Below are 144179 nucleotides of genomic sequence, written 5' to 3' on the forward strand. Positions count from 1 at the left end.
TAAAGGATATTTCTATGGCTTATTTTAAATAATTCTCATTTATTGTTTTGAAATTCATCTTTGAAAATTTTCATTTTTGACCTAATTTTGACCTTATTTTTAATGATATTTTAAACTCTGGAAGTTTTTATTATTTTATAATTTGGGGGTAAAGGGGTCTTTATACCTAGTTGCAGTTTTTTTTCCTTATCTGAAAGTTTTGTAACACATTTTTTAGTATCATAATTAAACATCTGTTGTGTTGGGGTTTCTTTGGATAGATTATCCCCTTTTATCTTATTTTTTAAAAAATTTTCTGTGAAGTTTTTCTTATATTGAAGTCTGTTATTTTCCCTCTAGTTTTTTTGTCTGGTTTGCTGTCACTCTTTTCCTGGTTTGGGGAAATTTTTGACTTATTTCTGATGAAGGGGTCTTGATTTAGATATGACCTCTCATTGAGACATCTTGCCAGAAACTCCTCATGTATGAAATAGCAATAAGTAAATAAATGCTAAATAAATTGTGTGGTATGTATTATAATTGCTGTTTAAGAATTCACAACAGTAAAAGTAAATCCTAGTAATAGTCTGAATTTCCTTATCTGTAAAAATAAAGGATTTAGTCAATGTGATGTTTCTGATAGTTCATAAAGTTTCTCGGATTTTCTTGGCCTAGTCTTTCATTTATCTCTGCTAGTCACATTCCTCCCTTTATCCACTTAGAAAACATTTTCTTTTGTCTTCTCTTTAACTAGAATCTTTCACAGTAGAAATTTACTCCATTCTTATTAATTATGCCAGAACCTTTTCCTTCTTATAAAACTCCTGGCTTTTTACCACTTTCCTGAGGGGCCCTAGTATATAGAAGAATGTGAGTTCCAAGTGACTCACTGACCAAACCCAAGAAGATTATACAGAAAAGATAGAATATTAACAATTTATTAGCATAGTCAGAATTATAACCCATCTTGATGAAATATGTCTGTAATATGGGCAAAACCAATGGGAAAGGGACTTCAGTCCAATTTAGCCAAACAAACCTTAACCAAACAGAAAAAAGAGAATAAATTCTCAAGAAAATGAGGAGAAAATCAAGCATGACTGAAGTGAAGGGTACATATTGCAGTAGAAATAGATTATGGAGGTTCTTAAAAGTCAAGTAGAGATGCTTAGACTTAAATCAATAGGAAATTGGGAGTCTTTAAAGGATTTTTTTAGCAAAGTAAGTGCCTTACATCTACATATATAATGTTTTACAGTTTTCAAAGCCTTTCCATATAACCTAACAAAACACCTTTAATTTTTAACATCAGCTACTATTTCTAACAACTGATATTAGCTATTGTAATGGGGGGATGGTGAATGAAAAGAGACTGATTGTATTCTACATAAGAACCAATTAATTGGGGTCATGATGATTGACATAGAACAAACTCTTGGGGGACCTCTAATCACAGTTTCAAAGGAAAAACTGAGTAAGTTCTTGCAGATTTCCACCCCCCATTCCTACGTCAGTATATCTCAAATGTACAAATGCTTTTACCTATGCTGACTATATATTTGGATATTTCTGAGAAAATTTGATGGGGGTAGAGATATTTATGGTTGTTTTCATTATTATATAGTTATATAACATAAATTATATATAATTTTTTATTTGTTATTTTGTTTTATTTTGCTTGTTATTATTGTTATATATAACACATGTAAAATATACATAAAATCATTGTTTAAAATGGCTTTTAGAAGGTTTGGGGCTTTTAGAAGGCCTTACAAGGTTTTGGCAGTGTAGAGTTTGAGTGTGGTAGGGAAAAATTTGGAAGAATTTGAGAAAAAAAAACTGAAGAACATCTCAAGCTGAAGGAAAAGAAAAGACTTCAGCCTGAAGGATTCAATCTGAAATCAAGTCATATGAAGGAGGAAAAAAGACTGTGGAGAAGGACCTGGGTAAGGACAAAAGGAAAGTGGCTGGTAAGGAACATTAAGAAAAAAAGTAAGACGTTTGGGTAAGACATGTAAGAGGTTAATAAGAGAAAGCAAAGGAAAAAGAAAAGAAAGCAAAGGTGTGGCCATCAAGTTGTTCAATAGACATTAATGAGGTGATTCTCCTTGTATCAGGATCTCTAGTTTATTAGACTTCTTCTTTATACATTTAGATAGATATTTAAAGTGAGAGGGATAAAGTCTGAAATTTCTTCAGTAGAATATTATAGATTAGAACTGTGTCTCTTCTGCCCCTCTTCCCCTGACAAACAACTTCTAGAATACTGGTGAAGAGTCATCCAACCCCACTTTATCTGTTGAAGGGTGTCCATTCAATTCCTGGGGCTGAAGGAATATTCTGGTTTCAGTTTGTATTATATGCTATTTTCCTTAGTGTCTAGACTATGAAGACTACATTCCTCATTAATGCAGGGAGGGGGGATCTTGTTAGGATAAATGTGATTCCTGGGTCTTTTGCTTTTGCCTCAATCTCTTTGATTGGGGTCTGTTCCTTGAGAAACGAATGAAATTTTCTCTTCATACCTTGAGAGATCTCCAAAATTTATTTAAGTGGCATTTGTCCCACACAAAAGTCATATATCTTTTGATAAGAGAATGAATAAAATTGCCTATATTCAGCAAGTTATATGTCATGGAACGTCATTACAAAGTGAGAAAAAGAGTGACAAAAATTCATAGGACATAAAAGCCAAAAATAGATGATGGTATCAAAAACCATGATTTCAAATATATATATATATACATATATATATATATAATATATATATGTATGTATATATATACATGCATGTATATATATATATATAAAAGGAAGAAGTCAAATAAAATAAAGATCCTAATACAAGCGGATGAATTTAATTCACAGCTATCACTGAAATTTGGTGGACTAGAATCTATGACTACACCATGGCTCTAGATAAGTATGGTTTATTGCAAAGAAATAAGTTAGATTAAAAGAGAGTAGGGTAACATTACCCAAATGAAGAAATCTCAGAACTAGAGCAAGGAAAACATGGTAGAGTATATTTGGGTAAAGATTTATGAGGTAAAAGACCCATGAGATTCTGTCAAAATATACCTCAAACACTCAAGACAGAAAGAGGACACAGATGAGTGGGAATTAGATCACAAACTTATTCCAAAGTGGTAGGAGACAAGAATCATTCAGCTGTCTGCTAGGGTTCTCTCTCTCTCTACCCAAAACAAAGCAATTAAAAATGCCTTGACTTATCTTAATAGTAACAGCATCCTTCAAAATTTGAAGGAAATATTAGAAATTCTATTCTGGAAATGATTCTTATTATTAGGAATTATTAGGTAGGGTAGAAATAAGGGGAACTTTGAAAACAAGAGATTGTACCTCTTGACTTTGTGATAGAGGAGAGAAATCTGTACATAGACATATGGCCTGGTTTGGGGATAGCATATTTCCAATGTTTTAGAAGTTCCTAAGAACTAAAATTGTATAGAATACAGCCCAAGGTGTGGTGTGGATGGGGATGGGGAGACAATCAGATTAAAAGAATGAAATTTTGAAGATAGAACAGTTTTGATGAGGAAGAAAAATAGGATTCATCTAAAAAAAACTAAACAAGAACAAAGGACGCATCTACTAAGATTTCTTAAAAATTAAGTTCAAAAGTTGAAAACAAGGACAAGGAATGGAAGATAAATACAAAATTTTTATGGTGCAATTCTCTAAAGGGTGGTGTCAGGAGTTCTAAAGCTTAGAATGACAAAGTTGATGAGGAAAGTTAAGAACAACAAAAACGACTTTTATAAAGCTATATTGAGGAAAGATTGAAGGAGGTCTCCAACTGCTGCTGGGGCGTGAGTGGGAAGATAACTGATGACAGGGAGAAGGCAGAGCTGCTTAATTTTTGTTTTGATTCTATTGTCTATGACAAGAAGAATGGGATCTTGGACTATCTTAAGACATAGTTTCCAAAAACAAAAAGTTTGAGATAACATAAACAATATACAGGATTTGGTACCAAAAAAAAGTGAGTTCAAAAACGAGTTCTGCCATTTCCTACCTTTGTGAATTTGGATAAGTCACCCTAGACCTCAGTATTTTCATTTGTAAAATGAGGCCCCTGGACTAGATCTCCTCTAAAGTTCCTCCCAACTCTAAATCTATAGACCTTTCATTTAGAATAGTCCTATTCTACTTAGCCCTGGTCAGAGCATATGTAGAGTGTGGTCCTCAGTTTTGAATGCCACAATTTAGACCAAACAGGTATAAGTTGGATAGTATCCAGAGAATGGCAACCAGAATTGGGAAGGACCACAAGCCCTAGAAGAATAAGATAAAAGAAGTGGGTGTGTTTAACCTGTAGAAGAGAAAAAGGGGGAAAGGGTGATAGCAGCTTTTTGAAAGTGGGTTAAAGGGGGTGGCTAGGTGGCGCAATGGATAGAGCACCGGCCCTGGAGTCAAGAGTACCTGGGTTCAAATCCAACCTCAGACACTTAATAATTACCTAGCTGTGTGGCCTTGGGAAAGCCACTTAACCCCATTTGCCTTGCAAAAACCTAAAAAAAGTACATTAAAGGCAATGATAGGGAGGAAATTGATTCTATTTTGCCCCAGAGGGCAGAATCAGGAATAATGGGGAGAAATTAGGCATTTATAGTTTTCTTTTATAAAACTAATCTGTATGTAAATTAAAGTTAATGAGGAGAACATGCAAGTCGTTGAAGATAATATTTACCAGTAGTCCATAATCTTTAAAGTCACACAAATTGACTGAAAGGTACCAGTGAATAGATCACTTCATGCATATTTATTTTGTTTGTTTAACGTGTTCTTCCAGTATTGCTATTGGCTACAAAATATGGAACACTATAATCTCTGATTAATCAAAATTTCATGGCATCCGAAAAGCAATAGAAAACAATTTTATAGAAATAATGGTTTACAGGAGTGGTATCAAACTCAAATACAAATAAGGGCCACTGAACTGTAAACAAGAGGACTTGTGAAGAAGGAATAGATCAACACATATCATTCAGTAGAAAATGATCAAAAAGGAAGTGGGTCAGTCATGCAACTGCAACAAAAAAATAACAAAGGGGCAATTTCTATGCTGCTTAGGTGCCTGGTCTCCAAAACTTGGGGGAAGTAGTGTCTAGGACATAATTAGTATAAATAACAAATCTGGTGATCACATTATTTGAATCTGCATATTTCTTTGGGCTAAAATCAATTATCATATTTTAATATAACTATAACTTTGAATAGTGAGAATTTAAATACATTTCACCACTTCAGAGGATTTATTATTCAGACCATGAGAATTTTATGGAATAACATGGCCCAATGTCTCACAGGATGATTAGCTATGAATGGGCTGTAACTTCAATCTTAAACTTGGTCAGTCGACAAACATATCAGTTGACTATATCTGATACTGTGCTAAGTGCTGGAAATATTTTTTTAAAAAGACTCAAAAAAGTTCCTGTTTTCAAGGAGCCCACAGTCTAATGGAGAAACAACATAAAAATAACTATGTACAAGATGTGTGCAGAATAAATTAGGGATAATAAACCAAAGAGATATAGGCTGGGTCAGAAAAGGATTCCTCTGGAAAGCAAAATTTTAGTTGCAATCTCAAGGAAGCCAAGGAGACCAGAAGATAAGAGATGAGGAAGGAAAAAAATTCTAGGCCTGGGGAACAGGAGAGAAGTGTTCAGTCAGGAGATGGAGCATCTTGTTTAGAGAACAGCAAAGAGGCCAAGTCTGCAAGGAGATGCTGTGCCCACAATGATGAGATTATAGAATCTTTGTAGTATTGAAGAATATAATTCTAATATCTTAACCTCCTTATCATTATGCTTGAAGCACTTGCAGCCTGGTCACAGATACATTTTTTGTTGGCTATCTTCTCTTGCTAAAGACTATTTAATCAAAATGTTTATAACAGGAGATAAGCCTCAATTAGACATGTATAGCATAATTGGCAATTTAGCTAGAAGACCATTGGAAGTCAAAGCTTCCAAAATAAACGATGTGATGTACTGCAATCTAAAAGTGATTTTGATCATTTAAAAACATTGTAGGAATGTAGCAATCATTTTTGGCAAGAAAATTAAATGAATGTATTTAAGAATCATTTTATTGTATTTTTCTAGTATTCATTGATTGAAAAATTAATTGAAAAATTTGTATCTTTCTGGGGAGACAACATGTATAAATTTTTCAATTTCTTTCCCTTTTCCCTCCAATGCCTTTTGTACAGTATCTGATACAATGTAGATGCTTCATAAAAGACATATATGTAGTCCTTTAAGGTTTGAAATGAAATATATATGTGTATGCATATCGGATCTTCTAAATATTTTTAACTTTTAAAGGGAACACATTACACTTGGAGGTGGAAACAGAGAGAAGATAATAAGACTATTAGATGCTATTCAATATCTGAAATTTGCAGATGGAAACACTGAGAATCAGAGAGCAGTGACTTAGCCAGAATCACAAAACTAGAGAGTACCTCAAGTGGGAATCAATCTCGTCCTCCTGATTTCACATGACATTACTTAACAGTCATCAGTTACTGTACTTGGACCCTGATTTTCCCTTCCAGTCACACAAAACAGCAACAGATCCTTGGAGAACTTATTTGTACTCTGCCTTTGCTTGACATAACATTATTACCCCTCTTCCACTAAGAAATACTTTTTATACTTGAGACTCTGCTCATCTTCCTCACTCTCGTCTTCTATACTCATTATCACTTCTCTGCACATTTCTCCTCCATCTCCTCCTTTTCAAGCACATTCTTCTTCCTTGTCCCCACCTTTTAGCCCTCACTTTTACAAATTATTCTCCCTCATTTTTTATGTTTCCCTCTCATTTCTTCTTTCTCATTTACTTCTTCCTTCTTCTCCCTCCCCCACCTCCAATCCCTTGATTTAGTAAAAAAGTGAACTTGAAGTCAGAGACTTTGTGATTTTCATAGAATGAGAGCTGAGATAAAAAGAACATTTAGAACAACCTCCTCATTATGTAAGTGAGAAAGCTGTAATAGTGATTTACCCAACAAGGCTACACAGACCCCGAATTCAAGCTTAGGTCTCAGCCTAGAGATCCAACATCCTTTGCACCGTCAGATTGGCTACCTCATTGCCTTAGGACTAGACCCCATCTCTCTTGGCCCCTGGGTTTTTCCTTCATTTGAATTTTGGGGGACAAAGGGAAGATGTACTAGAAAGTCTCTAGGGTTCCATCCAGTTTTAAGTCATATTATCTTCCCTCCCTTTGCATCTCCAAGGGTAGAGGAGAGTGTTCCTTTTACAAGACAGACCCCCTCCCCACTGAAGCTGCATCCACTCCCCCAGGGAAAGGAGTTTTCTTTACTTCTGTTTTCTGAAGAATCAGTCATGAGTTCTGAAAAGACTGTCGGTGAGTCCATCACCTATATAATCAACCTGCTCCCAAATCATCAAGACTGATCCTATGCTAGGTGTTGCTGATGTGATGCCAGAGATGGACCTTTCTCTCTCCATCAACAGCATCAGTTAGATATTTGCCGGGCCCCCTTTCCTGGGCAGCCACAGGGACTAAAAAGGCTATCGTCTGCCCAGAGAAAAATAGAGGATCTACAGGAGAGACAAGGCAGAACTGCCCTGAGCTTCCAAGCTGTAGCCAAATGAGCAGCTGCTGAAGCCCCTAGCCCCTCCTAGAGCCCCTGACCTCTCCAGCAGCTGCAGCTGCAGCCGCCCGGCCTCTCTGCTGGCAGCTGCCTCCCATCGCAAAGCTCTGGAACAAGAGGCGCCCACACCTTTCTTACCCTGGGCGGACGCTAGACCATTTTATGGATGAGCCGTTAGAATAACATGCATCGAAAATAAACTGAGGGTTTGGGTTTTTTGGTTGTTGCTTGGATTTTTTTTTAAATTCATGCAAAATTCCTGGTCTGTTGTGTTTTTTTTTTTTGTTTTGCATGAATTGCCTGCACTGATATCCAAGAAATGTGAAAAGATTTCTAGGAAGATAGTTGGCTCTAAGGATTGTGGATTTTTTTTTTGTATGGGGGGATTGTACCATTCTGGGAGGGATGTGGCCACACACCCACATCAGTCAGATCAGAGATGCAATTAAACACTGAAGGATGATCATAAGAGTATGATTTGTGCGATGATTCGATTCAGTGCAAGAAATGGAAACAAATAGAACAAAGGTCAGAGATGGAAAGCTCAATTCCACTTCACTAATTGTGTGATTCCAAGGAAAGCATTACACTTCTTCACGTTTCAGTAGGTTATGATGGCTTCTAAGTGATTTCTAGGTCTAAGTTTAAATACATTTATTAAGCATTCATTAAACTTCAAAGGTATGGAAGGAACTGTGCCTGGGTGCTGGGAAAACATACCTGATAGATTTGCAGTTTCATATACTTTTTATTATAATATTTATGGAAACATTTGTTTTATCCCATAAATCAAAAATAAAATAAAATTTAAAGTATAAAAGTATTTATGAGTTTTGTCATCCGGATGGGTGGGGCTAGGAAGGGAGGGTGAGTGCATGTTTCCAACTCTAAATTTAGCCAATGTGTGTGACTGCAGAAGTCAGTTTATATCTTCTTTAAAGTACAGCAAAATTGAGCTCAGCGATGACTATGTAGTCTATATACCAAATTGCATGCTGCTTTTAATCTGCTGCACATGAAATGAAACAATCCTAATCACTTCACAATGTGAAAAGTCACAATGGCTTTTGCAGGAACATTCCTGAAATGCCTTCATGCTTCTATCTGGAGATCTTAAACACAAAAGGGAAAGAGGCAATAAAATTATAAAGATAGAAAAATAGGGTTCTAGTAAAATGGCAGCTGAGTTCATATAATTTGATTGCCCCCAAGATTCAAGAAAGACTTCATTTCTAGCTGAGTAATACAGACAACTAGAAAAATCACTTCTTCTTACCAATAATGGCATAATAAGTATATCTAAACAGATTCATATCTCATTCATTAAAAAGTCAGCACTTCCCCTTTCCTCTAACACACTCAGTTATCATGCAACCTGAGAAGTTTCTTAGGGTCCTTAAGCCCTCTCCATTATTCTTCATGTTTCTCACAATGTCTATGTTTTTGTCCTTTACCCCTCAAGCTCATGAATCACATATTTTACTTTATATTTCCCTTTGTACAACCCCATGCAGATGAGCTTTTGTGCCATGCCTTTATGCTATCTTCTCTCTACTCTGAATTTCTTGTGTATATTTTGATCTATATACATTTTCTCCATTAGAATGAAAGATCCTTAGAGGCAGTTACTATTTTTGCCTTTTCTTTGGATGTTGATTGCATATAGTAATATGTGAGGATCAATTGATTGATTGATGGATTGGCTGAGATTGACTTGATCCTGTTTACATAGAGGAAAAAGGTCTCCAGCATCATTTATCCGCAATAAATATGATCAGCCTTGATGATTTGGGAGTTTAAGTGATTGAGCTCATGGACAGTCTTTTCATAACTCATGACTAGTTCTTTAGACAAATAAACCTTGGTGCTTACTTAAGACACTTAAACGAGATCTAATAATAGTTGGCTATCTTGGAAGAAACTGGTGGTGGTCAGTTAGTCTAAAAGTGATACAACCCACTGATCTGGGGAGATGGTTGATCTTCAGGTAGATGCTCTACTGAATTCAAGTACTAAAGATTATTATTATTATTATTATTATTATTATATTATTATTATTATATGGACATTTGAAGAAAGATGTTATCTGCATCCAGAGAAGAAACTGATTGATATATATATATATATACATATATATATATATGGATAGATAGATGTTCAGAATAATTTTGTGTTTATATACATATATAGAGACTTATAATGGCAGCCGGTTCTAAAGGGAAAGAGAAAAGGAAAAAGAAGAAATTTACATGATAACTATAGTAGATACTTAAAAGGAATAGTAAGTTATACAGAATTGATTTGCAACTTCTTGCAACTATCTTTTTTTATTATACTATGTTATGAAAATACTTGTTTTATTCCATAAGTTAAGAATAAAATAAAATTAATTATTTTTCAAAATAATAATTATTATACTATTTCTAGTACTTGATGTTAGAATGAATGTTAACAAACTTGAATGTTAAGATGATGTTGGAAGAAATTAGTAACATTTTTAAACCTATTCGCCTTCTTAGAAAGATTGCCTAGAAAGTTTCATTAAAAAATGAATGCAGGGGCAGCTAGGTGGCGTAGTGGATAGAGCACCAGCCCTGGAGTCAGGAGTACCTGAGTTCAAATCTGATCTCAGACACTTAATAATTACCTAGCTGTGTGGCCTTGGGTGAGCCACTTAACCCCACTGCCTTGCAAAAACTAAAAAAATAAAAAATGAATGCAGGCTATGAAGTTAGCAACTGTGTTTCAAAGAAAGGATCACAAAAAAAGTCATATTTCTTCTGCTTATGAAAGAAATATCCCAAAATTTGGCTGCCCTTGTAATGCAATACGCAATAAAAGCAGGGATTTGGTCCATCAGTTACCTTCATCTCTACAGACAGAAATTTGTAACTCAGGAGAGGCAGATTATAGTATCTCTAATTGTGAGGCAAATCACAGCAGTCACACTGATCAAGAAAAAGGTCACTCAGAACAAATGGGAGAATTTCATAACAATACCTCACACTCAAAATAACAATTATCCTTAAGATATATAAAGAAGCTGTAGAGAGGCAGCTAGTTGGCATAGTGGAAAGAGCACCAGCCTAGAGTCAGGAGGACCTGAGTTCAAATCCAGACTCAGTCACTTAATTACTTAGCTGTCTGACTTTGGCCAAATCACATGACTCCATTGCCTTAAAAAACAAACAAAAAAAGTAGTAGTAGTAGTAATAGCAACAGTCATAGTAGCAGTAATAGTAGCACTAGTAATAGCAGCAGCAGTAGTAGAGGGAGGAAGGAAGGAAGGAAGGAAGGAAGGAAGGAAGGAAGGGAAGGAAGGAAGGAAGGAAGGAAGGAAGGAAGGAAGGAAGGAAGGAAGGAAGGAAGGAAGGATGTCACTCAATGCCACATGAATATTGGAACCTAAACATAGCATATTGAAAAGAGTACTGAATCAGAGGACCTGGGTTTACATCCCAACTCTATCACTATCTTTGTGACCTTGGGTAAGTCACTTAACCTATATGGACATTAGTTTATCTATTAATGAACACAGTAGGGTAAGAGATGACCTCAAGAGTCTCTTTCATTTCTTATTCTAAAATGGTAATAACTGTACATATTGTAAGGATGTTACTTTGTCTAAGGGCTGCTAGGAGTCAAGAAGACCTGAATTCAAATGTGGCCTTATATATACTTACTAGCTGTATGACTTTGGGCAAATCACTTAATCATGTTTTCCTAAATTATAAAATGAACTGAAGAAGGAAATGGTGAATCACTCCAGTATCATGCCAAGAAAGCCCCAAATGAGGTCATGAAGAGTTAGACATGGCTGAACAATAATAAATGAGTAGGAGAAGAAATTGGCAAACTAAACCCCAAGTGTGGTCATGAAGCATCAGGCAGAACAAAAAAAACCCAAAAACCAAACAAAAAAACACACCCTTGTCTACTTTTGTTGGGTTACTATTTGCATCTAACAGTGACATCATCTTTTAGTTCTCACACCCTTACAGTTGCCTTGGAAAAGGAACACCAACTATCCAGTGATCTACAGATCATTATCTTCTTTGACTAGGTGGCACTTTGCATGTACATGGTAATAGAAAAGTCAATAAAGTAGATTATAATGTAAATTATAATGCTAAAGTCTTAACTATGGTGACTAAACCTACCATATCAGGGCTAAAAACTCTTATAGGACAAGAGGTACAATTTAATCCAGTAAACAGAGCAGAACCACCTGGAAACCAGTCCTGTGTTTTACTCCCATTTTGCCATTAGATTTGTCACTCCACTGTCTTTTAGCAATAATTCACTTACTCTACATAGAGAAGGCAAAATTAAAGTGTGCCAAAGTCTCTAGAACAGGGATTCTTAACCTGAAGTCCATGAACTTGTCTTTTAAAAAAATTATAACTATTTCAATAACTATTTTATTTTATGATTGTAGACATCATTGTGAGGAATTTATAAACCTCAAACAACTGCCTAAGAAGTATGTGTGTGTGTTTATGTATATACACACATATTTAAAAATTAAGAACTCTTGACATAGAGATATTTAAGGGAACTTGGAGATTAGTCCAAATCTCTAATTTTACTGTAATAAGTGACTTGCACAAGATCACATAAAAGGAAATTAAATATCTGAGGTGGGATCTGATACCACTTAACTGGCTCTATGAGGAAACTGAAAAAAAGTTTTGTTTTTTATTTTTTTCCCAAGTATTATTAGAGGAGTCAGAGTCAGGTTTTTGGATGTAGGTCTTCTGCCACCAAATTTAGGCCTCTTTCCTCAATATCACTACTTTACAGGATCAATAAGAGTAGGTTGTTTACATTTTAGAAATATGGTCACTCTTTAGGGATATCTAAAATAGCCATTTTTCTTTACCTTTCATTTAGTTCTTATCTCTTATCATTCAATTCAAATGAATAAACATTATTAAGTGCCTATATTGTGGTAACCAATGTGCACTAAGTGCTGAAGATACAAAGAAAGGCAAGATATAACCTCCTTTCAAGAAGTCTAATAAAGGAGACAACATTAAACAGCTAACACTAAGTAGAATAGGATCAAATTTAAAATATAAAGGGAAGCAGGCATATCTGTAAAAAAAAAAATGTGTGGTCAAATGGTACCCCATAACTCATGCACCTGTTAATTCTTTTCTCCCTTCATGAAGTCCCAATTAAAAGATTTCCCATCATTACAAAATATAAGCACTGAGTCATTATGACTGAAACTGGTTAATAAAGTTGCACTTTTTATACAGATAGCAGATAGCATGCTTCAAACACTGGGCTCTCATTGGCCAGTATTCCCAATATGTAAGATACACCAACTGATGATTCTTCATGAAAAAATACAGGTCTGTAAATAAAGAAAAATATAGATTCTTGAACAAAAAATTTTTCAAAGTACTAATTTTGTTAGAATACATTTCCTGCTGCAACTGGAGGGAGGCGGAGCCAAGATGGCAACAAGACCGGATACTCTCTTAGGCGCTCTCTCATTAAACTCATAACCTAAGGACTCTAACTAAACTTTTGAGAGACAGAACCCATAGAGGGACCCAGGGAGGCAGTTCTCCTACTCAAGGTAACCAACTTGGAAAAGAGCAGAAAGGCTCTGCTCCCCAGGGTCGGAGGGGCAGCCCTCCAGAGGGATGGACCACCAGAGCCAAAGAACTTCAGCCTCCCGGAGGCAGTCCCAGGGCTCTGGGGGGCTCACAGCAGTGAGGGAGTTCCCTACAACTTGAGGGAAGGGGGGGGACCTCTGCCAGAGAGAGCACATGAAGCCCAGCCCTCAGGGCACACAGCGAGCAGCGTGGCCAAGGAAGTCCAGATCTAGGAAACAGAAGCAGGCAGAGCCGGTAAGCAGAAGCCCCCAGGGCATAAGCCCATTGAACTGAGGGAGGGGAGTGAAGAGAGAGACTGCCCAGCCCTGCCCCTGGAACAGGACTCTGGGGCTCTGACCACATTCAGATCCTGATCACAGTCTAGGCCCCCCCCCCACCTCAGCCCCATAGCAGAGGGGGGCGCATATGGTCATTCACAGAGCAGGAGGGAGGACAGAGACTCACACACTGAGACCCTTGTGGGAGTGTCCCAAAAGCTAAGGAAGTACCCCAAAATCAGGCTTAGGCTCGGAAAATGAGCAAGCAGAAAAACAAGTGAAACACCATTGAAAAATATTTTGCAAATGAGCCCAAGAAGGATCAAAATACTCAGTCTGAAGATGAGGAAGCACAAGCTCCTGCATCTAAAGACTCCAAGAAAAACAGAAATTGGGCTCAGGCTATGACAGAGCTCAAAAAAGACTTTGAAAATCAAATGAGGGAGTTGGAAGAAAAACTGGGAAAAGAAATGAGAGAGATGCAGGAAAAAACATGAAAATGAAGTCAGCAGCCTAGTCAAGGAAATCCAAAAAAATGCTGAAGAAAATAGCATGCTAAAAACCAGCTTAGGTCAAATGGATAAAACAGGTCAAAAAGTTAGTGAGGAGAAGAATGCTTTAAAAAGCAAAATTGGCCAGATGGAAAAAGAGATAAGAAAACTCTGAGGAGAACGAATCCTTCGGACAAAGAATAGAACTCAGGGAGATTGATGAATTTATGAGAAATCAGGACTCATTACTTCAAAAGCAAAAAAATGAAAAATTAGAAGAAAATGTGAAACATCTCATTGAAAAAACAACTGATATGGAAAACAGACTTAGGAAAGATAATTTAAAAATTATTGGAATACCTGAAAGTCATGATCAGGAAAAGAGCCTTGACATCATGTTCAAAGAATTACTACAGAAAAATTGCCTTGATATTCTAGAAGCAGAGGGCAAAATAGAAATGGAGAGAATCCACCAATCCCCCCCAAGAAAGAGATCCCAAAAAACCAACCCCTAGGAATATTATAGCCAAGTTCCATAACTCCAAAGTCAAAGAGAAAAGCATCCAGAAGGACACAGTTCAAATATTGTGGAGCTGCAGTCAGGATCACACAGGACTTAGCAGCAACTACATTGGAAGCTCATAGGGCTTGGAATATAATATACTGGAAGGCAAAAGAGCTTAGAATGCAACCAAGAATCAACTACCCAGCAAGGCTGAATGTCCTCTTCCAGGTAAAAAGATGGACTTTCAATGAACCAGGGGAATTTCAAATGTTCCTGTTGGAATGACCAGAGCTGAACAGAAGGTTTGATCTTCAGATACAGGACTCAGGTGAAGCATGAAGATTGGAGGAGAAGGGGAAAATATGAGGGACTTGATGATGATGAACTGAATATATTCTTGCATAGAAAAATGACACTGATAATACTCATATGAACCTTCTCAGTTAATAGAGCAGGTTGAGGGAGCTTTTATAGTTGAAGCACAGGAGAAAGTGTAAAAATGGAGTCAATAGAAAAAAAGGGAAATGTAATGGGAGAAAGAAAAAGGAGAGGGGGAATAGGCCAAGATATTTCATATAAGATGTTTCTTTTATTACAATGAGCTATTGCAATGATATGGAAGGGGAAAGCAAGGGGGAATGAGGGAATCTTTGCTCTCATCAGAGGTGGCTAGGAGAGGAAACAGCATATATACTCAGTGGGGTATAGGCATCTGGAGTGGGGAGAGATAGAGGGAAGGGGGGATGTGAGTGATGGAGGAGAGGATGGACCATGGGTGGAGAGTGGTCAAATATAACACATTTTCTTTTTTACTTCTTGCAAGGGGCTGGGACTGGAAGGCCTGTCCAGGACCATAGGGCCAGGTGGATGCTGGGCCTAAGGGGTAGTATGGGGGCTCAGGGCCTCTTGGCCCCAGAGTCAGGGATCTGTCTGCTGTGCCACTCAGTGACCCTACATCAGAGTCAGAGTGAAAGGAGAGAGAAAATATAGTACATGGTACTGGAGAAATACGAAAGGAGGGAGTTGCATTCAGCAATGGCAACAGTGGAAAAATATGGAAGTAACTTTTGTGATGGACTTATCACAAAGAATGTGATCCACCTACAACAAAGTTGTTGGTGTTGGAACAAAGACTCAAGCACATTTTTTATTATTATTTTGGGGAGGGGGTGCAGGGCAAATGGGGCTGGGTGGCCTGCCTAGGGCCGCATAGCAGGGTGATCGTTGGATGTCTGAGGCCAGATTTGGACCCAGGTGCTCCTGGCTCAAGGGACAATGCTCTGTCTGCCACCCAGCCACCCCTACTATTATTACTATTTTATTTTATTTTGGGTCTTTTTTTTTTTTTTTTTTGTTTTTGCAGGCAGTGGCGTTGAGGTGTCTTGCCTGTCACACAGCTGGATGATTGTTGGGTGTACGGGGTCAGAAGTGGGCTCAGGTGCTCATGGCTCCAAGGTTGGTGCTCCATCCATTGCACCACCTGGCCATACCTACAATTATTACTATTATTTTTTTAATTTTAATTTTTTTTCTCTCCCCTTTACTTTATCGCTCAAGCGAGTCTATATTTATGGGGGGAGGGGGTATTTTGTTTACTCTTAAACAAGAATATTTTATTAATGTATAAAAAAACATTATTTGTACAAAATGAGAATAAATATTAAAGAAAAAAGGAAAAAGAATACATTTGCTGCGTTAATTAAGAAATAATAAATGAACAAAATAATGAATACATATTTAATGGAGACCTCATCAAAAGGAATATAAGTAAAATCAGGACATTTTTAGAAATAAATTTCCATCTCAACAATAAAAACTGTGTATATATGTACATATGTAAATACAAGAAAAATTGGATAAAAAGGAAAGTCAAGATCAGAAAAGACTTTTTGTAGAAGGAGAGAGTTTAATTGGTGCTTAAAGGAAGCCAGGGAGGCCAGGACTTAGAGATGATGAAGGAGAGAGATTCCTGTACAGGAATGCAAAAATGCATGGAATTGGGAGATATAATATTTTGTTTAAAGACAAGAAAGGCGGTGAGTGTCACTGAATCATAGAATATATTGAGGGGAAGAGGGGCAAAATGTAAAAAACACTAGAAAAGCAGTGAGGGAATAGGTTGTAAAGGATTTTGAATGTCAGATGATTTTATATTTGATTCTGGATAGTACTGCCAGTGCAGGAGTGTTGGCCCAGGGAAGAATACTGTGAGATAATGGTGAGGAAAACCCCAACAAAACAGTGTTTGAGGTTATAATCTAGTGGGAGAAGTGAAATGACAATAGATAATGATCAGTTAGGGGAATATCAGAGTTAATGAACATAAGAACAGTAATTTGTGGATGATGGCAAGACCAAAAGCAGAACATCTGTAAAATCATGTAAAATGAGTAAACTGAGGACATGGAAGGTTATGGTGTTTCAGGAATTAGAGAGAAAAGAGACTGTGAACCACACACTACACTCATGGTGGGGGGGAGTTCATTAATAACTACCAGAATTTAATTAATTATGTCAAAATTTGGTTGCCTGGAGAAGTTGATCAGTATTGTATATAAATTTCATGCCCGGACAGTAGACAATGCTCTCGAGAATCCCCAGTCACCAATGGAGTAAAACAGGGATGTGTCCTTGCTCCCATACTTTTAGTATGATGTTTTCAGCCATATTATGAAATGCCTTCACTGAGGATGAACACAGCTTCAAGGTCAGCTACTGCATTGATGGTAAATTCTTCAACTTGTAAAGACTCCAAGCCAAGACCAAAGTATAGGGAGTGTTGATGCATGATCTCTTTGCAGATGATTGTGCCTCAATGCAGCCTCAGAAGCTGAGATCCAACAAAGTAGGGAATCGATTCTCTACTGCTTGTGCTCATTTTGGTCTATCAATTAACACCAAGAAAACACAGCTGCTCCATCAGCCAGCACCACACCATACATGTGGCACCATCAGTTACAGCAAATGGAGAAGTTTTGAATACTGTGGACAAGTTCATTTACCTTGGCAGTGTCCTCTCCAGGGAGGTCTATTGACCACACTCACATTCCCAGGGCTAGCTCAGTATTTGGGAGGCTTTGAAAGAAAGTGGGGGACAGAAGAGGTATTAGACTGACTATCATACTGAAGGTCTACAGAGCTATTGTGTTGACCTCATTGCTATGTGCCTGGGAAACCTGGATAGTCAACAGTGCCATGTCAGGAAACTGAATCACTTCCATTTAAATTGCCTTAGGAAAATTCTGAGATCACCTGGCAGGAGAAGATGCCAGATACTGAGTTCCTTCCTCAAACTAAACTATCTAATATTCCAACATTACTACAGAGAGTGTAACTACAATGGACTAGACACATTGTTAGAATGCCAGACATATTTTTGCCACAAAAACTATTTTATAGTGAACTCACACAGGGCAGGTGCTCACAAATGGGTCAGAAGAAATGACACTGGGACAACCTGAAGGTCTCATTGAATAACTTTAGAATTGATTATTCAGCATGGCAAAAGACCAGCCAGCATGACATGCCCTCATCAGTGAGGGAGCTGTGCTCTATAAGGAAGATAGAACTGAAGTAACTCAAAGGAAAAATGACATCCATAAGTTTAGAGTATCCACCCAGATGCTCACATGGACTATTTGTGCCCTTACCTGTGGTAGAGCTTTCCAAGCTTGTATTGTTCTGATCAATCACAGTCAGTCACACTGTAATTTGTCTCAAACATAGTGATGTAATTTTGGTTTTCTCTAACAAGGAAGGACAAAAACCAACCAGAATTTTGAGTGGGTGGTAGAAATGGACTGAATGAACCCCAAAGGGGGAGAGGTTACTGAATAATGGTGATAGAGAGGAAAGTGGGATGACAATAGAAAGCAAGGAATGTTCTAACTTCCCACTTTGACCAGTGAGGTGGGGAGAATGAGTGAAAGTACAACCAGTACTGGAAAAAGTACACAGGGAGATTGTGCCATCAAGGAGCTAGCCAAAGGATGAAAGGAGTAGTAAAGAAAAAAAAAGGTGAAAGTAAGTCTATAATCTATGGAACAAGCATTCCAGAGGACACAGTGGTAGGAGTGGGTAGAGAGGTGAAGAGAATGGCATTGAATTAATGGGCAGTGAAGAAGAGAAACTGGTGACAGCAGAGTTCAGGATCATTGAAATAGAAAAGGTATGACCTAGTGAGAGTTTGTTAAACATAAAGGAATGAATTCAGGTAAATTATCAATGCTCCTAGGGGTTTGGCCTAGGGATGGACTCTCAGAACCTTAAACAGTTCAAATGAATGGACTAGTGACCTGATGGAATGACATTTCTCCTCCAAAAACAGAAGACCTGGAGCAATGGATTTATGTTTCTTATTTTGCCCAGAAGAAAGCAAGAGACCTGGACTGATAGTTCCTTATCTTCCCCAGAAGGCAGAAGACTATCATGCAATGGATTTTCCCCAAAGGCAGGAAACTTGGCACAATGGAATGGAGCTTCTTCTCCTTATTTCAAAGATAGAATGTGTGCACAATGAAATGGAGTTTCCCCCTCTTCCTCTGAAAGGCAAAAGGCCTGGTAGAAGACCTTCACACTTATTCACCTGCTACAGCACGGTAAGTGTCTCATCTCTTCAACTAGACTATAAAAATCATTGTGGTCATATCCAGGGGCAGCAACAAATCTTAGCCTAGTTGCCTTACATATAGCAAGTAATTGATACTTGTCAATTCTCACCTTTCTCTTCAAATTCTTTCACTACAGTAATAATTGAAACAAATAAAAATACAAAATAATCCAAGGGTTCATGTAGAAACCTTGCAGTTCTACTTTAATGGTGGTGAAGTATCAGAAAAGGGAAAGTCTGTGCAAAGGTTGGCACAATTTTCAGATCATTTATGAAGGTTGATGTATTGCTGTTACTCAATATGTGAAATTCTTGTCCAGTGATCAACACATGAACATAGCGTTTCAGTGCCTGGATTATATCAGCCTTGGCAATCTTGCTATATAAATCAAGTCAGTTGAAAAAGTGAGGATGTATTGTAAAAACTTGTAGACTACACAGAAGTCTCATACCTCTATATTATTGGGCTCATTTGAGAAAAGAATGAGAATGGATGACTGCCTGAATTGGGTAGCAGGCCACTCAGAGGCTCACACATACCTACTCCAGCAAAACCCTAAAAGTTTACACCAGACCCAAGAATGGTCAAGAAACCCAATGATAAATTATATTAAGGGACTTCTACCCCATTAACTAGAGATGATCTAGAAGCCCAAAGCAAAAGGAAAAGGAACCATCAGTACAGGGTAGCTTCATAGATTAATCAGAAACATGCTATAGCCTTGTGTTGTCTTGTAGTATACATGGGTTCAGGTCCCTTCTAAAAGAAATGTAAAATATATTATTTATCTTTTTAAAAATATCTAAAGAAGCACTCATCACAAAATGGACACTCGTGGTTTCTTAAGAATCCACTTTTTGTGTTCTGTTGTATATTCAGAAATGTTCGTTTCTTGTGGTTAAATTCAGAATTTTTAAAATAGGTCATAGAAAAGAAAACAATGAACATGATAGACACTATTTGCTGACAGTGATTATATTTAACAGAAAGGAAGTGATTCATTACTAATATGGGAGTCATTCCTGAATCAAATATCTGTACAGTTAGTCTATCGTTGTTGTTTAGTAGTTTTTCTGTTATGTCCAAAAGATTTTCTTGATAAAAATATTAGAGTGATTTTCCATTTTCAGTCCCAGTTCATTTTATAGTGGAGGAACTGAAGTCAACAGTAAGTGATTTGTCTGGGATCCCACAGCTAGTAAGTGTCTGAAGACAGATTTGAACTCATGAAGATGTCTTCCTGACTCCAGGCCTGGCACCCTATCCACTAGCCATTTTATTAGAGAGGAGATTAAAATGGATTCAAAGCTAGAAGAAAGGAGGAAAAAATACAATACGCAGTTTGAAATAACTCAGCTATTAAATCTGAGCTATTAAAAAAGATACTATAATAAAAAGTGAGTTATGGGTAGAAAAAAAGCATATCAACAGTGATTATAATCATAGAGAAGTTTAACCAATGCAAATGAGGTGACTGTTGTGTCTTAAAAAAAGCATTTGAGTCAGTAAACCCTTAACTTACTGGGAAATTAATTCATCAATAAGTATTTTGTTAAGTTTGCTTGAGTCTTCAGTTATAAACTAGGAGAGCACTATACTGTATCCAAGCCTCATGAGGTTTAATCAAATTGCCACAACCATTTGGAACAGACTAGTCATTGCACCAAGTTAAAATGTCTTTGATTGATTCAGGATGCCAGGTCTTATTCACAAGTTGTTTGAATGATTGATTGAATCAGCACAAAAGTATTCTCACTGAACAATAAGTAATTATTTTAAGTGGGATTCAGTTATCAGTAAGATATACCCAAAACACAATCAGAATTGATAAAAGGTACACTTGTTAGAGAAGATGATGCTAATATCTGAGGGACGAACCCTTTAGTAAGTGGCATTTGAGCTAAGTTTTAAAGGGGATCAAAGATTCCAAGAGGGAGAGCTAAGAATCAAGGTCATTTCAAGTAGAAGCAACAACTGGTGTGAAGGCATAGAAGGAAACAATGGAGTACTGTGTGAGGAGCAGCAAAAAAAAAAATCAGGGAGAGGCATAATGTTCAAATCTGGAAAGGTAGGACAGAGCTAGCTTATGAAGAACTTTAAATGCTAAACCAAAGTTTTTATTTGATGCCTGTGATAGGAAGTCATTGTACAGTTTATTGGAAAAGGGAGTAACATGGCCAAACACAATAAATATCCAATGAATTGAAAATGAATTATCACATAGCGAATAACATATGTGAGTTATCTATAATATATAACTAGGTAGATAGCACAATGAATAAGGTGTTAGACTTGGAATAAGGAAAACTCAACTTTATGACTTCAAATTTAGCCTTACCACCTGTGTTAACACTGTTTGCCTTAGCTTCTTCATCTATAAAATGAGCTGGAGAAAGAAATGACAAATTTCTCCATTATCTTTGCCAAGAAATTCCCAACTGGGGCCAAGAAGAGTCAGAGGTGACCAAAAAAACTGAACAAAACCAACAAAACAAATTTCCAGAATAAAAATAAAAGTTGTCATCAGGGAAATGTATGATAAGAAATAAAGAAATAAATATAAAGGAAATGGCCAACTCACATGGTCTGAGCTCTCCAGTCAAATTTTATTATGTTAGGAAAAAGCAAGGAAGACCTTCAGAATGTTGGGTAGATCTTCTATGCCAAGCTTGGACAAGTGTTACAAAGGCAGGCATAGATGGGTCCCCATATGTATCATCAGAGAGAACATTTAAATAGTTGATATCACAAACTCCTTTGAGCATTTACTAGGAACAATAAAAACTGAGTTGACTTCATATCTTAAATGGAGGGAACAAGGAAAAAGGAAATCATTAATTAAGTCTTTCCAATTTTTTTAAAAGAAGTATTTGAATTATATCTAATCCACAATATCTCATCTTTGGAATTAAATGTGAATTTAAATTTGAACATCATTAAACATCAATTTTCAGGTTTAATTTGACATGTCATCCCAAGCATGAAATAATTCAGATTAGATATCATTTCATTACTCACTTGAAAAAGTTAAAAGATAAAAAGGAAAAGTTATCCATAATTATGCTACAGTAAATTAATCATTAATATAGATATGAAGTCCTTTCCTATTTTCATATATTTTCATTTTAAAATTTGTTTTTGGGGCAGCTTAGGTGGCATAGTGGATAAAGCACTGACCCTGGAGTCAGGAGTACCTGGGTTCAAATCTGGCTAGACACTTAACAATTACCTAGCTATGTGGCCTTGGGCAAGCCAATTAACCCCATTTGCCTTGTAAAAAAAAAAAAAACCTAAAAAAAAATTTTGTTTTCCAAACCTCTAACAAAACTTTGGGAGCCATTTTATTTTGTATTTGTATTAGATATTATTTAATAATAATAAATTATTCCTTCACAGACTTTGTCCAGACATAAAAACATTTAAGACAACAAAATTCCCTAAATGACCAAAATATTGACTTTGAAACCAAACTGCAAAGAAAATAGGTTTTTAAATGAAGTCAGAGAGATATTGTTGCATATATTTGAGGAATGCCATCTGTGATTTCTTTATTATACTTGCAGTTTTCCTGTAAGGGTTTTTTTTTGGTGATGAGTTAAAATGAGAAAATACATTCTACACCCTGCTTCAGGTTGATTTTTTTCTAGTCAATTTATTAATTTAAGATACCAAGGAGAAAAAAGGTAGATTCTGGGAATCATTTTTTATGTTATGTGTAAAGCAACTGACCAAAATATTCTTCTTTTGATTTTATTATATTTCATGGACAAACTGCATGATTCTCTATCCATATAAGGTTAAGGCAACCTACTTTTAGGCAAGTGAAGAAATTCTTGAAGCTTTCACAGTTAGTGGAAAGGATAAAAAAAGGAAACTATGACTAGGCACGACAGTTAATTTGATAGGTTTTGTGGGTTCCAAGGCAATTGTGAGTCAACAATGTGTTTTAACAGTCAAAAACTAAAACCCAATGCTCTCTTATTAAAAGAGGTAGTTGCTGTTCAGTGATTTCAGACATGTCTTACCCTTTGTAATTCCATTTAGGATTTTCTTGAAAATTGAAAATTTCCTTCTCCAGCTCATTTTACAGATAAAGAAACTGAGGCAAACAATTAAGTGGCTTGCCCATGATCACACAGTTGTTTAAGGCCAGATGTGAACTCAGGAATATGAATCTTCCTGACTCTAGGTTAAGCATTCTACCCAATGTGTTAAGATTTAAGAAGATGATAATCCTGTTCTACTCTGAGCTGGTAAAACACATCTAGAGCATTGTATTTATTACATTTTGTTTTGTTTTTGTATTTATTGCATTTTAGGAATGTATTTATTACATTTAGTGTGCAGAGTAGGGTAAAAAAAGTAATGAAGAGTCTCATGTCACACTGGAATTAGTTGAAAGAACTGAGTAGGATATCCTAAGAAAGAAAGGGGGAAATCGAAGAAGGAACAGGAGAGTCATCTTCAAGTATAGGTCCGTAATATAGACAGAGATCATACATGTAATGAATGCAAATAGCAAAGGCATTGATTTAGGTTTTTTTTGTTTTGTTTTTGTTTTTGTTTTCTTTTTTAGTTTTTTGCAAGGCAAACGGGGTTAAGTGGCTTGCCCAAGGCCACACAGCTAGGTAATTATTAAGTGTGTGAACCCAGGTACTCCTGACTTCAAGGCCAGTGCTTTATCCACTGCACCACCTAGCTGCCCCCATTGATTTAGTTTTAATCTTAAAGAAAGATTTTTAAAACAATTCTCAAGACGTTTCACAAGATACAAGTAAGAAGGGAATAGGTTTCAGGGAATAGTGAAATGTTGCCAAACTAAAAATCATCTCTAGCTAGAGGATTCCATCATTTTTTAGAAAATTGAAGGGGGAAGGAAATAATTTACCCGTAATCTCACAGAAAATAGATGGCAGAGTTAGGAACTGTCAGTTGGAAATATGAGAGAAAGATCTGCCTGCCTCCAAGACTTCCCAAAGGCTTCCTGTTGCAACAATCTAAACCTAAACTATTGGATATCCATTCCTCTAGGCTAATTTAGGCCTAGAGGGAGGAGAGAATCTCAAATCCCTTTGAATATTTGTCCTTTTTCCTAATCCTGACCTTCTATTCACTGAGGAAAACTAACCCCATCTCACTCCTAGAGGTGATTTAGCATGCTGAATGAATGAAAAAAAGCCTCTCTGACCTTGGACATTCCTTCCTGCTCCTTAGGAAAGTAAAGAAAATCTTAAGTGCTCCATTGGTCCTCATTACATGCAGACCTCACTCTTTGCTCTCCAAATAATCATCCACTACTGGTCATGGGCCAAATGAACAAAGACTCATTTGTGACATCAGTTTGGATTATGGATATCTATTTAAATACTGAGTTCTTTTATACTATTGGCAAGTGTGTTTTTTCTAAATAGAAAACAAATAAATGTTTCACAAATGTGAAATAGGAAGCTTCAAAGCAACAAACTGAGCCATTGAGTTTTATATATTAATTTCTCTTAGATTTTAAAATTATCCAGAGAATAATTTAGTAGCAAAGTAAGAGAATGGAAAATGAGTCTGACATTTGAAAATCATATAGTTAAAGGGGAAAAAAAATCCGATGGATATGGAGACACATGGCCTTGTTTAAATCTGTGCATGAGCAAGCAATTTAACCTTTCACTTCTCAGTTTTCTTATATAGAAAATGAAGAGATTGGTCAAGATCAGATGTGTCAAACACAAGCCAATCTGACACTCATCCCACAACACTCATGAGTGTGAGTAATTTGAAGGAGACTAAAATACAATTGGGAAATATTTAACAAAACAAATAAGATACAATTAAACACCAATTGTTGTTATTGTTCAGTTTTGTTCAATTCTTCATGACCCCATTTGGGGTTTTCTTGGCAGATGAGGAAACTGAAGCAAACAGGTTAAGTGATTTATCCAGAGTCACATATCTAAAAAGAGTCTGAGGATGAATTTGAATTCATGAAAACCAATCCTCATTCCAGGCACCACCTAACTAATGTTTTTATTTATTAATTTTTATAAAAGTACCAAAACAGGTCAAACTGGTCTCAGGGTTTTTTCATTCTTTTGGACAAAAAAACAGTGGCCATTCATATCTGATAATAGGAAACAGAAAAGCTCAAAGGGCATACCTTCTCATAGGGTATATGGAAGGCAATAGCTAAGGAGCAAATGGAGAATCAAAGAATGTACACCCTGCCTATATTCCAAGGGTAGAAGACCATGAGAGAGTAGAATACTTTCCTTTTCATTCTATACAGCCAACTGAGCAAAGTAGTACAAAGATTACTTACAGAAAACAATTTTCAAACTTCAAGATGTTTTATAAAATCAATGTCCATTATCATGATCATTATTGTTGTCATTATTACAGTGGGATTAGATTGTGGGACTTTAACCTTAGGCACTTTAATGTGAAAAACATTAAAAATATTCAAATAATGGATGAATAAATATGTTCAATTTTTCTGAGGTAGAATCTACTTCCACATACTCCAGGACACAGGCAAGATTTTCTTATTTCTTGGTACAGTTCTACCCTCCAAAAAACTGCACTCCATAGAGATTTGGCAGTAACATGTAGTACTTTTACGTCAGTTGAAAAGACTCCTATTGAGAGTAGAGCACAAAACAAGCCAGACTTAACAGTCATTGTTTAGGTGCTTAAGAGAATTGGAAGGTTGATGGATGACTAGTCAGAGTTACCAATCACTTGGAAATTTGTTTTAAATATTGGATTGCTTCACAGTAAAAAATACTGAGAAAATAGAGAATTTAATAACGTTTTTAATTCAATAAGAGGCACTTCAGTAATGTCTATTTCCTAACTGAAAACCAATCAATAAACATTTATTAATACTGACAAAATATAATAAACATAATAATGTTTTAACTCAATGAGAGACACTTCAGCAAGTGTCTGGAAAGCAATCAGCAAATATTTATTAAGTCCCTTTCATGTCAGTGTCTGTGGTTGGATTTGAATTCAGGTCCTTCTGACACCAGACCCAACATTCTATCCTCTGTACCATTAATAAGTAATGAAAATCTTGAAAATTAACATTTGGCATAATGGACAAATCCACATGGAAGACAGAATGATAATCCTTAAATTTTACAAACACTTTCCTTATAACACTATTAAGTGGAAGATATAAACAAGCTTAGCCCTATTTTATAGATAAAGAAACTGAGGCTTGGGGGTGGTTAGGTGGTGTAGTGGATAAAGCACCAGCCCTGGAGTCAGGAGTACCTGGGTTCAAATCTGCTCTCAGACACTTAATAATTACCTAGCCGTGTGGCCTTGGGCAAGCCACTTAACCCCGTTTGCCTTGCAAAAACCTAAAAAAAAAAAAGAAAAGAAACTGAGGCTCAAAGAGGCTCATGGTCATATGGCTAGCAGATGTCAGAACTGGGAACCAAACCTATGCCTCACAATTCTAATTTTAATATTTTTTCCACTGTATCTGATTAATCTAATTATGATAGGCATCTCAAGACAATAGAAAGCAGTCTGGATCTAGTATAGGTTGAAATCTTGCTTAAGGCATTTTCTAGTTTTATTATTCTGGGCAAGTCATTTGTCAACCTCAGTTTCCTTACCTGTGAAAGGGGAATAATAAAAGCATCACCTTTATAGAGTTGTTGAGAGGATCAAATGATAACATTTATGTAAAGCACTTGAAAAACCTTAGAGACATAAAATTAGTTAATTATCCCTAATAAATAATAATTACAGTCAATAATTACCCTCAAATTAAGTTCTAACAGTGGAGAGATTCATTTTACCCAATACTTTTATATGTTTATTGCTCTCAAAGTTAAAATGTAATGGGCAATAACTTAGGTTTTTTTTTTCTTTAAGGATTTGAGATGTTATTTCAACAGAGGCAGTGTAATTAGAAAGAATGCTGAATACTTATATTCACAAGGGTAGGGTTCAAATGTCTCTGTGTTACTATGTTATTCTGTTACTTTCAAAGATTACTTGCCCACTTTAAGTCCATGATCTTCACTTCCACAATATGAATAGTGATACTTTTATTAGGCATAACAGTGTGGAAAACATTTTATAATCCTACTGCTACTAACAGTAACTTTTACTAGATACATTCATAGTCTCTTATCTGACACAGACTAAAACTCCATTCACATTTTGATAGTCTTAATAAGAACCTGTGTTATGGCCAAGAAAAATTCTGACAGCAAATGAATCGAAATTTAGTCAGATGGCCTTCCCAAGGACATGAAGTCTTTTGTTAGGACTATCATAGAGCTTTTCCAGCTTTGTAAGTCCTACTAGAGTTTGTGGAAGGAAATAATTCTTGAAATTATGGTTAGGGAGAGATTAATCTAGCAAGATATAGCAGTGATCATAAAAGTTAAAATAGACAATTTCAATTACATAAATTAAAAGGCTTTTACTCAAAAGCAAGGTCAAATAAAAAGACAAGTTATCTTTTTTCCTTATTAAAGATTTTATTTATTTTGAGTTCTACAATTTTTCCCCTAATCTACTTCCCTCCCCCCCACCCCCACAGAAAGCAATTTGTCAGTCTTTACTTTGTTTCCAGGTTGTACATTGATCCAAATTGAGTGTGATGAGAGAGAAATCATATCCTTAAGGAAGAAACAAAAAGTATAAGAGATAGCAGGATCAGACAATAAGATATCTGGTTTGTTTTTCTAAATTAAAAGGAATAGTCCTTGAACTTTGTTCAAACTCCACAGTTCTTTCTCTGGATACAGATGGTATTGTCCATTGCAGACAGCCTCAAATTGTCCCTGATTGTTGCACTGATGGAATGAGTGAGTCCATCAAGATTGATCATCACCCCCATGTTGCTGTTAGGGTGTACAGTGTTTTTCTGGTTCTGCTCATCTCACTCAGCATCAGTTCATGCAAATCCCTCCAGGCTTCCCTGAAATCCCATCCATCATGGTTTCTAATAGAACAATAGTGTTCCATGACATACATATACCACAGTTTGCTAAGCCATTCCCCAATTGAAGGACATTTACTTGATTTCCAATTCTTTGCCACCACAAACAGGGCTGCTATGAATATTTTTGTACAGGTGATATTTTTAACCCTTTTTCATCATCTCTTCAGAATATAGACCCAGTAGTGGTATTGCTGGATCAAAAGGTATGCACATTTTTTTTTGCCTTTTGAGCGTAGTTCCAAATTTCTCTCCAGAAAAATTGGATGAGTTCACAGCTCCACCAACAGTGTAATAGTGTCCCAGATTTCCCACAACCCTTCCAACAATGATCATTATCTTTTCTGGTCATATTGGCCAGTCTGAGAGGTAGGAGGTGGTACCTCAGAGAAGCTTTAATTTTCATTTCTCTAATAATGATTTAGAGCAATTTTTCATATGACTATGGATTGCTTTGATCTCCTCATCTGTACATTGCCTTTGCATATCCTTTGACCATTTGTCAACTGGGGAATGGCTTTTTTTTAAAAAAATATGACTCAGTTCTCTGTATATTTTAGAAATGAGTCCTTTGTCAGAATCATTAGTTGTAAAGATTGTTTCCCAGTTTACTACATTTCTTTTTTTATCTTGGTTACAGTGGTTTTATCTGTGCAAAAGATTTTTAACTTAATGTAATCGAAATCATCTAGTTGGTTTTTGGTGATGTTCTCCATCTCTTCCTTAATCATAAACTGCTCCCCTTATCACAGATCTGACAGGTAAACTAGTCCTTGATCTTCTAATTTGCTTATAGTATTGTTTTTTATGTCTAAATCTTGTATCCATTTGGATCTTATCTTGATAAAGTGTATAAGGTATTGATCTAATCTAAGTTTCTTCCATACTAACTTCCAATTTTACCAGCAGTTTTTATCAAAGAGAGAGTTTTTATCCCAATAGCTGGACTCTTTGGGTTTATCAAACAGCAGATTACTATAATCGTTTCCTGTTATTGCACCCAGTCTATTCCACTGGTCCACCACTCTGTTTCTTAGCCAATACCAAACAATTTTGATGACTGATGCCTTATAATATAATTTTAGATCAGGTAGGGCTAAGCCCCCTTCTTTTGAACTTTTTTCATTAAATCCCTGGAAATTTTTATTTCTCCATATGAATTTACTTACAACTTTTTTCTAACTCATTAAAGTAATGTTTTGGAATTTTGATTGGTAGGGCACAAAACACGTAGTTTAGTTTTGGTAGAATTATCATTTTTATTATATTGGCTCTACCTATCCATGAGCTGTTGATGTTTGCCCAGTTATTTAAATCTGATTTAATTTGTGTGAGAAGTATTTTATAATTGTTTTCAAAAAGTTTCTGAATCTGCCTTGGCAAATAGACTCCCAGGTATTTTATATTGTCTGAGGTTACTCTGAATGGGATTTCTCTTTCTAGCTCTTCCTGCTGTATCTTGCTAGACATATATAGAAAAGTTGAGGGTTTATGAAGGTTTATTTTATATCCTGCAACTTTGCTAAAAATTGCTAATTGTTTCCAGTAGCTTTTTGGATGATTTCTTGGGATTCTCTAGGTAGACCATCATGTCATCTGCAAAGAGTGAGGGTTTAAAAGACAAGTTATCTTTGGGGGGAAATAGTTGCATCAAATATATCTGCTAAAAGTCTGATATCTAACTTTTATAGAGAATTAATATAAACATAAGATCAAAGATCATTCTCCAGTATATAAGTGATCAGAAGATGACAATAGTTTTCAAAAGAATTCCAACTATCAACAACTGTGTGAAAAAAATTGCAAATGAGTAAAAGAGAGAAATAATCAATGTTGGAGGGGCTATGGGAAGACAGACATTCTAACACACTATTGATGAAATGATTTATCTGTACATCTGTTCTGGAAAAAAATAGAATTGTGCAAGAAAAGTCACTAAATGGTTCATGTCCTTTTATCTAGAAATTTCATTGCTGGGCACAAATCCCAAAGATTTGATTCTCTATGTCAAAGCACTGTCTGAGTTAGCAAAAGAATCTCAAAGCAAAGTAGGTACTGTTACATTATGAGATGGCTGAACAGATTATGGTATGTTAAAGTAATGTAATATTATGCCACTCTAAGAAATAAGGAGAGGCATCTTAATAGTGAATTGATATCCAGCCTTGGAGTCAGGAAGACCTGGGCTCAAGTCCTACTTCTGACACATGAGGTATTCAAAGATACATGAGAAAACTTGTATGAACTGATGCAAATTTTAAAAAAGCAGATCAGGTAAACAGTGGTCACAGTGAATAAAACAAAGTACATAAAATGTATACAACGCACATAAATATCAGGTGAATTCAGATTAATTTGATTGACCAGTCTTTGTCCCAAAGAACACGTATCTCTTTTTTTCTGTGAAGTAGAAGATAAGTGCAAAATGTTGCATATACTTTCAAATACCAATGCTTGGTTTAGTGTAACTGTTTTTTAATTAAATAAGGAAGGTTTGATTAGGGAAGGGGGTATGCTATATTGGGAAATGGTAAGATATAAAAAAAAAAGGAGTCAACAAAACATTTTTCATGGCATGTAAGAAGTGATGTATTTGAAATACAAATTCCATTCTTCTGATGTCCAAGTCCAGAAGTCTTTCCACTACAATACACTAATTATTCTTCAATTTATCCTTTACTTTTACTTACCATATTCTTCTTCTTTTCCAATTCCCAGAAAAGTATGGAATCAGATTTTAATTGTTTCATTTTAACAGATAGATGAATAAATGAAATCAGTAATGGAACTCATCCTCTCTTGCAAGTGCTTAAAGTTTAAGCTCTCTTTCTATGTATAATAATTGCAAATGAATCAAGTCACAGAAAAGTGATTGTTTCTGAACTCTTTAATTCTATTGTTCAGCTCTTCACCATAATGTTCTCAGTGTTCCCATTCATCTGACTGGGTCATGTGATTAGAAACCTCATCTGTTATTTTATGGGATGGTAAAGGAAAGCACCCATTTATAGTTATCAGCAGGATGCATAAGATCATAAGATCAGAGATTTAGAGCCAAAGTACATTTAGTCCACCCCATCCATGCTATCTTGGCTTCTTGCTATAGAAGTATAAATGAGAGAGACTATAGAGATCCTCTTGTCGAACCACTTCATTTTACAGATTCCCCGAAAGGGAACCTATTCTATCAAAGGCCATAAAGGTCTCCTTTAATGATTTATTATGCTCTTCCTGAATCCTTCAGAAGGGTGTCCCCCCTCTACTTTCTTTCTGTATTCTTCCTTAATATCATTCATTCTCATGATATCAGTAACTTTCTCAATACAGACTACTTATAGATCTAGTTGACATCTCTTCTGGGTTCTGTATTCATAGTTTCAATTGCCACTAGGACCATGTTCTTCTGTATACTTAGATGTCACCTTGAAATCTAAGACTAAGTTCATCATCTTCTATTTTATCATATCTTTCTGTGTCACCAGCTTTGCCCATTCATTTTTTTTAGGTTTTTTTTTTTTTTTGCAAGGCAAACGGGGTTAAAGTGGCTTGCCCAAGGCCACACAGCTAGGTAATTATTAAGTGTCTGAGACCGGATTTGAACCCAGGTATTCCTGACTCCAAGGCCAGTGCTTTATCCACTAGGCCACCTAGCTGCCCCTATTTTTAAAAGTTTGATGCTATTATTATTGATTCTTTCCTCTCCATCCCCTTTCATATCTAAGTGATTACCATTTTTGCTCCTACTTTAATAAAATATCTTGCTGCTACACCTAAATACAAATAATTGCTAATTACTAACAGTCTGAAATATTTCAATAATAATAATTATTATATTAGCTAGCATTTATAGAGTGCCAACTATATGCCAGACTCTATCCTAAGCATCTTTATTCTCTCTCATTTGATTCTCACAACAACCCTGGGGAGTAGGTACTATAATTATCCCCATTTTACAACTGAGGAAACTGAGATAGATGTTAAATGGCTTGCCCATTTCTGAGACTGGATTTAAACTCATGTTTTCCTGACTCAAGGTCCAATATTCTGTCCATTATGACACCTAGATGCCTGCCAATTAGATTATAAAAGGTTTCCCTTGGAAACCTGTTATGGACAATGCCATCCATATCAGACAAAGAAAATCAAACAAAACAAAAAACAAACTGCAGACTCTTGAATGAACACTATATTCACTTTTTAAAATTACTCTTATGTTTTTCCTTCCTATCTCAGGTTTTCTTTCTTTTCCCTTCATCCCAGTCCCTCATACAATGACTAATATGGAAGCTTGTTAAACACAACTGTACATGTACAATGTTCGCTAGACTGGTAATGGGAAGAAAAAGTGGAAGAAAATTGTGTAACTTATAAATATTCATGTGGATGGATGTTGAGAAACTTTCATAACATGTAATTGGAGAAATAAAATAAAATATCAATAAATTATTTTAAAGATTATAATAGGTTTTTCCATCAAGGTTGCTAACAGACATGATGCTTCCATAGTCTTCAATAGCCTCCTCTAGCAAAGTTCTAACTTATCTACCTAGGTTTTAAGGCTTTCCCACAATCTAGCACCACCCATTCTGCCCTATCTCATATTATTCCCCTCCATATAATATTTGCTTCAGACAAATTGGGATTATTCTCTGTCTCCTAAAACCCCTAAAATGCTCACTTTGTCTCCTCCATACCTAAGCTCACTCAGTTCCCTTTAAGTAGAATATCATACCTCCACCATTTTTACCTGCTGAATTTTTACTTCTTTGCCTTATATTCCATCTCCTTCATGTAGCCCTCTTATATCTCTGATTAGAAACCATTTTCTACCTTCAGTCCTCACAAAATACCATACCTTGTATTTATCATGTAATATTTGGATCTATAGTTGTTTATATTTTAATTTCATCCCCCCCCACTAAACTCTATGACAACATGGATTATGTCTTATCTAAGTAATAGTTTGCTCCTCTAACAATCAGGACTACGAAGACCTAGTTTTGTAATAGAAACCTAGGGAAGGTAAAAGGCATCACTGTCAAACTTTTTATGTATCTGTCCTTTCTTATTAATTTCTGGTCTTTATCTAGGAGTAACTTGTCTATCATCAATTGTCGAACATTGATTTGTATGTCTAATCCAGGAGCAATAGAAATTATCTGCTAATTTACAAGCTGATAATAGAAGCAGCATATGAAAACCACAACAGAACCAAACTCTTGAGTGGTAAGAGTCAGAGAACCTGAATCTGAATTTGAATTCTCACTCTTTTTTTACCTTAATTAAATCCCTTATAGTTAGACTGTCACTCACTGCAATCTGTTCTTCTTTATGATTTGTCCCTTAGGAGTGCTTCCCAATCCTTTTTAGGTCTCAATTTCCTTGCCTGCAGAATAAGAAGGCTAGTCTATATGACTTTGGCACAGTGACAGAAGTCATAAGATTTGAGTTCAAAAACCTGCCTTTTCAGGTTCCTTAAGTCTCAAAATTTTACCATAACTTTAAAACATGTAAAAACCTATGTCATGAGGTTGAGATATATACCAATGATGGTAAATGATGATTTTAAATTGAAACAATCAGGGTCCATACTAGGAAAAATGTAAGAGATGAGATTTATTCTTAATCAGGCCCCTTTCCTCCATTCTGGATCCCTATTCCTCTACCAGCTATTTCTCTAACCTTGATTCCCCATCAATTAGTTATAAAACAATTCTTGCTTCCAAAGAAAGTCAAAGACAGAAAGATCCTATATTCACCAAATATTCATAGCAGCACTTTTTTATGTTAGTAATGAACTATCTCCAAAGTAGATGTCCATTGACTGGAGAATGACGAAAGCAATCATTTGAATGCTTTAAGAAAGGTCTTATCATCAAAATCATTGTCATTGTCAAATGCTTCAACATCAGAAACTGATATGATTTTTGTCAGTGTAAATGGCATTAAAGAAGAAAGATCAATCATATCAATTGTATCCAACAATGAATACAATTGATATGATTGATTTTTGTTGAACTGCTTTTTATTTTCTCTTATTTTTTTTCTATTATAGGAGATGATGGCTCCTGGGTTTGGGGTTGGGGTAGGATTTACCCTATCACTTTTAACTAGATTCCAGTGCTATTAGTTCAAATTTAAGGCTTCCAAGAACCTCTGCCCCCCTTAATTTTGAGACCCCTTATTATCCAGAGGCATAATAATACTTCAAAAGTAGTTGTAGCTTTATTAAAAAATAAAATCTACTCAGAAAGAAACATGATTTAAAAACAAGACATAAATAAAATATTTTAATAAAATTAATGAAAATAATAAATCTATTCTAAAAGATTACCTGATAACTAGCTTAATAATATTTATAAATATCTTAGCAAGTACTTAGCACACTTCCCATCAATTTAAACCCAAAGGAAATATAGCAAAATAAATGGAGTAAAAGGTGAAAGGAGTGATCCTTTGGAGGTATAGAGGTGCCATTTCCTGTAGAGGCTGATCCTAATTCCAGTGCCAGCTCCTTAGAAAGAGCAACAAATATGAAATGGGCAAAAGTAAGACTTCTATTCTCCTCCCTCCTCTTAACTACATATAGTTCCTCTACCCATGTCTCAAAACAGTTCTACCAAAGAAATCTCCAAATCCTCTTCTGTTGATGGATTCAAGCAGGTTGTCTCATTTAACAGTGTCTTATCTATGTGATCTATGGATGACTGTCCATGATATCATTCTTCAAAATTATCCTTCCTCTATTTGGAAGTAATGTTCATTCCATTACCAAAAAAGCTAGCCAACTTAGTTAGACCCTACTAATTTTATATTTATTTCAATGGTATAAATGCAAATTCTGGACTCCCATGACCTAATATTCCTCATTTAGAGGCTCCTAATAATCCTGGTGGTTAGTTATGTTCTTACCTCAATATCATCCTTAGGAAACATTAGAGGGTCAAACCACCTGCTGATGTCATCATTATTTTCCTAGGTCTCTAATGATCTAGACAGTTGAATTAGAAGCCTATCTAGGTATTCTTTCATCAATAATTGCAACTATTTGTATCTCATTCATGCAAAAACTTAGTGCTAATTTCTACAAGGATATATCTCAAATCATATCTTATAATCATAAAACTTATAGCTAACAGTGTTAGGCAAGGTTACTAAACATATTTTCTACATGCTGAATTAAAGATTCCAACATATTTTTCCATATTGTTGGAAAGTTTCCAGCTAATCAGAGTGATAAGTGCTAACCAAAATAGCTTGCATGCCCAGACTCTCAGTCTTCACATTTGCCAGCAATGTCTTCTCTCATCTTTCCCATTTCTGTCATCTATGTGACACCCCCTCACACTGATCACCCTGGACAAGCAGGAGTGTACCTACCACAGTATTCTGAGGCACAAATAAAGGCTGAATGAATTTATAGAGAAAGTTCAAATCCTCAAAATGTTTGCTGGTCACAAATACTCTAAATGTTAAAAACAGATCTAGTCAAAGGGGAAAAAAAGAATTAGAATTGAGAAATGTGGGGATTTGGGGACCCTAATAGACTTTGGCATTTTGTTAGAAGCTGTTGAGTTGTTTTGTAGCTGTGTCTGACTCTTTATCAACCCATTTTGGGTTTTCTTGCCATTTCCTTCTTCAGTTCATTGCACAGATGAGGAAACAGGAAATCAGGGTCAAACAGCTAATAAATGTCTGAGGTCAAATTTGAACTCAAGATGAGTCTTTCTGACTCCCGGCCCAGCACTTTGTGTGTCAACTAGGTACAGAAAGGAAAACATGACCTAAATAAACAGAAAAGATAAGGGAAATGAAAAATAGGAAGGGAAGAAGAATGTAATTAACAAAAAAGCAAAATAAAACACTAAGGAAAGTCACAGAAATTCTAAATTATGACAATTAGTAGACAGTGGGAAAGAGCATCCTGAGAATAAGCAAAGGAAAGATCAGTACAATAGATTGACCAAAAACAGACCTAAAATAATCTCAAAGTTGGTAAAAGAAGTCAAATTAAAAGAATATGGGGGGGGGTGATAAATCATGAGAATAATTGAGAAGAGAAAATAAACCAGAAACATAGACATTGTACAACCTAAAAATGAAAGAAAGATAAAGTAAAAACCAGTACAAGGTTCCTCCCATGCATATCAAGTCATAAGGCAAGGACAGCTAGGTGAAGCAGTGGATAAAGCACTGACCTTGGAGTCAAGAGGACAGGATTTCAAATCCAGCCTCTGACAGTGGTCATTTACTAGCTGTGACCCTAGGCAAGTCACATAACCCTGATTGTGTCACATCCAGGGCCATTTCCAGTTGTCCTGATTCATATCTGGTCACTGGACTCAGGTGGTTCTGGAGTAAAAAGTGAAGCTGGTGACTTAGCACAGCCCCTCACTCAAATCCAAATCACCTGCTTGTCATGGCATCACTTCCCCTGATGTCATGGTCTTCTTCAAGAATGAAGGACAAATGTCATCATTATCTTCATCATCGAGTCATAAGGCATCATAATTCATGGGGAAAATATCATCTACCCCAAGTCTTGAATTTTCTCGATAAAACTATTGCCAAGAGAAGTAAACTTACTTGCTCAAGGTCACATAGCAAATTGTTCTGTAAGAAATCATGAGCAGGTGGATTTCAAAAAACCCTATTAAGATTTTCATGAATTGATGCTAAGTGAAGTGAGCAGAACCAGGAGAACACTGTACACATTAATAACAACATTGTGTGATGAACAGCTATATAGACTTAACTCCTCTCAGCAGTTCAATGAGCAAAGACAATTCTAAAAGACGTGATGGAAAATGCCATCTACATTCAGAGAAAAAAACTACAGAGTTTGACTGCAGACCTAAGCATACTGTTTTCACTTTATAAAATTCGTTTTGTGTTTCTTTCTTATGTTTTTCTTTTCCCCTTTGTTCTGATTCTTCTTTCAAAATATGATTAGGGTGAAAATATGTTGAACATGATATATAATATAAGCTATATAAGATTATTCACTGTCATGGGGAGGGGAGGAGAAAAAAGGGGGGAGCAGTAAAATGTGGAACTCAAAATCTTACAAAAATGAATGTTGAAAACTATCTTTAGTTTTTAACATATAATTAGAAATTTTTTTAAAGTCACATAGCTAGTAAGCAGCACCCAAGATATGATCCTAATTCTAGAACCAGTTCACTTCGTTTTTAAATCTTGGGTATTTTTTGTAGGTCACTATCACTATCTTCCCACCTATGCATCCTTGATAAATTACTCTACATCACAAACAAATTTCATCTTGAGACCATTGTTCAGTCTTAGCACCTGTGACTTACAACTTTCTAAAACTCAAAGTGTGCCTAGGACATATTTGACCCTGGGGAATGATTTAAGAAAGTAACTGCTTCATTTTGACTCATTGTCCCCAAGTCAAGTTTACTCCAAGGAAATTTCCAAAGATAGTGTTTGTCTAGATTCTCCTAAATGTGGATAACAGGATCCTCAATTCCCATGTAAACATTTAAGATATCAAGGTCCTTTGTTCCTGGTTCCTAAAATTCCAAATCTATTGTCTCATCCTAGAACTTCCCTCAGTGACTGAGAAGATCCAACCATTCCTGCAGTCTTCTCAACATGGAGCATCCTTCTGGAAAGGTTCACTGTCTTCTCCCATTGGTGAATTCATTTTAAAGCTTCTTTTTGGTAAAGGAGAGAGGTCAGATTGTCTTCATTCTTTGATTCTCTTCTCTGTCTAGTTCCTGACTTCCCGACTTCAAAACCACCCCCCCCCACCATGAAACCTTCATCCTTTCTATTCTCACCCAGCTTTTCAACTCTTTTTCATGTGTTGTTTGCCCCATTAGAATATAAACTCCTTGAAGGCAGAAACTATTTTTCTTCTTGCTGCTATCTGTAGTTCCAGCACTTAACACATAGGAAGCTTTAAATAAATGCTTGTTTCCTTCCTCTCTTCTTTCCAAATGACTTAACATCGAGGCTAGTGCTTATTTTACCCCAAAGAAAATGCAGATGAAAAGGAAGTCCATAAACAAGCATAGAAAAGGAATTCCTAGTTTCCCATAAATTCCCTTTGAAAGGAACTAGTTTGGAATTGCATTTGGGACAATCCTTTGGGGATTGGGACAATCTGAAGAGATTCCAATATTTTATATAATCCACCTCCAGATTTACAGTATCTTCAGCGATTTGGACTGCCCCTAGAAGGCAAACACATTGAGGCTGCTAGATAAGCAACCCTCTTTTCCATCAGACCTACACTACCCAAATCATTCACTATAATACCAAGACAGCAAGGTGTCCTTTTCTTACTCCCCAGCTCCATTTGCTGTGGCTTTGCTTTCCATCTAAAGAAGTCATATGAATGAGTTCATCCTTTCTCCATGAGTCAGTACTGCTCAAGAAATCCCCTGTATTCTCTAGAAGAGTCAATCCTTATACTTTCCATCTTGGGAACTCTCACACTTGTGCTTTACCCTTGAGAAGACCTTCAAGGCTGGTGCTGCTCACTCATGGTTCCTTCTCTGGCTAGAAAGTTAGATTCTCAGATCAAAATGCATTCATTGACAAAACTATACCGATAATGTGTAAAGATTTAGATAATTGTAAATGGGACAGAATGAGAAAGAAATGAGAGCAAAGTGATGATATAAGAGAGAAAAAAAGTTGGAACTGGAGTTCGGAAAACAGATCAAATCCCATCTCTTAACACCCCCTAGATATGTGAATACAAACACATCACAACCTCACTGAGGCAGTTTCTTCATCTGCAAAATGAGGAGTATATATCTACAATTCACAGTGTCACTGTAAGCATCAAATGAAATGTGATATATATATGTATGTGTATATATATAAATCATTCTAAAAACCTTAATGCACAATATAAATATCAAGTCCCACTACTTAAGGAAAAGATATCAAAAAAAGGGGGAAAGGACCTGCATATACAAAAATATTTATAACAGTTCTTTTTTTAGTAAACTGGAAACTGGAAATTAAGGGGATGTCCATCAATTGGGGAATGATTGAACAAGTTGTGGTATTTGACTGTGATGTTATACTATTATGCTATAAAGAAATGATGAGCAGGATGTTCTCAGAAAAACCTAGGAAGATTTATATGAACTGATGCAAAATGAAATGAGATCAATCAGGAGAACAAGTACACAGAAACAGAAATATTGTACAATGATCAATTGTGAATGACTTGACTTCTCTCAGCAATACAGTGATTCAAAATAATTTCAGGGGCAGCTAGGTGGTGCCGTGGGTAGAGCACTAGCCCTGGAGTCAGGAGTACCTGAGGTCAAATCCAGCCTCAAACACTTAATAATTACTTAGCTGTGTGGACTTGGGCAAGACACTTAATTCCATTGCCTTGCAAAAAAAATGTAAAAATAAAATTTTCAAAGAATGGAAAATACTATCTAACTCTAGATAAAGAACTGATGGATTAATTCTGTTTTCATTTACTTTATTTTTTTCATAGTATTTTTTCATTTTGGTCTGTTTCTTCTTTTACAACTATGACTAATAAGGAAATATGCTTTACATGATTGAACATATATAGCCTATATCTAATTGCTTGTCATTTTAGGAATGGGAAATCAAAATCTTATAAAAATGAATGCTATAAATTTTCTTTACATAAAAATTAAATTAAAAAATGTTTAAATTTCAGGTATCATTAAAATATGGGATGAGAAATACCAAGTAAGTATTTATGTATTAAGTATCTGATTTTTTAGTGGCATTTGACAACCATACAAATTGCTCTGTCAAGTTTAATGGAAAATTATCTGGCTAGGCCTAGATTATAGTCAACATCTTTGAAGGAGATCTTAGAGTCATCCCTGGTCAGAGTTCATCCCTTTCGCTTTGTTTACTGGGTTGAGTCAAGGAAATATAAGAGCTTCTAACCCTTTGAAAAACTCCCTATGGATTTATATTAATTTTTCCCCTTAATATTTCCAAACTTTTAGTAAAATAAAAATGAGATTTTTTTCATTTTTATTAACTTTCAACCATTTTAATTTGTGTATAAAAATTAAAATTGTAACTGTTATTGGATACTTACAATGTACAAGGTCTTGGTAACACAGAGACATAAACCAACAAAAACCCTGCCTTCCAGGCACTTGGTTGGTTCTTATCCTTCGTTATTAAAGAAGACCAAAACGACATCTCTATATTAGAACTGAGTTACAATAGGTCAGACTACATCTGATCAGACCAATGTGAGCTTAGAATGTTCTGTCACAGATTGGGCACACGTAGTCCATGTGAACTCCTGGATGATTACTCTAAACTTACATATCTCATGTTTCCTTTGAGCTGCTTCAATTTTATCTTGCTCATAGTGCACAACACCCTCTCTGATGAGGGCACGTCTTGCTGAGTAATCCTGTACTAATGTATTCCATGCTGAACAGGTACTTAAATTCTACTGAGACGATATAATACATTCACAAATATGTAGAAGAAAGAAAATTGAGGGACAGAGAACTAATATTAGTTTTCAATGGGAGGAGGAATCTGAAGAAGTTGAAATCACACCTGATTTGAGCCTTCAAGGAAAATGAGGATTTTAGGATAAAGATTATGAGATTCTGTGATTCTCTTCATAAGTAAATGGAGGCAGGAGATGAAGTAAAGAGGCTGTAGAACAGTTTAGCAATTCAGTTAAGTCTGTGAAGAATCCTAAGAAATAAAACTGGAAAAATTAATAGGAGTCTGGTTTTGGAAGACTAAGGAATGTGATATTTTATTCTGTAAGCAATGGGGAGGGACATGATCAATTGGGAAATTCTTTGGAGAAAGGTTTATGTTGACAGCTGTGTGAAGGACTGATTATACAGTATAGGCTTCAAGATGAGTAATTTCTCATAGTTTAATTTTTTAATTTTTTGGATTTATACTAAAACTTTGTTCTAGTCTTGCAAAATCTCATCAAAATGCAAAAAATATTCATTATTTTATTTGCTAAATATGAACTATAATTACTTATTTTAATTTTATAACATTATAAGACCTGTAAAGATGTCCAGACTTAGTGAAGGGAGAAAGGAAGAACATGCTGAGCCAATCCCATACTGAGGAAATTCAATTTTCCAGCATAATTGTAAGCAACTTGAGAGCAAGGACCATGTCTTATTCTGTACTTTCTATACCTAGCACAGGTCTGAACATTAAAGAGTTCACCAAATATTTGCTAATTGATTGAGGAAACTTGAGGGGGGGTACTCATTTCAATACTTTGTGATCTCAAAGATGGGAATCTCCATTAATGAAGCAGATTTTGTAACCACTCCATACTTTCTCATTTTGTGCAGTTCTTTTGAATATTCTTCCATACATCTTTTAAAGAGGATTGACCCAATATGCTCTAGAGTTTCTCATGTTCTCCCTACATGCTAAAATTTCTGGGTTGCCCGTGTAGCCCTCAGGTTGTCCATATAGAATCATTTTGGTTTTTGCTTTGCAGCTGACTCAACTCTTTTTCTGATCATACATTTCTCTTTTTTTTTTAGTTTTTGCAAGGCAAATGGGGTTAAGTGGCTTGCCCAAGGCCACACAGCCAGGTAATTATTTAGTGTCTGAGAGATTTGAACTCAGGTACTCCTGACTCCAGGGCTAGTGCTCTATCCACTGTGCCACCTAGCCGCCCCCTGATCATACATTTCACAGATCACCTTTTATACAATTTTGTGTGCACAGACCATCCATCACACATCTCTTCACTATCTCTTTGTCTCATGATTTTGACTCTTCAAAGACTGTGGTGTTCTCTGATTCACAGACTTATAATACCATAAGCTTGAGTATAGCTAGCCAGTTGTGCTTCTATCCTCTCCTCCACTAGATGAAAACAGTCACAAGTACAGGAACATATCTTCCATTTACTGTGATACTATCCCCAGTATCCACTACAATGTTTCTTCAATAATGCAGATGCTAATTTTTTGGAAGGGGGTTGGTGGAGGATCACTTAAATAAAAAGTCAGTTTGCTTTTATTTTTTTAAAAGAGAAAACTATAGCATAAAACTTTCTAAATACCAGCTTCTAACAATAAAAATGAGAAAACAAAGATCATTATATTGATTGATGATTATATTGAAAAGCAAAAAACAACTTTTTAGTTGTATGACCTTGGATAAAATTAATTTAATTTCCCTAAATTTCCCTAATTTCCCTAATTCTCATTTTCTACAATTGTAAAATGGCAATGATGCAAAATTTTTACTTTTGACCTCAATGGGTTGTTGTAGGGAATTAATGAGAGACCATAAGCAAAATGTTTTGTAATTATGCTTTGCTATACAGATGTTTGTTATTGTTATTATTAATAAACAGAATATATATACACATTTAAATTTGATATCTTGAATTGTTTGTTGATAGAGTGAGAGAAAAGAAAAAGGGAACTTGATGTGTATATTGAAAACTGGGAAGAGAATAACAAAAAATAAACCAATACATGCAAAAATACATATGGAGGATGATACAAAAACAAAATGACACGTAATAGACAAGGGCTTTCATAAAAAAATTTTTAAAGCAAATCAGGATCATACTGTTTGTATTTTTTATGATTGCATTTTAAAGCTATAGGCATAAATGAAACATTATCCATTGATACCTGCTATCAATCAACCAAATCAATCAATCCATCAAATTTTACCATTTGTATAAAATTAAGGTGATCTTGGATCTGACACCATAGAGGTATTTGCATTCTGAAACTACATAATCAAGTCATCCTTGACCCTGGCCCTATGTTCTAAGGCTCTGTTTTGCTCCACAAGCATAGTAGTTGTGAAAATATATTTGTTTGTTTGATCTACAGTTGCATTTAGGAGTTATAGATTTTGTTTTAAATGCTGAATTTCCCCCGGGGCTATTTGAAACAGGCATTTTAGGAAAGGAACTATGTATGTCTTCTTGCTTATCCAAACTTGATAGACTTCACATTGTATTTACAAAATAATCTGAAACTGTCCCATAGAGAAAGATTTTATTTTTCAAGAAGCCTGGATCTCATTTTCTTAAGCAATGGACCTGCAGAACTTAGCAGGTAGTTGATCTAGTTCACTGTTAATTCAATATTTCATGTCTTATGCCTAATACTATTTGCATCTGATCCCTTATCTTGAAAGATCAAAACTGCTGCAATTTTTCTAAATTCGGGGGGGAAAATGTATGGTTGTAGTTTAAAACAGAGAAGGCTTACAACACTATTTTTAAAAGGATGTGAAACTAGCTACTGTTCCAAGTTTTATAGATGAGTCAGAAGTTGAAGGAAAACATTGTATTGGTCTTATATTATTCAGGCCTTATCTAATTACCCACATTTTATTTCCTTTTCAATTTTAAAGTTAGATAAACTCAAATGCTTAAAAGATGGATGTACGTGATATGTATTAGCCATAAACCTCAAGTTGGGAACTAAGAATGTATGGACATTGAAACACGAAGCTATTTAACCATTTATTCAAATAATAAATAAAAATGTTCTTTTTGAATGTAGTGTACAAATGTACAAAATCACTATGATATTTACACAGTGATTAAAAATGCTAAAAACACATACAGATGCTTCCTCTCATCCCAACTTTAATTCACTCTCCAAATAAATTTCTCTGCAAGACCAGAACATTTTGTCCTGTGTCCCAGCACAGCTGAGTGCATTTTTTTCTTCCCCATTCGGTTACCCTTTCCCCTCTAATACAAAAGAGATTTTGTGAGCACTTCAAATAAAGACTATGGTCTTCACAAAAGCTGACTCCACATCCCCCTCCCTCCTGAGGCCAGAGCTTGGAAAACAATTCCAGTAACTGTGTTTCAGGAAAGACATGTGTGTGTATGTGTGTGCACAGCATACAGAAAGGCCAGCTCAGAGGAGAGAACAAAGCAGATGATGAATCACCTGTTGTGTATCAACAAAGTAACATAGCCGTGAAAAGTATTGGTTCCCCATAGCCTACTCTTTCTGGGGGTTCTATCCCTATTGCCATCAGAGGTGGATTTGCCTTTGAATTTCCCAACCCTACAAATGCCTTCCCGCTCCCGTTTTTCCAGTTTCTGGGGAAAAACCAAATCCAGATGGATCAGCTGTAAGGAGATGGAGCACCAGTTCGCCGATTCACCCCAGTTCAGCAACAGGCTTGTCGGGGAAGGAAGAGATAGAAAGGTCATTCCGAGCCGGCCTGCAGTTAGCCGCTTCCAGCTCTCTCCAGCATCTACTGACTCACAATCCGGCTTCCTGCGCTCTCTCCGGCAATAGACACTGGAATCCGCAGCCCACCTCCCGGGGGAGTGCGAAGAGGCTGCGGGCTTCTTTGCCCCTTTAGTTGCTGCTTGCCGGGCAGGAAGCCCGTGTAAATGCATCTTTGTGGTGGGCTTTCACAGCATGGGGGGGGGGGGGGGGGAGGGGGGCGATGCTGTCTAACCCCGGCAAGAGCCCAAAAGGGGACGGCGGGCTCCTCGGGGCAGGAAGACCGGCACGGGTGGGAATGGCGAGGGGCAGATGTCGGGTTGGGAGAAGGGCGCGGGCCGGGCCCGGGGTGCGCGCCTGGCATGTGCAGGGTCCGCTCCAGCGAGGCACGGCCCGGCGCGCCCAGGGAGCGAGGGGAGGGCGGGCGCGCCGCCTCAGAGGGTGCCCAGGTGGGGCAGGGTCTCCAGCGCCTCCGCCCGGTCCCTGGCGGCCGCCGCGCTCTCCACGCCCCGCAGCCACTCGGTGCACTTCCTCACCAGGCCCTCGTCCACCGCCTCCGCCTCCTCCTCGTACTCCACGTCGTCGTACTTGTGGTGCTCGTTCAGCAGCGAGATCTTCAGCAAGGTCCGTAAGTCCCCGGGGCCCGGGGGCGCCCCTGCCCGGGGCGGGGCGCCGAGGGCGGGCGCGGCGCCCGGGAGGACGGGGGGGCTGCGGCTGCGGGGGGGCGCCGGGCGCCGCTCCCCGGGGCGCCGGCGGCCGCGGCGGCCGTGGCCTTGCGCTGGCCCGGGGCGGCCCCCGGGGGCGCGGCCTTGGCCCGGGGGCAGGAGGCCAGCAGGCGCTTGGTGTCGGCGGCGGGCGAGGGGAAGGGCCTGCGCGGCCGCGCCAGCAGCTGCTTCTCCAGGTGGCGCCGCTGGATCACCAGGAGCGCCTCGGGGGTCAGGCTCAGCGAGAAGCGCACCGCCTCCTCCGGCCCCGCGGGCCCCCCGGCCGCCAGGCTCTCGCAGGAGCGGGCCGGGCCGGGCCCGGCGCGGGCGGGGGGCGGCGGCGGCCGGGGCGCGGGGGGCGGCGGCGGCCGGCCCGGGGCCCTCCCGGCCACCGGCCTCTTCAGGGTGGCCGAGGGCCAGGAGCCGGAGACCAGCGTCTCGGGCCGCTCCGGGGGCCGCCGCTTCTTCTCGCCCGCGGCCGCGGCCGCCGGGGACCCCGGGCCCGCGGGACCCTGCCCGGCCGGCTTCCGCGCGGCCGCCGGCTTCCTGGGCAGCTCCCGCGGCGCGGCGGCGCCGACGGCGGGGGGGCGCGGCGGCCCCGGGGCCCGGCGGCGGCGGCGGCGGCGGCTGGACCGGAGGGAAAGGCATGCTCGCGGGGGGTCCTAGTCCTCCGAGGCCAGCCGGGGCAGGCGGCGCTCCCGGGCCGGGCGCCCGCGCCGCCCGCCGCTCCTCGCCATCCGTGGCCGGGACTGCCCGCCGCTGCCCCGCACGCCCCCCGGCCCGCGCGGCGAGATCGCGGCTCCGCACAGCCGCGGCCCGAGGGCGGAGCGGCCCCGGCGCCCCTCGGATCCCCCCGGGGCCCGGGCCCCAGCTCCCCGGGAAAAGCTCGGCCGCGGCGCCCGCAGTCCCGGAGAGGTGCCCAGAGACTCGCCCGGCTCGCGCGCTCCGGCTGAATGAGGCGCGCTGGGCTGGGCTGGGGAGAGGAGGCGAGGAGGAGGAGGAGGAGGAGGAGGGAGAGGGGAGGAGCAGGGGGGAGGAAAAGGGAGGAAAAGAGGAGGAGGGAGGGAGAGGGGCAGGGATAGAGAGAGGAGGGAGGAGGGAGAGGAGGGAGAGGGGCAGGGATAGAGAGGAGAGAGAGGGGCAGGGATAGAGAGGAGGGAGAGGGAGAGGGGCAGGGATAGAGAGGAGGGAGGAGGGAGAGGAGGGAGAGGGGCAGGGATAGAGAGGAGGGAGGAGGGAGAGGAGGGAGAGGGGCAGGGATAGAGAGAGGAGGGAGGAGGGAGAGGAGGGAGAGGGGCAGGGATAGAGAGAGGAGGGAGGAGGGAGAGGAGGGAGAGGGGCAGGGATAGAGAGAGGAGGGAGGAGGGAGAGGAGAGAGAGGAGGGAGGAGGGAGAGGAGGGAGAGGGGCAGGGATAGAGAGAGGAGGGAGGAGGGAGAGGAGGGAGAGGGGCAGGGATAGAGAGGAGGGAGAGGGGCAGGGATAGAGAGGAGGGAGGAGGGAGAGGAGAGAGAGGGGCAGGGATAGGGAGGAGGGAGAGGAGAGGGGCAGGGATAGAGAGGAGAGAGAGGGGCAGGGATAGAGAGGAGGGAGGAGGGAGAGGAGCAGGGATAGAGAGGAGGGAGAGGAGAGAGAGGGGCAGGGATAGAGAGGAGGGAGGAGGGAGAGGAGAGAGAGGGGCAGGGGTAGAGAGGAGGGAGAGGAGGGAGAGGAGGGAGGAGGGAGAGGAGGGAGAGGGGCAGGAATAGGGAGGAGGGAGAGGAGAGGGGCAGGGATAGAGAGGAGAGAGAGGGGCAGGGATAGAGAGGAGAGAGAGGGGCAGGGATAGAGAGGAGAGAGAGGGGCAGGGATAGGGAGGAGGGAGAGGAGAGGGGCAGGGATAGAGAGGAGAGAGAGGGGCAGGGATAGAGAGGAGGGAGGAGGGAGAGGAGCAGGGATAGAGAGGAGGGAGAGGAGAGAGAGGGGCAGGGATAGAGAGGAGGGAGGAGGGAGAGGAGAGAGAGGGGCAGGGGTAGAGAGGAGGGAGAGGAGGGAGGAGGGAGAGGAGGGAGAGGGGCAGGGATAGGGAGGAGGGAGAGGAGAGGGGCAGGGATAGAGAGGAGAGAGAGGGGCAGGGATAGAGAGGAGAGAGAGGGGCAGGGATAGAGAGGAGGGAGAGAGGGGCAGGGATAGAGAGGAGGGAGAGGGGGCAGGGATAGAGAGGAGGGAGGAGGGAGAGGAGCAGGGATAGAGAGGCAGGGATAGAGAGGAGAGAGAGGGGCGGGGATAGAGAGGAGGGAGGAGGGAGAGGAGAGAGAGGGGCAGGGGTAGAGAGGAGGGAGAGGAGGGAGGAGGGAGAGGAGGGAGAGGGGCAGGGATAGAGAGGAGGGAGAGGGGCAGGGATAGGGAGGAGGGAGAGGAGGGAGAGGGGGGCAGGGATAGAGAGGAGGGAGGAGGGAGAGGGGCAGGGATAGAGAGGAGGGAGAGGGGCAGGGATAGAGAGGAGGGAGGAGGGAGAGGGGCAGGGATAGAAAGGAGGGAGAGGGGCAGGGGTAAAGAGAGAGGAGGGAGGGAGAGGAGGGAGAGGGGCAGGGATAGAGAGAGGAGGGAGAGGGGCAGGGATAGAGAGGAGGGAGAGGAGGGAGAGGGATAGAGAGAGGAGGGAGGAGGGAGGAGGGAGAGGAGGGAGAGGGGCAGGGATAGAGAGGAGGGAGGAGGGAGAGGGGCAGGGGGTAAAGAGAGAGGAGGGAGAGGGGCAGGGATACAGAGGAGGGAGGAGGGAGAGGGGCAGGGATAGAGGAGGGAGGAGGGAGGAAGAAAGGAGAAAAAGGGAAGGAGGGAGAGAAGCAGGGATAAAGAAGAGAGGAGGGAAAGGAGCAGGAATAAAGAGAAGAGGGCAGGGATAGAGGAGGGAGGGAGGAGGGAGAGGAGGGAGAGGGGCAGGGGTAAAGAGAGGAGGAAGAGGAGGGAGAGGGGCAGGGGTAAAGAGAGGAGGGAGAGAAGCAGGGGTAAAGAGAGAGGAGGGAGGAGGGAGAGGAGGGAGAGGGGCAGGGGTAAAGAGGGGAGAGAAGCAGGGATAAAGAGAGACGAGGGAGGAAGAAGGGAGAAAAAGGGAAGGAGGAAGAGAAGCAGGGATAAAGAGAGAGGAGGGAGGAATGAGGTGGAAGGGAGAAGAAGAGGACAGGAGGAGAGAGGAGGGAGAGGAAGAAGGGGAGGAAGAGAAGCAAGGATAGAGAGGAGGGAGGAGGGAGAAAGAAGAGGAGGAAGGGGAGGAAGAGAGGAAAGAGGAGAGGAGCGAAGGGGAGAGGAGGGAGAGGAAGAAGAGGAAGGGGGGAGAGTAAAGGGAGGGGAACAAAGGGGTAAGAGGATGAGGGAGAAAAGAGAAGGAGGAAGAGGAGGAGCCCCAAACAAGAGTATTGGCTAAAAGGACTAAGCACCCAGAAGTCTTGGTGGATATTTTGCTTTTCACATGACCCAAACTATTGAATGAATACCAGGGATGATGGGAGAAGGGGCGCATAAAATACAAATCATGGATCCCAAGGGGAAAATAGTGAGACAAAGGCAACCCAAACTAACGATAAAGTGATGCTAGAGCAGGGTGGGAGGGAGGGAGGAAAGGGCTTCTTGAATTCTCCAATGAAGTCTCCTTGATCAACCAAGATGTTGAAAAAAAGATGAGAGGGAAGGTACTGCCAAACAAGGCTATTATTACATCAGAGCATAGTGTCATTGAGGGGAAAAGTAAAGTTGTTTTTTTTATAGTTTCTAATTATTTGGAGTAATAACATGTGGGAGGAAATATTCAACCTGAGTAATTAACCTTTTGATTCCACTTTTATTTTCAAATCAAACTGTTTCCTTATTTAATCAGCATCAATGCACTGTAAAAAATAGTTGAGTTCTGTTGCTGAGTGGTGTAAAGATAGATAAAGCATTTATTAATCACTGGGTACCAGGTTGAAGGGAATCAGAGAACCTACCTTTAAATTCTGGCCCTGTCATTTGCTGTCTACATAACCTTAGAGATCAGCACAGTGCTTAGCATACTGTAGGTCCTTAATAAAATAATGACTGATGGACCTTGGACAAGTCTCTGAGTCTTTCTTTTCTCTGAGCCTTGAAATGAGGAAATTGGACTTGATGACCTTCAAGGTACCTTCCAGACCTTGATCTGAAATTCTACTATCCCTACTCTTATGCAGATGATTGTATCCTATCATGCTTTTATTGCCTGCTTCCTATGGGCAATGAAGTAGATGGAAGAGTGAGGGAAATAGAGTCCATAGGACCACTATAAGGAAAGCAGAATGTGAAAAAGTGAGTTGTTCATTTTTTCCTTATCTCTGTCCAGAGGTCAGAGATTATGGGTACAGAACATTGCATGTATGAGTAGGCAGAATGTCCAATGGCTTAATTTAATTATTTTTGTTTCAAAAAAGAATTTAGTGAAATGTAGGGTAGGGCATCTATAAGAAAATGACTAAAGGGAAAAGACATTAATACAGCTTGTTGGATTTTATTTATTGTTGGTTTATTCTTCCTCAACAAGCAAAGACAGTCTTTTGGGGGGGGGGGGGGTGCAAGGCAATAGGGTTAAGTGGATTGCCCAAGACCACACTGCTAGGTAATTATTAAGTGTCTGAGGTCATATTTGAACTCAGGTACTCCTGACTCCAGGGCCAGTGCTCTATGCACTGCACCACCTAGCCGCTCTGAGCAAAGACAGTCTCAACAATCGTTTTGGAAGATATTGAATTTCACATTTTTCTCTTTCCCTTCCTTCCTTTCCCCTCTCCCCCAAAGAGAGCAATCTAATGTAGGTTATACATGTGAAACCATGTTAAACAAATTTCCATATTAATCATGCTGCAAAAGAAGAATCAAAAGGACTTATGTTTTTAATGAGGTATTTTGGGTGACCTGAATCTGTGATTTCAGAAGTTCAGGTGATTCAGGGCATGGAAATTCTCTCCACCAACACAGAAGCATAAGTTCTAAGTGACTTACAGTCTTAGAGGGTTATAATCAGGGAGCACTGAAGAGTTGAGTTCTTTGCTCCCGGCCTTGTGACTAATAACTAGATTGTAGGATTTGAACTGAAGCCTTTTCAGTATCCTCTACATTAGGGTGCCTTTCATCATCATTATTTCATGAGATAAACTCTTTCGTGTGTGTGTGCGCGCGCGCGCGTGTGTGTGTGTGTGTGGTTTTTTCCTGAAATAAAATCTTGCTTGGAATTTATATTATAGTTATAGGGACATGTGTGAGAAAACAGAACAATTACTCTAAGGTACATTAGGAGCCTCAAAATGAAAAGCAGATGAGATGAAACCATGTAATTAGGCCATGGGTTAGGAGGCAGCATTTGGAGAGAACAAGGAGATAGAAACCTATGGAGTGCAGTCATGCCTTTTGTAATAAAGACCTATAAGGTGGGGCTATGAGCGACCCAGTGACTGGTCCATAAGAAGGTCTCCATGTTTGTTGAACAATGACATTAGGTGAGGGGAGATATTATTGAGAGAAGTTGGAGACTTTTAGGAGTCAAAGTCAAGACATGCATGAACAAGCATATTGATATCACATAAGATGGTGTCATGGAAAAGAAGCACAATGTTTCATTCGTGATAGCATCTGACAACACAGTGGGAACTCCCTGATTTTTTTTTTAGGTTTTTTTGCACGGCAAATGGGGTTAAGTGGCTTGCCCAAGGCCACACAGCCAGGTAATTATTAAATGTCTGGGGTCGGATTTGAATTCAGATACTCCTGACTCCAGAGCTGGTGCTCTATCCACTACACCACCTACCCACCCCTCCCTGATTTTTTTTTTATTGATTAGCTGGGTGATTTAAAGCAATCTGCCATGTGCCAAAACACTGTGTTAGGAATGGAGAGACAAAAGTGAAAATCCTGCTTTCAAGGATTTGCTGAGGAGGAAACATACGGGTGTATGTGCTTGTGTAAATATTTACTTATGTGTGTATCTGCATTTCAATGTGTTCACACACATACAAGATATATCTACATGGTAGATACAAGGTGATTTAAGAAGGGAAGACACTAGGCAGCTAGGTAGTTCCTTCAAGAAGGAAGGAACTAGACAAGAAAGGCATGACAGACAGTGCTAGATAGCATTCTTTGCATTAGAAAATGGATCTCTGGACAATATAATGGTAGTAATAGCAATAATATAATAATTATTTTTAATTTATTTATATTATATTTTATAAAACTTTTATTATATATAAGCATTTAATAAAATTTATTTACATAGTACTATGGGTCAGATACTATGATAAGGCACTTGGTTTTACAATTATTATCTCATTTGATTCCCCTAATAACCCTACAAGGTGGTTGATATTTTTATTCCCATTTTACAATGAGGATACAGGTTAAACAGGTTAAAGTGACTTGTTCAGGGTCACACAGCTAACAGGTATCTGAGACCAAGTTTGAATCTAGGTCTTCCTATTCTACTGTACCACCTAGATGTCTAATATTCATCAATGATAATGATTAAGATACAAGTATATCATTGACAAAACTTCAAATGAGAAGATGGAGAGAATGGTGGCTTGATGGACTAACAGTGAAGAGAGATAATCAGGGATACCACTTCTACTGCCACCTCCCTCCTTCCCATGGAGGGTGGCAAGTATTACTGTCAGGGGTAGGGAGAAGGATAGTATGGCAGTGGTTTCTATTAGAACAGGGGTGAGGACCCTTTTTCTGCCAAGGGATATTTGGATATTTGTAACTGCTATATTTGGTCAAAATTTAATTCACCCCAGAAAAACTCCTAGATTTAATGAATTTCAAGTCCTGCCTGTAGTTGCCAATGGAAGCACCAGATCAGATTTCTAGGGCCTTATCATTAATCAGACTTGCCCCACATTACAGCAAGGAGGCAGAGAGAAGAATTTAAAAATAAGTGAGAACAAAAGAAAGTTTGTTCTTAATGAAATGGGGGGGCAAAAGAGGGGAAGGGGAGAAATCATCAAGGAGATATTACAAAGAAGTAGAATGAGAGAACTGAAAATCTGAAATGATCCAACATCGTATATCCACATTAATAGATGCACTTATGTGCATGCACAAACACATATGTCTTGTCTGGAAAAGTAAATTATAAACTACTTAAGGACAGAAGTCATGTTTCCATAATTGATATCCATTCATATTAGGGAAAGCCTGGAAAATTGGAGGCAGTTAAAGTCCTAACAATAAAGAGAAATACATTCCCCTCCACCAGTATATTTTTTCCTCTGTATCTTATATCTGTTTATAGGGGATGGAAAAATATGAAGGTTCAGGTAGGAGCAGCAGTGGTGAGTTATGAAGAAGACTAGAACAGAGTAAGAGGCAGAAAGGACTAAGAGTAGGGTCTCTGAGGAGCCACCAGGGTCTAATGAGAAATAAATGAGTCATACTCACCAACCAACCCACCACCCTTTTCCTCATCTCCCGGTAGTCACCAAAACTTGAAAGAATCCTTGCTTCCTCTTACGTCCAGAAAAGAGACAGCATTCACTAGAGGGTCTCTAGCATCCCTAACTGTTAGAAGGGTATAGAAGTCCCTCCAAGCAGAGGTGAAAGTTTGAGAATAGGTCTTTTCTATGGTATGTCTGTGCCAAAGGCTTCCTAGAGGTGGCAGTGTAGGTCCTTGACCCTGGTGCTGATCCTCAGAACTCTCCATTCAGTGGCAGGTAGTCTAACCTACAAAGGATAACTAGGATTGTAGTAGAAATAGACAAAAACCCATGGCTTAAAGTTAGGAGCAAACCTCTGGAGTTGAATTTATTTCTCTCTGTGGCAGCATTTGAATGCAACATGTAACAGACCTCATTACAGAGACCCACCAGAAGAATGTTCAGATAATAAAATTTACTTCTTGCAGAAGCTAAGAGGAGAATATAAATTAACTGGAAACAAGAAAGATGGCTGAATCTATTATTCTTGCAGGATTGTGTAGCAGAGCAAATACTATATCCAAGAAACATCAGAAAAGTGGTAACCATTTCTTTTATTGAAAGGGAGGAAGTAAACAGCTGATACTAGATTACTTTATAATTAGTCTGAGTTTTAGAGCCTCATTTCTTGTGTTACTGCTTGGGACAAGAACTGACTTAAAATAGGCTATTTCTTTTCATCCTAAGGTCACTAAATCTAAATAAAAAGGATTTGGTTTTTGTTCAGATCTATTATCTTTTCAGGAAAATCCCAATATGGAAATTCTACCAAATGAGCAGATCTGAAATTCTGTAATTTATGATCTTACTGAGTCGCCTGGAGGCACCAATAGTGTAAACAATTTGCCCATAGTCAGACAATTAGTAATTTCAGTGGCAGAAGTGAAACCAACTCTTGAGAACTCCAAAGTCTGCCCATCTATCCATTACACCATTCTCTCATCTAAAAGGTATCACTTGAAAAATAAATTTATTTTTCATTTTGACCTGAAACTTCTTTGACATTGTATGGGTTTCAAATGTTCTTCCTTCAATAGAAAAACTAATTCATTCTCTCTCTCTCTCTCTCTCTCTCTCTCTCTCTCTCTCTCTCTCTCTCTCTCTCTCTCTCTCCCTCCCTCTCCCAGTCATCCCAAGTCCAATGGCAATACAAAAGTCAGGATGACTGGTTATGGTCTGGGACATAGTGGATGACCTTTATGTCTTAGATGTCTGACCAAGCTCTAAGGGTTCCAGAGAGGTACTGGAATATATTTTACTCATCTGTTCATTCTTCTGGAGGAAGTCTTCACCTACTTAGGTAGACATCCATCTAATTCATTGACAGGTTCCCTTCAACCTGGTTTAGCACATCTGATAAAATTATTTATTAGAGTGTATTTGCTGCTTGGAACAAACTTCTCATTTGTCCATTCCACCATGCTTGGGGTAGACATTCCCCTAACTCATCAACATTTAGTATTGCTAAAGTAAGTTTAGAAATAAATGGTTTAAAAAAAAAGATTTTCCAGAAGAATTCTATTATAAAAAGATAAACTACATGTTGAAAATATTTCACTCCCCAATAACAAAAGAATACTTAAGATTTGGAATTCAGGTAAACTATCTCGATATTCAATTGAAACCAAAGAATGTAGTGACTATAAATTGTAATTGCTGAAATTATAAGCTATTCAAGCTTCTAGAACGATGATCCTTTTTTTTTTAAAGAAAGGCCTGTGTATCTAATTATATTAAGGTGCCTGAATTTTTATTACCTATCACACAAAACTGTCATAAGGGAAACAATTTTGTTGTTCCATTTGCCATAATTAAAGTTCCCTGGAGTCCTGGCCACAGTAGCCAGCAGCTGCAATGGTATGGCAGAGGAGTACCCAGCTTAAGCAGAGAAGATCAGAGACCAAGCTAAAGAAAGAGTCAAGGAACAGGAAGAAATAGAGACACAAATTTTCTTTCCCTACAATTGGGGTTCTTCACCTTTTTGGAAGCTTGATGGAGTCTAAGGACTCCTCAGAATATTGTTCTTTAAATGCATAAAGTACAAAGATTACAAATCAAACCAGTTATGTTGATGTAGTTGTCATAAATTAACCAAAAAAAAAAAAAGTTCATGGACTCCAGGTTAAACTTCACCCTGGCCCAGGTGAAAGCCACCCAACTCATGGAACTCATGAAGAGAAAAATTAGAGTTTGCTCCTCCATATTACAATCCTGTTCCTAATTAAAGGTCAAAAACAAGGAAGAAGTTCACCTGGAAGTTTCATCAGCAATGAAGTTTCCACTGGGTAATATGAACTTCATCCTCAAAGGACTTGAACTCTTATTAAGGGGCAGCTAGGTGGCACAGTGGATAGGTCACTGGCCCTGAGTTCAAATCTGGTCTCAGACACTTAATAATTACTTCACTGTGTGACCTTGAGCAAGTGCTTCACCCATTGCCTTGCAAAACCAAAAAGAAAGAAATGTTATTTAGGAGATATCATCACTGTAAGAACAGAGCCCTCACAGATGCCTACTGAGGCTTTTTGAATAGAGAATTTCACAGCTGGACCCACAGAAATACTTTTATTATACAATTTATTACTATTCTTATACAATTCCCATTTTATGATTTGGAATTATATAGCTAGGTAGGACAGTGTATAGAGAACAAGGCTTGGAATGAGGAAGATTCATCAAGAGCTCAAATCATGCATATTTTACTTACACACACACACACACACACACACACACACACACACACACAAACACAGCCCTTTGACTGATAAATGACAGTTGAAGAGCCTGACAACAGAGATTTTAAATTTTATACAATAATAAAGAGTCTCACATTTATGGAGTGCTTTACAATTTACAAAGGGCCTTCCTTACAATCCAATGAGGTTCATGTTGAAAATATTAACCCGTTTTTCAGATGAGGAAACGGTTCAGACAACTGTGACTCATCCCCAATCAAGAGCTAGTGGCAGAACCAGGATCTGAATACAGATGTCTCCACCTAATGCTACCTCCAGATTATTATGCTCAGGTCTTTTTGTTGTAGTTGTTTGGTCTTGTCCGACTCTTCCTGACCCTACTTGGAGATTTCTTTGCAAAGATATTGAAGTAGTTTGTTATTTCCTTCCTCAGCTCATTTTATGGAAGAAATTGAGGCAGAGTTAAATGACTTGCCCGAAGTTACACCAGCTAGTAAGTGTCTGAGACCAGATTTGAGTTCAGGTCTTCATGACTCCAGGCTAGCAGTCTATCTGTCCCGCACCACCTTGTTAAATTTAAGTTACCTGCATTTCTATGACTGTTTCTGTGAATGATGTGAAAAACCTGGCATAATGCTTTAGTTTCCTCAGAGTCCAGACTATAGCACCCCTTTTGAGTTGGTATTTGCATAGGGTATTCATGTTCTTTGCAGGAATGAATGTTCTACTTTTAGTAACTTGAATAAAGTTCTAATTCTATTGGCACATGGATCTATAACCATGACTTATTTTCAGTGTAATCTGAGAAAACCAAAATCAATGCCCCTTAGGAAAGATGACTTTAATTGGCCAAAGGCCCTGTAGCTCTTGGGACTCTGGTCTATCTAAACTGGTTTTAGGCAGATTCCCAACTCTTGCTGAATCTCTGCCTACTAAACAAACCTCATTTCCATCCACTTCCACCTAACCCTGTCAGTATCCCACCCCCCCATGTGCCCACCCCTTCCACTGTGCTCTCTGAAACTACTCTTCCATAATTAACAAACTTTCTTTCATTTTAGACCTCTACCACCTAGCACTCACTGAGGCATGGATTTCCCAGTGATAATGAATCTGGTTGTATTTTCTCTCTTACCCCACTACTCACTGGCCCTAGCTAGGGAGCTAGAATACTCCTTACTCCAGGTTACATCTTCTAGACTCTCCCAACACTCATCTATCACCCAGTAACCTTTCCTCCACTGAAGTTCACTCTAGCTAAATGTATTATCCAAACCCCATTCTCTATCCCAACTCCTTCCAAAATATTAGTTGCAAGTCAGTAACTTGCTAAATGGAATGAAAGGATTTATCTTTGCATTTCTAATAATCAGGACTTCAACATACATGTTGATATTCTCTTAATTGCCATAATTTCCCATGTCCTCAATCTACACGACTCCTGTGAGAGATTCCTTCACCTCAGCCAAACATAGGAATGGTCATACCCTTGATCTTGCCATTACCCAAATGGATTCTTCTCTCATATTCAAGAACTTCAAAATTTCTTTTTTAAATCATATTTTGTCATTCCATCTTTCACTTCTCATGTCCCCATCATGACACCCACCCCTCCACTGCTCTGGCTACATCCCACCCACACCCCCTTGGTGAACCAACCCAACTCTGCTCTCTCCTTTCCTCTTAAAACCCTTGTCCTTTAGTCCTCACTCCAATCATGCCTTGACAAGTCCCAACCCTGGCTTATTTCTCCTTTCTACTTCTTTTATGTTTTTTTTTGGGGGGGGGGTTGTTTTTGTTTTTTGGCAAGGCAAATGGGGTTAAGTGACTTACCCATGGTCACCCAGCTAGATAATTATTAAGTGTCTGAGGTCACATTTGAACTCATGTCCTTCTGAGTCCAGGGCCAGTGCTCTATCCACTGCACCCCTTTTACTTCTACTCACATGCTGCTAAAACAAGACAGAACTGGCTTCCCCCAAACCCACAATCTCTGTCTCTGAACTACTTTTGTGGTCAGCCTGGTTCCTTGGATAGAAAAAGAACCTGTAATTTCATTGGCACAAGGAACTTATGAACGAGGAAACCCCTTGGTGAGCTGGCTCATGTCAGCTCATCAGCTCCCACAGGTTCAATTATTGCTACCAAACCAAGGAATTCCAGATTTATATAGCTAGCTTTGGTTTTTCCTGAAAGCCAACTGGCTATTAGATATTTTGAACTGGATATTTTCTAGACATCTCAAAATCCACATATCCAAAGCAGAAATTACTGTTACCCTACAGCTTACCCCTTTTGAACTTCACTATTATTAAGGGTACAGCCATCCTTTTGAATTGACCTGGTTCGAAACCTGTCATCCTCAACTCTTCATTCACCCCACATAATCTAATCTGTTGCTAAATCTAGAAATTTCTGTATCCATAGTATCTCTTACACACCCTCTTCTCTATTCACACAGTCAGCAAAATACATCAGCACCTCACCTGGATTATTGAAATGATTCCTAGCCACAAGTGTTTCCTCATTCCAATCATTCTCCACACAATCATCCAAGAAATTTTCCTAAAGTGCAGTTCTGACCATGTCATTCCCTACTCAATAAAATACCAGTGGCTCCCAACTACCTCTAAAATCATATATAAAATTTGGCACTCTTTACAACCTGGTCCTTTCCTATATTTTCAGTTTTTTTTAATACATAACTCACGTACTCTATAGTACAGTCATAATTTACTTGCTACTCTTCCTCTCTTAAACTCTATCTCCTAACTCATTGCTTTTATACTGGTTGTCCTTCACACTTTGAATGTTCTCCCTCATGAAAATCTATCTCAGAATTCCCGGTTCTTTCAAGAAGCAACCCCAATGCTATCATCTCAGGAAGCCTTTCCCAGTCTACGACACCATATGGAACCACACAAGTTGCCACAGTCTTCTCTTCTAAAGTCACCTTCCATCTGCTCCATGTATCATGTACATGCTTATTTGTGAACATATCACCTCTGCCATTAGAAAGTAAGGGACTGGGGTGGCTAGGTGGTGCAGTGGATAGAGCACTGGCCCTGGAGTCAGGAGTACCTGAGTTCAAATCCTGCCTCAGACATTTAATAATTACCGACCTGTGTGGCCTTGGGCAAGCCACTTAACCCCATTGCCTTGCAAAAAAAAAACTAAGAAAGTAAGGGACTGTTTATTCTTTGTATCTCCAGGGTATGGCACAATGTCTTGTACAAAATGTTTCATAAATACCTATTAATAGGCAGGGAATTGGGAAAAGAGGTCAGATTTCAAAATTATGAAACATTGAGTCATACCCATCTATTTTAAAGATGCCTATTCATTCTTCTTGTTTGGGAAACCTTCCATTACTGAATATCCTTCACTTTGTCCCCAAAGAAGGCTTCTACCAAATGGTATCTGAGTCTGTCTCAGTACTTTTGGTGTTCAACTTAGTTCCTCAAATTGCTTTGATGAAAAGGGATAGAGAAAGAAAGAATCTATGATTTCATAGACACAGGGAACTTCTGGATGAGAAAACACCTCTATGATCTAAGTCTTATCAATTCTGATTGGTAAAATTTCAATATAAGCATTCCCACCTTAGCAAAACTACAAATCAGTACTTGTTCATTGTTTTATTGATAGTCTAGACTTATGAAGGTGATAGGGAAAATGTTAGTGATATAAACTTAAAAGTGTTTTGTGATTTGGGGGAGCCAATTCTTAAACAATTACCAGTCTACCCCTAAAGACAAGTCAGGACCTTCTCTGCAACTCAGTCTTGGAGAGTCACCTGAAACAACTAATGGCTGAGTGACTTGTCCAAGGTCCCACAGTCAGTATGTGCCAGAGAGAGGACTAGAGCTCAGGGCTTCCTGGCTTTGAACCACTACCCTGGTGGTTCCCATTCAGTGGTTCACATATTGCTTAAAGGTTCATTATGATGATCCAGGGGGGTTGGACTAAAATTTCTTTAATGGTATAGTAAATAAAAAGTAAATAAAATTGTAGAGATTATGAGTAGCATATTAAATTACCCTGGGGGCTCACAACCCATTGTGTATTGTTGAAGGGCTAGAGCAATAAAAAGACACACTAGGAATGAATATACTATACCATGGTGGCTCCCTGTTTTGAGGACAGTTCCAGAGAGGATTGTGAATATAGAAAATCAGAAAATTAGAAGGAATCTTTGAGAGTATTATTAACTCTGACCCCTTCATTCCAGGGCTAAAGAAACAATTTACAGAAATGAAGCAACTGTATAGAATGAAGTGATGACCAAGCTCCTATGGGAAGTAAGTATCAGAAATAAGAGTAAAATCCAGCTATATCACTAGTCTATGCAAAGGCTGATTCTTCTATTCCATCTCACAGTTCTTGACCAATCAGTAGAAAGAGAATGGGGTGTCCTGTAGTCCAAAGAAGTCACTTTTTTTCACTCTATCCTCAGGAATGAGTTCTACCCATCAATAAACACTTCCACAATTCCAGAGTCAAAATGACTAAGAAAGATCTACCAAGTACTTTCATGGTGACCTCTGTCTTGTGGTCTAGGGAACAGAATGAGCCAAGAGACTATTGAAAGTGGTATTCTAGTGCTAACATTTGTGTATTTTCTTCAACTTTTCATAACCATTTTGTAAAATGGGCAGTCTGAAAGGGCTGGTGGAATCTCTGTCACAAGTTGCTATGTTTTCCCTATTTCTTCTGAGGCTCCATCTAGAGAAACTTATTAATATGCTAATTATGTATTATTGCTTATATCAATATATAATCATATAATACATGAATATATGTAAATTACAATTTATACTTGCATAGAGGTTTTTATAAATATGAAGTTTTAATATAAGTACTCATTAAACTTGTATTAGATACAAAGCCCTATGCTGTAGGCTAGGAAATAAATATGAAAAAGAAAATAGCTTTTTGTCCTCCAAAAACTATTATGGCTCTTGACCTGACATGAGTATTTCAATATAACTGGTTTTCTTTGCAGTCCCATGCAATGATGTAGTTTAAATAGTATCCGCAACCTGAGGAAGGAGAGATTATTCTCATTTTATAGATGAGGAAACCGAGTCAGATAATGTGACTTGCCCAGCTAATAAGTGTCTGAGGTCTTATTTGAATTCAGGTCTTTTTGACTCCAAGTTTAACACTCTAATCAATGTTCCTCTTTACTGCCTACAATATATTTTGTTTTATACATTTAAAAAAATTTTCTAGAATGGCCAAAATGGCTCATCACACCTCTCGAACAGGAAAGATAAGACATATTTATCCATGGGGGGGGGGGGGGGGTTTAACTGAAGTCATAGCCCTTTTTAATAATGAGATCAAATGAGGATACCAGTATAACTCAGTAAAGGTTACTATGCTTCAGCCAACAGAAGAGGGCACTCTGAAGTATATATGCCATTGATCTCAAGTCTAGCTATATTTTCCCCTGGCAACATAGCTGGTCTCATTAGTCTATAAGTCAGCAATCCTCAAAATTTTTTATCTCGGTCCCTTTATACTCTTAAAAATTGAGAACCCTCTAAGAGCTTCTGTTTAGAGGGGTTAATTTATAGATAAAAAGATTATTAATAGAATGTAATAGAAATGAATATCATTGTGAAAATAATTTTAACCTTGCTGACCCCCTGAAAGGGTCTCAGGAACCCAGAACACACACACACACACACAGAATTGCTGACAAGAGAGTCAAGGTATTTGTGAATATATGCTCAGTTTCTATCCACTAATGAAAAAAACTATATTTCTCCTATTCCTGCTATGCCTCAATGGCATTTAATCATTTAAGAATTTTGTATATGTGTGTGTGTGTGTGTATATATATACATGCACACACATGATAGTAGAGAAATGGCATATATACCTATATTCATGTATGTGTATATAAATATATATCAGAGAGGTAGATATATCTTTACCACAATAGAAAAAGGAATGACCCCATATATTAAACACAGTGAAGATTGGTTTCTACTGAGACCAAGCAGTCTAAATTTGGGGATCTACAGGTAATTAAAATCAAAGAAAACAATAAAACAGCAACCTTCAGGAGGATCAGGAACACAAACACAGACCAAATTCGGGATACAAATACACCAAGCTCTTTAAGTCGCTCAGGTCCAGGCTGGGCAGGAATCTGGACCACACGAGAACTGCTGCTCCAGGAGTCCAATCTGAAGGCAGCCTGCTCTTCTGCTGTAGCTCCACCTCCAGCTTCCTATACATTCATTGTGGAACAGTCTCACTATCCAAAGATTTATCAAGGGAAAGCAGCTGCAGAGCTGCTTGAAGAAAGCATCCTAATAGGTAATTTTTGTCTCTCCCTGGCTTTCTCCTAAGTTTTCACTGACACTGGAAACAATCCCGAACACTGAAAAACTGAAACAGCCATCTTAGAAAGCAATTTAGTACTATGACCAAGTCAAGAATATCAACAAGTATTTGTTAAATAAGGATTATGAGCAAGGCACTATGCCAAGCCCTAGCGCTACAAAGTAGGCAAGACTCCAGATCCTGCTCTTAAGGAGCTCACAGTTTAATGGAGGAGACACCATGGATATAACTACGTCTGAACAAGATACATAAAATAAAATTAGGGATAATCACAGAGGGAAGACACCAACATTAACAAATATCAATCAATAAATATTTATTAAGTGCCTGTGTTAGTTCCTACACCAAAGGAGAGAAAAGACAATTCCTGTCCTCAAGGAGCTTAGATAATTATATTATATGTATATATATATATATATATATATATATATATATATATATATATATATATATATATAGTGATTCAGAAATAGGCCTATACCCTAAAGACAGCAAAGAAAAAGGGCCCATATGTACAAAGATATTTATAACAGTTCTTTTGGTGGGGACAAAGAACAGGAAACTAAAGTATAATCAACTGGGGGAATGGCTGAAAACATCATGGCATAAGAACATACTGGAATACTACTGGGCTGTAAGAAAAGATGAACAGCACAACTTCAGAAAATACCTAGGAAATGAGTGAAATAAGCAGGACCAGGGCACCTTGAAAGACCCAAGTGTTATACTCAATGATGGCCAACCAGGATTCCAGAGGATGAAGAATGCTCACCCAGTTTCAGACCAACCTTCATCCCAATAACTCTTTGGCTCTTTCTTGCAGTGTAGGAGTGTCAGGAAGAGATCTATAGAATTTCTTATTCTCATAACTCCATCCTCCCTGGTTTCCTCTCCTTGCATGACCCTGGGCCATGAAATACTATGTGTTAAGAACTGTGATGTAAGAATGCAAATGTGCTGTTCACTGACAAGAGTAAAATTTGTTACACAATTCTTCCAGCTCTTTTCCCCATTTTTTCATCAGTTTATAATCTTCTAGATTCTTCCTCAAAGATCTCAAAGTGGTTAGGCTTCACTGGGAGTTGTTCCAACTTCCTGTAAACTCATCTTCCTCAGCAACACTTCTCAATCATTTAAAGAATTTTGTATATATGTGTGTGTGTGTATATATATATACACACACATACACACACACATCTACATATACACATGATAGTAATGACATATATATATATATATATATATATATGTATGTATGCACATATTCATGTACAGACCAAATTCTTTCCCTGTATTCCCTCTTAAGATTTTACAAATGAGCTTTGATTCTAAACAGGAGTTGCCCTTTGACATCCTCCCCCCACTCCAACAGGAGAACCAATATCTCAAATAATTTCAAGGCCTTCTGGTCTTCCTGTTGGGGCTATTACTTTAGGTCAGTTAAGCTTCTGGTTGACAGCCCAAGGGAGCTATTCTTTTATCCATTTTCCAACTGAACCCGCATTTCAATGACTAGTTTAAATAAAACAGACTAGAGATCTTTTCATTTTAATTTTCATCTTTTCATTTTATTTCACTTTAACAAGTTGGTATTTTAGCCATAAAGATTAAGTGGAAATAGCTTCCCACAGTGCTAACTAGTAATTTGACTATTATAATCATTTCTCATTTTTATGAAATTCAGTATTTGTCACACCTAGAACCTTCCAATTCTCTTCTTGAAGACATCATTTATAGACTTAAGATTTCTTTCTATACAGTAAAATCTTTGGCATTTCTTATTTCTTGATCTGGAAGCAAATATTTTCAACAAATTTTTTTGTCTTTCTCTGGGCTTAACCTTGCATTGATGTCACCAACGATTAAACATATTCGGATTTAATTTAAAGGATCTGAACACAAGTTGTTATTTATATTCAGAATGGTTCTCTGGCTTATTTTCATTAGGAGTTGTACAAGATAACCAAGAATTACATGACGGTTGTTTTTGTAGCATTTGTATACATGACAAAATTAACTACACCAACTCCTTTATTTGCATCTCTGGGCTATGAGTTATTCTTTCACTTCACTATAGTTTTTGCTTTCTGGTTTCCTTTATAATAAGAATGTCAATGTTGTCAGATTCAGTTCCTCCAATCAACTCATTTGTTGGTGGACAAAGTCTAATTCCCCTATTTTACAGATGAGACTGAGGTTGAGAGATTGTGACTTGCCTGGTCAAACAGCAAGCATTTGAGCCAAGTTTCAAACTCTTTCTCCATCCAAGTCCAGAATTCACAACACTGTGAACTTGTTGTTCATCACACCATCAATGAACTCAGCTGTAAAACAGTTCTATAATAGAGTGACTTGGATAAAAGAATAGATGACTTGCTCACAAAATTTGCAGACTATATAATACTAGGTTTTTCAGCTAGCATACTAGATGACAATCGTTCAAAAAAAGGATTCAGAAAGATCTTAGCAGGCAACTTACACTGGGCTAAAACTAATAAAACTTAATAAGGATAAGTAGAAAATCTTGCTTTGGCTTAAAAATTAAATTTCACAAGTGCATGATAGAGGAGGAATAGAAAATCTTCCTAAGAAAATATTTGGGGCTTATAATAGAATGCATATTCAATATGAATTGCAAGGGTGTTGTGGCAGTCTAGAAAGCTAATGCTACATTAGGAGGGAGTATATAGTATCTGGAATAAGGAAGTGATGGTCCTACTGTAAGCTGTCTTGGTCAAAAAAAAAAAAACCTTCAGCAGTATTGTATTCTCTTCCAAGACGGTAGGAAGAAGCCTGGAGGAAGAAAATCAGAAGGATCTCTGGTTCAGTAAGGAATCAGGGGTATGTAGCCTGGAGAAGACATGGGGGTGGAAGAGATATGCTGCTTTCTTCCAAGTATTGATTAGGGGATGTCCTATGAAAGAGATTTGTTTTGCTTGATGCTAAAGAACAGAAGAAAGGGGCAGTAAGAGAGAGAGGTAAAAAAAGACAAGTTCCTAACAATTAAGAGTGACCCCCAATTGAATGGTTCGACTTGCAAGGATACTGGTTTTCTTCCCTTCACTAAGCCATGGCTGAATGACCACTTGTCAGATATACATATTAGATAGCATCATTTTTCACATATGGATTGGACAAAATTGATTCTACTCTCGCTTGAAACCCTGAAATTTGGTGATTTATGAAATACAATGCTTTTTAATAAATAAAGGTATCTTCTTTTTTTAAAAGTTTCTGTGATGTTTCTGGCACATAGTAGGCACTTAAATTAGAGCATAATCTCCTGGAAACCAGAACTGTTTCATCATTCCCATTGTAGCACCTATCACAGTGCAGTCACCTAATAGGAGCTTAACAAATGTTGATGATCAACTGGATTATGTAAAATGCTCTTATCTGAGATCAGTGATTTTTTTTTTTTAGGTTTTTGCAAGGCAAATGGGATTAAGTGGCTTGCCCAAGGCCACACAGCTAGGTAATTATTAAGTGTCTGAGACCTGATTTGAACACAGGTACTCCTGACTCCAGGGCCGGGGCTTTATCCATTGTGCCACCTAGCCACCCCCTCAAAGTGATTTTGTTTTTTAAAATATTATGAGAACTGCATTTCAATATAAATGTTTTTCCTTTGTAATACTACATATTTTATGTACTTACAGACATTATGCTGTAAAGGAGTCCAAAGGATTAGCTCACAACCAAAGGATGCACATTGAAGAAAAGGTAAAGAATTATTCTAATGCTGATGGGAGCAAATTAGCACAGAGAGAAGAAAGAGTGAATTTTTTAAAATGTAATATCTATCTCAGGGAAAGAAAAGTAAAGAGCCAGGAATGTTTAGGAGCTGGGAGAAAGCCTTCAGAAAGTGAGCACAAGCTTTTCACTTAGCTTTCTATGATTCTATACATTCTAAATCACCTCTTTTCAACTTTTCTCAAATCAGTAGAAAGATAATGAGATTACAGGGAAGGCAAAACTGCCTACATAATTAAAACACTTTTGGGAGGGCAGAGGAGAACAGATATATAGGTGGGGAACTATTAATACCATCTATCTCTCATCTCTCCTTTAATAATTGATACAGATAATCATTTTTCAATTTTTCTTTTATTTCAAAATTATAATGATTTATATATTAATTTGTTTGCTATACATAATATGCAACTCAATCTAAAGAAAAACTACTTCACATTTCAAGAAAAACAATGATGTCTTAGAAAAATTATAAAGGGCCAGAAAATTGTATATACCCTGCTGTAGATTTATATGCTTCAAACAAATACAAATCTCAAAGCAGTCTAAAAGAAGCTATATAAGTGACTTATAAAATAATTAAGCTCTATGATTAAAATTTCCTGTTCTTTGGAAAACCACAATAATGGCACATTGTGAACTTAAGACAAAAATATTTACAGTTTAATTAAACATAAAAGGTTTTACTCAGTATAAAAAATGTTAAATTATTGCAACATAATTTTAGAGTGGAAATTAATTTTGAAGAATTATGTTTCACCAAGAAAACTGGACATCAGTAAAAAAAATTTCCTCTTCAAAAAAGTTTCTTTATTTTAACTTATCAGAGAGGCACAGCATTTCTTCACTGCATCCCTAGGGAGATGGAAGGAGGAGGGAGAAAAAGGTCAGAATGTAATAATCTTCCTATAAACATGCCTACTAAAAACTTTTCTTACCAGTAAGTCCTATATAGACTCTAAAGGTCAAATGCCATTAAAGTAATCTTAAATGTAATATTGCGATATAATACAATTTGTTGTCTTGATAGTAGTGAAAAAAGTCATTACTAGATCTTGGAAACCTTTTTGTTTTGGTAGCTATTACAAAAAGATTTTAATTACCATGAAAGTGATTTCACTTGATCAAAATAATTTAGCTAACAAAAAGAATGATACCAACAATGATACCAAGTGATAATAAACTAGAGGTCCAATTTTTCAAATGTAAAATTTAGATACAAGATACAATTAAAAGAAAAATGAAATGAAATCTATATTAACTTGTCACGTTGAATACATTTTGGGCAGATAATTATTTCTATTTTGGATTATCATTTCATACTGAAATTCAAACTAGTAAAAAATGCTGGTATAGTGTTAGAATCAAGTGGTGCTTTATCATAAAGAAATCTTGAATGCTGTTCTGAATAGGTAAAAATTTTTGTAAAGGTACCCATCATTTTCAAGAAGCCTTAAGATTACTGGGATAAACAGACAAAAAGCTGGGGCAAGAGATTTCCTAATAGCAAAGTTCACTGGAGACAACTACTAGTCTTCTGTCTCTGCCAACAACCCTTGTAAAAGGTTGGTAGCCAAGTGTGAGAGGAAGAGAATGGAATGAAAATGGAAATAGATATCTACCAAGATTTCAAGATACCCTGGTGGATTTTTAATATACTTGGCAGAAGTCTTCCTTTTGCACCTATAAATGATTTAATTTTTTTTCTTTCAAATTTTATGTCCCAATATGAAGGAATAAAAGATTAAACTAATTTTCTGTATTATTAAAAAGTATGATTCTGCCACCCCACCCCCACCCAAACCTGGTACCTTGCATATGTTACATTTGTGTAAAAGAGGAATGGATCTCATTTTTTCCTCTTAAAAATTGCATAAATCTCTTTAACCATATGGAATAAAGATATTCCAGCAATTCTGGCTTTAAAGTTATATGCCAACAGACTCCAATCTCTGCATCCCTACTAATTTTCATGCTTAAATGAATTATGTTTCAGGAAATTTGCCCTCTTACTGCAAAATATTTCTTTTACCCTCTCTACTGAATAGGCATTCTCTGACTTTTAGATCCAATAATGAAACCATAATTAAGAAACTAATAAACAACCCAAGATTGTACTCAAAACTTTATATTTATATTTATGGATGTAAAGTAAATAAATTATACATATATATATTTTTATGGATATAATTTCTTTACTCTTTCCATCTAATTCTGTTATATCAAAATATATAGGACACTTGTCACCTCTCAGATCTCTCTCACTCTCTCTTCCATAATTTACTTCTTATATTAAAGAAAACAATTAAAGAAAATAGTCACCTCCAAAAGCTATTTTTAAAAGATCTTGTCAAATTTGACATTCCACATTGGCAGTTTAGAAGTATGTAGAAAAAAAGGGAAGAGATGAAGATAAACTTACCTTGCATATGGGATATATGATAAACTATACCTGTAAGAGAAAGACAAAATTATTGGGATTTTCAAGTATACAGATTTGTTAAACTTACTAAATCATTTTAATATACTAAAACAAGTAAAGCAGTTAGGTATAATAAGTAAAATTACCTCTTGTGTTATATGATTTTAAAAAAATGAAAGAGATCAGTAAGAACTAATTATACTTCCAAGATATCTCAGTGTTAAAGGAATTGGTCACCCATTATATACCATATTGACCAAGAAAAATAAAAGAAATGAGATACCAATTTCAATTCTCACAAGATCAAATTGACTTCTTCACAGTAATAATCTTATTAAACATCACAAGTTGAAGCACAGTTGCTGGTATAATCCATTCAAGATCTCCTTCCTAGGTAATCTGGATGCTTTAAATTACTATTGTTGAGTCTGGTCATACAAAGAGTTCTGAATCTACTTAATTATTTTATCTCTTCTAGCCTACATCTTTCCAATTTTACCACAAGAATAAGTATGAGATTTTGTTAAATGCCATGTTAAAACCTGAGTTACCTGTAGTTAAGTAAACTATAAATCACCTAAGCTTTTCCTGATTTCAGTCTAATTACTTCCTCAAAGGAGGAAATAGTTAATTTGCCATAATGCCACTGTGGATAGTGGGCTTGAAGTCAGAAGGATTTGAATTTAAATCCAACCTCACTAATATGACCTAGGGCAAATCACTAATATCTGTATGTCTCGACTTCTTCAACTCTAAAAGAGGCAAATAGTAGAACCTACTTCCAGGGTTATGAGGATCAAATATGATAATATTTGTAAAGAATATCATAGGTCCTAGAAGTTAGCAAGAGCTATATAAAAGTTAGCTATTATTTATGTACTCAAATTTTGCCACAATTAAGATCCAATTCAACAAACTGTAATTTGTAAGAGTCAGTTCTTCCCTTTTTTTGAAAATGGAGATATTTGCTCTTCAAGAGTATAGTATTTTTCCACATTCATCATGATCTTTCAAAGATTACTTTGAAATTGAAACATGAATTTGAAAGAAAGTTTAGCAATAATGTATCTGCAAGTATCCTGGGATGAAGCTCATTTAATGGAATTTGATGCCTTTTAACTGCTGGCAACTAGTTGTCCTATTATGATCTTACTCTTAAGTTCCCAAACTCTATTAGTAGTCTCTTTTGCTATGTCTTTTCTAGTCTCAAAGTCACTCTCCTTAGCAAAGAGAGTTCAACTTTACTCCCATCATGTTATTTTCCCTTCCACCTTCAGCAGTCATCCTCTTCCTCCTCTGATCCTTTTCTGCACCTCAAGAGTTACATCTGAAGTCATGAATTTTACTCCCATTTTCTTTCTCCAGGATTGTCTTCTAAAAATTAACAAGCTTTTCTATTATTGTTCCCTTTATGAAGTAGTTATTTCTTTTTCCTTTATAGCTTAAATGCCCTTTTTCCTGAGAAACATGTTATCTATCCCTGTTAGATGGATTCCATCCCTCACAAGGAGCCCATTATTCTCATATTTTGAGCTATAATTCAAAAATTCAAATCCCATTTTTAAACAAAATCTTTCTCTCCAGTAATATATCCCCCCCTTCAAAAAAGAAAAAAAAAAGGGAAGAAAGTAAAGGCTCCTTCTTCCACTATAAAAAAATAAAGGCAAGGGGCAGTTAGGTGATGAAGCAAGCACTGGCCCTGGAGTCAGGAGGACCTGACACACACCTGCTGTATGACCTTGGGCAAGTCACTTAACCCCATTGCCTTGCTAAAAATAAAAAAAAAAGCAGTTCTTCATTTCTCCTGCTCACTAGGTAAGTGAAGAGACATCTCTCAATCCCTATTACCTTCTCCTCTAGGATAGAAGTCAGGCACATTCTGAGCCTAGCTATATACGACAGAAAGACATCTGAGCCTAGCTATATATGGCAGAAAGACAAACACTATGCACTTTTTGTGGTATACTACAACATTCTCCTTGTCTTCTGTACTTCTGAGAAGAAAAGTTTTTGTGGCTGTTGTGTCCATTATCCTTGTATGGCCAATTGTCTGTTCTGCCTGCAGGAAGTTACTGAGGAAAACTTCATTTGTTTATTGCCATCTTGCTAGCTTGCTCAACTATCTGTGACTGGTCATCAATGATGTCCTGAGAAAGGCCCACAGTACCTTGAAAATGTTGACATTCATTGCTGTGTTGACTTAAGCTTAAGTGTCTCAAGAAAAAGACACTGAATATTCTTACTCAGAGACAGAACATAAATGAAAATGTTAAAGGACTTTTTTCAGGAAGTTCACTTTTAGTTTCTATAACTAAATGGAAAACTTACCATTTGCTATTTTGGACAAAAATAAGTGTCTTTCAAATAGTTTTACACATAATCAAACTGGATATGTAGTGCAGAGAACTACATATCCTTGGAGTCTGGACACTTGGGCTCTTGTTCCAGCTCCACTGTTTACTTCTGCAACTTTAGGCAAAGTACTCAATTACTATGGAGCTCAAATTCATTAACTATGAAATGAGAGGGCTCAACCAGATGATCCCATGAATCAGTCTAGTAGACTGTCAGACTAGTTCTAATTTTAGGAAACAATGTATTCATCTCTATTACTATATTGGTTCAAGTTTTCTATCATCTTTACTATAAAACAACAATTACAAATGAGTGTTTTGAAAATAAAAAGTGACAAACTTTGGCATCTTTCATCATCAAAAGACTGGGAAAAAAAACCATATCAGATTCAGTCTATTTGAATCTCCAGTATTAGTAATCCAAGTAATAGCATTACACTTTGCTGTAATTATAAAGAAATTGGTGACACTGGTTCACATCAGAAACTTTTCATTAAAAATTCATTATAAAACATGCCTTAACATCAAATTTCTAATTAAGAGACATAATTCCTTTAATTTGCAAAAAAATTAATGCAACAGCTGGTCTTCTCTTCAGCCCTCAAACTACTGAGTCACTGTTTTTAGCAAACACTTATTAAAAATAATTTTAAAAGACTTGGTTGTATGTATCATTCATCAAGTTATAAAATGTATTCCCCCTAAATTTCAAACAATAGGAATTTTTTTGCTCCTTCTGTAACAGTATACAGCCTTTGAATGAAATCCTTTTAAAAACGTAGGAGATATGGGGTGGCTAGTTGGCACAGTGGACAGAGCACCAGCCCTGGAGTCAGGAGAGCCTGAGTTCAAATCCGGCCTCAGATACTTAATAATTACCTAGCTGTGTGGCCTTGGGCAAGCTACTTAACCCCATTGCCTTGCAAAAAAAATGTAGGAGATAGCAAAGGACTAGAGAAAACAGGAGTTATTATTATTAAGGATATCATAAGTCTTAAAAGAAAATAAAGAAAAATACTCTAATTGCACAATGTTTTTCAACTGAGAAATGTAGAAATGTGTCCAACCATAACAGTGAAGATTCTCACAAGACTTGTCAGAATGGATGATTACAATCCATTTCTGGTGATTCATACAGACAAATTTATAATGATAAATAGAAACCAGGAGAAATCGTAGTCATAGTTTACAAAATCTTGGTGAAATCAAAGACCTTAGGTGAAAAGAAATCGTTTCCACTACTCAGTAAAAGAAGACAAGGCATACAGATAAAAGAAAACCAGATTTGGAAAATGAATAGCTGGTTAATAAGATGGTTGTGTGTGTGTGTGTGTGTGTGTGTGGGAAATGGTATATAAGGGTAGGATTTGGGTTTCTAGACTACAGCTTGCAATGCACTACTGCACACCTAACCATTACTGTATTCTAAGCTCTTTTAAGTACTATTACTATCCACATTTGATAGTTAAGGAGACTGCAGCAGACAGTGGCTTGCCCAGGGTTGATGCCATGGAAACATTAAGTAGAAAGCAAATAGTTAAATTCTTTGCCTTTCAATAGTAGACTGCCCCATGAGCTTTGCTAACCTGGTGAAAAGTAGATCATAAAAAAAAAAAATGATGTTAACCCCATGGGGAAAAGTTTGTTCCCACTCCTGAGAACAGTCCTCCCCTATCCCAGACATTGAGATGAAAACATCCATCTGTGTACTCTGTATTCTCTGTCAGTTAGACAGGGACACACTGGGAGAATTCCACAAGGACAGGGAAACAGAGATAGGAGAACATGATAACGAACTGTTAGCTTCTGTCACTCCTGAAAACTGATGTAATCCTCTTCACTCCACCTGCATCACAACCCCCCACACCCTTCTCAGCATGCAGGCCATCCCCTGAACCCCTATGTGAATTCTAGCTTCCCCCTGCTAGCTGCTTTATCTACTAGGGACAGAGCCCACAGGCAATTCCTTATACCTGAAAAATAAAACTTATCCATCCCCTTATCACCCTGAGTTAGAGTTGTTGTGAAATTCTTTCACTGTTCGAACCCAAGTTCAACCCTGAGCCTCACACTAGTAAGTATCAGAGGTCACAGGTGAACTCAGGTTTTCCTGACTTCTCACCTCCACCTCACTTATCAAGCACATTTTCTCCTCATCCAGCCCCTAATTCAGACCACAAGAGACACCATTTGTAAAGTGCCCAGCACAGGGCCCAGCACAATCAGGAACGCTGGACTCCTCCCTCCTTTCTGGCCTCCAGGATAGCCTCCCTAAGGCCCCAGGGCTGCTCCCTTCAGGTTACTCATCTGTGAAATAGGGATGAAGACCTATGGCACCAAAAGGCAAGTGCTTTAAAGTGCTCAGCACAGGCCAGACCCACAGTGAGCACCAAAGCTTGTTTTATTCTTTTTTTTCCTTTGAACTAAAAAGAAATAAGGAGAGGAAAAACAGCCACCAAGAAAGTAAGAAGAGAGTAACTGAAGTTAAAAAAAAAAATGTTCACACAACAAAAAATCTATAACAGGAGCGAGAGTCCAACTGGCCTCTGATGTGAAGATGACAGAGCCTACACAAGAAAGCCACTGGGGGACTCCTAACCAGAATACAGCTTTAGAAAGGTATCTCTTATCCAAAGGAAATAAGATAGGTCAAAAGAGGAAGAAACTAGTTTTACGAACCAAGAAGATAAGTGAGGTGGGGGGATTGTCTGTCCTTCATTATCAAAGAAGACCCAGACATCAGGGAGGTGATGCCATGACAAGCACATGAATTGAATTTGAGTGTGGAGGGGTTGTGCTAAGTCACCAGGCCCCCTTTCTCCTCCAGAGCCACCTGGATCCAGTGGCCAGATAGGAATCAGAACAACTGGAGATAGTCCTGGATGTGGAGGAATCGGAGTTTAGTGACTTACCCAAGGTCACACAGCTAGTGAGTATCAAGTGTCTGAGGCCGAATATGAACTCAAGTCCTGATTCCAGGTCAGAACTCAATCCATTGTGCCACCCAGCTGCTAAGGTCTATGCTTACCAGTAGAGAGGTCTAATAACTAACATCCTCTGCAAGTACGAGAAACTGTCCAAATTCAAGCACAAATATAAGTTTAATATAATTATCTTAAAGGGGACAATTCTTAATGGCACAGAGCACGTTCAGGTCAGTGCCTCCTTGCTGAATGGTCAGAAATTGAATTTCTTAATTTCCCAAGTCTGAAGGGTCTTCATAGCAAGCTGAAGCAACCACCATTTCTAGCAACCCTACAATTGCAAGGAGGAAAATATGGGTTCACCTCCATGGAACTGCACATCCCTCATGACAACATGCTGCTTTGTTCAGTTCCTGCCAACTACAATAACTGTTCTGGGATAGATATGACTAAGCAGTAAAACATATTCAGCCAGAGCAGAGGAAGGCTATTCCCCCATGATACACATTAAGGAAGCTGCAAGGTGATTCCCCTGACTAAAATTCTTCTGCCTTTGAATAATCATTTGGAATCTGCTAGTCAAACCTCAGAAAGAGGAGAAAACTCTACTGTTTTATCCTCAATTAGGAAGTGATGTCAACCACCCTAGAATGGTCCCCTAGGTCAATCAAATCTCAAGGACAGATTCAGTATCTAAATAAGTAAAAGCTAGCTTACATGAGGACAAAAGATTAGGAAACTACTCTCAACACAAGAAGGAACTCAAAAAACAATTTCAATTCTGAAAATATGTAAAACAGATAAGAGTCAGCAGTGAAGGAACTATGTAAAAGTGTGCCATGCTACTGTAAGAATGAGCTAGGGCTGATCAGGAAACATACAAACAACAAAGAGGGATTTTTTTTTTGAAAAGTACTTTTAGTAGCACTACTGGAAAGAGTTATCAAAGAAGGGATGGCCACTTCTCATAGTGGTTACAGATAAAATATTAATTTAAGAAAATAAAGAAAATGCTTTATTTACAGAATGGGCAAGGATACAATGAGAAAATTCTAGCTTTTGATGGGTTTAATTATCCAGGTCAAATAAATTGTAACATCTTCATATAATAAAAGAACTAGTAAATGCTGACCTATTGTGAATGATATCTTAAAGTCATGATGAACAAGCCAGTCTTTAAACAGCAAGGTGAATGACAGACACCTGGTCATCTTTGTACAAGGTATGGGCTAAGTTACATGGCCACTGAGATCCCTCTGAACTCCGAAATTTGATGAGGTATTAATTTAAATGTATTCAATAATATAGCTTATAAGCACAATATCTAAACTTTATTATAAAAATATAATCAATTGTTCAAAATGTAAACTATCTGATTTCAACAAATGCTAGAGATATTTGCTCTGATGATATGAGCTCAGAAACTTCTCTAAAGAAGTTAAATACACAGTTCTGTCTCAGATTACAAAAAGCAGAAAACTGTTGTTTTAAATTTCATAAATTCAAGAGGAAAAGAGCCTAGGTAATAATGATTTAACATCAGTATAAAAAGAACTTACCAACTCATTGCCAAAAATTGCAATATGCAGAAAAGTAGGGCCAATCCTTTTTTATTCCACTAACAGAAAAACAAAAAATATAAATTAGTAGGAACACTTTACAGTATGTTTTCATCTCAAGATTCAATTCATGACTATGACTACTTTTAAGCACCCTGAAAGTGGACTTTTGGCATCTATTTTTATTAAATGTGCAATCCAGCTGAACTGAAACTCTAGAACTGCTTATGTTTTCCATATCCTAGGCTTCACTTTACCAGTTAACTATTTCTCTTCAATATTCAATAGTTTCAAAAAAAAGTTTCTGAAAGTAACTGCTTTTAGGCCAAGAACACAAACTGTTCAGGAAATTGAATCCCCCCCCTCCCCCAATCTAGTACTAAAATTCAATCATTGTTGTGATTCCTCTCAATTTTTTGGCAGCCTTCAATTTTTGCAAGGTCCAAAATTCTTTAGGTTTCACTTCCTTCCATTTGCAACTCTGGAGTTTTTCTGAGTTTGATTGATGTGTTTTTAAGAGGAAGTCCTCACTTTATCTTGATCTTTTAAATATTATTTACATTTTGGATTCTTTTTTTTTCAAATTTAAACTTTTTTTTTGTCATCCCAGAGGTAACACCTTATGATCAAATTAACAAAAATGAGAAACTCATTATTAGGAGAACTGTAGGAAGGATGAAGCTGTGAATTGGTTCAACTGCTCTGGAAAATAAGAAATTATTCAAGAAAAGTTTCGTAACCATTCATGTCATTTGACCTAACAAATCCCACAACTAGGATTATGTTCCAAAGAGGTCATGTATATTAAGAAAAGACCCATTTATGGAAAAATATTCACAGCAGCATTACTTGTTATAACAAAAAAGAGTATAAACGAAAAACATGACCAAAACAGGAATGGTTGGATACATTATGGTATATGAGCATCAGAGGAATAAAGAATGATGAAAATGAAGAATTAAATATAACACTGAGATGAAGTGAAATAGAATGAAGACAGCAGAATCAAAATAACTACACATAAACACACACACACACACACACACACACACACACACACAGAGTCATACACATTGTGGATGATGAAAAGTCAAAGGAAGCAAACGCCAAGTCAAATTCAAAAGACAATGTTGATGCCATATCAAAATTAAAGCAAATGTCCTATCATTCCTTTATTATCAGCAACTCACAAACCACAAAAAGGTGGAAAGTGACGTTTCAATCACAATCATGCTATTTTCCACAATAATCTAAGGCACTTTTTTGGGAGAGGTTTGTTTGGGAATGTGCTGTGGTGCCATTGCAATTTTTAAAAATTCTTTCTCAGTTAATAAGAGAGAGATTAGATAGACTTAATAAACCCATTCTGGAATTACAAACATGTAATTAAACACATTTAAAAACAATGAGATAGTAACCCTTTAATCTTAAACAATGAGTTATTACTCATAAGTAAAATCCCTTAATAAAGGAAACATATCTTTTAGGTACTATTTTAAAATTTTTAACCAATTTCCAGGGAAGTCTTATCTGAAACTAAAGTATGTTACACAATGTTTTATTTTCTTAAATACATTTTCTTACTGATTTCAATCCATTAATATATTTTTAATATTAATTATGAACTGTTTTTCTCTAAATGCTAGTATCCCAAGGTTACTGAAATAAGTTTATTCTTGACCTACACTAGTCAAGATAAGGGTTTCTTATACTTTTTCTGTCTCCTATTAGGTTTTAGTTGTCACTTTTGTTCTTGTTTCCATGTTCCTACATCCTCTTCACTTGCTACAAAGTACAAGTAGACTAATTAAGAATCACATATTAACCTTGATGGACCTGCTCATTTCATCAGTGCAACAATCAGGGACAATTTGGGGCTGTCTGCAATGGAGAATACCATCTGTATCCAGAGGAAGAACCGTGGATCTTGAGCAAAGTTCAAGGATTATTCCCTTTAATTTAGGAAAAAAAATACTGATATCTTATTGTCTGATCTTGTTATCTCTTATACTTTGTTTCTTCCTTAAGGATATGATTTCTCTCTCATCACACTCAATTTGGATCAATGTACAGCATGGAAACAATGTAGAGACTGACAAATTGCTTTCGGGGAGGGGAGTAAAATTGGGGGGTAAATTGTAAAACTCAAAATAAATAAAATCTTTAATTAAAGAAAAAAAAAGAATCACATACCAAATAGGCTAAGAAGTGAACTTTCCACAAAGGGACTTTACTATTAAAGTTGGTGGTTTAGGTTATTTTTCTTCCATCGTTTCCAAATTCTAAGTTGTGTTAATATGACATGCAGATGGAGCAGCTAAGTGGGGCGCAGTGAATAGAACACTAGTCCTGGAGTTAGGAGGACCTGAGTTCAAATTTGACCTTAGATAATGGAAACCAGCTATGTATCCCCAGGCAAGTCACTTAATCCTGATTGCCTGGCAAAATATATATGTATGTATGTATGTGTATGTGTGTGTGGCATGCACACATGTGACCTGTGGATATCCAAAGGCATTATTAAAACAAATTACATAACTACCTTTTATTCTCTTGGTGACTCAGAGCTTTGAAGCAAAGCTACTTTTCAGTTCCTTACGTTTTACCCCAAGCACTGCTCCAGTTTGCTAAGCACAGTAGTGGCATATTTAAAAACTTTTCAACAAAGAACTCAAACTTGCTAAAATACTTACCCAAAGAGCAGCACACAGAGTTAATATCAAACAAATCTATGTAAAAAAAAAAGACAGACATCATTTATTCAAAAGTGGCAGTGTGGAATAGATTAAACTGTTTAAAAATATGCCCTTATTTATAAATGAGTCCCATTCAAAAGTCAAAAAGTCAAAAAATGACCTTGAAAATATTTTCTAATTCACATACTGAAAAAATTCAAATGCTAAAAATAGATACAAATGTCTTCAGAAGACCAACTATTCTAATGACATTGTTTCCTTAATTATCTTCTTAAGACAAGTTTAATATTGCTGTGCCCAAAGTTTTGTTTGCATTATTGCTTTGTACAAACATCTGTTGATGCTTGGAAAGTGATAATGATATTGAACCTACAAATTTAAAATTTTAATTTTTTAAAATTTAAACTTAATCCCAGAATGACAATTGGTACCAATTTATGAAAATGTCAAAATGTAGTGTCCCCAGAACATGATTATATTTTATTCATATATACACTAAGCCTAAAGCAATACAGATTCCTTATACAAGGAAAAAATGATTTATCATCTTTGATAAACTAAGTATAAATGTGAACAGTATGAGAATATGATGCTACAAGGTGACAATTGACTTTTGAATCATCTAAAAGGTCAGTGGCACATTAAGAATTAAAAGGAATGAAATTAAAAGACAGAGGGAGACAGAATCTAATTAGTTTTAGTCTCAACTCTGCCAGTGGCATACTTTAAGCAATTAAGTAAAATTATCTGTGAAGAAGAAATAAAATGTTTTACATTATAACAAGTATCATTTTTTCCAGTGTATAACATTTCTGAAGCTTTTTATCAGTTTAAAGAAGATGAAGACACTGGAAAATCTGACCAAAAAACACCTTATAGGTGTTATAAGGCAACCATAGGCCAAGTTACTAGAGACCTAGATTAAGTAACTTTATAAAAAACTGGATTTAATTGAATTTGGTATATTTAATGTGATGTACATTTTTTCTCAAAAAAAAATTAAGATATATATATATATATATATATATATATATATATATATATATATATATATATATATCCTACTAGTCCAAGGAAGACCATATGGGTAAAATTGTACAATAAAAACAGAAAAGTACTACATGGATAAAACAAGTATTTTCAGTAAGAAGAGATATAATTTAAACTACTGTGCAAACTATGCCTTAAAATCTTCAAAAAAAAAATTATTTACCAACATGATAACTGTAGCCAACAACCTTGTTGATTCAAACATTTTTTTCAGTTGTTTCATGGGTCCCATTAAGAAGCAAGTACTATTTGAAAGTCAAAAGAAAAAAGAATTGAGACATATTACTAAACCTTTGCTAATTAAAAATGGAATAAATTGTTAATAAAAATGAGATAGATACTATACTAGCTTGAGTAAAATTCATATCATGTTTGGATGTGTGCATGTAATTTATGTTACTGCATACATAGTTACAACTACTGTATCTAAATGGACATATGGTGCCTCTCAAATAAATTTCTAAAGAAATAAATTTAAATATTTCAGTTAAACAAAATGACCTGATTTACCCAAATTATTCACTTTGCTAATTTATTTTTCATTTACCTTGTATTTATAGGATATTTTTTCTCTATTTATGTGATATTCAATTTGACTATTTTACTTATTCTTATATTTACTTCATTTAAGGATAATAAAATTTTCTAACTAAAAAGACTAAAGCCCCAACTTAAATGAAGAGAACAAGTAATAAATTCAAAAATATACTGCTTTTCTCTATTGTGAATAGTCATTTGTGAAGTTAAAATTAACAGTAAGTTTTAATTACAAATGACACACACACTGGATTATTGCCAAAACAGTTACTCCTACAAAATCTAAGGTACAGGAAACACTTAACACTTTGATAGCTATTCAACCATAGCAATTATTCCTAGGCAAATGAAAAATGAGAAAAAAAGTCTTAGAAAAAAATGATTTCCATGAACAACAATGTCAAACTTCTAATTTAATGAATTTTCTCTTTTTTTTGGTTCTATAGATATCAGGCATAATTTTCAAATATTATATTCCATTTATACTAGTAATTCAATATTAATACAATTTTAAGACATTTACTTAGTATCTACTTTGTAAACAATATTATGGAATACACAAAGATAAAGACAAGGTACCTGCCTTCAAGGAACATACAATCCAGCTATTCCATAACTATGAGGTCCCTCAGTAAATTTTAACATTTAGTATTTCATAAGTTTTATATGCTATGTTATCAAGAAGCAGTATTTGCCTATATATGTATATAATGATATTAAGATTTGCATCATTAAGGGCAGCTAGGTGGCACAGTGGATAGTCAGGAGTACCTGAGTTCAAATCCAACCTCAAACACTTAATAATTGTCTAGCTCCATGAACTTGGGCAAGTCACTTAGCCCCAATGCCTCACACAAATAAATAAATAAATAAATAAATAAATAAATAAATAAATAAATGAAGGATTTGCATCATTATGATTGAAACTTTAATAAAATAGAAGTGTAAATAAATGCAGTTTAAGAATTCACTGACTTGAGAAAAAATTCTGGAGTTTAAACAAAGACCAAAGATTATTATCTTCAATTTTTAAAAAGTTGTCTTATGTATAACATAATTTTGCTATCTCTAATATTTTCTTTCTTCCTTAGGGATATGTTTTTTCTCAACACATTCAATTATGATCTATGCATATCATGGAAACAAATGTAAAAACTATATCAAATTGCCTTCTGTTGAGGGCAGGGTGGAGTGAGGGAAAAAATTGTAAAATTCAAAACCTTGCAAAAAAAATGATTGGTAGAAACTATATAATTGGAAAACAAATAAAATATTTATATAATTTTTAAAAAGAATTCATTGAGTTATCTGTTTTGGATTATCCACAAAACCTGTGCAATTATGTCTGACTGATATAAGCCCAAAAGATTACTATTTTAGTTAATATTTTAGTAACTTAATTACTTTAATTTTAAAAATTATTTTATTAATTAGCTTAATTAAGTAATATTTTTACTAATGTGATTTAAAAAGGCAAATATTTAGCAGCAATATAAAAAGGAAATTATTTAACATACACATACCTGGCTAATGCAGAAATATTTCCCAAAGTATAGAAAACTGCAAAAAGTTTCACTCCTTTTGGAAGCCATAGCAATGCTGTTCCCTATATAATATTTTAGAATTAATCTACTGTGTTTCTAAACAAAAAGAAAAACTAATCATCTACTACTAAATAGAATTTCAAAAAATAAATCAATATTAAAAATGTAATATAATTCATTTGTAGGAAAGAATCTATAAACAAACATACTATTTTTTTCTAGTGTGTTTACAAATAACAATTAGAATTAAATAGATTTCCTTGATTTATTTAAATCAAGTTTGATGGATCAGGAATTAAGACACAAATCCTAGCCATTCCTTTCCCACTAATGTTAGCAAAATGTTTTACCATTTTGAAGCTAAATGATAGAATGAAGTGACAGAATTAAATAAACTCTAAACTCCCTTCCAACTGTTAACATTCTATGAAATACTTTTTTTAGTGTCAGGTTAAAAAAATAACAAATCTATGGAGCTTTCCCCACACACAAAACTACTTCCTCTGTGTAAACTTGGTGACTGTTTTTCTTTAATTAAAAAAAAACACCTAAAAACTAAAAACAAAGTTTTTTTTCCTAAACCTCATTTAGCATTGATTCTAATATTGGCTATCAAAAAAGATGGATTATATCCATAAAATAAACTATTTGTCAAAAAATTACCATGTTTCAATATATATTTTACTGTTTATTAGATCTTAATTTAAATAAAGATATATTTTTCTCTTTTTTTGTTATCTATGATTTTTTTCTCCTCAATTATTCCATAGAATGCTAGTTTCAATATCAACTAATACTTCTGTAAAGCAGAATTTTTGGAATCTAGACAGATTGAGTAAATTCAGAAATTATTTTAAGGAGTTAAAATCCAGCAGATTTTAATATAATTACATGATAGAGGTAAACATATCTGTTGGTGTGGTGGCATCTCCACCTACCAAGAGTACACCACAGTATTGCCTAATACTAAAAGCTTGGATCATGGGCTGAATTGAGGTTTTATACAAAGAGATTTAAGGGGTAAAATTTTTAAAAAGCATACATAGAGGAGGTTACATCCCTGAACTCATCCTTACATTTCAAGTGATAACCTCAAACCTAAGAAAACTATATTACCTGTTGACTTTAAGTATTTATAACTATACAGTTGTAAATATTTTTGACTATTAGTCTTCTATATATATATATATAAAATATTTTTTAAACAAGGTTTTGACTTACAATAAGAGAACATAAAATGCCACTTATGAAACTTATGGCAAACCACTTCAATCTAGTATTCCAAGAAAGTGTTGAGGCATCCAGGACCTTAAAGAGGGGGGAAAAAAAGCTTTGAAAAACCATATTTAAATAGACACTCCAATTCTTACATAGTTTTCCCAAGACAAAATGAGGCAACAGTCTGATTCTCTGAGAGGTATTTTAATTTCACATATGACTTAAGTACCTAAAGATTCTATTTTTAAAAAAGGCTCAAGGTCATTATGATCTTAATAACCAAAATGCATTAAACTAAACAATGTTTTCAATTGACAAGCTATTCCATGAGCAAATTCTTATCAAATTAGAAGAATTAATGTGATTTACACCCTATTGATTAAGTCACCACATTCAACTACTAAGTACCACAGTTAAATTTGATTTACCAGCAAAGTTGGAACAGATCTGTTAACAACTATTTGAAGAAATTAAACACATAGAATTAGAACTAATTTTCTCTCAAAAATGTGAATGCATAAATGCAAAAGTTCATTTCAAAATAAGATTGCATATTTTAAAAATAATGAAATAAATTTAGAACTTTCAAAAAAGTATTCCCCACTTAAAAATTCTATGGTCATTTTCCTTACCTGATCAAATCCATCTTGAATCCTTATGTAGCATGAAAAGTAGATAAGAATAACTAAATAAAAACTTTTGTCAATGAACCAGAAACAAGATTAATTTTTTAATATAGCTTAAAATATTTTCTCACTTTGTTTTAATTTTTCATCTACCTTATAAATACTGATTTCACATGAAAGGCTATTACATGGATACAAAAATAGCAATGACAGATTTGGAAAGACAGTAACCTCCATGAAGCACCTTGTTACTCCCAGAACAAGTTCTCTTTGGCCCTGGCCTCCACAACCTCCTCACCACCTTTAATAGAGAATCCATGCTGTAGAGAAACTTTCACCTAGGGGATCAATTCTCCATATTAGTAACTGACTGTCCAGGCATATTGTTTCAGGAAAGCCTCAGCCATGCATTCTTTCTCTCCCTGACTATTCTCCTCTATAGCTTCTGGGGATGCTCCTAATTCACTTGAAACACCTACAATAACAAATCCTTTCCTTCCCCCCCCCCCACTTTCCATGTCTGGTCTACGAGACAACATCAAATAAAATGGACTATAATTTCCTGCTGGGGTTTGTTAATCTAGTCCCCAAAAGCCCAATTCAACATCACAGAAATTTTCAGATCAAAGTGCCAATCCCTAGCTACCAATAGAAAGTAAGTGCCCAAGGACAGGGACCCTATTTTCCAAGCAACTGAAAATCTGACATGGGAAATGGACAACAAAAAGTGCACTGATGCTGTTTATACTTCCATTGACAAATTTAACCAATGTAAATCAAAAGTTGTTTGTCCTTCTCATTTAGAAGAGGGCCAATGCGGGTAATATCCTGACTCATGTGTGTGAATTAGATTTAAGTGAGGTCAAACTGCACAAAGTCATCAACCTCACTTTCTCTTCCACAATCACAGAAGTCCAGTGGCAAGACACATATAATCTTGGTGATCTTTGATGTCTAACCAATTTCTAAGCACTCTACAGCACCTTCTTCAGTCCAGCATTGGAACAAATTGTTTTTATTTGCCCATTCCACCAGGAGAAATCTTCACATGCTTGGGGTAGATGTCTTCCTAACTCACTGACGGGTTTGATAGTTGTCAGTTACCCTCAATCTGGTTTAGCCCATCTGTCCAGATGGTTTTTACCAGGGTGAGACTGAAATATATGCTACAGGTGAGAGCTGGATGAAAAGTGAACCACAAAGGTGCATTAAGTATCCCTGAAAAAGACTGGATAAGTCCTTACACAAGACATGCTAATCCTCCCAGAATACCCCAAATGCCTCATACAACTGTACCCACCACTAGTGAAATCATTTTATATAGCAAGAGGTAAATCCTACATTTACTCTAAGAATTCTTACATAGGAAATTGAGAGCTCTCCTTTAAGCCACAATATTCATAGGTAACTACTAAAGATTTCTTAAATATATAAAATAATAGTTATAGTTCAAAACATTTCAATTACTGATTGGTGTCACCTGTTGGTCAAGCCTGGCTACCCAAGGCTTGGGTACAGTACCACTTCTATGTGGAGATTGGTTTTAGTTTGCCTTATATAATTCTATGCTTTGATGTGAGAAAGAGCTGATTGTCTTGCCTAGCCTCTTTCTAATGCACACACCCTTTTGCTTTATTCTTTTTATCTATACTAGTTACTTTTTTAAAAAGCACACATGCATAGTCCTGAGATGTATGAGTAGCCTTCTTACTTCTGAAAAGAACCCCAAACCACCTTTTCTCAAGATTATTAAACAGCTTTTTTCAAAATGCACTAGAAATAAAACCATAAGGTTACTAACTTGATGGGATTTCCTATATCCTAAAATACTATGAGTTCTAAGATCAGTCCCTAGGACTGGAGTACTATAGGTACAAAAATGTCCATAACCAAAGAATTTTCTTAAAGCAGTCTGCACGGTTTAACTATTACACCTAGAAGATTTCTTCAGAATTAAAAGGGTATATGTTTTGATTAAATAGGATGGACTAAGCTCCTCTCAGCATACAGTGGTCAAACACAGTTCTAAAGGATTTATGATGAAAAATCTACATCCAGAGAAAAAACTAGAGTCTGAATGCAGACCAAACATTTTTTTTTACTTTTTAAAACTTTTAGTTTTGATTCCTTAGTTCTGATTCTTCTTTTACAATATGATTACTATGGAAATGTTAAACAGGATGAATAATCTATATCAAAATACCCCACTATCATGAGGAAAGGGAGGAAGGGAAAGAGGTAGAAAATATGGAACTCAAAAACTTATAAAAAAAAAGATGATTGATGAAAACTATCTTTGCATGTAATTGGAAAAATAAACTAAAATAACATTATAAAAAATATTTTTTTAAAAAGGGGTATATCACTTCTCTTATGGCCGGGGTTCCATTTTGGGGGGTATTCTGGTGTCTCTATATCATGTTAGAAGAGGATCAATGCAGGTAATATCCTGACTCATGTGTGTGGATTTAAGTGAAATCAAACTGATTCATTCTTTAAAAAAATGTTATTTGCACCACATAACACAAAGAACTAAACATTTTGACAGAATCAAAAGATTTATTATTGATGTGGGCATTATTTCTAAATCTGTATATAGTCAAATCATTAAATCAACAAAGCTGAGATCAGTTATTTTCTAAAAATGAGAAAAACTTTTGTTGTACAATAAAGACATGATACAGAATTAAAAACTAAAAATTTTAAATGGGAAATATGGGAAATACTGTCTCCTAGAATCATTACTTCCATTTATCTAAAAATCATTTTTAAGGAATTTTTTTCAGCAAGGTTTTGTACTTCTGTTTTCACTGTTTTTTTTTTATTTTTTCTGGTTTTTTTCTTTTATTCCATTTCTTCTTTCAAAACATGACTAAGTTGGAAATACATTTTACATGATTTTACAACAGATTGCTGGTCATCTCAGGAGGAAGATGAGGAAAGGAGGGAGAAAAATTTGAAATTCAAAATCTTGTTTAAAAACTGCTGAAAACTGTACATGTAATTCAAAAAATATTATTTACATATTTAAGATTTAACCAATTATAATTTTTGGTTAATTTTTAAAGAGTTATTATCTTCAATAATGAATTATCTTTTCATAACTTTCTTACATAGCTCTCACTTCTTTTTCTCCATTTTTTTTTTCCCTTCTGCCTCTCTGGATTTTCTTTTTTGGGGGGAACTCCTTTTTGAATTCCTTTAACTCTAGTAGAAATGGGCTTAGGTCCAGTTTGCATTTTTTAAAGCCTTTACTTGTAGGTATTAGAAAGTTATTGCTTTGAGCTTCCTCAGTGCTAGAGAAGCTCTTTATGATATGGTTCTTTTGTTTGCTCATTCTTCCAGCCTATTTCCTGACTTTGAATTTCATATTAGTGTTGGGCTCTGCTGGGCTCAGTTTCTAGGGCTTTCACAGCACAGAGTCTGGACTGGGTGATGGAGGAGGGTGGGAGTCTGCAAGTTTTCAATGTTTCCAAAGTTCTATGACTTAAGGGGAAGTCCGTTCACAGGTCTAGTGGAATAAGCTCTATGAACAATTCTTTATGCAGGTTTAGGACTATGGCTTGTGAATAGTTAAATTTCAGTAACCTTTGCTAGACTCAAGGATGCTATGCAGGTTGAGAGCAACTAAATTGCTAGTCCTCCTCTGGTCTGTTCTGGTTTTTCCACTGGGGACTTATGTGCTGGGTGTCTGCTCAGCTCCTGGGGAACCACACAGCAATGTTTATAGAATGTGTTTTGTACCCTGTCCTCGACCAGGATCTGCCCAGTCACTACTCTTCTTTGTCCTGGAGCTGTGACCTTTAAGTGCTAATAGGAGAAACAGTTGCCAAAGAGCATACCCACTGCTAAACAAGGGGTCTCCTGATATCTCTCTCACTTTCTTGCTCGCTCTCTCGCTTGCACTCTCGTTCTGCCCTGGCCTTGCTGCTGGCTGCCCCAGTATACTGCATTCCTGGTCAGCCCCAACCCAAGACCCAACACCTTCCTGACTGTCTTCCTAAGCTTTCCCTGCACAGGAAAAAGGACTTTATATGATTTTTTTTATTAGCTTTATTAGCTGAATTCAGTCTGGCATGTTTCCTAGAATAGTGCAGAGGATAGATGTTAAGTCAAAAAGCTGACTTTATACATTACAAATGAGACAATGTATTAGAAGCATTTAAAGTACTTCTCACAAAAAAATATGCTTCTCACAGCACAGAGATCAGCAAAGAATGTGCTGAAAAATTCTATGTATTTTTTCAAATATAATATGCAGCAAGACTTTTAATTTTGCTACTTTTTATTTGTATATGCCAACATGACATCAAAATATCTTTTTTTTCAACTCTCCCTGATATTTTGTTCATTCTTTGCATCAATCTAAAAAAGCTGGACGCCATCTTTCATAGGCCAAAGTGGAAGTGGGATGGAGAAAGAGAGGATCACACAAAAATTTTCATTTCAGGCAAAAGAAACATTACAAAAGTTAAACAAAAAACCCACAAAGTGTTGAAAATAACTTTTGCTTCAATTAAAGTAAAATTTTGATTTTTTTTTAATTTTTTTAATTTATTTAATTTATTTAAGAAAATGGGATTAAAAGTGACTTACCCAAGGTCACAGAGCCAGGCAATTATTAAGTGTCCGAGGCCAAATTTGAACTCAGGTCCTCCTGACTCCAGGGCTGGTGCTATATCTACTGTACCACCCAGCTGCCCCCCCCTAAAATTTTGATATTTTATAAAATGTAAATCTAACCGTATGGAAGGAATCCTCTATAAATGAATACAGGATAGCAAAGGCCAACCCATATTAATTATTGTTTAATTTTCCTGGAAGCATTAACAACGTTTTTCACTTAATATTCCCCTACAAGAGTCACTGTTAAAGCTAAGCCCTTTTGAAATTCTCATGAATAGAGAAAGCAATTTTCTTCATTCAATTACTTCTAAGTGTATTAGAAAAGGAAGCAATAAAAATAAAATCAGTCCTTTTTTCTTTCACAGAACACATTCTTGACATCAGTAAAAGCTGCTTAACCCCATACCTAGCTTCAGCAAAGAGAATATATGTGTTTAAGGGAGAAGAGACAGTCTGTAATTTTATTGGTGTGAGGAGCCACTAGTGTGTAAACTTGCCTTCAAACATGCAGATTGTCAAAAATGTATTATAGTCTTAAAGTTATGAGTATTTTACATATACATATAAATATATACATATATATATAATGTTTGCATAAATAAAGTCAATTCACCTGAATAAGAAGAAAATGTATGCACTAAGAAAACAAATTTGCTTTATCTCTGATAAAAGTTTGATATACAAAATCTTTCAGAAATTGACATAAAATTTTATACTTGAGAAAAACAGAGACTAAAGCAGCCCAGTCTTTGTACCACAGAATAGGAGGCACCAAAGAGTAATGGTGTTGGAGAATAAAAAGATAATGGTTAGAATACCAAAAATATCCAAAAAACAAGTCAATAATAGCAAAGTGTAAAGCAGACAAACCAAGTAATCCTAAAATCAGAAGAATGAGTAGTCTTTAAAAGAAACTAAAATACTTTTATTAAATAATCTAAAGTGAAGAAAAATGAACCACTATTGATGATGCTTGTAGCTTCAGTATAGAAGAAGATCATGACAACAGAGAGGTGATACCATGACAAGCACATGAATTGTATGTTGAGTGGGGGGATGTTGTGTTAAGTCACCAGCCTCACTTTCTCCTCCAGTCATCTGGGTCCAGGGGACAGATATGAATCAGGATGACTGGAGATGACCCTGGATGTGAGGCAGTCAGGATTAAGTGACTTGCCCAAGGTCCCACAAGAAGTGAGAGTCAATTGTTTGAGATCATATTTGAACTCCCATCCTCCTGACTTCAAGGCCAGTGTTCTATTCACTGTTTAGGAATTTCTCAGAAAAGTCAAAGTACAATGGCTTATGGTTTAGAGGTGTCCATCAGGTGCTAAAAAAAAACTACCCTAACATGGTACACTGGAAAGAGCACTGGCTTTGTAAATAGAAAATATTTAGGTTTAAAACCTGCCTGGGATATTTCCTAGGGAGGTTTTCTTTTCTTTTTTTTTTAAGGTTTTTGCAAGGCAAATGGAGTTAAGTGGCTTGCTCAAGGCCACACAGCTAGGTAATTAGGTAATTATTAAGTGTCTGAGGTCGAATTTGAACTCAGGTACTCCTGACTCCAGGGCCAGTGCTCTATTTACTGTGCCACCTAGCCACCCCTGTAGGGAGGTTTTCTTGACCATGTTCAAGTCACTTACTCTCACAAGTCTCAATCCATAAGTAAGATGGGGAAAAAATAATCATTGTGAGGCTCATGTAAGAAGGCATATTAAAGCTCTTTGCAATCCTTAAAATGCTACAAAAATACTGACTCAAAACCATCATACCAAGCAGGAAAGGCTTCAGAAGCATGGTCCCTGTGAGACATTAGATTTATTGTCTAAAGATCAGTCTAACAGAAAGGTTCACTACCACACATCTCATGATAAACTATGAAACAAACAAAAATACCAAATAGCTTTCAGTTTGTACAGAGTGATGTTCGAATAAACTGGAAAATAGAACAAAAGTCACTAAGATTCAGTTTTTGGCCTGTCTACAAATATTAATTTAAATTGAAACATGAAATGAGAGATCCTCTTTTAATTGAGTTGAACCAATACTATAGGAACTGAATCATAGCAATATTAAAATGCTTACTACAAACCATATCAAAAGATATTTAAGGAAGATTCAATTACATGAAATTATGATTCATAAATTCTCCCTGGAGGAGCAAATTAAGAACTGGTTTAAACCTAAGCCCAAATTTTTTATTTTTAGTTTTTTAGTTTTTTAGAATTTTTTAAGGCAAATGGGGTTAAGTGGCTTGTCCAAGGCCACACAGCTAAGTAATTATCAAGTGTGTGTCTGAGGCCGGATTTGAACTCAGGTACTCCTGACTCAGGGCCAGTGCCCCCATCCACTGCACCACCTAGCCACATCTAAACCCAAACTTTTAAGAACATGATTAAGATAACTGTAGTATATGGCCCTGAACCAATATTACTTGATTAAAGACAGACCTCCGTGGAAATCAAGGAAGAGCAGGAAGAATCTCCAGAATGGCTCAAAAGAGAACTAAGACTTACAAAAGAATATATTATGAATGAATTTAAGTCAGCAATTGGGGTTCTCAAAACAGAATTTTAAAACACAATTAAAAATGATAGGAAACACTGGATTCATGATGGAGACTCCACAGAAGTAGAAAACTAAAAAAATGGGAAAAAATGAATTTATTCATTATAATTATATGCCATGAAAAATGAGAATCCAAAGAACCAAGCATGAAAAGAATCTAGAAATAAGCAACAAGAAACAGAGACATTAAGTTGATCTGAGGAGGGAACAACGAACAAATCATAAAGAACTACCACAGGAAAAAGAGCTAATTCTAATGAATTTATCAGAAAATTCTAACATTTAAAGAACTCATTCAAAAAAATTACTCTCAAAAATTCAGAAGTCACTTTACCAAACTTATTTCTAAATAACAAAATACCATCCTGATAACCCAAACCAGGGAGACATAGCAAAATAACAATATTTCTAACAAAAAGAAAAGAAAATTTTCTAATGAATACAAATGCAAAAAAAAATACAATTTCTGCCAAATATTGCCAAATATTGGCCAAATCCTGAAAATAGCCAAAAATTGATTTACTACAACCAAATTGGAGTCTTATCAAGAACGAAGGATGCGGTAAACATGGAGAAAACAATGATCGTACTTAAAAAAAAGAAAAACTATGATTATTTCAATGAGAAACAAAATATAGTATTCATTTACATTAAAAGTCATAAAAATCATAGACATAAGAAGAACCTTACTTTAATATGATTAAAAACATATCTAGGGGCAGCTAGGTAGTGCAGTGGATAGTTCCTTCTGAAGTCAGGAGGACCTAAGTTCAAATCCAGCTTTAGACACTTAATAATTACCTAGTTGTGTGATCTTGAGTAAGTCTCTTAACCCTATTGCCTTGCAAAAGTAAAACATATATAAACCTGAGAGCTATCATGTACAATTGGAAAAAATTTTTATTAGAAACATTTCCAGTTTAAACAGGGTTTATAAAGTAAGGTCCCCTAATCAGATTATAGTATATCATTCTAGAAATGCACATTATAGGCAACAGTTAAATGTAGACTAAAAAGAGAAGTTGGAGAAGATAGGAAGAATCATTTTTATAAAATATCACTGATAAAACTTCAATATACAGGGCATATATATATTATATATAAAATATGTATATGTATATAATTGACACTACTTTTTAAGAGCAAGAGGAATTTCCCAAAAGTAGTCCAAGGATATACATGACCATAATATATGTTCTAGATTACTAAAAAAGAGAAATACAGATTTATACAACTGAGTTCTTACTTTACATACTGCAAAATGGCAAAAATGTGGAAAGAAAAAGGGCAGGGGAGAAATGAGAAACAGGTAATGGGAAGCCACTCAAGAAAATAAGTATAACTAGAGAAATAACAGAAGCATGAAGAGGCAGAGTGCTGAATGCTTTATTCAAAAGGTTTCTTGGGTTTGAGATTTTTGCTTGACAGTTTTTCTTTATACAGAAGATAGTTCAATTTTTAGCTGAGGGGAGCCTTTGAAGAGGGAAATTTCCCAGAAATGACTTTTTAAAAGCTAGGGTTTTTGCATTGACATTAACTGATATAGTTATAAATTTGTGCAATCACTCTTGAATTATGCTAGAAAAGTTATAAAAAAGTTCATATCCTTTTACCTGTGAGTGCAATTATATCGCCACTAAATTTAGAGCCAGTAAAAAAATCTTTAAGTACAAAAATATTCACACCAATGCTTATTAAAATAGAATTTAAAACAAGTTCTTAAGTCTAAGGCTAAAAGAGTCTGAGATATGGATGAAGCAAGATACGGCTACCCTATAAGGAATGACAAATACAAAGAATATTTTTTAAATGGACAGACTAATATGAAGTAATTCTAAGTGAAGAAAGCAGAATCAAAAGAATATACACAACAGTTCAATTCTCAACACTTACTCTGGTGACTTTAAGCATCTGTGATTTTATTATTAATCTCATTTTCATTTTGTATAGTTATGTGCAAAGTAAAGTAAAAAAAAGTGAGAGGAGTCCTATATCCACAAAAAAGGAGAAATAGAAGTGTTCATGAATTAGCTCCAGAAGGTGCTAAAATAACCTCTCAAAGATGTAATAGGGGAATTGAAAAAAAACAGAAAAGTGGTGAAGTTTGTGGGTAAAAGAGACGGTGGTCACTTCAGCCTTTTCAATTCAGTATCTGACCAGCATCCTGCCTATTACTTAGGGCTTCTGAATAGTGTGGACCAACTAATACAGTTTTCCCCAGTAAAGAGTTCTGAGTTCTGACCCTCCTGGGGACTCACCTGGAGGCAAACCAAAAGGAAGATTAGAGATAACAGACTGCCCTATTCCTTGTTTTTTTTTTTTGTCTTGGGGTCTTTCTGACACCATTGTCCCTGCCCCTTCCCATTCTGTGGTGTCTCTCCTCCCCAGCATTTTATGGATTATTTCGTGGTTACTATGTTTAAAAAAGACATATAATCAAAATTAATGTTTTGCTATAAATAAATGTATGCCGAAAAGTTCATTTTCACTAACCTCTGTGGAAAAGATTAGTTTGTAGTGGTTATAGGAATATAATTCAATTTAATTCCCTATTTTCCAGAGGTTCAACTGCTCTTTCCAAAGTTGTCAATGATCTCCTAATTATTAAATCTAATGGTCTTTTCTGGATCTTCATCCTTCTAAAATTCTCTGTAACCTTTGACATGACTGATTACACTTTCAAGATTTTCAAAACGTTATTCTTTTCCAGTCTGTTTTGTTTGCTTTTTTTTTTCCATTTTATCTCAGACCACACTGTTTAATAGATTCTCATTCAGGTCACTCTCATAGTAACCATAGGTATCCCCCAAGGGTCTCTCCTGAGCCTTTATTTCATCTCCCTCTAAACTATGATGCTCTCATCAACTCCAAAGGATTCAGTTTATCATCACTATGAAAATGATTCCCAGATTTGTATATCTAGTCTTATTTTCCCTCCTGAACTACAGTCATGCATCTTCAAATACCTCTTGGGCATTTTGAACTAGATGTTCCAGTGTTACCTTAAATTCAGTATATACAAAACAGAACTCATCTTTTATCCCAAATTCTCCTCTCTTTTCAATTTTCCTAGTACTACTGGGAAACTACCATTTTCCCACTCACCCATGTTCACAGCCTGGTATCTTCATGGATTCCTCTCTTACACTCTCTCCTCACATAAATACTGTGGTCAAGTGTTGTCATTTCCACCTTTACATCTCTTGTATAGCTCCTTTTCTCCTATCATAAAACCACCACTCTTATGTTTCTCACCTCCTATCTAGACTATTATAACATTCTAATTTGTCCCATTAATAATGATGATGACCACGATGATAGCTAGCCTTTATATAGCTCAGATGATGATTATGATTATGATGATGATAACTAGCCTTTATATAGCTCAGGAGTATTTACAAAAGATTCTACAAATGTTAATTCTCTTTCCCAATCTGTCTTCTACTCAGCTACCAAAGTGATTTTGCCAAAATGTAGGTATGACCATATCCCCTCAATGCTCAATAAACTCTATAGTGGTTTCTTATTATCTTCAGGCTCAAATAAAAAATCCTACTTGACATTTAAATCCCTTTATATCCTGTACCTCTCCTACCTTCCCAATCTTCTTTCTTACTCCTCCACTAAGTTTATGATCCAACTACACTGGCTCTCTTTCTTTTTCCCCCAGGTGACACTCCATCCAAAAGACTGTTTTTCCCCAGGTACTAGACCCCTCACCATCTCTCACCTCTCATTTCAATCTGTTGCCAAGTCCTGTTATTTCATCTTTGCAACATCTCTTGAATGCATCTCTTTCTCTCCTCTGAGACTGCCATCTCTCCAATACTGGTCCTCACGCCATCCATCCTTCATTCAGTCACTAAAGTGATTTTTTGTAAAGTTGCAAATTTAACCATGTCACTCCATTACTTAATTAATTCCAGTGATTCCCAATGGACTCCAAGAACAAAACAAAATCCTTCTTAACCTCACCTCCCCACCTTTCAAGTCTTCTTACACTTTATCCTCTATCACATACTCTTTAATCCAAAGACACTGGCTTCCAGAATGTTCCATCATCAAAATAATCCATCTCTAGACTACAGGAATCTTCTCTGGATGTTCTCTATGCTTGTCCACTCTGCCTATGGACCTCCTCGGCTTCCTTTAAGTCTCAACTAAAGCCCACCTTCTACATAGGAAGGTTTCCCCACCCACCCCTCTTTAATTCCATTGCCTTTCTTCCATTAATGATCTCCTTTTTGTCCTGCATCTAGTTTGCTTTATATGTATGTGTGTGCAAATTGTCTTCCCCATTAATCTGTAAGCTCCTTGAGGACAGGGACTATACCTCCTGTGCTTAGCAGTGCTGCAGATACATAGCAGGCCCTTAGAAGACTGCTCTCCTTCCTGCTCCTCACTTCCCTGACTTATTTAGTCTCAGCTCAAAGCCCATTTTCTTAGAACTTTCCTGAGTCTTTCTTCTGCTAGTCCTTCTCTCAGAGATCACTATCCATTTATGCCTCTGTGTGTCTGTGTGTGTGTATATATATGTATATATACATACACATATATATAGTGTGTATATAAACAAACATATATGTAGTATGTACATAATTATTTGCATGTTATTTCCCCCATTAAAAAGTTTCCACATCATTATTTCACTTGATTCTCATGTTGACAGGCTGAGGTAAGAAAGTACTATATTTCCCAGAACAAGAAAATTCTATTTCTCATAAAGTCATGTGCATAAGGAACAGGAAATTAGTACAGAAAGACTACTAAAGTAGATGGAAAATTGAGGGAGATCATTACCAAATTCATGATCACAAAGAGTAATGGAAACTTATAAGAATTACAAGCAGTAATAGAATGTTGTAGGACACTACGCTGTAAATACTACATAGTATAGAATCAAAGAAATGAGATATCCTGAATGAGGAAATATCAGGGTATGAGAACCTCAACCTGAAGCAACAAGAAATACCTGAAGAAAGCCTAGGAACTGACTCAGTACTTCATTAAATTCTTGAGTCATAGGACTCAACAAAAAGTACCAAGGTGTCTGAGACTTTACCCATGCCTTCCCTAACAGACATACCAGTTTTGAAAGAAGTTCAAATAAATGAAATAATTTAACTAAGTTATTGTTAGTTATAAGCTACGATCAATACCCAATTTGACCTCTGACAAAGAAAGAGGTGGGGGCAGGGGAGGTCAGGAGTGGGAGGGTAGAAGGCCTAACACTGACATCTAGAAAATCTTTCTTCAAGACATCACTCTGCCACAAATTTGCAGTGAGACCTTGGTCAAGTCACTTAAGTTTGGGTGTCTTTATTGTTTTTCTTCTTAAAGACACCCAAACAGCAAAGAAGTCAAAAATCTAAGAAAAGAATCTTATTAAAACCCTGGGTCTCAAACGTTTATACACAAATGCAGAAAGTGCTGATAACCAAAATAGAGATTCTTATATAGAGACAAATTTGACTTAGTCATCACTGACACTTGGAGGGATGAATTCCAAGACTGGAATAAGGTATAACCATCATGATCACTTTATAAAAAGGGCAGGTAAAAGACAGGGAGTAATAGTAGTGTATATTTTTAAATATTGATTTGTATAAAGATCAGGAAACAGAGAGAGGAAACACAAATATAGCTCAACAGAAAGAATAGAACTGACTATGTAGACCTGAAAATCATCTGCATTGCAAAGTCATCACATAAGATAGTATAAGGGAAGAATGGAAAAAGGGCCCAGGACAGAATTTTGGAAAAATTCAAGTCCCCCCCCCCCCAAAGGGAGGAGATAAAGGAGGGGATGGGACAAGGAACTGCTGAATCTGGATGAAAATTCAACAAAGAAAATGAGGAGAAAATTAATAGTATTTTGTTGGCCCCAACTCCCAATCTCTAGTCAACCACTGCGTTGCAGGCGCTCTAGTTTTCCTGGACAACCAATTGGCAAATTATTTGAGATTTTTCAATTTTGTCAGTTCTGACTAACTGGAAAGTGCAGTAAAGATTACATTGGCAGTGTAAGGTTCTTATGATTACTAGAATTACGAAGTTTGGTCAATACTAAGTTTGGTAGTCAAATTGTCTCCTCCAATACTGGAATACTCAAATTTACCTTATCTTTGGTGATTTCTGGCACTCTGGTAGGTTTCACTAATCTGCTTAAAATGGCATCATCATGTCTCTCCAGTTATAACCCAGCTAAAATGAGAACTGCAATGCCCAAGAGCACAGAGTTATTTCACTTAGCACCAATGACAGCACTGGTCTTCAGAGGCAAATCTCTTGGCTCCATCCAAGGAAACCTCAGATCTAACCTGACTCTCTGGATAAAACATCATGAATTCTTATGGTGAGATGGAGACATGAGAGTACAATTAAAGTATGTTCATGTGTTGAAATTTTATCTTGCTTTAGTTCACATCCCCCCCTTCCTCAGTTAATATAGTAACTTAGTTTACATATAACTAGTATAAGGTAACAATTATAGGAAATAATGTTGCAAAGATGAAACCAGAGGTTACTTACAAATTGCCCCATAAATTAAGGGAGCATAAGGAACCACTGACCACTGCCTCATAAATTAACTAAGGTTGCATCCTGAAACTATGTGCTAAATTAGGAGAAGCCAGCCAGAATTTAACACCAGTCAAGCTCACTGTCCCCAGCTGGCAAATGTCAGATAATCTCCAAACTCCAGTAAGACAAGCAAAATGCCAACAAAATGTTTGGGAAAATGCTCCTTAGGGATTGCTTGCTGATAACTTTGAAATGATGTGGATATATGTTCTTGGGCTAACCCTAAGTAGGCATGCATAAGAATTAGTTCCCACACCATTAAAACCCTATAAAAATAGAACCTCAAAGTCCCATTCTCTGTCTCAGCACTCCTCCACCTGCTACCATGCTGAGTGCTCCCAACTCCAGGGTTCCTCCCTCTCCCACCAGGCCATTCCCTAGTTTTTGCCTCTACATACTCTGCTTTACTAAAATATGACTGAAGCACTACATCCAATCTGCTACCTTCGTGATCTTTCTCAGCAAGTATCCAAAGAACCAGGAATGTCTGGCCCCCTACATCCAAAAGGAACCACTTTAGTTATATACCAGTATGCTTCAACAAATTCCCTGGTAGAAAGCAAGGATGGGCAGTCCATCCCCAGATCCTCTCTTGGGAGATTTCTCCAAATAATTTGGACTACAATAAATCAGTGACTAATCCCATAAATTAGCATTTATATTTAATCTATTTGAATGGTTGGATTCAAAAATTATTCATTAGTGGTTCATTCTAAAGTGGAAAAGAATTCCCCTCTTTATCAGACAGATAAATGATTAGATGCAATATTTATCAAAACAGCAGATTACACAAATCCAAGAGGGATAACTAGCACACTGATATCAGTCAAGATTCAAAAGAAATTACTGAATTATAATTAGTCCAAATTAAATAGGATGAAATTTAGTAGGGATAAATGCGATTAAAAAAATACTGCCATTACATAAGTATAAGATGAGAGAATCATGACTATAAATTAATCTAAAAAGATCTGGAGGTTTTTAGTAAATTGAAAGTTTAACATTTATAAGACAAATGGAATATGGAACCCAAAAGATTAAATGTATTTTTTAGGCTACAAAGATAAATGCAACAACAAGGACTAAAAGGGCGACTGTACCATATTTTTTGCCTGAGATTTTGTGATCTTTTCTCTTGTTCCTGTCTATGTAAGTCATCTTATAAAGAAGCTACTTGACTGCTGAATATGAGCTACTCCAGGTTTTTTTGTTCAGACATAAAGTGACAGTAACTCTCAACTTACTGATAGAGTTCAAACATAACAAGTACCATTATCAGAAGAAATCTATTTGACAAAAATTTCAAATTATCAATATATTTAGGAGTTAAGAGTAGAAAAGAATTGGGGGCATAGATAATATACATGACTCCTTTTTCCCCAAGTATCAGTGCAGTCTTAATTTCTATTCTAATCCAGTTAACTAGAAATGACATTTCTAGCAGGGTCCTTGCAACAAATTTACAACAAAAAAAAGGTTCTGTCAAAGTTTCTAGTTTTTAGGGAGTCTTCCGTTCTATTTGCAACTCAGGTACTGTATGATTTTGGACGAAACACAAATTTGTTGCCCCAGTTTCATCTGTACTGTTAATTAAATTCCTATTCTATTCCTAGGATCTGGATGGGGAGGGAGAAATTGCTCCATCTGAAATTCCCTCTACATTTCATCTTTAAACTCAGGGTCTGTTAAATGTTCAACCTTCCCTTGTCTTCAAAAGCTAATTAACAACTTTCTTTTAAACTCTACTACCCTTCAAAGCTATCACTCTCGCTTTCTCTCCCCGCTCCCCCCAGTGTGGAAACTCAAAGTCATCTCCAATATCTCACTCAACAAATCTATTTTACTTTTTTCTACTTTTGTTAATTCATCCTACACAAAAGCTCTTATATTCTTCATTCCTTTTAGCTGGCATGCTACTTTAGATCCTCATTACTTCTCTTCTACATTATGGCAGTGGAATCCTAATTGCTGCTCTTACATTCAGTCCCTCCTTGCTCCTTTCTATGGCCACATCATTGCCAAAATGATACTAATAAAAGACAGGACTGCTCCCTATGTTGTAATAACTCTAAGCAAAAGGCTACAATGGCTCCTACTGTCGTTAGGATCAAATAGAGACTCTTCTTGTTTGGCGATTAAAGTCCTTCATAATCTGGCTCTAGCCAATCTTTCCAAAAATAATAAATGGGTCCCCTTCACACACTCGATTCCAGCCAGATTCACCTAACTGCTGCACTTCATGACACTCACTCCCTTGCACCTACTCAAGTCTATTCCTGGGACACACTCCCTCCTCACCTCAGCCTCACTGGCTCCCTAGTTCCCTTCAAAGCTGGTTTCTTAGATGTTTCCTAATTACTCCTAGTCACTAGCTAGTGTGCTAGTGCTTCCCCTATCAATCACTGTGTGTGTGTGTGTGTGTGTGTGTGTGTGTGTGTGTGTGTATCTTAAATGTATTGATACTAATACCTTGTATCCCCAACAGTTTGCAAGATTTTTGAGGACAGATTGATTTTGTGCTCAGGTATCTAGGACATGGCACTGGACGCAATATCTGGATTGATGACTGCGTCACCTTACTAAGACCTTACTTCATTGCCAAGACCAACCCAAATTCTCCCCACCCCATGCACTCCTTTCTTTTTTCTTCCCAGGCCACCTAATTTCACAATTGATTTCTCTCTCTCTCCTTGAAACTTTAAAATACTTACTGTTTATACCATTCATTTAGCAAGGAGCTATTAAATTTAAATAGGGCAACTAAGTGGCACAGTGGTTAAGTGCACTGGCCTTGGAGTCAGGAGGATGAAGTCTGCCTCTAACCTCAAACAGCGGACTCTTACTAGCAGCAGGACCCTGGGCAAGTCACTTTACCCAGAATGCCTGGCATCCAGGGCCATCTCCAGTTGTCCTGATTCATATCTGGCCACTGGACCCAGATGCTCCTGAGAAAGTGAGGGTAGTGGCTTAGCAGAGCATCCCCTCACTCAAATCCAATTCATGTGCTTGTCATGGCATCACCTCCCTGATGTCATGGTCTTCTTCAAAAATTTAGGTCAGTGGGGGTGGCTAGGTGGCACAGCGGATAAAGCACCGGTCCTGGAATCAGGAGGACCTGGGTTCAAATCCGGCCTCAGACAATTAATAATGACCTAGCTGTGTGGCCTTGGGCAAGCCACTTAACCCCATTGCCTTGCCAAAAAAAAAAACCCTTAAAAAAAAGAATTCATGCTCTAAAGGAAGGAAATGAAACATTTCGTAAAGCTGAGCAGCAGCACACGTGCCCAATCAAACTTCCAGCCAATTTTTTTTGGGGGGAGGGGGAGGTGAAAGGGAAAAGGGCTGAGAGTATCGGCTTCCCCTCATTTTACGAAGGTGGCATCGGGCGCCCCCCGCACTACGGCGCTGAGGGGCTGGGCGGGGAAGCGCCGTAACTGACACGACCGGGTGGGGGTGGGGTGGGGCGGAGCCTCCGCCTCGGCCAATCAGCTGCGCCCCCGGGGCTCCTGCGCGTCCCGGGGCCGAGGGAAGCCGGCGGGAGGGGGAGGGGAGGAGGAGGAGGAGGAAGAGGGGGAGGGAGGCGCCTCTTACCTGCGAGGTCAGCCCCTGCTCTTCGTCGTCCTGGCCACTCAGCACCCGCCGCAGCTTTTCCATGGCCGCCCGCGACGGACGCGACAGCGGCTCCGCCGAGCCTCTGGGAAACGGAGCAAAGCGCGGCCTCCGGGGACCAACGGCGGCAGCCGGGGGCCGGCGTGCGCGAGGGCCAGAGATCCGGCGGCGCGCCCAGGCCTCAGGCCCTCGGACCAGCAGCGCGGAGGAGCTGGGCATGCGCCGTGCGCGGCTCGCTTTCCCCGCCCCCTCGAGCGCCGCCTTCGGCCGGCTTCGCCACGCCCACAACCGGAGCCCGCTTCAATCCGCGCCTCCCGAGCCCCGAGGCCACGCCTCCTCCCGAGCCCGAGGCCACGCCTCCTCCCGAGCCCGAGGCCACGCCTCCTCCCGAGCCCCAAGGCCACGCCTCCTCCCCGGCCGCAAAGCTCTCACGGACTTCCTTCCCCTGGAAGAGGGAGCCAACCAGACATGTATTTTTGTAGTTACCCAGACTAAGAAAAGGGTAGCAAGAACAGGTGCTTCCTTTTTATTTCTGATAAGTTAGAATAAGAAATCCCCTTTAAGCCTTTCTACTTTAAAAAAAATACCTTCAGTACGCACTCCATAAATATTCACCAATTAAGAACAGGGTCAAAGTGTGACAGAAATAGCCCCGAACTTGAACTTGAAAATAATATGCGTAGCATAGCATGCATGGTGGATTTGGGAGTCAATTTTAGTACAAAATCACGGTTTTGCAACAAAAAATGTGCACGCCCTTTGATCCAGCAATACCTCTACTGGGTCCTGTTGGAAAAGGGTTAAAAACATCACTTGTACAAAAATATCCATAGCAGCCCTATTTGTGGTGGCAAAGAATTGAAAATCAAGTCAATGTCCTTCAATTGGGGAATGGCTTAGCAAACTGTGGTATATGTATGTCATGGAACACTATTCTATTAGAAACCAGGAGGGATGGGATTTCAGGGAAACCTGGAGGGATTTGCATGAACTGATGCTGAGCGAGATGAGCAGAACCAGAATAACACTGTACCCCCCAACAGCAACATGGGGGCGATGATCAACCTTGAAGGACTCGCTCACTCTATCAGTGCAACAATCTGGGCTATATTCGATGGAGAATGCCATCTGTATCCAGAGAAACAACTGTGGAGTTTGAACAAAGACCAAGGACTATTACCTTAATTTAGAAAAAAAAACTGATATTGTCTGATCATGCTCTCTCTTATACTTTGTTTCTTCCTTAAGGATATGATTTCTCTCTCATCACATTCAATTTGAATCAATGTATACCATGAAAACAATTGTAAAGAGTGACAAATTGCCTTCTGTGGGGAGTGGAGGGAGGGAAGTAAGATTAGGGGAAAAAATTGTAAAACTCAAAATCTTTAAGGAAAAAAAAATCATGGCTTTGCAACCAACCTACAGCTCACATGTAAAGGAGGAGGGTTGCACTAGTTCCCCTGTACAATCCCCTCTAACACAAGATTGGTTCCACAAAAAGAAGTTATTCTCTTTCAATATGCAGTATTGTTAGGAAGAACTGTCTACCTGAACTCAACACTTCTCCAATAGGGATTTTTAATATGCTTTAGAATGAAAGTTCCCGCAATTTAGGTTCTGGTACTTTAAGAAATATAGCATATTACTTAAGTTAACATAAGTTATATAAATTAAGTAAGCATAACATAACATCTATAAAAAATAGATATATCATCAAGAAATGAAGAAGGCAGGAAATGAAGATAAATGATACTGAAGGTAATGATTACTGACTTTTTTCTAGTCAAATGGCTCCTGGATCAAAAAGTCTTGTTTGGCTTTCAATGCTCTTCACCACTTGGCTCCTTCCTACCTTTCCAGCCTTCCTACATTTAGTCCTCTCCACATATTCCATCATCCAGCTAGCAGTTGCTTTGCTTTGCTGTTCTTGAACTGGATTCTCTATTTCTCAACTCTGCTTTTTCAAAATCGCTATTATTTCTTTCATGTCAGGGATGTTTTTCCTCACCTCCAAGCTTCCTTGTCTTTTAAATTCCACGTCCGTCAAGAGGCCACTCCTACCTCCCCACCCCCTCAGCTAAAGTCTTCCCAACTAGGATTACCTCCCTATCTCCAGATAATCTTGCTTGTACATTGCCCCTCAGCTATTGTTTCCCCCAATAAGAATGAGTTGTTAGAGTCAGATGGTGGTGTTTTTGCCTTTCTATCCCCAGGATTTAGCACCATGCCTAGCACCTGATAAATTATATATATATAAATGTTTATTATTTACAAGCCAATTAGCAGTTTTGTTGTAACTACAAGGAGTCTCTAGAGCTTCTGAAAGCAAGTCAAACTAGTTAAAGCAGCAAAACTAGAGGGAGAGACTGAAGGGAGCAAGTCAAACCATTACTATCACTATGATAATCTCCCCATATTGCTCAGTGGACACAGCCCAAGACCCTGACCCAAAAGCCTTGAAAAGAGGAATACTTACATTACACTCCTGTGCCTTCAGTCATCATCCTGGGAAGCAACCCTAATGGAGAAGCAGCCTGGTGCTATAGTCACAGCTACTGAAGACTCAGAAAAGGAAATTTTTTCCCACCAAAATCCTAGTCACTGCGAAACATCAGGAACTGCCTGTGGAAATGGCATTAAAGAAAAGGCATTACCATCTGCTTTTCTGCTGTCTTCTAAGAATCACAGTACCCTCCCATTTTACTTGGAGCAAAACCTTCCATATGTGGTACTTTCCCCCTTAAAACCTGAGCTCTTTGAGAACAGGTACAGTCTTACTTTTCTATTTGTACATGCAACACTTAGCACATGCTTTGTACATAATAGGGCTCAATAAATGCTTTCTTGATATCTTTGATTGCAGGGATATATAGTTATATAAATATGTGTATATATGTATATATATGAGTGTATGCATGCATAAGGATATGTATCTATGTACACAAGGCAGCTAGGTAAATAGAGCACTGATCTTGGAGCCAAGAGAGCAGGAGTTCAAATCCAGTCTCAGACACTTGATATTTACTAATGGATGACTTTGGGCAAATCCCTTAACCTTGATTGTCTCACATCCAGGACCACCTCCAGTTGTTCTGATCCCTAGCTGGTGACTGGACCCAGATGGTTCTAGAGGAGAAAGTGAGGCTGGTGACTTAGTACAGCATCACCTCATTCAAATCCAATTCACATGTGTGTTAGGCATCACCTTTCTGATGTCATGATTGTCTTTGAGAATGAAGGACAAACATTATCATCATCATCATCATATATATATATGTATATATATACATATATATACATATATATATATATATATATACACGCACAGGCTACATTTTCTTCCCACCTTCCCTCCCCTGGGAAAAGCTGAGACTATGTTGGTCTCTGAGGAGGGAAAAGAATCCCATCATCGGCTTTTTATATCTGGGGCTTTGACAGTAGCAGGAGGAATTGTTACAGCAGTGAATGCTTCAGCAGTTGTACAATAATAGCTGGGGAAGGACATAGAAGCTCAGGAGGGTATTTTGTCATGTGAGTACAGAGACTAAAGTCTGGGCGTTGGACAAGCTTCACTCCAATGATCAGGTCTCCACTCACTAGAATAAGAATTCTTTATAATTTATGCATGATTCAGAGTGCAGAACCTGGAGCAGTATGATCCTGAGCAAGTCACTCTTGTCTCAATTTCATCTGTAACATGGGGATAAAAATAACACCTGGTTCCCAGAGATGTTTGGGGATAAAACGAGATGTACTTGTAAAGTGTTTTACAAATCTCAAAGCACCATATAAATGCTAGCTATATAATTATAATAATAATAAATATTATTGTACAATGCTTTTGGCTATGACTGATAATACCAATTCAAGTTTGGAAAGATCGAGGTTTGGTTAAAGGATAATTATAACAAAGCATATTCATTTCCAATAATTTAATAAACAAGCTATGTAGGAATGAAATTATAAAATAATGCATTCAGAAGAAAATTTAAACATTCACCATAGATATCTTTAATCTGGGGTAGCTACGTGGTACAGTAGATAAAGCACCAGTCCTGGAGTCAGGGGACCCCAAGTTCAAATCTGACCTCAGACACTTGATACTTACTAGCCATGACTGTGGACAAGCCACTTAACCTGATTGCCTTGCATCCAGGGCCATCTCCAGTCATCCTGATTCATATCTGGGCACTGGACCCATATGACTCTGGAGAAGAAAGTAAGACTGGTGATTTAGCACATCATCCCTTCTCTGAAATCCAGTTCTCTTGTTTGACGTGGCATCACCTTCCTGATGTCATGGTCTTCATCCAGAACAAAGGACAAACATGATCATTATCATCCCCACAATCTAATTCAAGATTCAGATTACTCAAAGAAAGGTTGTTGGAGATTGAGGAAGACATTGCTTCAGACTTAATTTCTTTTAACCCTCTCATAATATTGCTCTTTCATTCCTGCTACACAGGAATCTTTAACCTGGGATTTGAAAACCTATGAAAAATGGCTAATCTAATTCATACAACTGAAAAGAAAAAGCTTATTGCATAGAAACTGACCTAAGAGGCCTGAAGGTCTTGGGGTACAATAAATACTGCTTGTTCCACCATGGGCAAGTCACTGTGGTCATGGGAAAGTCACTTGACCTCTCCATGATCTTCTGTAATGCTCTAAACCAGTGTTCTCCAAAGTAGGGATTAGAAACCCTGACATTCAGAAAACTGGAAAAAGAGTTTCTATCCCACTCTGGCTATCAATCCCAACACAGTCATAACCACCCTTATTGCCCAAACTCATTCTTCTGTTGTTTCTGTCATGTCTGACTCTTCATGACCCAATTTGGGGTTTTCTTGGCAAAGATAATGGAGTGGTTTGTTTGGGGTTTTCTTGGCAAAGATAATGGAGTGGTTTGTTATTTCCTTCTCCAGCTCATTCTACAGCTGAGGAAACTGAGGTTAAATAGGATTAAATAACTTCCCCAAGGTCACACAGCTAGTGTCTGAGGCCAGATTTGAATTCAAGTGTAGTCTTCCTGACTCCAGGCCCAGCACTCCATCCACTGTGCCACCTAACTGCCCAAAGAAAGTAGTCCAATCCACCCCCACCTTCTGAGATGCTAAGCCCTTTTTGGACATTTATAATGCAAAATAATTGCTACTCACAACACTGAGAAATTCTACTCTTAACCTCCTGTTTCTCAAAGCACTTTATGACTGAGACAGGCCCCCTTCAAATGGGGCATGCAATTGGAAGCAAGTGTCTTAAGAGCATGAATGAGTGCTACATTTTTTTTTGGCAAGGCAATGGGATAAAGTGACTTGCCCAAGATCCTACAGCTAGGTGGTATCTGAGGTCACATTTGAACTCAGATCCTATTGACTCCAGGGCAGTGGTCTATCTACTGCACCACCTAGCTGCCTCTACATCTTTTCATTTTGGAATAAGATGAAATGTGCTAGAATGGATGAACTGTGATTAAAATGGAAGATAATATTACATCATCTCCCCCCAACCCCCACCAAATTCATCCATCGTCCCCACCTTTCTATTACCGTCCAGGGTACCACTATCTCTCAAATCACCTAAGTTTTCACAACTGTGATGTCATTTTCAGCTACTTACTCTCCTCACTCATCCCCACATATCCAATTAATTGCACAATACTCTTGTGTTTTTCCTTCTGACACAATTACCACCCTAGTTCAAGTCTTCACCTCAAATCTAGACCATTGTAAAAGCTTTTTAATTGGTCTTTTTGCCTTGGGTCTCTACCCTCTCCAATTCATCTTCAAGGAGTCTATATTCTTTTATGGAAGAGGGGATGCAATATATATTCAAAGAGAAGTAAATATAGAATAAATAAACACGTGCAATTAAAAACACAGGGATTTGAGATGGGGGCTACTAATAATGGGAGAATAAGGAAAATTGTCTTGAAAGGAAGTGGCACAAAATGACAACTGAAGGGATCTAGGTTTCCAGAGGTAGAGGAGAGACTATATTTCTGAAATTCTGTATAGCTTGTGCCAGAATACAGAGGCAAAATTGCTGCATTCAAGGAATAGTAATTAGATCAGTTTGACAAGAGTCTACAATGTGTGTAAAAAATTCCAATACAATTATCTTGGGAAGATGGGCCAGGAGAGTTCACATTTTTTCCTAAGCATATATGGGAGGTAAGGGATCTTCTTGAGCAGGGGACTGCCATGTTCAGAGTTATGCTTTTAGAATATCAATTTGGCAGCTGTATGGAAGGGGGAATGGAGAAGCCAGAGACTGAATACCAGGAGGCCAATTAAGAAGCTTTAAGACAATCCAGGGAAGGAGGTGTTTTGACCTTGAGCTAGAGTAATTGTGGTATGAATATAATGGAAAGGGATGATTATGGAAGAAATTGAGCAAGAAAGTCAAACATGGAAGAATAAAAATTTCAGTGCAACAAGGAGGGCATAATTGAGATAAGATAACATAAATTTAGTGGGGAACCCATTGCCACAGTTGAATGACTTTCTATGTGAATTCAGTAACGTGAGGAGGGATTGAAGAAGTTGAATGATGACAGTTATCCATAATAGAGATTTTGAATTTATTTAGAGCAAGCTATTCAGCAGTCTAAACACACACGCACACACACACACAATGGCATATTCAACACATTTTTTCCCTGACATTTAAAACAACTATAAATAACGAATACCAGAAATGTAGTCCATCAAAGCAATCTGTGGTGTACCTAGTAATACTAAAGCAGAATTTCAAGAGATAGCATAGGTAAACCGTTCAAGATAAAATTTTTGTATTCTTGGCAAAGCAAACTCCACAAACTAGAACTCTTAAACTTTCAGGGAAAACAAATAATTTTTGTGATAAATTGCTTTGTCTCTAGACAATAGCTATGGAATAACTATTAACTTGTTAAACATAAAACTAATAATGCATAATAACATAATGATTTGTTTTCATTAATTTTACACTTTCTAGCCTGACCCAGTATAAAATTTAAAAACACTTAATAAAAAATTATTAAAATATTCTTTTAAGCAAGTACTCCTATATCTTCTACCATTTACTATTTATTCATTTCCTGACCATCTGGTCATCTACACTGTCAGGTTTCTCTTTTTTCCTGATCATAGTTAGGTTAATCTATTTACCAACATTCCTAAAATGAGTTAAACCTTGTCTCAGGTTTGAGCCGGCAGGTTTCTGTTAATCCCAGTTGTAACCTGTGGATAACAAAACTAGAATTCAGGGTTCTTCATTCTGTCTCAATGATAACTATGCAGGTAGTTTTGCTTTTCCAGGAAATCTTCCAGGGAACACATGAATTTGTCCCATGTTTGAACTCTCCTCTGTGAATTCACATCTCCTCTATGTTTATAGGTTCCAAAGAATGGAGATGGTATGAGTTTATTAAAACTCACATTGAGAAGAAAAGAAGCTAGTATCAGGGACCTGATTAGCATTAGAATAGTTACATCCACCTTCCAAGGGAGGTGGCATTCCTTTATACTTCCTTATTTCCAGGGATTCAATTGCAAAATCCCCGCCCCCCCCCCCCCCCCCCCGCGAAAAAGTCCTATCAAATCCACGTGTCACTGTCCAAATCAAGGACCAATCAAGAGTCAAGTACCCTCTTCCTTTTCTCTGTAAAGTCTTTGCTTGCTCTTCTGTCCTTTCTCTGCTCCAGCTTAACAAGAATCAGTCGTTCCACAAGGATTTAAGTGATGATTTAGCACAGCTCTGAGAATACAAATACAAGCCAAAAGAAAGACAGTTCCTGCCTTCAAGGAGCTAATATTCTAATACAAGACATAAAAGGAAGCTTAAAGGGGGCCCCGAGTAGGATGAAAGAATTCAGTATGATGAAGGAGTCCAGTTTGCAGTTTGGTAAGAAATGAAGAGATGGTTGGCCTGGAAATCTTGTTAAACTAAAGGGGAAAAAATAAATAAATAAATAAACAAACAAACAAACAAATAAATAAATTGAGAAATCATCTAATCACAGAAAGAGGCCACTGGGTGCCTTGGAGGTGAGAATTCCAGAGCTGAAGTTATCTTGGGTGAAAAACTTTCTGTATAAAATGGAGGAATCAAAATAGCAGCCTGGAAAAAAGTGAATTAACATTTTTTGTCATAATTGTCATCTTTTATCCGGGTTCTAGAACAACCAGTTTAACTCAGGAGCTTCTTCTATTTATCTTGTAACTATGGATACTACTGAATTAACTTAAGAATGTACATTGTAACTGCAATTTACAACTTGGAGGGGGAGATGTGTTTTTTTTTTATCCATTTTCTTTTTCCCCCTATTAACAGTTGGTTCAGTCACCTTTGTGATGACAGATGACATAAAAGAAACTTTGTAGTGTTCTCATGATGTAAGAAATTAGCTCATCACCTGTGGGGAAAAGAAGGGGCGAAGCAAGTTCCCAATGAGTGGAATTTATCTTTCTTCCAAAATTATCTCTCTTCTAAACTTTCCTATTTTGTTCAATCTACCACCATTCTTCCAGGTACCTGGGGTCTCAATCTCAGAGCTATCTCTGATTCTTCAATCTCTTTTGCCAGACCTATATTGGGGCAGTTTCCCCACTTTTATCACACATCTATTCCTTTCTAATTTACTCACACAATCATTGCTCTGAATCAGGTCCTTATCACCTTTTGCTAGACTGTTACAACTGTCTTCTTTCCTCCAATGTCACCCTTTCCTAAGCTGCCCTCCACATAGTACTAAACTAATCTTCTTAAGGAATAGGTCTGACCTCTTTACACCCTGTTCATAAAATCTCCTCTAGGATTACCTCTTTAAGCCCAGAATTTAAAGTCCTCAACTATATGGTTCTGATCTATGTTTTGAGGCATTTCAAATCACTCCCCTTCATACACTCTGTGTTCCTTCAAAACAATCTAATAGCTATTCCCTAAATTGCCATGACATCGACCATCTCAATGCTTTTGTTCAAAATGTCTCCTGTACCTTAAATATGTGCCAAATTCTTTCAAAGCATAGATCAAGTGCTTTCTCTTAATGAAGTTTATCAGGATTTTCGCCAATTGTTGGTATTCTCTTCTGCTTTAGATCAAATCCTACCATCTGCAAATGGCCTTTCCCAGCTGTTTCCACAGCTAATGCCTTTTGTCTGAGGTTGTCTCCCGTTTACCCAGGGTGGATATAGGGATGTGCACATCTCCATGTATATGTATACATATGTGTATATGTGGGTATGTTATATGTACAATGTATATGTGTATTATGTATGCACATGTATGTATATATCTGTTTGTTTATATGTGATGTCTGCCATTAGAAATGTGAGTTCCTTGAAAACTGTTGTGACCTTTCGTCTTCAGACACAGTAAGTTCTTAATAAATGCTTAGGATTGATAATAAGATGATCCCTCTGGAATCACTTTGTATTTATTTCTTCATGTAGCTGCTCTTCTTCCCCCACACTCTAATAGAATGATGGTCCTTGAGGTTAGGGACAGATTTTTTTTCCTTTTTTTATCCCTGTTACCTAGCATAGTAAATTACATAGAGTTTTCCTAATACATGTTGAATTGTTGCATTTCTTTTATATTTGGTCTTTACAAGTCTTACCCATAATATTTTAGATAAGAATATATTTTTATACATTAATACATCGTTCAAAAATTATTTCTATGGACACCTCTGCCAAAGAATTTTATATGATATAACATTTATGTATATGAGATACTTGTTTGATATAAACTTTTAAAACTCCTTTTTTTCCCTACTGAGCCAAAAGTTTTTAATTCAACCAATCAATATGCCTATTTGTACATCTCAATAGGTATTCTTTTATAGATGATTGTTCTTAAAAGTATGCTTGTACTTGTCTCATGTTTTCACTAAGCATACCCTCAGCATACATAGATCATTCTTATATGTTAAAAAGATCAGGAAATAGCCTTATGAAAGGTGCTGTTAAATTCTTGGTCACCTTTGGTAAAAGGTGTTTATTATCTTGAGGAATCTTCTATTTCAGATGCTTATAAACTATCTATTGAGTGATTTTAAATGGTGTCAATTACAGTGTGAATCTGTGATCCAAAAAAAAATATAGCAAACATGGATTAAATTCCTTTTATGTGGGAAGCATTTCATTAAGCATTGAATGTCTTCTGTACTCATTTGCCCCAGGCAATCTTCTTGATTTCATCTCCTTAAGTGCATATTTGGGACACTAATGCAAGGATAAAGATGTGACAATTACACCACTCTCACTGATGAGAAGAGATTACCATAGAAATGCTGGCAAATTTCTTCCATTTTATTATATTTTTTATTATTCCAATATCATCTATAAATACTGTAAGGATGAGCTTCATAGGTTGCTTCATATTGCTTCATATTATTTCCTAGATTTTGAACTGAATGTCAAGTTCCTTGCAGGCTTATTTTCTTTCCTCCCCCCCCCCCCATTTTATCAATTGATACTTCCCATAGTGTTCAACCATCTTCTGTGTTGTTTTGCAATTATCTAAGTTGTTCTTGGTTGTTGAGTATCTATCTTTCCATCAAGGAGATTATGGTCTTCTGGCTGGAGTGGTTTCTGTGTCTTTTCATTATAATGATTGTTTTTCATCAGTTAAACTTTTCTAGGTAATGGTAATAGGGTCAAAGTCTTTAGTTCTGTCCCCATTTTTTTCAAAATTCAAAATTTCAAAATTATTTAAATCAGTATTTAATCCTCATAATAGCCTTGGAAGAATATTCTTAAAATTAAACTCACTGTAAGAAGTTAGTCAAGCCTCCTTATATTATAGATGAGGAAATTGAGCCCCAGGTGCATTACTTTTTTACTAGATTCACTTTCCTTGGAAAAAGGAAGAAGGGATTGGAACTGAGTTAAATATGAGGAGCATATATTAAGTCCCATTATGAATGCCCCTCACATTTAGAATTGCTCTGATGCTTTGTCTAAGCAAGGAGTTGATTTTGAGTTATCAAAGACTACACCAGTAATTATAAACTCTGGCACATGAAGTTTGTATTGTTTTGGCTTTGGACTGGTGAGAACTTGTGTTTTCAGACTTAGACTATTCAAACGAAGATGGGAATTATCACCAGAAGCTCAATCATTTGTTCAGTTTTAGTATATGAAAACTTGCTACTAAGGCTTGGGATAGTTGTGATCTTTATCAGAACCAGAGGGAATGGGGGAGTACTAACCAATAAAATCTTGACTTTTCTCAAGTATTAAGGTATTTAGAGAGATCTGTGCTAAGCACTAGGAGAGGGAATACAAAATTAAGTAAAACCACTCTGCATCCTCAAGAACAGTAGGCAAGATAAAATAGAAAGATATAGAATAATGTTGCAAAGACTATACATTTTCTCTGCCCTAGATTGGGGCAGTTCTGGAAATTACTTCCCCTACTTATTCACCTTTTCTGAAGATTTCTCCTTAGAGAAAGACTAGGGAAATTTTAATAACCAAACCCAGTAAGGGAGTGGAGAGAGAGAGAGAGAGCAAGGGATAACTGGGAGGAAACTGGGGTATTTTGTAGTTTTTAAAACCATGGGAAATTCTGAGCTCAGCAGGAACCCCACCTCCCCCCCCCATGCAGGAACTGGGGAAGAGGATATCGGATTGTATTACATTGGCTCAACAGGGTGTCAATGATAAGAGATCTATTCAAAGAGGAGAGGGGAGTATGTGTGCTCCTGAGAGAGGCCAAGGGTCTGGGAGAGCTCTGGTCCAAATAAGAGGTTTCTGAAGAGCAGATCCTTGGACAGTTCCATAACACTGAAATATGAAATCCTCTTTTCTCACTCTTGAGTCAGTCAGCCTTCGAGAAATGAGGCTTTTTCTCTGAGAAAAGAGCTAGGGCTTCCACCTGTTGGGAGTTGTGGAGAACTGCAGGTTCTTGGAATTAATTTAGTCAAATTATCACCAGAAGTTGACAGCCTGCAGGAGGTGCAGAGCTAATCCAATGACAAAACAGCCCCTCTCCCAACTCCAAGCATTTTTCCAATGACTATTGGAATTGTCTTCCTGCTCACCAACACCTCCTGGCTTCCCTGCCTTCCTTCAAGTCTTATCTAAAAATCCCACCTTCTTTCCTGATCATCCTTAAAGCTAATTCCTTGCCCCCCCCCCCCAGACTACCTCTGCCTTATCAGTCAACCGGATCCATATCTGGCCACTGGATCCAGATGGCGCCAGAAGAGAAAGTGAGGCTGGTGACCTAGCTTCAGCAACCCCTTTCTCAAATCCAATTCCCTCATAGTACTACCTCCCTGATGTCATGGTCTTCTTTGACAAAGAAGGACAAAAATATCATCATCATCATCTCCTCTTTGTTGGAGATGTATATATTTTGCATACATTGTATATATATTTTGATTACACATAGTTGTTTATATTCTTTATATTCCCAGTTAAATCAATTCTGCTTAACCTGACTTCAGAGAATTAATGGATTATGACCCACACCTATTGTGAGGTGTGAAGACTTGCAGTAGGTGCCCACCTACTGAGAATCTACAAAAGGCAAAAAAACGAATTGAAAACTCTCCCTAATACATGAATATAAATGATGGAAATCCCTGGGGAGGTTTTGGTTCTTGTTAATATTAGATTTGTTTATTTGTTTGTTTTAAATTTCTGAGTTCTGATAAGAGTGCTGTTTCTTTTCTTTGCCTGACAACTTTTTTTTTTCTCTCTGAGCTTTAAGAACTCTGTGCTTGGAAGGAGAGTTGGTTGCAACACATCAGCTGCTGTGATACATTAAAATTTCTATATTCTCTGTGTGGTGGCAGTGAGTCAAAGATGTGAGAAATCCCTTAAAGTATTCCTAAGCTTTTGGTAACATATGAAAACCTTTGACACAAATATTTTAAATAAAAATGATGACATATATGTAAAGCAATTTATAAAATACCTTGTGTTTATATATGTGTTTTAAATAAAATGACATGCATATGTAAAAATATGTAAAATAAAACACCTTAAGAGGTGTTTTACATATTTTGCACATTATTTTTTTCCCCTTTTGATCTCATAAAATCTCTGTGGAGTGATATTGTTAGCCCCTTTTACAGATGAGGAAAATAAGGCTGAGAGAGATTCCCTGACTTAGGGTTGAAAAGCTAGAAACTATCTCGAGGAGAGATTCAAAATCTTCTAGAGTTTGGCATTGAATGGAATATTCCCTCAAGAGTGAACATTCCTAGTGAAGTCCTCTCAGGGTTAAAAATCATTAAAACAAAGACAGACTATTACCCTTAGACTATTCTTAGAAGAGGGAAAGAGGCCTTGCATTCCCAGACACCTGATTCTGCTAGGGAGTGAAACAGTGGACTATTTCCAGAAAGACCTTGCATTGATTCTGTTAGGGAGAGAAATAGTGGAATACTTCCAAAGAAGAGAACTTGCAGTCTTAGCGAGCCACCTGTTTGATAATAGACTGTGAGAACAGTAGCCAGGCTTCTCTTGTTTGATAAGCACTAAACTAAGAAGATGGTAGAGTTCCTTAGAAGACCTTGTATATTCAGACATTAATTCATTTAACAGAAGGTCATTAGAAATCTTATTCTGACACCCTGGCCATATGGATGGTGAGGTAATATTTTATAAAAATCTTTTATTCTTCTCTTTGTTGCTGGATAGATCTTTCATGTAAAGACTGTAATTCTGAAAACCTTAACCAATCAGGTTGGAAGAGAGGGGGCTGGGGTGGGGGGAATCTTGCTAGGCCATATAATCTTGCTTGACTGTCATCTTAGGGCAGCTTCTTGATCTTCACTACCTTTATGAGACTTGGAGTATGCCCTTTTCTCGAGAAAAGCCAAAATAAACTTTCCTTTTTGCTCAGAGGAGTCTCTATATTTTTTTTAAGTGGATTCTTATCCCACACACCATTACAAACCTGAACAATATAAAGACCTTTTGTACTAAGATTTTCTGCTTCAGGTTACTTCAGAAGAAGAAATTGAGTAAAACCAGAGGAATTTTGCAAAACCATCAGGGAAGTTACCAACAAACAGAAATTGTTCCTTTTTCTCTGAGTTTGCATTGTAAAAGGTATTTATTTCCTCATATTCTTTTAATTCGAAGCAATTCAACATACATTTAGTTAGAATCAAATTATATGCAAGTCAGTATGCTTGTAACTCAGATGAAAATTAACTTAATTTCTATGAGTTTTATGAATAGAGGGATAACATATACATAAATAAGTTAGAATAACAAAACTTAACTGACATTTTGGTCAAATGGAGATCTAGATAGAGCAGTAGCTAAGAGAGCTGTTAGACTTTGAGTCTTTCTGAGTTCAAATCCTCAAATACTTACTAGCTGGGCAAGTCACTTAACCTTTCTCAGTCTTAATTTCCTCCTTTGTAAAATAAGAATAATAATAGAAACTAAAATAAATCTCAGGCTGCTGTTATTCATAATAGAACTGTTCTAGGTGAAGGTCTCATGGAGAAAATAGCTCCAGAGAAGGTAGTGATGTAGCACAAGATAATTAAGGTAAGTAGTACAAATGGAATTGTCAATCTACTTGCTTTTTCTTATGTGAATTGTTTAAACAATGACTTATTTTGAATCTTCATAGATATTATGAGGGTATTATGATAGTGCAGGAGTACATACAGAGAATAATTTTTTTTTTTTTTTTTGCAAATAGGTACATCTTTAGAAAATCTCTCTTCTATTCAGATCCTATACAAAGCATGCTCCATGACAGTGGAATTAACCTTCTCAAAGGCTATTCCAATAGAATACAAACTCTAGAGCTTTCCAATCTGGGAATATTTGGACAATGTTGTGTGTAGTCTTAGAAACAAGGCAGTTAACTTTAGAGAGACTCATTACCAAAAGACAGGACACTAAGTGATGGATTTTGCGAGGCTGTAGCAATTCTTAAAAGGTCTCTAATTGCAACAGTACAGGGAGTACCCTGATTGTCACATCCACCCCTCCTCACACACTAGTGAAATGACAGCTCTTTAAAGTCATTCAAAGTAAAAAAAATCAGATGTTTGACAGCAGGTGTTTTAAATTTATTTTTTAAATCCCTCTAATTTTATAAGTATTTGTAAGAGGGTGGGATTGAATAGGTTGGAGCTCTTAAATGACCTATTTAAAGGTAAACTAAAGCTAAGGAATTATACAGGAACTTGGCCTTCATCTTGCGGAGCTGAAAATACAGAATGGTTTAGTATGAATTAGAGAATTTTCAACCCCTGTCCTAAATAGTTGTTATTATGAGGCACAAGATTGTCCAGATTGCTTTGTTGGACATGATTACAAATCTTGATACAGGAGTACACAAAGACAACCCTTTCTTCAGTCCTATCTACCCCCAGATAGCTTTGTGAGTGAACAAAGTCAGAGGACAATAGCACATCTGTTGCTATAGTTACAAAACAGCTACCTCAGATATGAGAGGAATGGGTTGGGGAGAGGAGATAGGCTGATTAATAAGATGAAGAAGAAGAGACTATGGATGCCTACCCTGACAAAACTGGGGACAAACAATATACACACAGACCAATAATTTTGGAAACCTACAACCTTCTACCTAATTGCAATCACTGTTCCACCAATGTCATCTAAATCCACTCTACTTTTTTTCAGTCTTTCTAGGTCTTTTATGGAAGTTATTTTTATGGATGGTTACCATAGAAACACAATGAGGCACCATAGCAAGTCTTACAGCAGCTTCCAAGGTGGTGTGGGATGGAAGTGGCGGAGGGTCCAGTGACAACAATAATGAGCTATTATTATAGAGGCCTTTCAGTTGAGAATATCAGAGCACTGTAAATTCTCTTATGCTCACTCCACTTCACTTACAGGGGCCCTAAGGTATAGCTTTTCTCCATTTTACTCACAGAGTTAGTTGCAAACGTGGTATTAAAATAAGGACTTTTGAGGCCTGGTTCTTTTTCATTAGCATTTGATAGACCCACAGAATTTCTTAGCTAGGGTTGAAGGAAAGCATGGTTTTTAAATGCATAAACAAGCAAAATCTAATATTTCATAGCTTTGAAGGGACTTGAAAAATCATCTGATTTTAAAGATAAGGAAGCTAAAAAAGTGATACAGAGATTTGTTTAAGGTTGATCAGATGATTAATAATAGGTTTTAAAATAGTAATAATAATAAGTCAGGACTAACCCTAATAATTCTTAGGGCTCAATCCTACTGTCTTGCTTATCTTTACTACAACTGAAGGTAATATGGTACAGCAGGTTTGGGTGGGGTGGAAAGCAGGGCAATGGTCATCTATCAGCTCCAAATGGTCCTTTTCAGTTTTGTTGGATGGTTTATGTTTCTGGAAAACAGAAGCATTATTGAGGGTGGTGTGATGTTGGAAAGGACCTAGTTCTCCCCAGCTTGATAGTGTTGCTAAAGAGAATCCCTAGGATGATTTGAAAAAGTATTAGGGATTGGATAGAAATTAAAAAGATGCTTCAGACCATAATTTAGATAATAGCTTTAACTAAGGGACCCCTTAGTTAAGAGTACAAGAAGACAGGAGATCAAATGACAGACTTAAAAATGCATGTGTTTTTCTACCTAGCTGGGGAGGTGGCAATGAAGAAGGTTTGCATCATGAAATGAGTCAAAACAATGATCATTGTTCCTATCATCTATAAAATCCTTCATCTATAAAATTAAGGTTTAATTAAATAACCACAAAAGCCTTTTGTGAGATTCCCCTGCCATAGAAGTCAAAGGCAAAGAAGTCAAAGACCAAAAAATATTAGCAGAAAGTAAGTAGCAGCAGAAAAACTCAGAAAACGAGTAAAAGAGAACTGCAGCCACATAGAAAGCAACTTCTCTGAGGACAGCAGCAGATGACATGGGAGATTTTGTAGGATCAGAAGTATGGATAATTATTCCCAATTGGAGAAGTTTCAATAGCCCTCTGTGTGGTGTCTGACCAGACATAACATGTCTATAGACAAGTGTTTTTGTTGTTCACATAAATTGTATGTTCCTCCATGCATATTCTCTAGTCATTTCTAGAATTTATATATCTCCTTTTCCCTCCTAGTAGTATGGTGTTAACCTGCAGTAATATCTGCTTCTGGGTTTTGGGGTAGTGGAGGTAGGGATAGAGGTAGGTGTCTGACTGTCCATTATATTTCTATATTATTAAACTAATTTTTGTTTTGAACTAATGTTTGCAACAGTTGGTCAAAAAAAATCTGCCACTAGGAATTTAGGAACTCTGATTTTAAATGGACATTGACCCATTCTCATAGCATACTTCAAATCTGGTATAGCTTATCAAGAGGACCCCGTGTGCAGGAGATTGAGATCTGGTAGTGACAACTCTAACTTTAGATGCTCTTTCAGAATCACCACAGAAACCATCGAATTTATTATCTGAATATAGATCTGGAAATAGAGAAGAGAGGGAAAAGGGAAGATAAAGTGGATCCTTTACAGGTTCTTATAAAACAATAAATTTCTCTAGAGGAGAAACTCTACTTCCAAATTTCTGGATAGTAACAATTTCTTCCATAGTAAACCAGTCTGATACATACCTATCCATATTCTCTATGAGAAGAGATAACAGTGAGTGGATTAAGGGTAGGATTATGCTATCAAATGCTTACTCCTCTCAGGTCAGATTGAAGAAGGATTGGCATCTTCCATCTTCTCTCTCAAAGTCAGAAGCACCTGATGTCTAAGAAGTCTCAGCAACTTAAAGAAAACTTGAAGACAACTGTAGAGACTGGGGCTCTTTTACTCTCAGCAGCAACCTTGGTCCCTCCCACTCCAAATCACACAAATACTGATCTTCATCAATAAGGAGAGGATACCATACCAGTGGATTTGGGGGTTGGGGTTACACATATATGCTCATTCAAGGATAAGAAAAAATTAAGTAACTGTTTACCTAATCAAAGATTTTAGAGCCACAAAAGGCCTCTGTGGTCATTTAATTAAACCCTAATTTTATATATGAAGAAACTTAGGTCCACAGACAGGAAGTGATTTTGTAAGGACTCCCAGATAATAAGTGGTAGAACTTAAGATTCAAACCCAGATCCTCTGACTCCAAAACGAGAGCTGTATTGCACTACTTCGTAAAACTGATTAAAAAATGAGTTGCTATACCAAGTACTAAGAAATTATAAATTACTAATTTTGCTTTGATGACTTTCCTCTCTCCTTGTCAGTCTTCTTGCAGAGAGGACTCAAATATCCATGAGTAATATTGTAACACATAGCTATAATAAGGAGGCCATCTTTCTCTTTTGAAAAAGTGATGAATTATAGCAACTATAAAAAGCTATAACTCTTTGGGTTGTTTAGAAAGAGCTTGATCTCTTCTCCAGTCCTCTATAGAGAGTTGCAGTGTGTGGTCTCTGAAATCAAACTCTAGGGAAACTCAAATTCTTTCTACCAGACAGTTGTCTTGTAGGATTCCATGGATGGGTCCCTTGCCTTTGGCTGGTCTGTATCATCCCTTGGGTTAGGCCAGCACCTTAGATTCTGGTCCAGATGGAGACTAATTTGGCTCTTTATGCCTCCAAGACCATGGGATTTATAGGTGGGATTCTATTTGTTTGTTGGACGAATTTGTGCAGGTCCAAAGGAAGTTGCCATATGCTAAAAGAGTGACCCTTATTCTTGTCTATAGAATAGTGTCTGATACTGGGTTTGGGATCCCATTTGTGTCTAGAGGGAGAAATGGTGGAAAATCAATTCATATGCATTTATTAATGGGAGATAGTATTCTTACAATCTGAAGTGGAGAACCAATCAGTGAAAATCTGAGTGCATTTATATAACCTCTTTCCTTCCCTATCCCCCCACAAACTGTTCTGCGCTAGGAAATTCTTCCACTGATTTTCATAGTTCATTGATGCATCTCAGGGAAGGATAGGACTCTAAAAGTGTTTCTCATGCACAAAGCGAAGTGGAGAAGCAAAGACGCTTTTTCTACCAGGTATCTTGGCAAGATTCACTGTAGTTTGCAGTTGCAACCTGGGCATTATTTTCTCTCCCTTCAGCTCCCAAGCAGTCCTGCAGGCTCATTTCCTCTTGCTCTCTTAGTGTTGTCTGCCTGGTGGTCCCCAAAAGAGCTAAAAATTATAACCATTCTCCTTTCATAAGTCCCAGTATCTGCTCCAACTTGTTCCCTACTATAAATTGGTTGGGTTCTTGGGAGATTCTGAAAAAGGCAAATTCCCCACTGGTTACACAAGAATCAACAATAATAAATATTCACTCAGACTCCACTTGAAGATATCTGGTGACAAAGAATTGAAAATCTCAAATGATGGAGAATCCACTAATTCTGGAGGCTGCCCCCATTAGATTTTTGAAGAGTACTAATTGTTAGCAGGATTTAAAAAAAAATCAAAATCTGCCTCTCCCTTACTTTCAACCCACTGATTTTAGTTCTGCCTTAATAGGAAGGATGATAAGGATGATGAGGAACATTTATAAAGCCTAGTATTTGCCAGGTGCTACTTCATTTGAGACTCACATTAACCTATTTTTATTCCCATATAATAGTTAGGGAATTGGAAGCAGAGGTTTCATGGCTTGTCCCAAGTCACACAGCTACTAAGTTTCCAAGACCTGATTTGCACTTAGGGTCTTCCTGAGTCCATGTCTATCATATCTACCTAATTACTTTTATATGATACCCCTTAAGATATTTGAAAGCAGTTATTCTATCATCCCTTAAGTCTTCTTCAGGATAAACATCTTCAACTCCTTCAGTAGATCTAGGAAGTGATTTTGATTGCCCCTATCATCTCAGTCACCCTCCTCTAGAAACATTCCACCTTGTATTGAGACTGCCCTGAAGGACCATGGCATTGTGAATGAAACACTGGACCTGGCCTGGGAAGATCTGGGTCTAAATCCCTGTTCAGATAATTACTACATATGTGACCTTGGCCAAGTCACTAACTCCACTGTCTCTGAGGTCCTATTCAGCTCTCATTCTTTAATCCTGTGATCAAGACTCCTTTGCTACCTTTTGAAATACAAAACAATTTTTCATGGAAAGATTATTTTTATGTACCTATACATATAAGTGTATGTATTTCTTGAAGGAATGAATAAAATCAGAAGTGTGCTAGTAAACCTTAACAAACTGTCCCTGAGAAGAGGAGGGGGAGACATGAAACAAATATATATACGCCCAACACCCTTTTAAACTTAATTTGCATTATTAACATTTTCTCCATTACTTTTCAAAGTCTGGATAATCAATTAAACAAGTCCTGGCTTGTTTTATTTCCTGATTTCTGAGGTGTGAGTGGTTTAATTGAAAATTTAACTGTCAGGTTCTCTTCGGTTGCTAAGAGTAGGTTTCAACATACTCTGGGTAAAATTCTTATTTATGGATTAGTTATATTTTATAATACTTTTTAATCAAGAAGGAATTGGTTGATCATGAATGTCTATCTTTAAAGAAATCTGTGCCCCTGCAGTCTCTGTCTCAATACTCTTTATATTTTATGACATAAATCACCTGCTGCTCTTCTTCAGAACAATTTTAGCCTCAGGAAACACTCTAGCAATGGATATAGTCTACATTATAAAGTAGGAGCACAAATCACAATTATTAAACCTCTTTTTTTTAATTTCCAAGGAAATGAGTGCTATTTTCAAAGTATTTAACAAGAACTTTTTTTTTTGCTCTGTTAATATATATAATGAATTTTAGGCAAATATAGTAAAAAAATTGATGTAAATAAATGTTTCTGAAGAATCATTTGGTAAACTATTCCAGTTAAGTGAAGATGTATATTTTCTATTTACCTTTGTTCTACAAGGAATGAAATAATTTATTACTTTGCATCTTCTTTTAGAAATGAGTCATGCAAGACTATCTAGAATTATCTGCTAGGTTTTTATCTTTTAAAAATTCCTGTAACAATAAAACAATAATATAAGGAGCACAAATGACTCTGAAAGAGATCAAATGTTTTTGCTTCTGAGCTTTGCTAGTTATTCTGTTGAGGATTTGTTTACAATGATTAGATGTATTTATTAATAATTTCCAATAAATACAAAGAACACAATAAATAATTCAATAACAACTATGCCCTCTTAGAAAGTACTCATTGTATCCTTAACTACTATCTAAACAAATTAAAACTACATTTAAAAAAATTTTGTAACAACTTAGCGGATTTTTTTTTGTTTTTAGATTTTTGCAAGGCAATGGGGTTAAGTGGCTTGCCCAAGAGGTAATTATTAAGAGTCTAAGGTCATATTTGAATTCAGGTACTCCTGACTCCAGGGCCAGTGCTCTATCTACTGTGCCACCTAGCTGCCCCTATTCTTTTTTTTTTTAACTTATTCAAGGCAATGAGTTTAGATGACTTGCCCAAAGTCATACCTTTAGGCAGTTATTAAATGTCTGAGGCTAGATTTGAACTCAGGTCCTCCTGATTCCAGGGTCAGTGTTTTATCCATTATGCTACTTAGCTAACCCTCTGGAGTGTAGTCTAACTCTCAAGTTCTGACCCTACAACCCTACAACAACGTACATACATAACCCTCCATACATGTTTAATTATCAGAATTAGGGCTTAAATTCAGGTCCTTTGACTCTATGTCCTAGATTCTACTATTTCATTTTCAATTGGAAAATAATAAAATCAGAGTTCATAGATCTGGAGCTGGAAAGAACATCAGAGGCATGTGGTTTAACCCTTTCATTTTATAGTTAAGGAGGTTTATTACCAAGGGAAATTAAGTGACTTGCTAAAGAGCACAAGGCAGGAAGCATCAGGAGTAGAATTTGAGGCCAGGTTCTCTGATTTCAGAACTAGTGTATGTTCTCTTACATCCTCTTTCTCTCCCATGAAAGTCTTGATTTGGAAAAAACTTTTAGAAGTTATATAAGTCAACCTCCTATCTAGTTTAGGAATCCTCTCCACAACTTCCTTAACAGGTAGTCATTCTGTTACTTCTTGAACACTTTCAGAGTCAAGGAATTCATTAGAAATTTTGGTGACTATGGCAATCTTCAGCTTCTAACCTGTTTAGACAGCTTGAAATTTAGAAAGTTCCATCATCTGCTTCCCTGTGATATTTACTAGTTCTAATTCTGAGTTATCAACATATCATCTATCTATCTATATTAGTGTATGTATATCTTATTAAGAATAATAAAATTCTCAAAACTATGATCCTGGTAAAAAGATTTCTTTAGCGAGTACTTAGTCTTCACATATCAGTCACCTTGTCAAATTAGTATGCAATTAAGACTCCTGAGTATCTGCCCCTATGTTAATAACAAACTCCGGAGGGCAGTGATCAGGATGCTGGGAGACTTGTCCTGACAGGAAGAGATAATAAGACATCCAATAGCATTGTACAAGTATGATAGTCTTTGAGGGACAGTTTGAGCAACTTATTGTGCAACCTTCATGGTCAAGCCACAAAAGAGGTTAATTATTTTTCCCAATTCTCTGTTTTTGCATAAAAGATACACTCATTGCCAGTTCAGACATGGTCATTATCTCAAATCACCCTCCTCTAAGGATTAGATATTTAAAGAATCAAACTTTTCCTGTATTTTCTGGGATTTCATTTTATTTTAACCCTATATTTTTCAGGTTTTTACAGTTTTAGATTTCACTATATTTATATGTACACACACACACACACACACACACACACACACACATATATATATTGATAGATAGATATGTTTGTATACATACATTTGTGAATGTCTAATTGGCAACCTGTTTAAAAATTTGCTATTGTGTTTTGCTCAAGTTTCCCTTTTTCCAAGTATTACATTTGGAAATTATACCAAATTTCTTTAGATTTCATATAATAAGGTTTCTAGAGTCCTCATCATTTTTGTCATTGGGATTCTATTTATACTGGTGGGTGGGTGTCTCTCTGTGTGTGTTTAGCACTCTAATCTTTTCTTGCCCTTTTCTTCTGTTATCCCTCCGTGACATGGTTGATTTATTTTTACCTTTATGAATGTGACTATTATGTGCTTGTCAAATACTGGTAATGCTTGAAGGAAAAGACCTCAGAAAAACACAAAAAGCTGGATAGTATCCAGTTTGCCAGTGTTTCTTTTATAACATAGTACTGGGAAGTCAATAGAATACCTCAGGTATGATCTGTCCACTGAATAATACTGAAGTACTATTATTACTCAACTCAGTATAGATTGTACTTGCATTAGACTTTAAGCCAATATTAGCAATTTTGGGTTCTATGATTAGTCATTTTGGGGTTCATCACAAAATTGTAATCTCAGATGAACTGTTAAAAATAAATTCGTTTTCCAGGGATTCAATAAAATAATTGCAAAAGAAGGTGGCTTACATCATTGAACTCCCTAAGAAAAATTCTCCAGGGCCTGACAGATTCACAAGTGAATTCTACCAAACATTTAAGGAACAATTGGTTCCAATTCTATATAAACTCTTTGGAAAAATAGGGGAAGATGGAACTCTGCCTATTTTTATGAAACCAATATGGTGTTCATACTTAAACCAGGAAGAATTAAAACAGAGAAAGAAAATTATAGATCTATCTCCCTGATGAATATAGATGCAAAAATCTTAAATAAAATCTTAGCAAAATGATTACAACAAGTTTTCACTAGGATAATACATTTTGACCAAGTAGGATTCATCCCAGGAATGTTAGGAAAACTGTTAGTATAATCAATTATATCAACAACAAACCTATCAGAAAGTATATGATCACATCAATAAATATTGAAAAAGTTTTTGATAAAATACAGCACCCATTCCTACTAAAAACACTAGAGAGTGTAGGAATAAATGGACTGTTTCATAGAATAATAAGCAGTATCTATCTGAAACCATAAACAAGCATTATATTCAATGGGGAGAGGCTAGAGACATTCCCAATAAGATCAGGGTGAAACAAGGATGCCTATTATCACCACTACTATTCAATATCATATTAGAAATGTTAGCTTTAGCAATAAGAGAAGAAAAAGAAATTGAAGGAATTAGAATTGGAAAGGAAGAAACAAAAGTCTCACTCTTTGCAGATGACATGATGGTATGCCTAGAGAATCACAAGAAATCATTAAAAAAAACTACTAGAAACAATTAGCAATTTTAGCAAAGTTGCAGGATATAAAATAAACCCTCATAAATCCTCAACTTTTCTGTTTATGACTAGCAAGATACAGCAGGAAGAGCTAGAAAGAGAAATCCCATTCAAAGTAACCTCTGACAATATAAAATACCTGGGAGTCTATTTGCCAAGGTAGACTCAGAAAGTTTTTAAAAACAATTACAAAACACTTCTCACATGAATTAAATCAGATTTAAATAACTGGGCAAACATCAACTGCTCATGGATAGGTAGAGCTAATATAATAAAATGACAATTCTACCAAAACTAAACTACCTGTTTAGTGCCCTACCAATCAAAATTCCATAAAGTTACTTTAATGTGTTAGAAAAAAAATTAAGAAAATTCATATGGAGAAATAAAAAGTCAAGAATTTCCAGGGATTCAATGAAAAAAAGTTCAGAAGAAGGGGGCTTAGCCCTACCTGATCTAAAATTATATTATAAAGCATCAGTCATCAAACCTGTCTGGTACCACCTAAGAAACAGAGTGGTGGACCAGTGGAATCGACTAGGTGAGATGCAATAACAGGAAAAGATTATAGTAATCTGATGTTCAATAAACCCAAAGAATCCAGCTATTGGGATAAAAACTCTCTCTTTGATTAAAACTGCTGCGTAAACTGAAGTTAGTATGAAAGAAACTTAGATTAGACCAACACCTCACACCCTATATCAAGATAAGATCCAAATGTATACAGGATTTAGACATAAAGAACAATACTACAAGCAAATTAGAAGATCAAGGACTAGTCTACCTGTCAGATCTATGGAAAGGGGAACAGTTTATGACAAAGGAAGAGATGAAGAACATCACTAAAAACAAACTAGATGATTTTGATTACATTAAATTAAAAAGCTTTTGCACAGACAAAACCACTGTAACCAAGATCAAAAGAAATGTAGTAAACTGGGAAACAATCTTTACAAGTAGTATTTCTGACAAAGGACTCATTTCTAAAATATACAGAGAACTGAGTCAAATAAAAAAAAAACAACAAGCTATTCCCCAATTGACAAATGGCCAAAGGATATGCAAAAGCAATTTACAGATGAGGAAATCAAAGTGATCCATGGTCATATAAAAATTGCTCTAAATCATTCCTTATTAGAGAAATGCAAATTAAAGCATCTCTGAGGTACCACCTCACACCTCTCAGACTGGCCAATATGACCAGAAAGGATAATGATCAATGTTGGAAGGGTTGTGGAAATTCTGGGACACTATTACATCGTTGGTGTGAACTCATCCAACCTTTCTGGAGAGCAGTCTGGAACTATGCCCAAAGGGCAACAAAAATGTGCATACCCTTTGATCCAGCAATACCCTACTGGGCCTATACTCTGAAGAGATGATAAAAAAAAGTGTAAAAACATCACTTGTACAAAAATATTCATAGCAGCCCTATTTGTGGTGGCAAAGAATTGGAAATCAAGTAAATGTCCTTCATTTGGGGAATGGCCTAGTAAATGTCCTTCATTTGGGTAATGGCTTAGCAAACTGTGGTATATGTATGTCATGGAACACTATTGTTCTATTGGAAACCAGGAGGGATGGAAATTCAGGGAAGGCTGGAGGGATTTGCATGAACTGATGCTGAGCGAGATGAGCAGAACCAGAAAAACACTGTACACCCTAACAGCAACATGGGGGTGATGATCAACCTTGATGGACTTGCACATTCCAATCAGGGACAATTTGGGGCTCTCTGCAATGGAGAATACCATCTGTATCCAGAGAAAGAATTGTGGAGTTTGAACAAAGATCAAGGACTATTACCTTTAATTTAGCGGGGGGGGGGGGGGGGGGGGGGACTGTTATCTTATCTGATTGTGTTACCTTATAATTTTTCTTCCTTAAGGATATGATTTCTCTCTCATCACATTCAATTTGGATCAGTATATACCATGGAAACAATGTAAAGACTGGCAAATTGCCTTCTGTGGGATTTGGGGGGAGGGAAGCAAGATTAGGGGGGGAAATGGTAAAACTCAAAATAAATTAAATCTTTAAAACTTAAAAAAATAAATATAATTCATTTGGGAGAGAAGTGAGATCCTGTGACTGAAAATTTCAGAAGGGAAGTAAACTTTGGGACACCTAGAGACAGACATCATTTGGATAAGTAGAACAGATGGAACTGGCCTAGGGGGCACTCCCCTAGGGTGTATTCATGATGGAGGAAAGAAGTATCATCTGGCAACTTATTTTAACTAATTAATTATTAATTCAGTAATAGATTTATTTGCAAGGGAACGAGCTAAGTGCTGAGTCTAATCAATCACTAAATCAACAAGGATTTATTAAGTGCCCACTGTTGCTAAATAAATTCTAGGTACTAGAAATGCAAATACAATGAGTAAAACAATCCCTATTCAAAAGGAGCTGATATTCTTTGATGGAAAGACTGCCTAAATTTTGATGCCCTAGGACCAAATTTCCTGGCCTACTCATATCTATTATTTTTCCTCAGCCACATCACATTTGACTCATTGAATTAGTAGTCAACTTAAAGTCTCATTTCTTTTTCACAGATAATCTTACTGTATAATTAAAGCATATTAGATTTCATCTCAGCTTTCTGCCATTGTCTCATCTAACTCATTATCCATCCCTTTAACTTTTATCATTTATTGATAATCTAAATCTAACAAGTGTAGACGTATTTTGACTTAATAAAATGTTTAGTTATACTCTTGTCCTAGAATCTCAACTTAGTCTTACTTGAACTACTACTGTTAAATTACTACTACCATATTTTGTCATGTATAACATGCTCCCATTTATAAGAAGCACCTTAATTTTGGGGCCTGAAATTTGAAAAAAAATGATCAAATAAAGTTATTTTTTTCCTTTTAAACATTTTATTTATTTTGAATTTTACCATCCCCCCCCACAATCTTGCTTCCCTCCCCCTACCCCCCACAGAAGGCAATTAACCAATCTTTAAATTATTTCCATGGTATACATTGATCCAAATTGAATGTGATGAGAGAGAAATCATATCCTTAAGGAAGAAAAATAGAGTATAAGAGATATCAAGATTACATAATAAGATATCAGTTTTTTAAAAAAACAAATTAAAGGTCATAGTCCTTGGTGTTGGTCTTTGTTCAAACTCCACAATTCTTTCTCCAGATACAGATGGTATTCTCCATTGCAGAGAGCCCCAAATTGTCCCTGATTGTTGCACTGATGGAATGTGCAAGTCCATCAAGGTTGATCATCACCCCCAAGTTGCTGTTAGGGTGTACAGTGTTTTTCTGGTTCTGCTCATCTCACTCAGCATCAGTTCATGCAACTCCCTCCAGGCTTCCCTGAATTCCCATCCCTCCTGGTTTCTAATAGAACAATAGTGTTCCATGCCATACATATACCATAGTTTGCTAAGCCATTCCCCAATTGAAGGACATTGACTTGATTTCCAATTCTTTGCCACCACAAACAGGGCTGCTATGAATATTTTTGTACAAGTGATGTTTTTACCCTTTTTCATCATCTCTTCAGTATGTGGACCCAGTAGCGTTATTGCTGGATCAAAGGGCGTGCACATTTTTGTTGCCCTTTGGGTGTAATTCCAAATTCTTCTCCAGAAAGGTTGGATGAGTTCACAGCTCCACCAACAATGTATTATTCTCCCAGATTTCCCACAATCCTTCCAACATTGATCATTGTCCTTTCTGGTCATACTGGCCAGTCTGAGAAGTGTGAGGTGGTACCTCAGAAATGCTTTAATTTGCATTTCTCTAATAAGGAATGATTTAGACTAATTTTTCATATGACTATGGATCACTTTGATTTCCTCATCTGTAAATTGCCTTTGCATATCCTTTGATCATTTCTCAATTGGGGAATAGCTTGTGTTTTTTTTTTTAAATTTGACTCAGTTCTCTGTATATTTTAGAAATGAGTCCTTTGTCAGAAATACTACTTGTAAAGATTGTTTCCCAGTTTACTACATTTCTTTTGATCTTGGTTATAGTAGTTTTGTCTGTCCAAAAGCTTTTTAATTTAATGTAATCAAAATCATCTAGTTTGTTTATAGTGATGTTCTCCATCTCTTCTTTGGTCATAAGATGCTTCTCTTTCCATAGATCTGACAGGCAAATTAGTCCTTGATCTTCTAGTTTGCTTATAATATTGTTTATGTCTAAATACTGTATCCATTTGGATCTTACCTTGGTGCAAGGTGTGAAGTGTTGGTTTAATATAAGTTTCTTCCACACTAACTTCCAATTTTCCCAGCAGTTTTTATCAGAGAGTTTTTATCCCAATAAAAGCAGATTACTATAATCATTTTCTGCTATTGCACCTAGTCTACTCCACTGATCTACCACTCTATTTTTTAGCCAATACCGGACAGACAATTTTGATGACTGATGCTTTATAATATAATTTTAGATCTGGTAGGGCTAAGCCACCTTCTTTTGCACCTTTTTTCATTGAATCCCTGGAAATTTTTACATAAAGTTATTGAACTCAAGTTTAATTCATCATGAAATTCAAGAACTTTCTGCTCATAGCTTTCAGGTATCTTTTGGGCAAGTCTACTGTGTGCACACATGCTTAGTCCATTCTGTTTCATGAATCTGAAGCACCAATTGTGTCTCCTTTGAAATCAGTCACTTCTTTTTAGCAGCATTTCTTCTGACCTCTTGTTGAACCATCTTGGTGGACATGGGAATTCCTCCTTTTGCTCTTCAATCCATCTCTTGATTCCCCTCTCTAACTCAGGCCATTTGACTGACTTGTCTCCCATGGCCTTCTTCTGCCATGGTGTATTCAGTAGGGTTTCTTCCTCTCATAGCCAGTCCCAGATTGTTTTCTCAGTTGGAGGAGGACGGCACTGATGCTCAAGCAGCATGATTTCCATTCATTTTTCAAACAGGATCACTTTGAACTTGAATTTTAGCACTGGACGAAAATCTTTTCTGAGCCATTTCTGGCGAAACATCACCTAATATGCTGGTAACAAATGCTAAACAATGAGCACAAAGACAACAAATGTGAAAAAGCAAGGAATGCAAGTAAAAAAATCTACAGCCACCTGTATAAGATGCTCCTGGTTTTTAGACCCCAAATTTTTCCAATAAGGGTGCATCTGATATATGGGAAAATATAGTAAGTACAAAGAAGGTTTTTCTAGTCTCTGAAGAAACAAAAATGGAGATGTGGACTACTCATGATGACTTAATAAATATATAGCCTCCTCATTGCTTCCAGGATCAAATACACATTCACAGACCTTCACAAAGTAGCCCTACCCCTTCTTTCCAGTCTTCTTCCACCTTACTTCCCCCTAAGTGCTCTTCCATCCATAGTACTGGCCCCCCAGCTATTCCATGAACAAAATACTCCATCTGTCCTCTCTGGACATTGTTTCTGTTTGCCCTCCCCCCATGCTTGGAATATTTTCCCTTTCAGTCTTCAGATTCTGGCTTCTTGTAAAGCCCAACTAAAATTCCATCTTCTGCAGGAAGTCTTTCCCATCTTCTCTTAATTTTAGTGCTGTTCTAGCTTAATTGTGTTCTGTTTATCCTGTACAGTTTATTTGTACATATTTGTCTGTTTCTCCTCCATCGGATCATGAGCACCTCAAGGGGAGAGATTGTCTTTTGATTATTTTTGTAACCCTTACTTTTAGTATGGTGCCCCGCATATAACAGATGCTTAATAAATATTTATTGATTGATTATTGGTTGAGTGATAAATAAAATACTGAACGACAGAGTCAGGGTTCAAAAATATTTTACCTGCCTAGGGTACTGGGATAACTCTAAAGGGCTGAATTTAAATCTAGAGAAATGTAAAGTTTCATACTGGAGATAAAAAAAATTCAACTTCACAAGTACAAGATGTGGAGAGGGAAGAGAGATTGTCTACACTGCATGTAGTTTGTTTTTTTTAAATAAAGATCTATGGATTTTGTTGGACTATAAACCCAAAGTGAATTAAAATTGATGTTTCTTACCTACCAAGCCCTAAATATATTCTCTTAAATTTCATTAATCATGGCACAGTTGAGAGTGATAAATTTTCTATATAAATTCCAGCACTTCAGAACTAATAGTCATGGTTGACAGATCAAGTTAGTCAAAGCCGCCTTCTTTCTTTTTTTCTTTTTAGATTTTTTTTAAAAGCTACCTTCTTTCAGTTGATCCTTTCTGACATAACTGAGGAGAGAATCCTTCCATTTTTATATTTTGAAATTTGTTACACATCTCTAGAGTAAAATTTCTCAAAAGAAAAAAAGAAAAATTGGGTGTTTCTCACTTGCTGTGATGTATCAAAGTGGACTATAGCATCCCCTGGATGAAAGGAAGGGGACTTTACTGTGACTTGAAAGGCTGTACTTTGGAAAGACTGTTGAGTTCTTCTGACTTCAATAATTAGGATTTTATCAATTGAGATTGTCCTTCTTGTAGGTAACAGCTTGCACATAAATCCACAAGGTGGCAATATCTCCTTACAAAAAGGGCCATAAACCTCTTATCAAGACAGAATCTAAGCCTGTATTAAGTTCATAGAAGGAGCAACAAATAGGTGCTAATCTGCAGGCAAGATTAGACAAAGAGTTGTGGGAGTCGGGGAATAAACCCCCCAAAGATATTCAGATTCAGAAATGAACTTCATGTGTTTTTCAACTGGAGTTTAACCAGCCTGATCGGCTAGTGAATAAATACCATCGATACTGCTACACACAGCTACGGTTGAATACTCCTAAGGAAACAGCTATGATTGAAGGTTGGTCTCAGAGTCGGGAGGACCTGGATTCAAGTCTTGCCTCTGATGTATAGTGGTTGTGTGATCTTGGGCAACTCTAAGTGACAAAGCCTATCTTGCCCAGCACATAGTTCTCCCCAGGAGAGAAAACATGAGTCTGACTTTCCTCCCTTCACACCCCAACTCTGAGGAGTGCACCCAAGCTAGGTCAAACAGTCCAATAAATTTTCATTAAGAACATTTATAACTTCGATGGAGCAGCTAGGTGGTGTAGTGGATAAAGCACCGGCCTTGGAGTCAGGAGTACCTGGGCTCAAATCCGGTCTCAGACACTTAATAATTACCTAGCTGTGTGGCCTTGGACAAGCCACTTAACCCCATTTGCCTTGCAAAAAACTAAAAAAAAAAAATTGAAAAAAAAGAACATTTATAACTTTGAAATCAGCAAATGCTACAAATTAGGGCTTGATGCATACTATTGAGTGAGAAGACTTAAGAAAGTAATAGAGGAAAAAAATAATGTCGATTAAACTTAAAAGTGTGCCCTGTGAACAGGTTTCTCCCCCCTCCCCCCTGGAGCTGTTGGTTAAACATTTAACAGAACACCCTTACCCCATCCTCTTACAATCCACCCCTCCCCACCAAAAGTTAGCAGAAACTCTTATACCTCATCTATGTCAGAAGCAGAATATTCCAAGTATTACTGAATAGACTACACGAGCAATTATTTAATCATATTTATTGAGTAATTTTTTAATATTTTTTTGTGAGAGAGGGGGGGTTCCACTATGGTCGAATTGAAAATTACAATAAAGAGATTTAAATGAAAATAAACAAATATGGAAACTTTATAACCCTGGATTAGAAAGCCTATGAGGAAGAAGAGAATGGGAATTGGTTTGTTAAAAATCAAAGGAAATCTGGTGTGGACTGGCAGCTGAGCATAACATTATGCTTTCCATGCTTCTATTTGTTTATCAAACAACAACTGTGCCAGACACAGTTAGGAAGGCCCTCAGAATGCCCAAGAGGAATGTTACCGGATGCTTTTTTTTGTATGTTCTACCAATTTCAGTCCTGCCCCTTGCTGCCTTCTGAGACAGGCTCCACAGTGGGAAACCAATGTGGCACACTTGTGAATACCAGTGTTATCTCTTTACCCTTCCTTTCTGGTCACAATCAGATTATCAGTGATGTCCTAAAGACAGTGGTGATCTGGGGGAATTTGAATTTTCTATTTTCTTCATAGCTATCATTTGTTTTCCTCCCTGTCTCCTCAGTCTACTTCAATGCCCACCTATGGCATCATCACTCCCATTAAAAAAATAAATACATTTCAACAACCATGTAAGTTGCCCAGGACCATAGAGAGAGAATGGAGAAAAGCATAGGATGTCTATTATTCCTGCATGATAATGGGTGCATCATGTCTCCATGACAACTTTCTTTCAAAAAGGAATAGTCATCACTGATTATCACACTACCAACTAGTTTTTTAAAATTTTTTTCTCAATTACATGCAAAAAATTTAACATTTGGTTTTTAAAATTTTGAGTTCCAAATTCTCTTCTTCACTCCGCTACCTCCTCCTTGAGAAGGCAAGCAAATTAAATAAAAAATTATACCTGTTCATTCATGCAAAACACTTCCATATTGGCCATATTATAAAAAAAGAGTAAAAAATATGCTTCAGTCTACATTCAGACTCCATCAGTTCTTTCTCTGGAGATGGATAGAAATTTTCAACAGAATTATCTTGCTACCAATTAGTTTCTAAGAATTTTAATAAAACCTTTAGAATGTCATGGCTTTTTCACCAATTCCCACTTTACTTCCTATAAATTCTCCATTTAAAATATTTAAGTCTGAGAAGCCCAAAGAAATTTGCAAGGAAAATTGGGCAACACCTAGACGCTGTGCTTTGTATTTACTATGAATTAAATATTTATTTCACTGAATTTTAAGAAAAAACAAATAACTACATTGATTTAAAGATTAAGCAGTATAAAATGTCTTACTAGGGACTGGTAGAAAAATGCTAAAAGGAGACAATCTGTTGTCATGGAAAGAACACTCACTTTGAGGCCAGAGGACCAGTATTTAAACCCTGACTCAGACATTTACCACCTGTATAAACTTGGCTGTCTGGGCTACGCTTTTCTCATGTTAAAAAATGAAGAAGTTGGCTCAGCATGGTGAAGCATTTCTGTAATCCCCTACTACTGAAGAGGCAGAGCTAGAGAATTTTGAGCTAGAATAGGGCTAAAGCTGATGGGAAGTTCACACTAAATTGGATCTCAGTATGGTAGAGCCCAGGGAGCAGACAGCTATGCATAAAAGAGGGCTGAACTGGCTGGGATCAGAATTTATGTGCCAATGACCCACAATCACCTGGGTGGAGCCAGGAGCGGCTGCTGCCTGGACCAGACAGGGAGACCCAAACTCAATTCCCAGATCCCTAAACAAAATAAAAACAAAAACCAAAAAGTGATGGCTGTAATAGATGACCTTTGAGTCTGTTTCCCTACCCTAGATTATCTGAATGAGATAAAATGCTGGACATAGGTCAACTAAAGCCCATCTAACCAGAGGAAGATGACAAAATAGAAGTTCATGCATTTCACAACTGTTTGCTCAATTCTGGCCCCGCAGGAAGCCTGGGGTGTTGTAGCCAGAGCTTAGAGGTCTAGGCAAGAACACTTTTTTTTTTTTTTTTTTTGGCAAGGCAATGGGGTTAAGTAACTTGCCCAAGGAGTCCGATTTGAACTCAGGTCCTCCTGACTCCAGGGTCACTGCTCTGTCCACTGGGCCATCTAGCCGCCCTACAAGAGCGGGAAGAAAGACAAACAATTGGCACCTAATTCACAAAGAACTCTTTCATGGATCTTGTTATGTTAAGGATGATCTCAAACTTTAGTATAGATAATTATCATGCATTGTATTTTGGAAATCACTAAGAACTTGCCTGATTTTTTTTTTTTTGGCAGTTTTGTGGACTTTTAAAAAAAAGGTGTTTTTTTAAAAATATAGTTAGTAATTAGCAAATTTGGCAGTTTCAAAAGTATATTTAAAAATTAATTTTTAAATATCACTCTTTCTGTGACATTTTAGAAATGGGGTTTGAAAGCATGCACTCGGGCTCATAGTATATATATATACATATACATATACATATATATATATGTATATATATATATATATATATCATTGCTATTTCCAGTATTCTTTATTGGGATTCCCAAGATACCAGAGAAGTTACAAAGTGAGAATATCTTTAGAAAACTTGTTTGGGATAGTGATCCATACTTTAGGGTCAATTCAGATTTTGGCTTCAGGATTAATAGCTCCTGAAGGAAACTAAGAAGTTGTCCAGTTCACTTATTTTACAGAAACTAAAGCATCAAAAGTTTAATGCATTGCCCAGGGCCACCCTACCAGGAAGTGCCAGAAGAGGAATTTGATCCTGAATATTGATCTACAAAATACTTTGGAGGCCACAGCCCAGCCAGCTCATTTTATAGAAAAGGAAACTAAGGCCCAAAGAGATTCTATAGGTAGTGGAGGATTTGTATTCTTATTCCCCTGTTCCTTTCATGCCTCTTGGCTTATGATATACATGGAAATGTCTCCACTGATTAAAATATGTTCTTGGGTAGTATACAAAGCATGGATGGATGTGGTTTCCTTTACTCACATTGTGTGTTGGAAACATAAGTCCAATATTGTATGAAAAATGGCATTTATAGGCTCCTCAGTGTGGATTTTTGTCTGAGCTCTACATATCTGACTACACGAGAGGCAAGGCTGCAAAACTGAGAATTTGAAGTCTTTGATGCTTCTTACTTATCTCCAATATAGCCCATTGAAATCATTACTTAAAGTCTTGGTGCCTTCTTTGGTTTTGATTTTGTTTTTTGTGGGGTAATGGGGTTAAAGTGACTTGCCCAAGGTCACACAGCTAGGCAATTATTGTCCAAAGTCCTCCTGATTCCAGTGCTCTGTTCACTGGGCCATCTAGCTGCCCCTAAGGTCTTGTTTCAACCAGGACATTTGTTCATTGAATATCCATCAATGTTGAAGTCCCTAGTAGGGGCAAAAGAAAGGAATAAGCATTTATCTAGCACTTAATATTTGCCAGACATTTATATGATCCTATAAAAGGATTAAGCACTTTTTACAAATATCTTTTGTTTCTCACAAAAAAGCCTGGGAGATCTATATTGTCCCTATTTTACAGTTGAGGAAACTGAGGCAAACAGACATTAATTGACCTGCCATGGTCACACAGCTAGCAAGAGACAACTGCCATGCTAGGGGAAGGCGGAGTAATAGCCGGGCTGAGGAGAAATGTGAAATGTCTATTCCTTAGACACTCAGACTGCCTCATGTTCTGATTTTATGATTTGACTTCCCAACAGATTTGTTATTGCTTTTTGTTGTCCAACTCTCCATGGCGCCATTTTGGGATTTTCTTGGCAAAGATATTGGAGTAGTTTGCCATTTCCTTCTCCAGTTCATTTTTCATCTGAGGCTCACCTCATCTTAAATACTTGCCCAGGGTCACACAGCTACTTATGTCTTGAAGCCACATTTGAACTCAGGAAAAATAACTTTCTTGAATCCAGGCCCAGTACACTATATACTGAGCCATCTAGTAGCCCTACTGCTTAATTTTTGATCAATGAACAAGAATGAGGGGGCAGCTAGGAGGTGCCATGGATAAAGCATTGGCCTTGGAGTCAGGAGGACCAGAGTTCAAATTCAGTTTCAGATACTTATGACCTAGCTGTGTCACTTATCATTCAGTGACCTTGGGCAAGTCACTTAACCCTTGCAAAAAAAAGTAAAAGTTTTTATCTCTTAGCATTTCTTTTGTGTAGAGGGAAAAAATTCCTGTTTTATACTAGATACTGTTCACTTAGTCTTCTACTCCCCCTTTTGGTGAGATATGAGCCAAAACCTAAACTTTAATTAAAACATTTTCCCCATAGTGGCAGACAGAGGACTAAAGGATGTTAAGTTGGGCTCCATCATGTCCATGGAAAATACTGAGTAGAGGGGTACTTAAATGGAGAAAGAAGAGAGCCCAAAACTTCCTTCTTTTAGACTAATAGCAGATCTTTTTTTCCAACAGGAAAACATTTCAGTCACAAACCATAACTAAGGTATGTTGTTAAAAAGAGCCAAGTTTGGTATGTAAAGACCTGCATTCAAATTCTTCATTTGTACAATGACAGGGTTGCACGAGATCATCTCTCTCCTTTTTGCTTCTAAATCACAGCCCAGAGTTGTCCTGGCTGAGAACTCAGATCACATGATTCCTTGGAGAGACAGAGCTCATTGCCATCATGATAATACTTGGATCCAGAGAAGTAAGAGTTAGCTGTATCCCTTCAAATTTTGTATGTTTCAGAAAGACTTGACCCATAAAAAGTCCCAAACAAATCTTAGAGATAATTTAAATTTATTTCTAGAAATGATGCAATTTGTGTTCTTGAATAACCCTTTTCCCAAAATCTCTATTTCATGATTTCCATGTTTGAAATTCTACCACTGGAGAGTCACTTTTTTTGTGCTGACATTTTCTCCCTAAGTTGTATGGAAAAGAATTTTGAAAGACAATGGAAGAGTACAACTCAGGTTTGGGGGACAGTGTATATGATGTGCACAGGGTGGAAAAGAATATATATTGAGAATGAAAGAAAGGCAGTTTCTTGGTAATTCTAAGTGTATAGAAAAGTCAGTAAAGTGAAATAAGACTGAAAAGGTAGATTGGAATCTGATTTTGGACAGTTTTAAGTGTTAGATTGGAGAATTTACATTTTATCCTAGAGATAATAGGGAGTCCCTTAAGATTTTAGAGTGAGAGAGAGATATGGTCAAATATTGAGCTTTGTGGAATTTTTTTTTTTGACAGCTATATGATGGATTGAAAATGAGTAAGAGGTTGGAGACCACCAATTGGAATTAATCCCAGTAGAAGAGTTTAGAGGTACTGAGGGACTGAACTTAAATTTATGCCTGAAGAGAGAGGGACAGAAGTTACTGAAGCAGAAGTAATGGATAGGACTTCACAAGTCTGACCAAGTGTGGCCTTCTTCAGGTCTTCCAGTTAATGTTACTTTCTTCCATTTCTTTGGGTATATATCTTGTAGGTGGTCTATTTATGTGTTCTCAAAATTCCTTAAGAGGAAGGGCTGGTTTTGCTTTTTTTTGTTTATACATTTTCTGCTCCAGTAAAAATGGAGCCCATTCTCCCCATTTTCATGGGCTTTCCTTCTCCCACCTCTAAGCATTCACATGGGCTATCTTCCATTTCTGGAATGTACCATTTCATGCCTACCTTGCTGAATATTTTCCTCCAAGACTTAGCTCAGATTTTGATTGTATTGAATGTTGCAATAAACTCAAGGAGAATGAGGACAGAGAAATTAAAAAGTTACCATCCTCAAAGAAATCTAATATTTCAATGATTTATTGCAATTAAGTTACAGCATTTTGATCGTACATACTGCATGGGAAGTACACAGATAACTGGTTCAAACAATTAATTCATTGAAAATAATATGTGTGGCCAAGTTACCACTAATTGACCTATGACTTTTATAGAACAAACCAAATTTTCTGTGTACCTAAGTGCTCAGTTACAAGCATTGTTTCCTTCAGTTTTTTTATAAAATAAATTCCATGATCAAGAGCTAATATACATATTATTTCAGATTAAAACCATCATTAAGACCATTAAATTAATTATATAATTTGAACTACTCTTTAAAAAGAGAAAATATGTTAAGTATTTGTAAGGCAGCAAAGAGTTTATTTTAGGTACTCTCAGCTCTTTTTAAAGAAATGTCTGGCTAATTAAAAGATGCTGTATGTCTTCTTTAGCAAGACCATGTGTGATGGAATCTGTGTCTCAGCAGCTGTCGCTGGAAATGCTGTCCCTGCAGCAGGGCACAACCCTCCCACTGTTATGCAGAGGTTTTTTCCTTCAAGCTGTAAAGAAAAAGAAAATCAGTGAGCATCAAGATCATATGGCAATCATCAGATATTTGGGTATGATTCAGACCCAAACAAGAATGATACTTCTAATCCAATATTCATTAAAATTCCCAATATCATAAAAACACAGGATTGGTCGGGTTGTTTAAAATATGATTTTACAAAATTAAAGTATCATAAAAAACCTGGCTACACTGTTTGCCAAGCTTTGAATCTTCTCACCACCTGGGGAAGCCCTGTCTACTGTCTGTGGAAGGGTCAACATTGAATCATGTCTGCTGCAAGAGTTTAGGGTTTAAATTCTTTCTTCTTCCACTTAAAACCAATGACTTACTTGTATTGAATGAGCCGTCCTCCCTGGATGAGCTGCGCTACTTCGTTCGTGGCATGGCATGCAAAGAGGAGCCAATTCCGAGGCTGCACCTTGTAGGCGAATCTCATGAACGCCAAAGAATAACAACAAAGAGCTGTGCAAAAAAAAAGGCAGCAGAAGAGAACTTGTGAGTTGATCAGATGGCGAAGAGCAACCCAATAGCATCTTGCACAGGTAGGTCTTCTACTCTCAACTTACATACCTCCCCCCTTGAGGAAAAGGTCACTAGCTGCCAACATTAATTATTTATTTGGTGGTAGGCAGAATGTAAAATTTGTCCTATTAATGGTCACTATAAATATTTGGAGACCAATGTTTTCTTGGGCAATACATATAAATGTTCATGCCCAGGAAGCTTATGCTGATGTTTTTATATTTACTAGTTATATGGTTTTGGGCAAATCATTCAAACCCACTGGACTTTGGTTTCTTCTATAGTAATATAGAAGGACGCTCATGTTGCTCTATAGTTGAAAAGCAGGATTTCTTCACCGAAATTATATGGCACAGGACCAGAGTAAGGAAGATTCATCAAATCTGACCTTAGACACTAATTGGGTGATCATGGGCAAGTTACTTAAGCTTGTTTGTCTCAGTTTCTTTATCTGTAAATAACCTGGAGAAGATGGGAAACCATTCTAGTATCTCTGCCACGAAAACCTCATATGAGAATCTGAACAACTATACAATAAACTCCCACACCCCACTCTGGCAGTCTGGGGAAGTCTGGCATGCACTCCTTTCTCAGAATAATGTTTAAAATATAAATTATACAAGACCACAAAGGAAATCAATTATTTTGAATTAAGGCTATCAAAATATTTCAAAAAAAAAGTTCACAGACCCCAGGTTCAGAACTTCTGTTCTAAAGTTATGATCTTATAAAAATGGGTTGATGGTTAGTATGGTGGTATAGTGGAAAGTCCACTGAAGTACTCTTCAGACTCAAGCTCTTCCTTCCACTTAATGGTTGTGTGACTGTACTTAAGTCACTCAAACCTTTGTGTCTCAGACTGTGTTGGAATATTATGTTGGATCTATTCCAACATAAAATCAGATCCTGTAATCAAGTTTTTAAGTGATTTTATCCTAATTGTAACATTTTCAAGATTTGTGGCAAAGATAAATTCTATAATATGTGACAAAGGCAGTATGAGTAGAATAAAGACCCATTTATCATTTTAATGTAGGGATGTTCAAACTAATTCAGTTCTTAGAAGCATATTAAGGGAGGAAAATGTAATTAGAATGTTTCAAATAGGAGTAAAATACTTCCCCTGTCAGTATTATCTCTGTGTCTTTTTCTACTCTAATATTATTGCAATGTTAGTTAAACCTTACAAAGTACTAAAAAGTAAACTTAATAGCACCAAAATAAATTTTAGAAGACAAATAGTCTTTTTTAATCCTTTTACATATCCTCAAACCTCTTCTTCCTTAGCCGAAAATAAGCAAACAACAAAGTGCATTTTTCTAACTTGATACACTGTAGATTACAATAGGCTACAAACCCCTTACTAAAACAGGTCAATTTTCTAATTGTTTAAATGTCACATTCTTACCAAAAGTCATTTTGCCACTAATAATCTCTGGAGATTTCTTCATATCATTGATGGCTGCAATGGGGAGACCCCAGTTAGCTACTGGTCCCCAAAAGTGCTATAAAACAAAACAATGAAGAAACAAAAAGGGGAACAAGAATCAGGTCAAAAACCATGAAATGTTAAATTATTTCCTACTTTCAAAAGTACCAGTATAAATATGTCTCTATTAAAAAGTAACATTCATATTAAAATGTCATTAATATCCAATCTATTTTCCTTTATTACTAGCATTAGCTCAACTGTGTTCAAAATGTACACATTGAGTTGCTAAAGTACATGATTATGGTCCTGAAGTTTTTATATTCTTAATCAAGAGATGGAAGGGGCTTTGGGAAATCAATCATATCCAGTCTTTAGGCAGACCACTACTAAATCTTTTTTTTTTGCAAGGCAATGGGGTTAAGTGGCTTGCCCAAGGCCACACAGCTAGGTAATTATTAAGTGTCTGAGGTCGGATTTGAACTCAGGTACTCCTGACTCCAGGGCCAGTACTCTATCCACTGCGCCACCTAGCCGCCCCTTACTAAATCATTCTTAACTATTCCTTTAAAAATTGGGAAGGAATGAAGATTTGTCAACCTCTTAACTAATGCATTCAGTTCTCAGCTACTGGAAAAAATATAACATAACCTTTCAACCTAGCCTTATGGGTTTCACTTACATATTTGTCCTGATAACTACTTAAATGTAAAGCCCAAAGTGAACATACTTTCTTAAGTTGTAGCCTGAACAAGAAATTATTTTCTAGTTATCAATTCTATAAGATTCTAAAAAATTAATTATTCTCAGTATCTCCAATTCCTTACTATACAAATGTATTTTTAAAGATTGTGTTTAAAATAACAAAAGTAATTTGTTTAAATTATTACTATTTGAAGCACTAATTTTTTCACCTTGAACCCACAAAGCTCTTTAGGAGCTTTCTAGAGATTTGGTCAAAGTAATGATGGATAATTTACTTTCAGTTCTTATTCATACCCAAATTTGCAAATTTAAGAAAAACATGAAAAGATCCAAGTATCAAACTTAATTTTAAGGCCACTAAATTTAAGACAGAGAAAAGAATCTTGAGAAAAAGCTTAAAAGTTAAAAATAACTGTCAAAACCCCCCTGTAATGGAAGGGAGCTTGACAGGTTACACAATTTATGTTGGCAGAATATTCCTGTCTTGTGAGACTTACTGCTAAAATTCCTTATATTTGCACAAGCATCCTCTGGTCATCTTTTCTTTTCCTCCTTTCTCCCCGCCTTCCCCAACCTGCCCTGGTTTCTCCCTTTCCAATTCACTTTTTCCTCTACATTTTTTTTTCTGGGGGGGGGTGTCACTACTTTTTCTAACTCTCATTTTGTCTTCCTTTTCGTCACTATGCCTTTCCCCACCTGTGTTGCATTTTTTTCTGCTGCATTCTTTAGACTCTTCAAGTGACCACTGTTGAAGAACTCTTAGTGATGAACACTAAAAGACCAAGTAAGCCTGCCTAGGTGGATGTTGCCAGTACTGTTGGTCTTTCCTGGAGTGTGGCAAAACCTTTGGAAATAGCTGACAGAGATGGCCCAAGTTTGTTTCTTAAGCTATTGCCAAGACTTATGGTAGTTAAAGCAGCTACAATGGAGTAGAAAGAAAATCTGTAAAACTTGCTGCTAATATGAAGTAATTTACTTATTCTTACTTTATAGATAAAGCAATTACTATGCCAAATCACCTAAATGTAGAGAAATACATTGACATTATCTTTTATCTCCATCTGAGCATTGGGAAAAAAAACTGTACAGGATTTCCACAATTCATTTTACAAAACTGCTCATATGTGCATAAACACATTCATTTATATACACACGTATATGATTTAATGGAGAAGAAAGCAATGTAAGAATTTAATTTCTATATGCTAAAAACAAAAAAGTACATAGCTTCAAAACTGGTCTAATTATTTTCAAGTGGACTAATTAACTAACTAACTCTAAATCACTCTCCAGATGCTTCCATTCTGAGGAATAGTCGTAAATAGTTCACTGTTTCATTTTACCCAAGTCAATGAAATGAGATAGATAGTTAGCTAGCTAGGAAGATAGATGGGTAGTAGATGAGTAGATGGATGGATAGATACATTTTATATCATATATAAATGTATATAAAATGTGGGTCTCTATCTATCTATCTATCTATCTATCTATCTATCTATCTATCTATCTTTTTTTCCCAGTGAACTACATTTAGGGCAAAAGCAATCTCATTTCTGGATCTCTGTTTTTTTCTTTCTTCCTTTTTTAATTTTTGCAAGGCAAAGTGACTTGTCCAATGTTACACAACTAGGTAATTATTAAGTATCTGGGGTCAAATTTGAACTCAGGTCCTCCTGGCTCCAGGGCTGGTGCCCTATTCACTGCGCCATCTAGTTGCTCACTCATTTCTGGAACTCTAAATCATCTAACCGTTTAGTTTTACTAAGCATGATTTCTTTCTAGCAAAATACGGTATTTGAATTCCTTTCTTATATGTAAGATCTATACTCAGTCAGAAAAAATTCAGCAACCAGACTTTCTGGAAAAATAAGAAATTTTATGATTAGCACTTCAGAACAGAAACAGATATTTTAAGATCAAAAACCTTATGTGATCATAGCTCTGGAGTATGTATGTGTTAAAAAAAGTTGATACTCTAATATACAGCATAATGTTTTAGATAATGGTTCTTAAGCACAATCATGGCAACACTGTGAAGAAAGAAGTACCTCCTATTTTTGCTGCCTTTTTGAGTGAACTTATTGGTTGGGGAGTTCAGTTAACTGGTAAAAATAGATACTGTAAGCTCTCTGTACATAAAAAGGAATTTGGGGAAACCCATTATATATGGGAATCACTTCTCCTTTTAGAAGTCAAGACAGAATGGACTAAAAAAGAAAAGAGGTAAAACTAGGGCAAATTCAATTCATAACTCACCAGTCAAGGTGGTTAGATATGCTATCTCAGGCAAAGGGAGTCAGGTCAGGTGTCCATAGCTTTGAAAATGAAGTAAATCTGTAAAACCCTGAAATGAAGTACAAACAGGTTTCTTACCGTACTAGTTTATGAGTGGCCATCGAAGTTCAAACAGGGAAAACATGGAAAAAAACAAACAAACCAAGGTCAGATGCGAAAAATACTGGATCTATGAGTTAATATGAACCTCATGGTCATCTGGTCTAAAATATGTCAAGTATTTTTACTTTTTTTGGAAGCTGCTTTAAAAAGCATACTGACACTAACTAGAAGTGACAACTATTAAAACATTATTTTATATGTATATATATATATACATATATGGAATACTTATGAAAAGCTATCCCATTAGTTTTCAATCATGCTAATTGCATTTCAGGGTTCTAAAGCTACAAATCAACTTAATTTCTGCTCATTTAGAAACAAGATAACGGAATGCCCAAAGCTCAACATTTTGAACAAATTTTAAATTTTATACTGAATTGCTTTTTATTTCTGTTATTAACTGCTTGTTACAAATCTGTATTCCCCATTCGATCTTTCCACCCCTACTTCTATGGACACAGCAAAGGTTAAAAAAAAAAGGTAAAACAAAATCAATACTTTAAGAATATACTCAGTAATGTGTTCCCCAACCATTCAATTTTAAGTAACATTAGAAGTATTAGATGTCAATAATTAAAAATTCTCACATGAAAAGTGCTCACCAACTTCAAACAGTGTTCACTTTTTCATAGGACCTTATATTGGAACTACAAGGGGCCTAGAAGGTCATCTAGTAAAACTTCTTTATTTTACAAGATGAGGGAACTGAGGTCAAGAAAAGTGAGAAAAGTGACTTGTTCAAAGACACTCAGGTAGCAAAAAATAAAACTAGAATTTGAACCTTTTCAATTAATTCCAAGATTGTCAGTCTTTCTGTTAAACTACTCTGATGCCAATATTTCAAGTGCACCATAGGTGCAGCACACAATTTTAGAGAGATAAAACGAACTGAAATGACAAAAATTCTGTTTCCCAAGAAATTCAAATATAACATACTGTCGTCCTGTAGATGAGGAGCCAGTTATAAGTATAAGAACCAGGTGATCTAGTTAGAACTACATATTATTGTTGTTCAGTTGTTTCTAGGTAATGTCTGACTTTGAGATTCCGTTTGAGGTTTTCTTGGCAAAGATATTAGGTAGGGTAGTTTGCCATTTTCTTCTCTAGTTCATTTTACAAATGAGTAAACTGAGGCAAACAGAGTTAAGTAACAGATCTAGGGTTACCTAGTTAGTATCTAAATGAGGATTTGAACTCAGAGAGATGAATCTAGTTGCCACCTAGCTAACCATCTAGCCAGAACAGGGAACCATTATAGCAACCCAAACGTTCTTGTTCAAGATCTAAAAATCTTTTCACATAGCTGTAAAATACAAGAGGGGAAATAAGCTGTGTTTTTCTCAGCTACATAGAAATTATACTTTAATACACAGAACCTGAGCAAATGTATTATAGTGGTTGGGGCTGTTATTGTAATCAATCCCTTCTCAGATGCAGAAAAACATGCTAATTTAAGCTTGCACTTGCTCTGAAGCAGAATTTTTGTATAACAATTTTGTTAACTGCAACTTGGTAACGGCAAATTTAAGAAGCATAGTAAAGAAGTGACTGATCTTATAAATCTGGGGTGCCTAGACTCAGGAGTGGAAGACTTGGGCTCTAGTCTCTATTTTGCCATTAATAAGCTACTTGACTTTGAACTAGAGACTTTACTTATGAAAAGAATAACACTTGTCCTACCA

At 37.0% G+C, this 144179-nt stretch overlaps 3 protein-coding genes and 1 long non-coding RNA gene across 6 annotated transcripts in view; 1 reads left to right on the forward strand and 3 right to left on the reverse strand.

Moving 5' to 3' along the window:
- Positions 1-42464: 42464 nt before the first annotated feature.
- Positions 42465-45660, reverse strand: PRR18 (proline rich 18). The gene is made up of 3 exons (XM_074188011.1): positions 45588-45660; positions 45106-45496; positions 42465-45073 (listed from the first exon to the last, which is right to left on the reverse strand). The coding sequence occupies exons 1-3, from the start codon at positions 45658-45660 to the stop codon at positions 44743-44745; spliced, it is 795 nt and encodes a 264-aa protein (XP_074044112.1). The 3' UTR covers positions 42465-44742.
- LOC141488175 (uncharacterized) lies at positions 44848-78202 on the forward strand. Of its 2 annotated transcripts, XR_012468601.1 has the most exons (4): positions 44848-44932; positions 59396-59465; positions 65184-65247; positions 76330-78202. It is a non-coding gene; the product is annotated as an uncharacterized LOC141488175 (long non-coding RNA). The 2 variants fall into 2 exon arrangements; XR_012468600.1 differs by lacking the exon at positions 76330-78202 and having other exon boundaries at positions 65184-67906.
- Positions 62793-99858, reverse strand: SFT2D1 (SFT2 domain containing 1). Its single transcript, XM_074188012.1, has 8 exons — positions 99575-99858; positions 81585-81671; positions 80343-80425; positions 78446-78527; positions 77230-77265; positions 74537-74595; positions 67700-67729; positions 62793-66132 (listed from the first exon to the last, which is right to left on the reverse strand). Exons 1-8 carry the CDS (start codon positions 99809-99811, stop codon positions 66093-66095), a joined length of 654 nt encoding a protein of 217 aa, XP_074044113.1. The 5' UTR covers positions 99812-99858; the 3' UTR covers positions 62793-66092.
- Positions 99859-136891: 37033 nt separating this feature from the next.
- MPC1 (mitochondrial pyruvate carrier 1) overlaps positions 136892-144179 on the reverse strand; it is an 18244-nt gene continuing 10956 nt past the window's right edge. Inside the window, exons 1-4 of one of the 2 annotated variants that reach the window (XM_074188013.1) lie at positions 142354-142460; positions 139372-139468; positions 137771-137903; positions 136892-137430 (exon numbers count right to left, since the gene is read on the reverse strand). In XM_074188013.1, the coding sequence (XP_074044114.1) occupies positions 137406-137430; positions 137771-137903; positions 139372-139414 (201 nt within the window). In that variant the 5' untranslated portion in view covers positions 139415-139468; positions 142354-142460 and the 3' untranslated portion in view covers positions 136892-137405. Of the gene's footprint in view, positions 137431-137770; positions 137904-139371; positions 139469-142353; positions 142461-144179 lie in introns of those variants that run through there. The other variant, XM_074188014.1, reaches the window with a different exon arrangement.

Source organism: Macrotis lagotis, chromosome 5 (assembly GCF_037893015.1).
Source record: "Macrotis lagotis isolate mMagLag1 chromosome 5, bilby.v1.9.chrom.fasta, whole genome shotgun sequence".
NCBI classification, from domain to species: domain Eukaryota; kingdom Metazoa; phylum Chordata; class Mammalia; order Peramelemorphia; family Peramelidae; genus Macrotis; species Macrotis lagotis.

Coding starts and splice junctions, on each gene's coding strand:
- PRR18 (XM_074188011.1), bottom strand. CDS start 45,660: ATGCCTTTCCCTCCGGTCCAGCCGCCGCCGCCGCCGCCGCCGGGCCCC. Junction 45,497..45,587: donor CGCCGCGCCCCCCCGCCGTC/GGCGCCGCCGCG, acceptor GGTCCCCGGCGG/CCGCGGCCGCGGGCGAGAAG. Junction 45,074..45,105: donor CGGGCCAAGGCCGCGCCCCC/GGGGGCCGCCCC, acceptor GCAAGGCCACGG/CCGCCGCGGCCGCCGGCGCC.
- SFT2D1 (XM_074188012.1), bottom strand. CDS start 99,811: ATGCCCAGCTCCTCCGCGCTGCTGGTCCGAGGGCCTGAGGCCTGGGCG. Junction 81,672..99,574: donor AGCAGGGGCTGACCTCGCAG/GTAAGAGGCGCC, acceptor CCCCTCTTTAAG/GTCCTGGATGCCTCAACACT. Junction 77,266..78,445: donor TGGCTACAGTTATCATGTTG/GTAAATAATTTT, acceptor TTTTTTACATAG/ATTTGTTTGATATTAACTCT.